Source organism: Manis javanica, chromosome 11, assembly GCF_040802235.1.
Source record: "Manis javanica isolate MJ-LG chromosome 11, MJ_LKY, whole genome shotgun sequence".
NCBI lineage: Eukaryota > Metazoa > Chordata > Mammalia > Pholidota > Manidae > Manis > Manis javanica.
In genome coordinates, this window is record NC_133166.1 from 51,677,135 (window position 1) to 51,821,313 (window position 144,179).

The following is a 144,179-nucleotide window of genomic DNA, read 5'->3' on the forward strand; positions in this document are numbered from 1 at the left end:
CACTAAATTCTCCAAGCACAGAAGCCAAGAAGGAGAAAGGGTGCGGGACAAGAGAATGGGCAAGGGGTTGTATGTATGAAGAGTTTTGATGATGGGTGCTCGGGTTTTACCTTGCGTAGGTTGTCCAGGCACCGAAGTCCCCGGATACCAACCCGGGCGGGTGCCCCAGCTTCCAGTCTGCCCGTTCAACATCCTTAGTTTATCATACATGCCGTCTGCGCCCATCTGTTGCTTTTCGCTAGCCAGGTTGCGAAGAACTCTGTTTATTGATGACACCTGGAAATCAAAGCAAAATCCAACCAAATGGTAGTGTCTCCTGAAGACACAGTTGCCCTGTAAGTCCCCATCTCAGCATACCCACCCACTTAAAGAACACCCTTAACACATTAGAAACTCTCAGCCAACCTTGAACAGTGAGTAGATTTGCAGAGACATATAGATAGAATGACACCCATCAATTTGGGCATGGAAACTTGGGTGGGTGAGTGAGGGGACATTTCCTTCACCACTGCTCTGAGTCTCTGGTGACCTAACTCATATGGTTGCTTCACTTTGTTTAAAAAAGTTCCCCAAAAAAGATTAAGACTTGGTTTAGAGCTTTTTTTCGCTTTGTTTTATATTAGGGCAGAAATGGATGTTTGACACCTTCAAGCAGGTGATTCAGAATTTAGAACCTGATTTTCATTTTCATTTTCCTTCTTGGTTCAAGTGCCTTTCCCAAGGTGCCTCCGCCCTCTACTTTGCAGCATGCAAATGAGGTGAACAACTCCCCACACTTGACTCCCATTTTCCAGATCATAAAAAGGTCAGAGTGCTCCTCTCAACATCCCCAGGTACAGAGGAGACATACGTGGAGCAGGGAGGAGACAAAGACAGAAAGATACTGAGTCAGGGGAGCTGGTGAAGAAAAAATGGTAAAGAAGAAAGAGCATGGAGCTTAGGGCAGGGAGGGGGAATGTTCTCAGTGAACTTACACTTGGTATGTTATCGTTGGTACAGACCCCCTCGGACAATAATCTGTCTCGGATTTCCCAAGCAAAGATGGATGGACACTCCCGCTTATACTGGGCTATTTTGCTTACAACTTCTGGAGTCGCTACTCTTGGTTTACTACCACCGATTGCCCTGGGTCTGATGGAGCCAGTCTCGTAATACCTGCCCAGAATTTTACTCACACATCCGTTGGACACCTGCATAGGGGAAGTGGACAGAAAACCACATTATTAATAATTTCAAGACAAAAATAAAATTGTTTAAGTATGCATTAAACAATGACAAGCTTACGTTTTGATTGTCCAGCACTTGGACTTTTGCATCTGCATGGGTCTATAACACAAAAATATACCTTCAATGGTATGAGAACTTACTATAGAGAGCTTTTTTTTCTTAAAATTACATTTGTAGCCCTAAAAACTACAAATATACTTTCAAACAGTTTGAACTAAAAAAAAAAACTATGAGTTTTTTCAAAAAAAACTTTTCTTGAACACTGCCTCAAGATGCATCAAAACGAAGTCAGATTAATTTTTTTGTGCTGCCCTTGCTTAAAGTGGTGTTATGTTTTACTGAGAAAAAGGGGCAAATAAACCAAGTTTTTACTTATTTTTTCTTTAAAAATATGCCCAATTGAGTAAATGTGAGCTAGGGAGAAAAGTAATAGCATTTGACTTTTTAACTCAATATGTATCCTTCATGACTATGAATATGAAGAATGCAAACAAATATCTAAAAATCTGAGGTAAGCATGGAATGAGGGAGAAGGGAATGGAATGATACCGGTTTATATAACTCAGCTTATTATAGCTCATAAACTGTTCTCACAATTAATGTTTTTACCAAATGGAAAGAGAAAAGTGGTTTTTTTAAATTGACACAAATACATTTTTTGTTCTTAAGCAGATGAGTTATTTTATGTGACTGACCCAGGTTGAAAGAGACAGGGAAGGAAAGGGGGAAGCGGGAAGGCAGGGGAGTGGTGTGGGGCCAGGGGCGGGTGAGTGGGTGGGCGAGGAGGGTCCATCATTAGCAGCGTTTGCAGTAAGAAATGAAGAGAGGGCGTTGAGAGTGGAGGGCCGCGGGGGCGGCGAGTGGGGCGGCGCCGGGAGGATCACCTGCAGAATTCGGGAAATGTCGCACGGCCGAGCCCCGCTGTGAGCTAGCTCTACGATCTTCTGCCGGGTGGAGTCCGGCAGTGGCCGCCCGTTGACAAAGACACCACCGAGCTGATTCACTCCGCTGTGACCTGAGGAGAGGAGAGGAGGAGAGGAGAGGGCAGGGGAAGAGGAAGAGGACGCAGAAAGCAGAGGAGGAGGAGAGGAGACAACCACAATGGACCCTCAGCTCCCTGCCAGCCCGGGACAGCCTCCGCTAGTCGTCCCCGCTATCGGTCACAAACTCCAACAGGACCCACAGCCCTGCCAGAGCACCAGGCAGTCCAGACTCAAGCACAGCCGTGCTCTAGCCCCCGGACTGCGGAAGCACCATAAACATGCCAACGAGCAAGAAAACAGGCACCTCACCACTGCCACCAGCCCAGCAGTGCCCCCAGCCCACTCCCCCACTTCTTAAATGCCTCAGCCAGCCTCTGAAACCACAAGGTACAAACAACCAGCTCAAATAACACCCCCTCAGAGGTCCCCTCTGAGTGTCACAGCAAACTGTGGAACCCACACTGAATCTCCAAGGTCTCTACATTGTTGGAACCATGACAGCAAATCCTACAGCCCTTCAGCGCTCCCTTGGACGCCTGAGTCCAAAACGTCTCCTCCTATCACACTCCAAACTCTGGCAAAGGCACCACACAAGTACCGGAGTTTTTAAAAAAGAAAGAAAGGGAGGGGCGAAGGGAAGGAAAAGGAGTAGAGAAGAACCAGAACAGCCTATCTGTGGCTAGTAAACCCCGACCTGGGTTGTTTCCGTGCCTTCACTGCCCGCTTGACGGTCGGAGCCCCAGAGAAGCCCCAGCCACAAAGTAGTCCAGCGCCGCAGCAGGGCCGAGAGCTGGGAGTCCGGAGGTCTGTTTGCACCAGCCACAGCTCGCCTTATCCTACTTTCGCTGTGAAACTTGGCTCTCCTGACAGCCCACGATACATATCAGGAAAAATCAAAAAGCGAAAAGGGAAAGACCACACTACAGTGTCCCCATTCCTCCTTTATCTCAAAACCTCACCCCATTGTGTAATCTTAGAGAATAGGAAGAGGAAATTAGCACCTCTCTGTAGCCCCCTCCCCAGAAACCACATTCACACAAATAAAGCTAATTGCCAATCTCCATTTCCTTAAAAGTCTCCAACCTGCAGCCCCGACTCTAGAGAGTAGCCCTTCCAGGAGAAGACGTGGCTCCCAGCTCAGCTTTCCAGTTCTCTCCTCTCCTCTCCTCTCTTCTCCTTGGAGCCTCTGATAAATTGACTCCAGGAGCCTGAGCTTCTTAGCAATAAATAAGCTCCAAATATAGAAGAGGGGGGAAAATATGATGAGCCTCTCTGACATTTGTCTTTAAAATAAAACTAGCTGCACGTCAAGTTTGAGCTTAATTTCTGGAAATAGGCGGAAGTCGCTCCAGATCATGCACGGAAGGCTAATTGAAAAGATCAGTCGGGGCGCTTGTGGCAGCCTTGTCACTTTGTGACAGTGCTCCACTCCGGGAAATTGCATCGTCACGACAAACAGGACCGTGATAAAACGACCCTTTCCGTCCCTATTTGTAGATCACTCAGACAAGATTAAACTGCACTCTTTCAGCCCTTCGAGGGGAGCCGTATTTTCAGGGTAGCCAAAGGCTTGGCACGGATTGGGGGGGGAGACTGAATTGGGGGTGGGGTCAGAGCTTCAATTCAATGAGAAATGACAGGCATTTGGGGGATCTGGACTCCCAGCCCGGCCCAGCGCGAGCTGAGACATCTTGGGGACACCGTTTCTCCAACAAAGCAAGACCTAGTCTGTACTTCAGGTTTCCTCTACATTCCCTTCATTGCCTTCCCTTGACCTCAAAAGATCCACCTACAGCTCCAGCTACGGAGCTTCCCCTTTGGGCAAAGGGAGCTTTCCCTCAAAGAGAAAGGCTGCCCCGGAAAGAGAAAGACTTCCAAACTTCATGCACAGCCTGGGAAATTCCCAGTCTGTGAATGCCAAGGCGAGTGAGGCCGGTTAATCCTAAACCTCCCTCCTTCTCCCCTCACTGCAAAAAATAATGTGCCTGCCACCTCCACAGAGACCGCAGGCGGGTGCTTGCCCAGGAGACGCCAGGGCCACGTCGCCTCTGCCAGCAGCGAAATGGCAGCGAGGAAGTGCAGTTCTAAGTTCCCCTTTAGAGGTTAAGCCTCAATCATTATGTCCCTTCCCTAGGGACGGCTGGAGCGCTAGCCCAGTGGCGATGATTATGTACCTAGAATTCGACCAGGAAGCATCTGATAGGAAAACATATGGTGTCAATTTGGATGCTCTGCGCCTTGTGCACACCCGGGAGGAGCGGCACAAAGCCCTGCAGGCCGGCCCGCGACCCCGTGCCCCTCGGGGCCCAGCAGCCAGACCGAAGCGGCAAATGCTCGGCCCTGAGCACCCTGGCCAGGCCGCGGAGAGTCTGGCGCTGGGGAGCCTAAGCTGGGAGAGAACCCTGCTGCCAGGAGAGGTGGGCAGACTTGCCTTCCCAGGAAGGGTGCCTTCTGGGCCAAGCCCCAGGGCCTGGCAGGTTCTGCACAACTAACTCACCTTAAGGCTGCTCACCATATTTGAGCCCTCTCCTGCGCCTTAAGCCCACCAGCTGTGCAAGCATGAGGAGCAGCTAGTGCCACCAGGGCCTATGGATGAGGTGCCTAGGACCCTCTTCCTTGGGCAAGGGAAGCTTGCTAAAAGACTTAAGCCTTTCACACGCCTACCACAGCTGAGGCCTTAAACTGCATCCAGACTCCACACTTCAACCCAGGCCTAGTTTCACTGGCCTCCAGTCTTGCCTTGCCACATACCAGCTCCCACAGACTCAGCAGGAAGATGGGCTGGGGCCTAAGGCACCTGGGCAGAGGGAGGATGAGAGACACTGGAGAGGGGTAATCAAATGCACTATGGCCCTGCAACTACCAGGACGCACACAGCTGCAGCTACCAGGGCTGGGTGGGCCTCAGCTCCCTGTCCTGACCCAGTAAACCTTCTCTCACCAGTGCCCCTTAAGAACCCCAGGGTTTGAGTTTACCTCCTCAACCCCACCCAGGCCTACGTGCCCTGCTCTCCTTGTCTCCTAAGGCCCAAAGCTGGGGTGGGGAGGGGAGGAACTGCCCTGAGAGTAACTGGTGGAGGGGAGCCCCCGACCCCCCACCCACCCATGGTGGAAACATTCAGTCTTGGCTGTGCCTAAAGGGGCCTCCTTCTCTTCCCGCAACTAGAAGCCTCCGCCCCGCCCAACTCAGCCCAGCCCCTCTCTCTGGGGTCAGAGCCCGGGCAGAGGTGGGGAGGGGTGTGAGTTACAGGATTTGGGGGGATGGGGTTTCTCTACCTCAGCTTCACAAACTCAAACGGGCTGTTCTGAAGGGCCCAGCCCTGTTCTTGCAGGAGCTGGAACTGCAGAGCAAATGCCCTCCCGTCTCCGGTTGCCAGGCCTGGAGGGGGGCGCAGCTGCCTCAGGCCCCTAGGCCTCTTCCCTCGTGCCAGGCAGCCTGACCAGCACAGATGTCGGGAACCTCTATGCCCTCCCCTGACCTGCTGGTCTGTGCTTCCCCAGGCTGAAGTCTGAGAAAGACCAGTGGCACTTACTGTTTTGCATGCTGGCGCTGGCTGGGGGCCGCGGGATCCCACTGGACTCGAATATGGGGCTCTGTCAGTAAGAATATAGTCATTAATCCTGGGCTTGTGCCAGGTAAGCCTATATCCCAACCAAGAATGACTTGGAGCCAAGACAGGAGAATGCCCCTTCTTTAGGAAATGATCCACTCTGTCGCTTGGGGCGATCTGAGGGTCATCTCTGCCCTCCAGTGCGTGCAACACCTACCCTTTGGGCTACAAACAAAATACTCCAATATTCCCAATCTGTTTCCCCCAAATCCATTAGTAGTTAACCCTTTAATCAGGGGAAACAATGACTCAGTATTGAATTTTTCCTTTATCTGAATAACAATGAAGAAGCATTCTGACTCTTTTCAGTTTGGGAGCCCAAAGCAGCCACCACAGAACTTGCCTGAAATCTGGGATGTTTGTCCACTCTTACAATAAAAGGTCTCACACATCTGCACGCCCCTAGTTAAAGTCTTCCCCCTAAGACAAAACAGAAGAGAAAAGTATATCAAACTGTGGCTCAAAAGCAGAGGCCCATGGGCTCTCAGAGGGGAAAAAGTGCACCTAGGGCTCAAACTGCCAAAAAACCCTAAATGCCAGAGTTATACCCATATTTCCAATGGCATCTCCTGAAGAAGTCCCCACCTTTTGGAAGTGGCTACTCTGGCCCGGTTTGGGAAAATTAGAGAATTTGACATGTCAGGGTCCCATGTTGCAAAACTATCAGGAAACAGGGAAATAGAAGAACAGGTGAAACAGCGGGGTAAGGAACAGAGGCTGTGGACTGTGCCTGAAGTTTAGAGGTGGAGAGAAAGGGATCACAGAACTTTGGGGTGCCTGATAGTGCTGGCTCGGGCTGGTGGGGAGGGCTGCAGAGCCATTCTCCCTTCTCAAGGAATTTCACCTCCTCCGTTACCCCAAGGCCCCAGCACCTATCTCTCTGGTTACCCCTTCATCCTTCACTCTCCCCTCTCAAAGCTTCCCAGTCAGACCCCCACTCCACCCATCTCCCAGCCCTTCTGGAACTTTGAAAGTGACGAGCCAACTTTTTCCCCCCAAGCCTCACTTATTGTGATTAACTTCTCTTTTGGTGTTTAGATCTTCCCCCCTTTTACTGTACTGTGACACACGCTGTCTACCTCGCCTCACTGCTTTAAAAAGTATGAACAGGAGGGGGTGAGCGTGGTCGACAAAGCCTACAGACAGCGAACAATGGCTTCTATTCTCCAGCTCTCCCCAAACTCAAAGAGCAAAACCGAGTCTCCCAAACCAGCAACACAGCTTCCAACCAAATGTACCAACAATCCACCAACTCACAAAGGGAACAGAGGAACACTTATCACTTTGTAAATCCTGACCCAGTACGGTTCCCCAAGATTCCCCCTCCACCACTGGCTCCCTGCCTTCCCCTAAGAAGGTGGTTCTGGGGAGAGAAAATAGAAAAGTAATTTCTTGTTATAAATATCTGGAGGTAATTGTGTTACTGGTGTGAGTTGTTAGGGGCTGTAAAAAGATACAACGGCACCGTGGGGAGCTCAATTGGGAAGAAAGAGTTACAATAAAGAGCCCATTCAAGAGGTTTGCAAAAAAAAGGGGGGGGGGTGTAAAATAATTAAATAGTCACAGCATCATTTCTCCTATTTAAGAAAAAAACTAAACTAAAATATCCATTCTTTGTCCTGTTTTGCCTGATGTGATTATTAATTTTGCCTGTTTTCAAGCAAAGAATTCCAAGCACATTTTTTTCTCTTCAAGGCCATATATATATGGTCTGATTTATTAACTAGCTGAGAGGCAGCTTAAATCCATAAAAATAAACTTAAGAGAAAGACTTTTTCCCAGCTTCTGAAGTGGCCTGATAACAGCAGAGGGCTACCCAGTTACCCCTAGCTGGGTTGGCTCCCAAAGCCTCCCTCCTCTCTTTCATTCCCCAGGAGCACAGTTGTATCCAGTACAGGCAGAAACCCCAATTTGAGCAGAATGTGCCCCCCTACCCCCAAGTGGGACTCTGAAACTGCAAAGTAGTAGCAAAAAGGGAGAAAGGGAGTAGAACTCTCCTAGAAAGGGCAAAACTTCCTGAACTCCTCTCTGTAACTCACGATGTACTCAACCACAACTAAATGCTCCCATCCTAGCCCGTACATTCTTGAAACTTAAAAAAAAAATCACTAGCTGATTCCAGCAACTGGGAAGGTAGAAGCATTTCAAATTCTGGTTCTGCTCCATTCCCACCCCCATCTCGGCTAAGAAGCTTTCTAATTACTTAAGTAATCATCGTTAACACTTAGTGGAAAAGTAACCTGGGAAGCCGGGCACACCGACACCCGGAAGCAGTCGTGCGCAGAAACACCAGACACCCCTAGCTGCCGCCAGAGCCCCCAGCTCAGCCGGGGGTTTCCTACAGTCCTAGCCGAGTCAGAGACCCGCGTCAGGAACCCAGGCGACTCCAGACACCTTACAGTTGCTTGGGACCTTGGTCCACTAGGCCACTGGACCACTGTATTCCCCCATCTCAGAAACAAGCTTCAGCTTTCAAATGCTGTTGTTTTAATTGCTTAATTCTCAAAATCCATCCCCAAAACTCCTTAGCTAGGATGAAGGGGCTTGCTTACTTTAGGCCCTCTCAGCCCCCAGCCAAAGAGTAATTAGCAATTAAGATGACAAAGTTTTACTCTCTAGGGCCAAATAAGATAAAAACTAGTCAAACTGCCTTCAGACGTTTTCAAAGGTTGCCACCTATTAAAAAATGTAATGTCAAAGGCAACAACTAGATTTCTCCTTGGTAAACTCACCAAGCCTTTCAAACTCTTAAGATTTTCATTTCATTTTCTGCTCCCGACGCCTACTCAAACCTTCCCAAGTTTGAGTTAAATATCCAAAATAGTTTAGGGAGCTTTGGAGAGTATGAGAGAAAAAAAGAAACCACCCTCACTTTGTTTTTAAACTTTCTAGAAATCACTCATGACTGGAGGGCCAGGTTTTTAGCACTCGAAAAAGAAAGCATTTCCACTTGAAATTCAACTCCATTTCCCCCCAATTACACTTGCTAAAATTCAGGGCTATTATGGTGCACGGAGACTGAGAAAATCTGCTCAGGGAAAGAGGCAACAACTTTACGAACTTTGAAAAGACACTTTTCCTCCTGGGGTCTTAGAATCGAAAAGCTCTCAAATTACTCAGACTAATTAGCTGGGAGAGGATGTGATCAGACGGAGGAGAAAGCCAATGCTTTCATATTTTTTTTAAGGCCTCACAAAGAAAAATTCAGGGGATTTGGATTATTTAAAAAAAAAAAGCAATCCACCTTTCCACCTCCAAACTTGTTGAAATGGCAACACCGTGTGCAGCTTTGTCAGAGGAACACAAGGAAAAATACCCACCGAGCGCTGGGGACTGGAGGGCAGGGAGGACCCCAGCTTTCGCAGGGCGAGGGCGAAGGTTGGGAGAAGCCTGGGGAGCAGAGTTTTCAGGATTCGAGCCCTGCGCTCAAGTCGGGGCCAAGAGCCTAGGAGCTGGATGGAAGCGGACAATCCTCCTGCTCGGCTCCGAGCTCCCTCGGAGAGCGCGTACGACCGCCTTGGCCTGATGGCTTCCTCCCCGGCTCCCGCTCGCTCGTTCTTTCTCTCTGCCTCCAGCGTGTGGCTGCCTTGCCGACTGACTCTGCTCTGGCTGGCGGCGGGCGCGGTGCCCCTCGACGCTCGAGTGCCAGCCGACTCTTCCGTGCCCGAGCCGAGCGCCGCACAAAGCCGGCGGGGCGGTGGCGCGGCGAGCCGGCTCCCTCGGCGATCGCTCCGCACGCCCGCTCTCTGCGCGCTCGCTGGGCCCTAGGCTGGACAAAGCGCCCGGCGGCGGCTGGTCTCTGCAGCCGTTCCCGGGCCTGGGGCCCCCAGAGCCTCTTCGTCCTCTCCCGCTGGCCGGGAGCATTTGACGACGCTGGGGCTGGGAGCCGCGGCTGCTGCTGCGCGCGGAGCCTCGGTTCTTCCTGCGAGCTCAGCCCGCGCTGGCGCTGGGGTTGAGCCGGCCGCCCGCCCCGAGCCCTGCATCGCTCCCGCTCGCCGGCCGTCGCCCTCCGACGCGGGCTTTCGCTGGAAGTAGAAAGTTTGGGCTCCTGCGTGGAAACTTCTCCGGCCCAACTCTCCCGGCGTTGCAGTGGGGGAGGGGACCAGCGGAGGATAGGAAGGAAGGAGGGAAGGGGGAGACCTGCCGGAATATTGCAGTAAAAATGAAGCAAGAAGAAAGAAGGGGACTCACCTTTATGAGGCATCCTCTCTCGTCAAAGCTCCTGTCAAGAGTTTTGTTTGTTTGGTGATTTTTTGCGGCTGTTGCTTAAAGACCACAATGATTTGAAATGATGGTGTTCTAAGGGAGTTGCTGGCGAGAGTTTTCTCCACGGACGCTGCTGGTTTGGTGTGTGAGAGCAATTCTCAGATCCCTGCGAAGGAGACAGAGATTGACAATAAAATGGGCTGTCAGCGACTGGCGAGTGAGAGATAAAGAGTGTGGGTGAGGGAAGTGGCTGCAGCCAGCACACCTATGCTGATTGGTGATGGCTCAAGTGTGTTAATGTGTGTGTGCCGGCTCCCGGCCTCGCCTCCACCGCTCCTCACTGGCCCATTAGCGAAGCCTGACCTCTGTCATCATCCTCCAGCAAAACACTTCCTCCTGCGCCTGAACCAGAGCGGGAAATGAGGCCGAGCCACGGTTCGCTTTTCAAACCCACTAATCACTCCACAACATGCAAATGTACCGCTCGCTCCCACACAAAATATTGCTTTATGCAAAGCAGCGCCGGGGCCTCGCGCCAGCCGATTGGATACTCCCTCTCCCCGCCTGGTGCAATTGGTCGGTTTGTTTGAATATGAATACACTTGTTTTCTGCCCCGCCGGTGGGTCCCGGCTGCTCTCCCCGGCGGAGGGCCCCCGCGTCTGGGCTCCGGGGCTGGCGCTCGCCGACATCTCTGGGCTCCGAGCTTTCCTGGAGTCAGCGCGGCCCACAGTGTGGCCGAGAACTTGAGGGGTCGAGTGAAGGCCGCTGAGCTGGGGGTTGCATCCCCCTACCCCCACTAAGCTGGGCGCGGGACTCCCAGTTTATGAAGGGAACAAGTTTCTGCAACTCTGCGCAACCCTTTTTTTGCCTACTCCAGCGCAGCTTGGCCTGCCGCCCCGCCCCCGTCAGCCCTCCCCTCCCACACCATTCCCAACCCCGCCTGGGCGCTGGGACACCGTGCACAGCAGTGGCCGCGCCATAGCCCACCTGCTCGCTAGGAAGAAGAGAAAAGAGGCGTGAGCCTCACTGTTGCCGGCAGCAACACGCGGCCGGAGGCTACGGCGAAGCCTAGGCCGAGGAGGCCGCGGAGCTGGGAACCCGGCGAGGCTGGGCGGCCTCCGCAGTGCAGGGCTCCCGGGCCGGCCCATTCCTTCACCGTCACTTCCCTGGGCTTTTCTTCCGTCCTTTCTCCTTTCAGAAGCGGCGGTGCGCAGCTGAGTGGAGGCACCGACTGGGCTGGAGAGGCCCGAGCAAACACGCCACTTACTTTGTGTACAGAGGGTTCTTGTGAAAAGCCCTGAAGAGTCCTCACCAAACACTCACCAACTTCTCCCACGTGCCATTTGTTGACTAAGTGCGGCTGCTTTTCTAGAAGCCGGAGAGGAGGGGATGAGAGGGTGAAATAGGAGGGAAGGGGGTGATGGTGGTGGCCGGGGATGGGGGCGATGTCCAATGCTGGGAGGGAGGGAGGGAGGGAGGGAGAGGAGGGGGAGAGAGAGAGAGAGAGAGAGAGAGAGAGAGAGAGAGAGAGAGAGAGAGAGAGAGAAGAGAGGAGAGAGAGAGAGAGGAGAGGAGAGAGAGGAGAGAGCGTGTGTGCGCGCGCGCGCGTGTGTGTCCTCGCCAGGCATATCGGTGTGTCAGCGTATTGGTTGTGTGCCGCCGGTTATCTGTGCGTGGTGCCTGTATCCTGTATCTTCCCACCACGATTCCCTCTCCTGGGTCTGCTCAGTTCAAGAAGGTAGCTCCCCTTCAGCCGTTGCCAGAAAACCGAAGAGGAAAGTAAGTAAATGGCTTTTCTCTTCTGACCACACACCAGAGGTCCATTTGTTGAATGCCGGACGATTAGGACACACCTCACTACACTCCAAAGGCGCCCCTCCGCGCCTGCAGTTAAGGTGACAGGGGAGGCAGAGGCTGCCTAGTCCTGAGAAGTCCCATGCATTCGGAGCTTTCAGGCCCGGTGCAGGGAAAAGAGGGAAAGATTAGGATGGTGAACGCACCCCAGAACCCGGCAGTGTAGAATGGGGTTGGAAGAGCTGAGGTGGGGAAGCTGAAACAAAGCCACCCCTGGGTATACGTGACTCCTCTTGACTTACGAAAAGTGCTGAAAGTCAGAGCTCATCAATAAAGTCTGTGCACCCACGTCTCCCTGCTGACCTGCGCTGTGGCACCTGCCCCTGGGAGTGCCCCTCAGACCGTCAGGCCTACTCTGGACCTCACATTCTTGTCCCAAATGAGGACCCTCAAAGGCTGAAACCAAGGAGCCAGGTCAGAGCTCCGGAGGAGTGGAAGCCTCTTCCCCGCAGGCCAACGCTGGAGTCACACAACCTGCTCACCATCTCTGCCTGGGGACGGTCCTTCCCTGGCCCAGACGCACCCTGCACCGGGAGAAAACTCAGGCCAGAGGCGAAGGAGGTGACACCAGGCGCCCAGGTCAGCGGCCTCCGCGGTGCAAGATTTCGTAGGACCGCGACTTTCAGAGGATCCCGGGAAGTGGGGCAGTGGGCCCAGGTCCCAGACCGGCAAGAGTCTGCGTTCTTTTTCTCTCCCCATTTTACTTCTCAAACAAATATTAAAGACCCTTGAACTCAAGTCCACTGGAAATAAGCGAAAGGGGGTGGGGGAGACCCAGAGGCCCAGAGACTCTGTCCGAAGTGGAGGCGAATATCATTTTTACAACCTCTCAATTAGCGACCGAGTGGATTAGCACCTTCTTAATCTTTGGTTCGGAAAGCAGCAGCAGTAATCTTGTTGCTATTTTCCCCCAGGGCACACTGGCTCTTTGAATCAGCTCCTTCTCCCACCCCGTACTACTCCCCACCTCATCTAGGAGAAAAGTTTTAACAACAAAAAAATCATAAAGAGGAGAAGAGCCGTGAGCGGATACCACTGACGTCACTGGGTGGGGGTAGGAGCTGGGGAAGGACTCTTGGAAACCCCTCTGCACAAACAAGAAACAAGGACTTGCTGCTTCCAACGTGTCAGTATTTGGGGGAGAGCGCAGCCCGTAAGGAAGTCAGAGTTTTCAAAGTTTAAGGACAGCGAGATTTCTCGTTCTCTCCGAACTAGGCTCAACGAGGCTAGGGGTGCTGTTCTATCCCGTGGGAGCCTCGGGCGCCCCGCCAAGCAGCTGTTCTGGGGGCGACACGGACGGTCGGGGTGCTGGGACTGAGGTGCAGCGCGCCAGGGCTAAAAGTGCGCAAAACTGAGGCAACTCGCGGGTCGCCATTTTAATTGCGGGTTCCAACACGACCGAGGCCCACTTGCTGCCCTCCAGGGCGTCGCGCCTTCGGTTTCTGTCTCGACTCTTCCTCTTCCTGGGTCCTGCCCTGTCCGCCGCACCTTGGCGCCCAGGGAGGACAGCTCTTCCTCCTGCTCCTCCAGGGCCGCCGGGGTCATCCCACCCGGTAGGGGGAGGCTCTCTGTGTCGAGAGAGTCACGCTGGGGATCGCCGCTCGCTCAGATCGCCCGGAGCCAATGGCCAGTATCGGTGCGTAAGTGTGAGACCGGGCAGCGTCTCACCCTCAGCGGTCCCTGGCATTCGCCTGTTCCGCTGCCGAGGTTTCCGGTCCGGAGGCGGCCTCGGGCAAGGCAGAGACTCGCCCAGCTCTCGGGAATATGCTTTCGGCTCCCGGCTTCGAACCAAGAGCCTCCCACCCGATGTTGTGACACCTCTGAACTGTCGCTTTCTAGAGCCAAGCAGAGTCGCAGGACTGGTGCGCTGGGAAGAGTGGCGACGAGTCTTTCTTTGGAGGAGGGAAGTCTCCCCAGATACCTGCGTCAATCTGCAGAGCCTCAAACGGCACTCTGTCTGCAGGCCCTGGGAAGATGGGTTCCCTGGATAGCGGAATTGGCGAAACGGGTCAAACGAGCGCGAAAGGCAAAGGAGCCCACCCCTACCTCCCAGTTCGGGCCGCCTCCTCCACTCGGGGCCTTTCTCCCTCTCCTCTCTCCAGCAACCTGCAGGTTTCCAGCTCACCCAGCAACCTCCCTGAGCCCAGAGCACCGCGAAAAGGAGAGCCAGGAGCCGGCCGGGTGGTTTCTCCGGGCCGTGGCCACGCTCAGCTGGGGAAAGCCGCGGTGCCTCGCCCTTCCTCGCCTCCTGCCAAATGGCAAGTGTGTCGGGGTGCTCTCTGGGTTCAGTCGCTTCCGTTCACTTTAGGCGACAAGCATTTCTCTTTCTCCCTCCCCTCCCCTCGAAAAATACTTTAAAAACAACATTGCTCACTGGTCTCGCAGAGAAGAGATCCCTGCAGCCCGGCAGGTCGTACTCCCAAGGCTTTGCTTCTCCGACCCCACACGCTGTAGTCCGGATAGGGACCAAGTTTAAACCCCCTGATATGTAGGGCACTTGGAATCAGTGGCACTCTCCGATTTTTCAAGTAGGGTTCCCAGGAAAGTTTGCTTTCCATTTCGTCACCCAAGAAGGTTCCCCATCTCCTCTTTCCTTTGCCTTTAAGAGGCAGGAGTTCAGCTTCAAACGAAAAGGAAGCCAAGGCCACCTCTGTGCCTTCTCCCTGGAGATCCCCTCTCTAAACAGAGGTTTGTTTTTAAGGCCAGGGACCGACTCCTGCAATTTGTCCGGTAGAGGAGTAGGGAACACGCGGGCTGGGGACCAGGGACTCTGCTGAGAGATTTGAGGCTGGGAAAGGGGAGGGAGCAAATGTCAGGGCTGGCTCGCTCGAGCAGCCAGGGAACCGGAGCTAAGCGTATCGGGCTTTTAAAATGACATTGATTGGGACAAGCTGTTCCCCACCCCAGTAAGAGTTAATCTGCCTGTTAATCAAGGCACTAAGGGGCTCAATGCGAGTTTTATTAGCGATTGGAGAACAGAGGCGGCAGCGAGGGATCAAAAGACGGAATCCCAGATATTTGTCAGCGCAGTCACCAAAAAAAAAAAAAAAAAGTATTTTCAATTAGAGAACAATTCGGCGCTTTTCATCACTTTCTAACTCAGCCTCACAGATGGTGACTTTCAAACCTGGGTAGCGGGGAAAACCGATGCCCCGAGGCAGCCGTGGAGCGAGAAGCGGGGGAGGAGCTGCGGGTTTGCTTCAGCGAGTTTGGCTGGGGAGAGTTGGAGAATTCTCAGCCTGGGGCCCTGAAGCCTCAGATTCCTCCCGAGAGAAGAAGGAAAAAAATAAAACAACAAATAACACCACCAGTATCGAAGTCCATCCCTCCTGGTCAGCAAGCCACTGGTCAGCGCCAGCCCCAGCGCGCAGCAGCGAGCGGGCCAGAAAGTTTGCGCAGAGAGGGACTCTCCTTCCCTCTCTCCAGCGCTGCCCCCTTCCACCCCGAGGGGCCTTAGGTTCCCTTCGGTTTTCTTTCAAATTATTAAATAAACAAACAAGTAAACACCCAGGCCCTGAGAAAATTTGAGTAACTCATTTCATAATCCAAATTATATGAGCGGATCTGAAGGGGTAAAAAAGACAAGCCAGCCGCATAACTCCTCTACTCAAGGCGTGACAAAGCGACAGAGGAGGGACCCGCCTCGCCCTGGGCGCTGGGTGAGGACTCTGGTCAGAGGTAATTATGTCACTGAGTCTTCTCGCCATGACAGCCGAATAAACACAATCTCCAATAAACATCTCTAATGAGGGAGGAGGCCCAAGGATGACTGGGTTTGATTTATGGCTGGAGGAGAAGGTCCACTTCTCACTGCGAAGCGGGCAACCTGCTTGCCACCCAGCTCTGGAGAAGGGAGCCCAAGGAGCAGAGAACCCAGGCCCAGGTAAGGAGCGCGGCCCAGCGGCCGCTTCTCATTCCCCTGCTTCTGTGCGGAGGTGAGCACGGGACGGCCCCGCTCAGAGCCGAGCAGTGGTCCCAAGCACCCATCACAGATAGATACCAACGTCCTCCGAAAGTTCCCCTAGGCGGTCTAGAGCGACAGGAGCACGGCTGGGAGTGAAAGGCGAGCCCAGGGCCTGACCTGCAGGCCTCCCCGACCATCTACGCCCTCCCCGGCATCTCTGGCCGCTTGGGGATGGACTCCCAGAACTTTGGTCCTGCGGAACCACGAGTTAGTCTAAGTTGGGGGCTGTCCCTTCCCTGACCCACTTCAGGGAAACTTTTGGCACCTGACTTGGGCCGTCTGGGGTTAGGAGAGTGGCTGGGCACTGCTCTCCCAGGCACTCAGGTGCCCGGCCCCTCTGGAGCCCACCAGCTTCCCACCGAGGTATCAAGCGCAGAGCCGAAGGTAACCCGAGCCCGCCTTCTAGCTCAGTGAGAATCGCTAATTATTAGGTCTTCCGAAGTGAAGCTCAAATCACACGCTGGGGGCTTTATGCGCTGCCCAGCTCTAAGTGCAGCATTCTTTCGTCCTCTTCTCCCCCGCTCCTTTCTGAGAAACGAACTCCCATCTCTAAGACTTTGTTTCGGTCCAACCATCTACACTTGGCAACCGCGGGAAACTTTTGCTGCACTTCGTCCGACCTACAGCGCGGGTAGGGACTTCACGCGGGAATGTCGTGAACTGCGGTTCTAGGGAGTTCTGGGTGCCAACTGCAACCCCGCCCTTGCGTATCTCATGATCGTGAGCGGCTTCTGCAGAAGGTAGCAGATTCCCAACTCCTTCCCACTCCCTCCAGCGGGGCACCAAACTGGAAGTCCAGTCTGGGGACTGGCTCATTTTGCTACTTTTGCAGAAAAGCACACTCGGCAAAGCAAGACACTTTCCCACCCCTATCCTATCCCACCCTCAGTAACTCCCATCTTTGTGTGCCTCCTTTTAAAAGCAAAAAATCAAAGCCCTGGGCTACTTGGGGAGGACTTGGATTGGGGCACCCGTTGCGGGCAGCGGAGAGGCGGCGGCGGCCCCGGGCCGGGCCGGGCCGGAGCCTGAGCGGTTACCTGGGAGCAGAGGGCGGGGAGGCAGGTGAGCCTGGCGGCGCCGGTTCCCACACTTCTCACCGCCGCTCGGCAGGGGAAGTGGCAGATCTGACAGCTGCGCTCTACGCGAGGACCTGCCCCAGAGTTTAAATGTCAATGATAAGAAAAGAGGGTGCTCAGGCAGGCGCTAACTTTCCTTAATATCCATGCCAGCGCGGTCCTCATTGGCTGACAGACCCGCGTGACGTCATGCAGCCAGAGTTGGGTTTAGCTCCGCGCAGACAAGCGCTCAGGCTCGGCGGGAGTCTGCTCCTCCCCACTCCGAGTCCGGCCTGCTCCTTGCCCTACAGTGGCCTTCCAGGGCCTGGGCCGTGGCTGCCCACGCCCAACATGGCCCCGATTCACCTCGCCCTCCTTTAGGGAGTAGTCAACCCCAAGGAAACTAGCCCTCTAAGAGTGCGCTAGTCCTCCCGGTCTGGCAAGCGGGTTCCTGCCCCTAGGCTGGCCAGCTACCTTTCCGGATGCCCATCGGGTTCCCTCCTTTGATTCCCGAGGGAGTCACTTCGTCGAAGGCACTCGGAGGCCGCGCCAGCATTGTGAGGGTTCTCTGGCAGGATTCGTTTTCTGGAGGCACTCGAGAAAAGATGGGTACCCCAATCTGGCCCTCGCGCCTACAAGTCACCAGCTGGACACAGACAGGGAGTCCGAGGACAGGACAAGCGATCCTTGCCCTGAGGCTAGGCCAAAGTCCTCTCTAACCTCACACTCTAACCTCTCTGGGTACGAGTGAAGGGATCCTCACACGGCGCCTGCCTGGGCTTCCCTCGCTCCCTTGAGCTGAAAGTCACATAGAAAATGCAGGTGGTTTTATTCATCTTTGACTTGGGGGTTAACTGTTGATTTTGTGGCTTACAGGAGGAAAATAAGGAAGTCCTAGATTCTGAAGTCAAGACTTCCCTTCCTAGAATGAAGAAACAGCAGAAATTGGGGAGGGTCGGCAGAAAACTGGCCTAGTGGTCTGTGCTTGTTTTCCCCTCACACCCGCTGTGGACTGGGAGATGGCTTAGCGGAGCTAGGCCACGCTATCTTGGGATGGGGTCTTAGATCCACATTATCATTCTCCTTTCTTCCCTCTACTCCCCAAATAGGGGCGGGAGTTTCTCCATGTCCAATCCCTTCCTTTTCTGCCCTCATCCGTGTCTGGAACTTGGAAGTGACAGAGAGAGGTCCAGCCTGGAGGGGCAAGGGGCGCTTGATGATGTGGCAGGAGAAGTTGTGGAGCGTGGAATTGTCTTCAGGCAGTTCGTGAGAGGCTGAGCTCCGCTATCTCCGGGCGCATGTGTGTGGAGGCTCAGAGGGGCACTCGTGGTCGAGAGAGGGGCTACAGAGCCAGCTCCTGAGAACCCTGCTCGCATGCGGGCGGCGAAGGGAGAGAGGAGCACAGATGGCACCGAGGCGCGAGAGGTCGAGCGGTTCCTGTTTGGCCGCCGGGACACCTGGACAGGTGTAGGACTTCGCAACCAGCCGGGATGCGACTCCAGGCAGCCCAACAGTCCGCTCCTTTTGGCCAGGCCAGCTCCCTGCCGTACTTGATTTTTTTTTTCTTTTTTCAGCCCTTCGAGGCCCTGTGGGCTGGGTAGAGGTGGGGAGAATGGGAGCCTGTTGGAGGAGAGATCTAAGAGTGGTGTTCTTACTTATTTGCAAACGTTCCCCACACTTCTCCCCATCCCAATCCCCTGCTCTTCCTGTGTCTGAGGTAAGGAGAACCTACCACCCCACATGGCCGTTCTAATCTGGACCAGGATGTACTGTGGTTCTGGTTTCCCCAGCCAGTCTCCGCTGGGGAGTGGTGCTCAGGGAGGTGTTTTCTCTGCAGCCATCGGCCATCTTCCGTGACCTAGTTTCTTGATAAGGGACCTAGCTCCCCTGCAGGATGTGGTCCAGCCCCCGGCCCCAGATGTCCTAAGATCTCTCTCACTCCACTGTCTGCCTTGGAGTTTGGACTGCGGATAGGCCCCGGGCCTGAGTAGGCCTTCCTAGCTCCCTAGTTTCTGTAGGCGGCTCGCTCCCCACCCGGCCAGACCGGAGGCCGCCAATAAGACTGCTCCGGTCATGTTTGGAGTCCAGGCCATTAAGTGTGCACGGATCCCTGCAACCCAGCAGGGTGCTCGAGAGCGACGCTGGAAACGCCACGGCCCCCGCCTGCTTATCTGGCAGTCAATAAAGGGCGCGCTAGGGCCGCGCAGGAGCTCTGGGCCGTGGAGGCGAGGCAGGGCTAGTAGCCCTTCCGAGCTCCCGGCCAACGCCGGAGCAGCTCTCCATTTGGCCCGGGGCACCGAAGGAAGGGCGGGAGGAAGCCCGCGCTGGGGTCGCCACCCGGGAGAGTACAAGCTGAGCCGCTGCCGATGTTCGGTATCCCGGGTAGCTTATGGCTGTGGAGAACTCTGGAGATCTCCCAGAACCCCAGAGCCAGAGAGCGGGGGGTTGGGGGGATGAGGGGATTGGGGTGAGGGGTTGGGGGGTCGCTGCCAATCATGCCTGCCACCAGCACTGTGGGCAGTTCAGCCTGAACTGGTCCCTCGTGGTACCCAGCCTGCGAGGCCTGGGCTTGTCCCGCCTGGGCATAAGCAGACTCTCTAGGCCGCACGAGCTAGCGGCTTGGGCAGAAGGGCACCGCCTGTGGCCCAGGGGAGTCATCGATGACTCGAAGCCGGGGAGGCAGAGTGCAACCTGAGGTTGGCTGCAGGTGGGGTGCAAAGGGGCCAGAAAGGGGAAAGAAATCCCTTTTCTTCCAGGCTTCCCCTCGGCTCAGGTTAGCCCAGACTGAAATTGTCCGACACTCAGGACAGTTCTAAGCTCCTATTCTCCACAGTAGCAGTGAGCAAGATGGACAGCCGCCCTTCCCGAGGGCTCCCTGGTCTGCTCCGCGTATGACTGAGGGGAGGCCCAGAGCTTTCCTTTTAGCCCGGACTGGAGAAGTGGGGAGTGGAGATGGGAGTGAAGGGCTTGAGGCAGGGGATACTGGTGGATGAAGGGAGGGTGAGGGAAGATTAGAGAGTGAGGCTTGGCTGGAAGAGGAGAAGGAGAAGGGAATGGAAGAGAGATCCGTCCTTGGCTGGAGCTGCAGCCTGAGATTGCTGTTCTTCTCCAAGGCATTTTCCTTTCTCTCTCTCCCACCCCTTACTTTATGCAAATAAAGCAGCTCCCAGATCTAGCAGAGCCCCTCCCGCCAGATTAAGTGCTAATGGGCAGGTGGGAGTTGAGTTAGTATTTGCGTTTTCACTGAAAATGGGCATTGGATCTTCCAACAATTGAGAAGTAGAAATGCAATAATGCAATTTTCCATTTCAGTATTTTTTTCATTTTAGTAAGTCTGACTATAATGCATCTTCTTAACTTCTGTTTTAAAAATAAATATTCCTGGTGGGTACTAATTTATAAAGGGTTTTAATAAAAAGATTAATAGAGAAGGAGGGGAAAGTCCCTGAATAATTGAGAAAAAAATATTGTGTATATTGTGTGTCTTTTCAAAAAACTGCACAAGCCAGAAATCTGTATAGTATCTCATGAATTCAATTTAGTGGGCAGTCCATGTGGCTCTTGCTCTTTCTTCCTCCCCTTCACTTCCTTCTCTTTAAATGACAAGCTTTTTAAACAATGTTTTTATTTTAGGTGAGAAATGGAGGGATATTTTGTGAACCTGAGCATCAAAAAGGAGAATATTTGGCAAAGAAAATATTTAACTGCATTATAGTGTGATTATATGCCATACTGTGATTTCTGTGCTATTCAATTATTTTACTGCTCTTATTCAAGGGAATGCTTAATTTCTTTTCTCTTCTCTCCATTCCACCCCACCATAAAGTTTTCTTGGAAATTTTGGGGAAATAAAATCTCCAAATCCTTCCAGGTTGCTTTCCTACTAAGCAAATCTTTATTATAATCAATTTGAGATAACTGCTTTTCCTTTCTTTCTAAACATTTTCATGTTAAGTCAGTTTGTGGCACCATGTTTGATTTCTTTCTCTCCCTGTCTGGGTGGAGACTGAGACATTAGCTGAATTCCCTGGGGGTGATTGGATGCAATTCGCTGAAAGTAGACAGGCATGTCCTGGATGTTAGAAATTCACTTTTTCTCAACGTGACAAGGCTGCCTTCGATCTGCAATTGTATTTGAATGGGCAATGAGCGGAAAGATCTCTCATCATTAAGCCTGTTTCTACTTTAGCAAAATAACCAGAGCCTTCATTTGCACACAAATGCTCACAAAACTCAGATTCCCTGCAACTCGTTAATAAAAAGGGATGGCTGCATAATTTAAACTGGAGGTGAGAAGGTACAGAGAGATAGAGGTTTTCAAAGGCATCCCTTCCATTCCCCCAAAAAGGTCCAAGTGATCGAGCTGACTTATTTTACTTTAAATCTTAAATAAGATGTGAGTTGTAACAAGAGGATTGGCACTTACTCTGTGACCCTTATAATTGGATTAAATATAGACTGAGAGGTACAAAAACACACCAAGATTGACACCTGCCAACTGGACTTCCTTATGATTGATTGTGATGTTTCGTGCTGGCAACAATAATGAAATAAATTGTACGGATAAAGCAGCACATTTGTCATTTCCGTGCCATGAGTGAGGAAGTCAACGAGTTAGGAAAGCTGTTAGCTGACAGGCAAGAGCGGGAGGCAAGCTAAAGAGATAAATAAGGATTCCAGGCATTGACAGGACAAATTATAACTTGTCACAATCTTTTTAAATTCAGAAGTTTTCAATTAACATATATATTGCTGTTACATATAAGATAAGGGGATACCCACGTAAACATGAGTGACGTGCCGCAAACCCCTAGCACCAATGGCCTGGGTGCCCAGGCCTCTCCAGCTGCAATCGCTGGTGAGCCCAGGAGGGCACCCGAGGGCCATGGTTGCCCGGCCAGCTACCAGGTTTGGTAAGGTAGATGAGGATGTGTTAGGTGGAAAGGCAGCTCTTTTACCTCTCAAGCCATGGCTCCAGTACCCTTTCTTCACTGAAGCAGAGCTCTCAGCTCAACGAAAAGTGGGGGCAAGGCCTGAGCCCAGATGTGACATGAAGAGACCCAGTTCTCTACCTCCCCAAGTCACCGCATGGGAATAAGAAATAGAGGGCAGAGGTGCCTCCCACCCCCACCTTCACCCTCCTAAGTCACCCTCAGGAGAGAGAATACAAAGTGCTGCACTTGGGTATTAATCAGCAATGACCGTGGCCTGGAGCCAGGCCTAGGCCACTGAACCCTGGTGTGTCCTGAGGACTCCCACGCTCTGGATTTCTTTGATTGCCTGGCCTAGCGCAGCCCTGGAGGATGCCACAAACCCAGCTTTCTTTGGTCCTGTCCAGGGAGAGGGGATGCTTTTCCTTATCCATCCCTTGACTTTTGTACACAGTTTTAGGGGCTCCTCCTTGGCCCGTGAGTCAGGATGAACTAGTTGGTTCATCCCTGAATGTCCTGAGGCCATTCAAGTACGGTTAGTGGGGTTTTATAAAGAGCAAAGTGCCAGATTTACCCGGCGGGGCTACAAGTTAGGAGCGACCACGGGATTTCGGATCGAGGAGTCTAGGGTCTATGGATGGAGACCAACGTAGTAAAGTTTGACGCGGGTTTGACAAGTAAGGGAACGTAAACCGCTTAACCGTCTCCACCGCAAAACAGACTGACATCTTAGTTTAAAGGCTGCCGCCACTCCTCTCCCTACCCCAAGCTAAAATCTGAACTTCGCAGTTTTACTCGGTATTGTCAATCCCTATCAGGATTTAGGTCTCCGCCTCCCGTCAAACTCTAGTTGGAACTTCGAAAAGTTAGCGGAGCGAAGTGAACGTCCCCAGGTCGGAGGCTGCTGGGCCGGAAGCACAGCCTGGGCTGGCGACTAGGGTGTAGAACAGGGCCTCATCCCCGTCCAGCACGGGAGCTCGGGGCCGCTGGAAGTAGAGCAGGTCCGGTTCCAAGCTGGCGGGGGAGGTCGGGCCTGGGAGGGCGCGGCGCTTCTTCCCCATTATGTGGTCGCCTCTGCAGCCTGTGCTCTGCTCCTGCCTGCGTCTCCTTGCGTGGTGCCGGGAGCCCGCGCCCTCGTCCTGGTCCTCGTGGGGAAGAGCTCAGTCTTGGGGTCGAGGCCACAACCTGTCACCACGAGCACTCAGAAAAAGAGAGTCAACCCCATACTACACAGCCCAACACCGCGAAGCTCTGAATCTTTACAAAGACGGAGCCGAGAAGAAGGGGAGGGGAGGAAAGGGAGGCAAAACACAAGTTACAAGGAATTAGTTGGAAGCGGCCACATTCCCCAGCGACCGCAGCCATTAACATTATAATCTCAAACGCCATTTTTTATGTAACACTATTGTTAGTAAATCAACTCCTCAGGTCCTCTGAGACGTTGACCCCTGGCAATTCAGTGAAAGTGTAATTATCTCCCCGAATCTTGGACAGATTTAAGAGATTACATTTCAACTAAATCTATATCAATGCTAATTCCCTTTCTCCCCCCGCGAGCCTGCAGGTGCTAGGCACGGGAAATGGCGTCAGGCCCCAGCAGAACGCTTCACAAAGAGGAGAGGGCTTGCTGTGTACAAGGCCAAAAGCAATGAAGCCCCACATAAAATTACACCTATTTTTTTTTTTTTTTTGCTACAAAAACCTGGTTCTTATATAGCAAAGTTAAACAAAGCAGCTATGCTAAATTAGCGTTACATAAAAGCGAGTTTAATGCTCGGTTACAGTCAACTGGTGTATCTCTGATGGCTAATTGTCTATCAAAATTAAAGAGAAAAGAACAAATGATTCGTTATAAGAAGGTGTTAAAAGCTTCAACAAAAGGACATTTCACAAATATAATATCGGCAGCTCAGGGATTGCCCGCAGGGTTGTTCAGGCTCTGGCCCTGCGCAGCTATGAAAAGTGGGGCGCGGGGTACTATTTGCCTGGCAAGAGCTCATTTCCTCCCAAATGAGTATAATAAAAAGCCGAGAGGCGATATTAGTGTAAAGATCGGGATTAGTCCTAATCGGCGCACTGGACGTGGGCTTCAAAGGCGACCCCTACTCTCTGTGCCCAGGCTGGGGGCGGAGGGCTGTTTGCCATCGCCTGAGGACACCACATGCTACTCGCCACAGCCTCACATTCAGGGACAGGAGTGAGTGAGCACGGGGCTGGGGGTAGTTTAAACAAAGGAGAGCAGGCTTCGTCGGTCTCGGCTCTTCCCTGCCTCCTCCAGGCATGAAGAAAACGGTCCGGGGCCTTTTTGGGATCTCGGAGGCACGGGCACAGCCCAGCACGTGCCTTTCGGACGCATGGTGCTGGCCTCCGGTGGCTCAAGCTGCGGCAGCCAGCCCACCCTCCCAGGCTGAGGAGGACGCAGAATATAATACCACGGCCCCCTTTCCCAAGGCGGCACCAGATCTAGAGCTCCAGGCAAATTTGTTATTCAAAGTTAATTAAACCTGAAAGCAACCAAAATGTGCGCGCTAGGCGCGCGGAGGTCAATTCCGGACTCGTACAGCCGGCCAGCCGCTTCAGAGAAGCGGTGAGGGCCGCCCAGGCTCGCTCACGCCGCCGGAGTCTCTGTAAGAGGATCTGAGGCTGGGGAATAAAAGCCGAAACCAAATCAGGCAGGAAGAGCAACAAACCGTCTGGAAAATGGACTCACAGAGCCGCAAGAATGTACTTTTTTTTTTTAATCTTTGACAACTTGTGTCCTAAAGAAAGTGTATTGAAGATAATTGAAATGATTACAATTCATTGCTGCCTGACTTTGAATATGAACAGTCACATAATGACATCCCTGCAATACAACAAGTTTAATTTCCATTATCCGACTTCTGGATCTTCGTGCCAGCCACAGAGGCAATGCTGCGCTAATGCAGAAATCCTAGCTTCTGACTGCATTATTCATTTCGGAGACGTGAGGGTAGGATAGGGGTGGAAAATGGGTTTGTTTCCTCCTCCCCTTAGCCTTGTTCTGATAATTCCAGGGACCAGTGGACACCGACGAGGCGATAGCCGAGACAACCGCTGTCAAGGGAGCACTTTACCCGACGGGGCTGCGGGAGATGGCGCTGCGCCTCTGTCCTGTGGTCCCCAAGTATTCTCGAACCCGCACTGGACGGGTCCCCAGGTCTCACCTAGCTCTAGGGTCTAGGGAGGGCTAGGTTGGGGGCACCCTCGCCAGGTTGTCCTGTCAGGGGCAGCCGGCCGTCCCTTTTCCTTTCTCCTCACTTTCAGCCCTTGTGTCCTTCCCTTCTTTCTTCTTCTGAGCTCCCAGGCTAGTACTCAGGACATGATGGGACCGGCACCGGGGGTCCTCACTCAGATTTGGATGCTGCTTCGGCCTCCTATGCCCGGAGACGCCAGGGGAGGAGCGGAGAAAGCCAGGGACCCTTGGTACCGCAGGGACATTGGCGCTCACCTTGGGGCGCAGCCTCTACGCTAGAGCCCGGGGAGCAGGGATGCGCGCCGGCCGTAAATCTTCCCACTGCCCTCTTTCCAGGCGCTGGGTCGCGGGGACACGCCCTGCTCCCTTAAAAAAAAAAGAAAGAAAGAAAGAAAAAAAGACCATCTGGTAATTGTCTTTCTTTAGATCTTCCCTTAATTATGCTTTTAATTAAAGATGGTTCAAGGCACCGGACCACATGAAGGGCAGTAATTACAAATTACATTACAAACCCGACAGATGTAGCGGGATATGGTGGGGAAAAGGTCCTGGAATAAAAATTTGACTGAACTTTGGGATAAATTAATCGGCGGCTTGGGGAACAGAAGCACAGTTCTGATAATGTAGGCTCCAGCCAGGATTTAAGTTTTGTGTCATTGTTTTCATATTTCTTTGACGTCTATTGATTTGGAGGCAGCTGCAAGCCTGTGTCACAGGAGAGAAGAGCAGTCACAATATATTAGCTTGATGGCATAACTCGAACCGGAGAGGCGAGGGGAGCCGCAGTGACGGGCACGCACGTGACCCCTCCCGGCGGCCTCCCAGCCCAACCCTTACATTAACTTGTTCGAACAGGAGTAATGGAGTATTACTACTAATGCTTGGTCAGAAGGTGCTTCTCTGGCTAGAACACTGGCGGCAGGAGTCGCGCGGCCGCGGGCCGGCACGCCGGTGTCTCCGCGCCCCGCGCCGCCTCCTCGCTGGCAGCGGCCGCGCCGCGGGTGAGCCTAGGCCGGGCTGCGTGGCAGCTTCAGGTCCTGCTTCTGGACTCCCAGCCTCGCGCCCCGTCTAGGGGCGCGGGATGGGAGAAGTTCCGCATTCTGGGCTTGGCCCCAAGGCTCCATCCAAGTCCCCACTTCGACCTGTCTTGCGGGGCCTCCCGCAGGCCGCCTCGGTGCCGAAGGACCCCGCTCCTGGAAGGCGACAGCGACGCGGGCGCCCGGCCTGACCCGGCGTGCGCGGCCGTCCTCTGGCCCGCCGCAGGCTCGGAGCGTGCAGAAGCGTGACGCAGATTGTGAAAACAGAAGAGACGGAGCCGGGTCATTTCCTTCCTAATCACCCTCCCTTCCTGCTCCTTCCTCCACTCCCACCCCATTCCCGCCGCCCAGCCCCGAGCAGCTTCCGTGCCCGAGTCTGACTCACTTTGCGCCAGTGGTTGCACTTTATGGATAAAGTATACGTGCCCATCACTCACCCATCTATTTACAGCGCTGGTGCCGTGCGCCGGGGACATTAAGGACGATTAAATACGCCCACTTACGGCTTTCTATTACCCACACGCTTTCAGAAATTGATACGACCCCACTTTTGACAAAATTCTAGTGCACCTGCCATAGACCAGCGTTCTCCGGAAAGGTGTGCTATCCACGCCTGATCCAGAGGAAGAGAACACGACTGTCATTGGAGATCCAGCGGCCTGACGCCTTTTCTCGCGGCCGGGAAGGAAAGTTTTTTCTTTTGATTCATCTTCTCACTATGTTTCTCTTTTCCCTGGCGTTACAGTTTCTGAGAGGAATGTAAATATTTTGACTGGAGCTCTGCAGGGGCCTTTAAAACAGCAGGCACAGTCATCTATGGAATACTGTAGTTCAGTTTCAAAACTCTGGGTGTTAGAGTTCGCCTTGCAGAGGAAGCCCATAGAACTAGTGGCCACCTCTCTTTATTTGTGCAATGAAATAAACCATTCTCGAATGATTGTCCAAATTTTAAGAACTTATTTTTGGTCACTGCTACTTGTCAATTGTTTGCAGGAAAGAAAAATCATCTTACAGGCCTTTGTTGGGCTTGTGGCAAGATCACATTTCACCGTGCTTCTCTCTTACCTCTTCTACCTCTCCTGCATTGTGTGTCCATGAAGTATGCAAAAGTAGAAATAAATTTTTGAGAAAATCAAACCCCTGTTTAGCTCTTCTGTGTATCTGAAGTGGGAATTTTTAAATTTCCCTGTGTCCATATTTAATACAAAGCAAATATTTTGAAACAATGCAAAGTTCAGAGAAACTAAAATAAGGAGGAATATAGAAATTCTAAGTTTTCCCTAGTCTCTGTATGTAATGCAAATAATGTAATGTTTCATCCAAAATGAAGCAGACATTTTCAAGACACATAACACATCACTGAATTTGTGCTTTTCAAAAAATACATGCCAAACATCCCTCAATATTGATATACCTAATGACTTTAGAGTCTGACAGTATTTCTAAACACAGATATAGTAAAGCACTGATTTCAACTCTGTTTTTGTTGTTAAAGTGTAATATCTTATTCTTGATTTTTAAATACTCATGCTGTTAATGTCAGTTGTGGCCATGTTAGGGTCTGGATGCTCTAGGAAGACCACCTATAATGTATTTATTCTCCTGTAGTGTAATGAATATTTTACATGAAACATTTTGGGCATCCTTAAGTCCTTTTTAAAATAAAATACTCTTTACTTGTGAGAATTAAGGCTGAAAACTTTTGTTTATAGCAAATTCATTTTAATGAAATAAAGCATAATACTGAGAATTTAATACAGTCCCATGCAATGCTGTCAAAAATGTCTGAAAGCAGAAAAAAAAGTTAGACCTGCCCATAATATTGCTTGTGATCCTAATTTTTTTGTGTGTATAAGTAATCTGACTTTTCAGCTAACATTATTCTGTTACTTTATTTTATGTTTCTAATAGAACACTTACCTATGCTGTCTTCCCTTTATGTCTTCCCATAGCTTATGTGTGTACTATGAATTTCAATCAATATAAATTACTGCTTTAAAGAGTAAAGAATGGCTCCCTTACATCTCATTGTTCTGTCTTTACAATATGCCTTTTTTTTTTTAACATATCCCACTGTACCCATTTCCCTCAATTTCTTGATGAAAGTGAATGGCAAAGGCATTCAACTTAAAGGAACTCAAGCACAGAGAATATAAAAATTTTGTTAAATCTTCCCTCAAATCTATTTTTGGACTTGGAAACAACCTGAACTGGAGGCAACATCAGTACATATCTCTGACTCCATATGAGGCTGCTTGAAGCGGGAGGCTTAGGGGTTCGTTTTGAAAACAGAACATGTACATAGAAGTATATGTTCCTTAGAGACTGACAAGCTATAGTTAGGAGACACCAGGACCTCAGGAGGAACAGCCCATATTATCACCCACTTCTGAGCTGCAAGCAAGAAAGAATTTCCTCTCATTTTCTTGTCTACCTTACTTTTCCTGTGTTTGGCAGCTGAACCCAAGAGCAGCAAGCAGCCTGCAACGCCTTGCCTCTGGGGACTTCCCATGGCTTTGCCGCATTCCCTGGAGGAGCTCAGAATCCTGGAATCCATGAAGGGATTACAGAGAGCCAGAAGCATCATTCTCCCTCTAATCCATCTGGGGCTGATGCAGTATTGATAACAACCTTTCTGTTACTTGAAAGTTTCAGACCATTCATATGAGAACAAATAACAGGAATTTGGTAGTAGAGAGGGGGGTAAAGTAGGAAATTAATGCAGTCTTTTGGATTGTAAGGATTGATTTCTATTACAAAATCATGGAACCAAGTTTAAACAAAATAAAACAATTCCTACTTATTTCTTTCAGAGTGATTTCTTCTCTCTTCTTGTTATTGCAGGGCATTTGGATTGGGGCATTGACATATTATTTACCAAGAAATTTTAGTTGTTCCTAGGATGAGACAGTGCTCAGTTGCTTGAATCTTGTAGCTTCACTTTGCTTGGCTCTCCCTGCTTGAAGCTACTATCTTAGGTAATAAGGAAGCCCATTTGCATTAGATAATAAGAATCAGGGACAAGACAGACACAATGCTGATTAAACAAGGACTCCTATCCCACTTCGAAAGCTCCCTGATAACCAGAGCCACAATCACATCAGTAGGTCAAGCAAAAATCTGAAAATAAAATCAATGCCAGTTTTCTGTCTTGGTGACAGACAGAAACCCACCAGAATCATATTCAATAAACCCTGTCATCAAGACCCTCACTATCATAGATGAATTCAGTTATGCTGTGGGTCAAATCAGGCCCCTACCTCCATAATGATGTTTATAGCATCCACCTCTTTCACACAGACTTGCACAGAATGATATGCTTGCAATTACAGCTATCTGATGAGTGGATGGGCTGCTTTGTAAGGTAAGGGTGAGTGAAGACATTGGGAATGTTCAAGTGGAATCTGGCATGTGGTGGAAGTTACATCTTCATGAATGGGTGGTTGGGAAAATCGACCTACATCCCCCAAACTTCCCTGCAGGGTCAGCTATATCAGAATCCTTCCAAGAGCATTTGTTTATCTATTGGTGATGCATTAAATAATTTTAATCTGGTTACATTTTACATATAATTATAAAGTCATGTGGTTCTGAATTTTAAATATTATGAAAATCCTTCTTTCTACTCTATCATCCAACCTCCCAGTTCTTAACCATTGGAAGCCAATATTACCAGTTTCCTGTGTATAAGGGAGCTTAAAAATACAGAATCCTAAGGCCTACTTAATGAGACTCTGGAGAGAGAGACCTTGTCAGCTGGTTTTAAAAAGCTCCAGATAATTCTATTGCATTGAGCTCTACTTGCTTAATTGACTTCTAGACTCCCTTCAAACCCTGAGATTCTACAGTAACCTATAATGTAATAGCATTCATTCCATATATTCCCATAATGTAGTTGAAGTATTTGCAAAACCACTTTTCTCCCATCTTTAAAAACAAATACTGCAAAAGTGTACTTTTTGAATCTCCTTACAAACCTGTGAAATAAGTATTATTTTCTGCCTTCTCCCCATTTTATAGGAGATGGAACCTGAGTCTCAGAGTTTAAGTGACTTGACCGAAATAACTCAGCTAGTAAAAAGCAGAGACAGCATCAGTTAAGGCCATCCCAGGACCAAAGCACTTTTACTTTGAGGCCCAACTTCACATCATATCAAATATAATGTGCCCATACCTCAGCATAATTATTCGCTGTAAACTTTTTTTTGAAAGAATATTGAATTTTGTTAGGAATGAAATATTCGTTTTGTTTTTATACTTTAAACTGTATAATATTTATATATAACATGATTTAAATTACATCTGGTGTGTTCACATAATGTTACCTTTTTTATTCATTTATTAATGCTGACTTTGCAATTTGGTTTTCATATTTTGGAGCTACTTATTTTTGGAGGGAGGATACAGATTTCAAACATCTTTTCAAGCCCTTGAAAAGCTTGTATGTTTTTGATTCTGCACCTGAGGTGCCTGTATTAATTAGAGTGCCTAAGCTTCTGTAATTCAGTGGATTAAAGAAGATAGAAGTTTACTCCTCTCTCACCTATCAGCCTGATATATGTGTTTCAGGGCAGCAGGCGGCTCTGCTTTATATGATCATTCAGATATCTGGAATCTTCTATCCCCTAGGCCACTGCCTTTGTCTGCATGGCTCACAGGTTCCTCCAGGTTCTGGCTCATGGGAAGTGAAAAGAGAATGCAGGAGCCACACCCTTAGGTGTTCCTTGAAACCTCCCTCCTCTTGCATTGCTTTTTCCAGAATTTAGTCACATGTCCACAGCAAACTCTAAGTAGAAATAGGAAGTGTAGCAATTCCATGCAAAGAAGAGAAAGAACAATGAACTGTGGTGAAGAGCCAGCTATATCCACAATAACACATAATGTGGTCAGGACACTGTTACAGCAATCCAGGTAAGAGCTAATGATGGTAGCAGTGCAAGTTGTGAGAAGTGATTGTATTCTGCATGTATTAAAATGTTTTTTTTTTTCTTAATGCATTGGATAGGGTTGTGAGAGAAAGAGGAGTCAAGGTTTTGGTCTGAGAAACTGAAAGAATGGATTTACCACTTATAGAGATGAAGAAGACTGTTGGAGGAGGTTTATGGAGAGAGTAAAGAATCTGGCATTGGGTATATTAGGTTTGAGATGCCGGTGAGACATCCAAGCAGAAATGCCAAATAAGAGTTTAATATATAAGTCTGGTGTTCAGGGATATGTTCAGCCTTTTGAATTCTGGAATTGTTAATGAAGAAATCATTTTTAAAACTATGGGACTGAATGGAATCATCAAGGGAGTCAATGTAGGCAGAGAATTGGTCTAAGGATCAAACTCTGGGGCATGTTGATGTTTAGGGATCTGGGCGTGGAGAAGTCAGGAAAGGAGGTTGAGCAGAGCAGCTGGGAGGGATGGTGGGAGGAGAACCAAGAGAGAGTGGCATACAGGAGGCCAGGTGGATAAAGTCTTTTAGGAAGGAGAGAGTGGTCAGCTGGTGAGCAATTGCAGCATCAAATGCTATAAATAGGTTAGGTTGGGTAAGGACTGAGAGTTGGCTATTCGGTTTATCAGCGTGGAAGTCACTGGGGAACTTGTCATGAACTATTGGGTGAGGTAAATAGTAGGAATAAAATCTTGTTGGTGAAGTTGAAACATAGTGAGAGGAGAGAAATTTGAGGCAGTATAGTGTACATAAACTTTAACAGTGATTTTTGCTGCAAAAGAGAACAGGAAAATAAGGCAGTAGGTAGAAGTCAAGATTTGTTTTTAAAGATGGGAGAAAATGAACGACATGTTGGTTGGATGGGAAATGCTGCATGAAGAAGGAAAATTGATGATGTAGAAAAGAAAGGGGAAAATCTTACTGGGGGTCTGTGAGAAGGCAAGGAGAAATAGGATATAGGGCATAAATAAAGGTGTTGGTTGGTAGCATGCATGTTCTGCCCACAACAGTGGGTGAAAGCAGAGTGTGTGGATTCAGATATAATGGAGTAGATGTGGTGGAGATGGAACTTGTGCTTTCCTGATTTTCTCAGTGAAGTACTCAGGCATCATATTAGAGTGAGGATGGAAGAAGAGGAATTATGGGTTTGAGGTGAGAGGGGAAAACTGCAAAAGTCATCTAGGGAATGGGTGCATGGAATAGTTGGACATTTGTACAGGTTTTTGGGCATCTCTGGGGGCCCAGTCAGCCTCACTGGGAACATTTTTCTCTGGGTACAGTTCAGGTGCAGAGACAGAAGAGACTTGGGTCTGGCTAGGGTTGGGCTTTGGCAAGGACAGTAAAGTGAAGGGAGAGGGAGCAAGGGAATTACTTATGTTCACAAGAGAATGATTCCACAGAATCTAGACTGGGTGGGAAAGGAAATGAAGGTCTGTGGGGTGCAGGCCAGTGAAGAGGTAGTGGTATTAAAGAATTTTAGATCTTAGTGGGTCAGTGGATTGTCGAGGTGATGGAGTACCCTGGAAAGATAGGAAGAGGTGGAGTAGCCTGGAAAGATTGGTAAGTGGGATGAAATAGAAATGATGGAGGGGTGAAATTAATGTCAGTATCTAGAGCAAGAACACAGCAGTGAGTGACTGGAGCAGAGGCAAAGGAACTGAAAGGCCAGGGCACTGGAAGGTTCATGGATTTTGAGATTCCTAAGAATTAGGGCAGGATCAGTGCTGGAGAGAGGGATGGTAAGATAGGAGCTAAAGTCTTCAAAGAATTAACGGGAGAAACCTGGGGTATCTATAGAATTTAGCCACCAGTTCAGGATGGTAGATGCTATGGTCTGACGGCATGAAAGAGTCAAAGCTGGGGGAATTTTAGGGAGGAGGGAGAGGCAATTGCGAAAGTGCCAGAAGGAATAGGTCTGTGAGAGGCATGGAGAGAAGCAGCTGCCTCCTGAGAGGCCTACAGAAGAAAAGCCGAGTATCAGGGAAGGAAAGTGAGTGGTTCCCTTAAAGAAGAAGACAGAGGTGATCATGCTGAGGACAGACCTGAGAAGGACAGGTCTGGGACACGGGAGGGATAGGGGAAGGACATGGGAACAGATGAGTACATGGACCTGGTCTACAGGCTCCTGAACCTCCCATGTCCTAGTTCCTCTAGGAATGTCAAGACTCTATGACTCCCAATTTACTACCTCCCTGTGGGACCATCCTCTCCAGTCATTACAAATGCTTCTTCTGTCCTCCCTGCCATCTATTTCGTTTATCTTTCAGGTTTGCCACTTATCTTCCCATTTCTTTCCCTCTCTTCCTTCCTTCTTCTGTCACCCTCTCCATTTGTTTGTCTTTCTCATTTATAAAATGGGGTGTAAAATAAAAGAAAGAGAAAAAAGGAAACCAATGGCAAGTGCCCCCATCAGCTGTTAGCCCTGGGCTGAGACAGAAAGTGATGTCCTCGAGCGGGGGCCGTGGCTTTGCCGCTTCGCCTTGTCATGGCTTTCCTGGACATTCAGTTCTTCCCATATTGACAGAACTGAAAGAAGGAGAACAACACTCTGTTACGAGAGCTTTGTAAATAAATATCAGTGGCCAAATTGGGTTCTCCTACGTGCAGTACTTTCTAAACCACCTTCTTTACACAAGGCCACAGGAGAAAGCTCCAGGAGGCCACGTCAAAGGCAGGAAGCATACTCTTGTTTCTCAGGAAGACAGAGGAGAACAGCCTAATGAAAAGGTCAGTGGGAGGTCCAATGCTGCTCAACCAGGGCATGATTCCCACCATAATCATCCTAACTTCAAAAACATGTTCAAAGTGCCCTTTTTACAGCCTGTCACTGAGTTATCAGCCAAAGGCTACCCAAAACTTGAAGAGTTTTGGCTTATTGGCTTATCAACCCTCGTTTATATAGCCTATAATTATTGCATGTTAGAGTTTGAGAGCACCTTTATAAAATGTGTTGTTCAACAGATACAAAGTCATTTGGGGGTTATTTTTACAGCTGAGGAACAGAGGAGTGAGACCATTGAGCACTGAGTTGCAATGATTTTTCTCAAGGCAACGCAGAGGGTAGATGGGAGAACTGGCTCCAGGACTCCTAACATCACAATTAGCCCACTTCCCCTAGGGCACGCTGCCTACCCAAAGCTGAAGAGGCTGTAAGAATCAATTGCATTAGTTGAGAAATTTGCTCAAGACTCCAGAGAGGGCTGGAGCTGGGATGCAGATCCAGGTTCCTGAGGCAATGCCTACTCTGCTGCCACAAGTTCTTGGTTCTATCCTGTATGGAAGACCATTTGGCCCTCAACTGTCGGGTAGCCCTACCCCAGCCTCGGGGACAGATTAGGCTCAGAGAAATCGTACTGCTACTGGGATCTAGGTTGCCAGCTCAGCGGTGATGCTACTCTGATCTCATTTCCAGGGTCAGTAACAAGTAGCTACCTTGCTGTGCTGTGATGAACAGCTGCCTCAAAACTCAGTTGAACCACCAGATCTCGAGGTGCGCACCTTGGCCTTCCCCCCAGCATTCACGTCCTCTGGGCTGGGAGGAGCTAAGAGGACACAGAGTTCGTGTCACCTTGAACAGAACTTCAGCCTGGACTGCTGAGTACACAAACATAGGTTTGGCCCCTTAAAAAGTGTATCATTTAAGAAATAACAGCCTGATAAGGAAAAATTTCAAATTTAAATAAAACAGAAATTTATGAGGAAGTGTTCCCACTTTTTCTATTCCAATCCTAACCACATCCTTTTTCAGAAGACTCATTAACTATTTAGTATATAATCTTTCAAATTCATTGAAAAGGCATTGCCTGCTCAATGTTAATTAGACATTAACACACAAAAAAATCGATGCTTATTTAAGGAAATAGAGGTGGTTGCTTTTTTCAAGGGGAATCGTTTAACAAAGATATCTTACAAGTCATTTCCATAGCATTTCATTTTTACTATGCAGGATTCCATTGTATGGGTATGGCATACCTTATTTCAATGGTCCTGCAGTGATGGATTTTCAGGTTGTTTGGAACTTTTTCCATTACAAGCAGTGCTGCAATATGCTTCTCCATACGTATACCCCTGTGCTGGGATTTTGGAACCTAGACTCTTAGAAATGAGGCTGTTTGCCACACTATATGTGCATTTAAAAATTTGATAGACATTGCCCACTGGTCCCACCTCCCCAAATCAGGTGCCAATCTGCACTCCCACCAGCAAGCAGCCTATGAGTGTCCTTCTTTCCCCACACCCTTCCCAGCAGTTTGCCTTCTTCTGGAAGTCTGTAAAGAAGCAATCTGTCAAACAGTGGAAGAGGCAAATGAGAATCTCTGTACAATGAATACACCTGACACCTTGTTAAATTCTAGGGCACCTCCTGCTGAGCTGGCTGCCTAAAGGGGGATTTCCTCTTCCCACCCCGCACCCACTCTCTTGGCTCCTTGGGGAGCCCAGCGGAAGAACAGTTGATGAGAGGCGCTGGGGCAGTCTCATTTTTTTTTTTTGAGAGGGCATCTCTCATATTTATTGATCAAATGGTTGTTAACAACAATAAAATTCAGTATAGGGGGGTCAATGCTCAATGTACAATCATTAATCCATCTCAAGCCTAATTCTCGTCAGTCTCCAATCTTCTGAAGCATAACGAACAAGTTCTTACATGGTGAACGAATTCTTACATAGTGAATAAATTCTTACATGGTGAACAGTACAAGGGCATTCATCACAGAAACTTTCGGTTTTGATCACGCATTATGAACTATAAACAATCAGGTCAAATATGAATATTTGTTTGATTTTTATACTTGATTTATATGTTGATCCCACATTTCTCCCTTTATTATGATTATTATTTTTATTTTTAATAAAATGCTGAAGTGGTAGGTAGATGCAAGATAAAGGTAGAAAACATAGTTTAGTGTTGTAAGAGAGCAAATGTAGATGATCAGGTGTGTGCCTATGGACTAAGTATTAATCCAAGCTAGACAAGGGCAGCAAAACATCCACGGATGTAGAAGATTTCTCTCAAAGCAGGGGGGGTGAGGTTCTGAGCCTCACCTCTGTTGATCCCCAATTTCTCACCTGATGGCCCCCCTGCGACTGTGCCTGTCTTAGGTTGTTCCTCCCTTGAGGAATCTTGCCCATCTCTGGCTAACCAGTCATCTTCCAGGGCCATACAGGGAAATGTAAAGTTGGTAAGTGAGAGAGAAGCCATATTGTTTGAAAAGGTTAGCTTTTTACTTCTTTGCAGATTTATGCCCTGTGGCTTCTATGCCCAGCACTTGTCTTGAGGTATCTTTACCACCTGGAGGAATTATGATAGTCGGTAAATTCGATATGAGGCACGAATTCTATTTAAGGGTTGTAATTAGGAAGGAAGAAGAAAAGCTATAGAGGTAGCATATGGAAGAAAACATGGGAGGATTGATTATTTCTTTGACATATCTTCTTGTAGAGTACTTTGAGTATGTATAGGTTTTAAACTACTAACTAATTTGCACACACATATTAACATATTAGGAATACGGTGACATAAACAAAGCAAATCTATAATTACCATCCATCTCCAGTGAAGCCAAGAAAACCATTTAGGCACCCTAGGCATTTGTGAAAATTTGTCTATGATATGATGCATATTGTCCAACTGTACTTGAACAGTCTGAGAGAAATCAGACAAATTAAAGCAGCCCATTTCTGGGATCTGTTCACATCCCATATGTTCTTTTAACTGTAGATAGTCTATAGTCATAAGATTTTGGAGTCCTACAACTTGCATCCCTCCCAACTCCTGGTTGAGTTCCAACAGTACAGATTCGGTCAAATTCGTTGTCTCACTGTATGCACATGCCAGCCTAGACATCTCCCTCTTCATTCCAATGGCAAGTCCAGGAAACGGTGGGGTGGATGCAGCCACAACCGCAGCATCGCCCAGATCCCTGTGGAGGCTTTTTGATGATCATTCCCCCGGCACAAGTCCTCCAGAGAGTGCTGATGCTGGAATCTCCTCCTCATATTGTATCTTAGTTCATTTTCTGGGTATCCAAGCTAGGCCTTGATCTTCTGCATAGAAACAAACAGACCCTTTGCCCACACTTTGACATGCCCTCTATACCACTGTGCAGAACTCATTGGAGGTCAGCACACAGTAACTGATTTTTTTTTTTTATTAAAAGAAAGGAATATTATCAGAAAAGAGTATCTCCATAGCTGATCATCTGACACCCTTTAAGTGATCAACATTAAGGATATTTAAAGCATGCTTTGATCTTTGATTTACCAATAGTTTTATCCTATCAAGGAGTAATTCCCCTTTTCTTTTTTTTTTTTTTAATTTTTAATCTACACTTACATGAGGAATACTATGTTTACTATTCTCTCCCCTATATCAGGTCCCCCCTAACAACCACATTACGGTTACTGTCCATCAGCTTAGCAAAATGTTGTAGAGTCACTACTTGTCCTCTCTGTGTTGTGCAGCCCACCCTCCCCTTTCTACCTACCCCCCATGCATGCTAATCTTAATACCCCGCTTCTTCTCCTCCCCCCATCCCTCCCTGCCCACCCATCCTCCCCAGTTCCTTTCCCTTTGGTACCTGTTAGTCCATTTTTGGGTTCTGTAATTCCGCTGCTGTTTTGTTCCTTCAGTTTTTCCTTTGTTCCTATACTCCTCAGATGAGTGAAATCATTTGGTATTTCTCTTTCTCCACTTGGCTTATTTCACTGAGCATAATACTCTCCAGCTCCATCCATGTTGCTGCAAATGGTTGGATTTTTCCACTTCCTATGGCTGAGTAGTATTCCATTGTGTATATGTACCACATCTTCTTTATCCATTCATCTACAGATGGACATTTAGGTTGCTTCCAATTCTTGGCTATTGTAAATAGTGCTGCGATAAACATAGGGGTGCATCTGTCTTTCTCAAACTTGATTGCTGCATTCTTAGGGTAAATTCCTAGGAGTGGAATTCCTGGGTCAAATGGTAGGTCTGTTTTGAGCATTTTGATGAACTTCCATACTGCTTTCCACAATGGTTGAACTAATTTACATTCCCACCAGCAGTGTAGGAGGGTTCCCCTTTCTCCACAGCCTCGCCAACATTTGTTGTTGTTTGTCTTTTGGATGGCAGCTATCCTTACTGGTGTGAGGTGATACCTCATTGTAGTTTTAATTTGCATTTCTCTGATAATTAGCAATGTGGAGCATCTTTTCATGTGTCTGTTGGCCATCTGTATTTCTTTTTTAGAGAACTGTCTGTTCAGTTCCTCTGCCCATTTTTTAATTGGGTTATTTGTTTTTAGTTTGTTGAGGCGTGTGAGCTCTTTATATATTCTGTACGTCAAGCCTTTATCGGATGTGTCATTTTCAAATATATTCTCCCATACTGTAGGGTTCCTTTTTGTTCTATTGATGGTGTCTTTCGCTGTACAGAAGCTTTTCAGCTTAATGTAGTCCCACTTGCTCATTTTTGCTGTTGTTTTCCTTGCCCGGGGAGATATGTTCAAGAAGAGGTCACTCATGTTTATGTCTAAGAGGTTTTTGCCTATGTTTTTTCCCAAAAGTTTAATGGTTTCATGACTTACATTCAGGTCTTTGATCCATTTTGAGTTTACCTTTGTATATGGGGTTAGACAATGGTCCAGTTTCATTCTCCTACATGTAGCTGTCCAGTTTTGACAGCACCATCTGTTGAAGAGACTGTCATTTTGCCATTGTATGTCCATGGCTCCTTTATCAAATATTAATTGACCATATATGTTTGGGTTAATTTCTGGAATCTCTAATCTGTTCCACTGGTCTGTGGCTCTGTTCTTGTGCCAGTACCAAATTGTCTTGATTACTATGGCTTTGTAGTAGAGCTTGAAGTTGAGGAGTGAGATCCCCCCTACTTAATTCTTCTTTTTCAGGATTGCTTTGGCTATTCGTGGTCTTTGGTGTTTCCATATGAATTTTTGAATTATTTGTTCCAATTCATTGAAGAATGTTGCTGGTAATTTGAGAGGGATTGCATCAAATCTGTATATTGCTTTGGGCAGGATGGCCATTTTGACGATATTAATTCTTCCTAGCCATGAGCATGGGATGAGTTTCCATTTATTAGTGTCCCCTTTAATTTCTCTTAAGAGTGACTTGTAGTTTTCAGAGTATAAGTCTTTCACTTCTTTGGTTAGGTTTATTCATAGGTATTTTATTCTTTTTGATGCAATGGTGAATGGAATTGTTTTCCTGATTTCTCTTTCTATTGATTCATTGTTAGTGTATAAGAAAGCTACAGATTTCTGAGTATTAATTTTGTATCCTGCAACTTTGCTGTATTCCGATATCAGTTCTAGTAGTTTTGGAGTGGAGTCTTTAGGGTTTTTTATGTACAGTATCATATCATCTGCAAATAGTGACAGTTTAACTTCTTCTTTACTAATCTGGATTCCTTGTATTTCTTTGTTTTGTCTGATTGCCGTAGCTAGGACCTCCAGTACTATGTTAAATAACAGTGGGGAGAGTGGGCATCCCTGTCTGGTTCCCGATCTCAGAGGAAATGCTTTCAGCTTCTCGCTGTTCAGTATAATGCTGGCTGTGGGTTTATCATATATGGCCTTTATTATGTTGAGGTACTTGCCCTCTACACCCATTTTGTTGAGAGTTTTTATGATGAATGGATGTTGAATTTTGTCAAATGCTTTTTCAGCATCTATGGAGATGATCATGTGGTTTTTGTCTTTCTTTTTGTTGATGTGGTGGATGATGTTGATGTATTTTCGAATGTTGTACCATCCTTGCATCCCTGGGATGAATCCCAGTTGGTCATGGTGTATGATCCTTTTGATATATTGTTGAATTCTGTTTGCTATTATTTTATTGAGTATTTTTGCATCTACATTCATCAGGGATATTGGTCTGTAATTTTCTTTTTTGGTGGGTTCTTTGCCTGGTTTTGGTATTAGGGTAATGTTGGCTTCATAGAATGAGTTTGGGAGTATTCCCTCTTCTTCTATTTTTTGGAACACTTTAAGGAGAATGGGTATTATGTCTTCTCTGTGTGTCTGATAAAATTCCGAGGTAAATCCGTCCGGCCCCAGGGTTTTGTTCTTGGGTAGTTTTTTGATTACCGTTTCAATTTCTTTGCTCATAATTGGTTTGTTTAACTTTTGTGTTTCTTCCTTGGTCAGTCTTGGGAGGTTGTATTTTTCTAGGAAGTTGTCCATTTCTTCTAGGTTTTCCAGCTTGTTGGCATATAGGTTTTCATAGTAGTCTTTAATAATTCTTTATATTTCTGTGGAGTCTGTTGTGATTTTTCCATTCTGATTTCTGATTCTGTTGATTTGTGTTGATTTTCTTTTTCTCTTAATAAGTTTGGCTAGAGGCTTATCTATTTTGTTTATTTTCTCAAAGAACCAGCTCTGGGTTTCGTTGATTTTTGCTATTGTTTTATTCTTCTCAATTTTGTTTATTTCTTCTCTGATCTTTATTATGTCCCTCCTTCTGCTCACTTTAGGCCTCATTTGTTCTTCTTTTTCCAGTTTTGATAATTGTGATGTTAGACTATTCATTTAGGATTGTCCTTCCTTCTTCAAGTGTGCCTGGATTGCTATATACTTTCCTCTTAAGACTGCTTTCACTGTGTCCCACAGAAGTTGGGGCTTAGTGTTGTTGTTGTCATTTGTTTCTATATATTCCTTGATCTCTATTTTGATTTGTTCATTGATCCATTGATTATTTAGTAGCATGTTAAGCCTCCATGTGTTTGTGAGCCTTTTTGTTTTCTTTGTAGAATTTATTTCTACTTTTATACCTTTGTGGTCTGAAAAATTGGTTGGTAGTATTTCAATATTTTGGAATTTACTGAGGCTCTTTTTGTGAGCTAGTATGTGGTCTATTCTGGAGAATGTTCCATGTGCACTTGAGAAGAATGTATATCCTGTTGCTTTTGGATGTAGAGTTCTATAGATGTCTATTAGGTCCATCTGTTCTAGTGTGTTGTTCAGTGCCTGTGTGTCCTTACTTATTTTCTGCCCGGTGGATCTATCCTTTGGGGTGAGTGGTGTGTTGAAGTCTCCTAAAATGAATGCATTGCAGTCTATTTCCCTCTTTAGTTCTGTTAGTATTTGCTTCACATATGCTGGTGCTCCTGTATTGGGTGCATATATATTTAGAATGGTTATATCCTCTTGTTGGACTGAGCCCTTTATCATTATGTAGTATCCTTCTTTATCTCTTGTTACTTTCTTTGTTTTGAAGTCTATTTTGTCTGATATTAGTACTTCAACCCCTGCTTTCTTCTCTCTGTTGTTTGCCTGAAATATGTTTTTCCATCCCTTCACTTTTAGTCTATGCTTGTCTTTGGGTTTAAGGTGAGTTTCTTGTAAGCAGCATATAGATGGGTCTTGCTTTTTTATCCATTCTATTACTTTGTGTCTTTTGATTGGTGCATTAAGTCCATTTACATTTAGGGTGACTATTGAGAGATTTGTACTTATTGCCATTGAAGGCTTTAGATTCGTGGTTACCAAAGGTTCAAGGTTAGCTTCTTTAGTATCTTACTGCCTAACTTAGCTCGCTTATTGAGCTGTTATACACACTGTCTGGAGATTCTTTTCTTCTCTCCCTTCTTATTCCTCCTCCTCCATTCTTCATATGTTGTGTGTTTTGTTCTGTGCTCTTTTTAGGGGTGCTCCCATCTAGAGCAGTCCCTGTAGGATGCCCTGTAGAGGTGGTTTGTGGGAAGCAAATTCCCTCAGCTTTTGCTTGTCTGGGAATTGTTTAATCCCGCCATCATATTTAAATGATAGTCGTGCTGGATACAGTATCCTTGGTTCAAGGCCCTTCTGTTTCATTGCATTAAGTATATCATGCCATTCTCTTCTGGCCTGTAGGGTTTCTGTCGAGAAGTCTGATGTTAGCCTGATGGGTTTTCCTTTATAGGTGACCTTTTTCTCTCTAGCTGCCTTTAAAACTCTTTTCTTGTCCTTGATCCTTGCCATTTTAATTACTATGTGTCTTGGTGTTGTCCTCCTTGAATCCTTTCTGTTGGGGGTTCTGTGTAATTCCATGGTCTGTTCGATTATTTCCTCCCCCAGTTTGGGGAAGTTTTCAGCAATTATTTCTTCAAAGAGACTTTCTATCCCTTTTCCTCTTTCTTCTTCTTCTGGTACCCCTATGATACGAATATTATTCCTTTTGGATTGGTCACATATTTCTCTTAGTGTTGTTTCATTCTTGGAGATCCTTTTATTTCTCTCTATGTCAGCTTCTATACGTTCCTGTTCTCTGGCTTCTATTCCTTCAATGGCCTCTTGCATCTTATCCATTCTGCTTATAAATCCTTCCAGGGATTGTTTCACTTCTGTGATCTCCTTCCTGACATCTGTGATCTCCCTCCGGACTTCATCCCATTGCTCTTGCATTTTTCTCTGCATCTCTGTCAGCATGTTCGTGATTTTTATTTTGAATTCTTTTTCAGGAGGACTGGTTAGGTCTGTCTCCTCAGGTGTTGTCTCTGTGATCTTTGTCTGCCTGTGGTTTTGCCTTTTCATGGTGATAGAGATAGTTTGCAGAGCTGGTACGAGTGACCGCTGGAAGAGCTTCCCTTCTTGTTGGTTTGTGGCCTTCCTCTCCTGGGAGAATAACGACCTCTAGTGGCTTATGCTTGTCAGCTGTGCGCAGACAGGGCTTCTGCTACCTGCCCGTTTGCTATGGAGTTTATCTCCACTGTTGCTGTGTGCGTGGCCTGGCTGGGGCTGCTCCTCCAAAGTGGTGGAGCCCCGTTGGAGGGGGAGCGGCCAGGAGGCTATTTATCTCCGTAAGGGGCCTCTGTGCTCCCTGTTGCCCAGGGGATTAGAGTGCCCAGAGATCCCCAGATTCCCTGCCTCTGGTCTAAGTGTCCTGTCCTGCCCCTTTAAGACTTCCAAAAAGCACTCTCCAAACCAAAACAACAGCACCAACAATGAGAGAGGGAACGTTAAAAAAAAAAAAAAAGGAAAAAACATGTGATTTTTTTTTGTCCTCAGGCGCTGGTCCCAGGCACCCGCTCACTGGTCCTGCTGCCCTGCCTCCCTAGCACCGGGGTCCCTGTCCCTTCAAGGCTTCCAAAAAGCACCCGCCCACCAGTCCCACAGGGAAAAATGCACGATATTCTTTGTCCTCAGGCGCCGGTCCCAGGCACCCGCTCACCGGTCCTGCTGCTCTGCCTCCCTAGCACTGGGGTCCCTGTCCCTTTAAGGCTTCCAAAAAGCACTCACCAATAGAGAAAAAAAAGGGGAAAAATGCGTGATTTCCTCCGTCCTCAGGCGCCGGTCCCAGGCACCCGCTCACTGGTCCCACCGCCGTGCCTCCCTAGCACCGGGGTTCCTGTCCCTTTAAGGCTTCCAAAAGCACTCGCCAAAAAAAAACAAAAAACCCGCTCCAGTTTCTTTCCACCCGCCGGGAGCCCGGGGGAGGGGCGCTCGGGTCCCGCTGGGCCGGGGCTTGTATCTTACCCCCTTAGCAAGGCGCTGGGTTCTTGCAGGTGTGGATGTGGTCTAGATGTTGTCCTGTGTCCTCTGGTCTCTATTTTAGGAAGAGTTTTCTTTGTTATATTTTCATAGCTCTATGTGTTTTTGGGAAGAGATTTCCACTGCTCTACTCATGCCACCATCCTGGCTCTGCCCTCTCATTTTTTATTTAAAGTCTGCTCCTCAGTCCATTGCTACTCAGGGAGGACATTGCTGGTGGCTGATAACATGCTCTATTTACACTCAAACTAGATGTAAGTTTTAGAGCCAAGTGTTTATTCATTTCCATCAGGGAAAATCTTCAGGCAATGGGGGCTCACCTTGATCTTAAATTGTAATCACAAAATCAAAGCCCTACTATCATCTCAATGGCTCACTCAAACTCCAAACTTTAGAAGGTCTATTTGCCTTCATTACAAATGTGTGGGATGCACGGATGATCCCTTACAGGACTCCCTCCCATGGCCTTTTCTCTGATTTAAAACAAAGTGCAAAGGAAGAGAAAGCCAGTGCTTGCTGAAGCTCAGGACTTTGAAAACACCAATAATTTCCATTAACAATGATACTTAACTTTGATCTTTTAAGACCACTTAACAGATCTTATTTCTTAAATCAAAACCACAGATCAATCTTTCCAGACTGTCTTTGGAAAAGAACACCTACAGATCACACAGTAAAAGTAATGCTCAGTTCTATTAGTGGGTAGTAAACAGCCCCAAGGAAAATGAATCTTTCCATACATATAGTAGATGCTTTTCAAAGGAGTTTCATTTATTCCTTAGACTTTTTAAAGGAAGAGCTTTTTTGTTTTTGTAAAATTAACATGTTTACAGTAAAAAAATCAAACAATGCAGAAAAATATAAAGAAAAAAGTTAAAAAAAATAACACTGAAATCCCACAAGCCAAAGAAAATCCCATTGACATTTTGGAGGAATATATTTCTAGAAATGCTTTGCATTTATATGGGCCACAGTTTTGTATACTGCTTTTAGTTCCACTCAAAATTATTAATTACCATTTTATCGTGTATATTATTTTTAATATTAATAAGCATTTCATTTGATTGGTACATCATAGAATTTAACCAGCCAGTTTTCTCCTGATAGACAGGATCTTTCCAATATTTTTGCAATTATAAACAATAGTGCAATGATCATCCTCCTTATGGCTAACTCTGCACATATCTTTATATGTTTTCATGTAATACATTCCACGAAGTGAAACCAGCCGGTTGAGGGAATTTGTACTTTGTAAAATTCTTGACACAACTTCCACAAATACCTTTAAGAAAGGTATAGAATTACAATTCCATAGCAAAATACCTGAGTGTTTATTTCCTATATGGTAGCAGACATTGAATAGTAACATTCGTGTTTCTTTGCTAATTTGATAGGTGAAATGACACCTATTTTAATTAGCATTTCTTTAGTAAGAAAGTCTCACAATTTTTTATATATTTATGGTCAGTTCTTGCTCTTCTGTCATTAAAAACTTGGAGTATTTATTTATCAAGAATAGTAACCATTTGTCATATATATGCTGCATACAGTTTTCCCATTAGTTTTCAATTTTTGTTTTTATTTTGATTAAATACAATTAATTGTTCTCTTGCATTTTCCTTTAAACAATGAGGAAACTTGGGGATATTGGAAAAGTGGGGCAGATGGCATCCTTGATTGAAGATGCAGAAGAATCCATTCTGCAGTTACTCTGCCAGAGACTTTGAGGATATTTTAATACTATTTGCTTAAGTGTTTTCCGAAAGGAAAACCCAGTTGGGAAAACCGAAGTATAACATAAACTTACTTTTCATTGCTTCTTCCAAAGTTTTATGAATTGCTTAGGCCACTGGGGTTGTTTTGAGGGAAAATTTGGGTAGTTATAGCACCAGAGCTGCTGAAACAAACACATAATTGGTTGGGTTCTTTTAAACTATCACTTGACTTCTTTTTCTCCCCCTTCAGAAGGCTTCATGTCTAAAATCTGCATAAAGAGTAAATGTGCAGTCCTTTACATAAGGAATCATCTTAGTTTTAGTTTTATTTGACAATTAGCTGTTACAGGCAGAGAACCAAATTAAAAGTAAAACAACCTTGAAAAACATTATCCCAGTTTTTGGTGTGCTTGATTTATAACACTTAATGGAAAGTGGTGGTAAATAGGAAATCTTTATATATTTGGGCTCAAATTTCTTTCAGAATTATAAGGGAGATGTGTTGCCTATTCAAAAGAATGTTCTGCTTTCAAGAATCTTAACAATTTAATTTTCTAGAAGCACATGAATATTGTATAAATTTGTAGGGGGCCATTTGCCAGGGGCCAATATTCTTAGTGCTTTACAAGAATATATAGATCTCTACATCTTTATTTCTATGGTGAATTGACTTGATATGTATTGTGTCCCCCTGAAATTACCCCCTCTCCCCACCCTTTCCCCTAACCCAAGCCTTGAAAGAGTAACTTAGAAAATTTTTGAGTGGTCTGGGAGTTTCATGCCAGGAGAGGAATGATCCTTTGCATAAACACTTCAACCTCTTCTTGAAAAGAACCAGGTGAATATAAGGTATGGGTCACCCTAATTACATGGGAGTAAATGGTAGAGATTCTTCCTTCAGTCAATATAAAAGTAAAATTGTGCTCTCTGTTTTCAATCTTATTCATTTAAGAAAAAAACCTACTTTAAAAAATAATTTTACTTTTCAATAAGTAATCCATGCACATGGTAGAAAAATTTACTATGTACCAAACAGCATACACTGAGAGATGTCTCCTCCCCTTTCCCTGTACCACCCACTGTCCCTCCCAAAGGGCGACTATTATTGTCTGTGTATCCATCTAGGGATAGTCTATGTGTTCATACAATTAGGCATGTACACATACACATATTCTCTTTCCTACTTTAATCAGTTAAAAATTGTCTTTTGCTATTACAAACCAAAGCAGTAGTGAATGTTCTTATATACACACATTTTGCATGAGTATGGGTATACCAAGAAATGGAATTGATAGGTCACAGGGCTCACATATTTCTTGATTTGGAAAGATAATTAAGCTGTTTGATTAAGCACAACTATTTAGTAATTCTTATTTAATAAGATCCTGCTAAATTAAATTAGCAGTTTCTTGGTTGAAAGGGAACTCAAAGCTCCTTTCTGGAGCTGTCTCAACTAGGTACAAACTATAAGTCTCTGGATCATATGAAAAAGGTATCAGACTTGGAGATGGGAGGCCCATCAGTCACAAGCAAAGTTAAGGAAGACCCACAGGGCCTTGCAGATTCTGAAATAGTAAGCAACCTCACAGGGTCTGAAGTGCAACCTCCCTGGGCTGCCAATGTTGCACACCATAGGCACTGCTGCCTGCTGTTAATTAGGTAGAACCCTATAAAATTGTAGATGTTGGACCATTTTGACCTATAAATACTGCAATTTTCATTTTTATTTCATTTAGTAATTCAACTTACTTTAAGTTTATATTTTGGTATCTTAGGGAGAATTCCTTAGGGACTAGGGAAGATTCTACAGGGAAGCTGGGTTTTGGATCATGGGAAACAGAGAGGTAAGAGTGAGGGTCAGGAAAGTGGACAAGAGCAACACGAATCAAGGATATAGGACACTCCTGGGAATGAGCCTGAGCAGAAAGTGAAAGTGTGCCTCAAAGGACTGGTATCTCATTTCTACAAATTTTCGTGAAGTGAAGCTGATGTCTCAGTTCCCTGTGTGGAGCAGAAAACTGCAAAGCAGAAACTGGGAGCTCATTTCCCCAGATATGTGTGCATCTGGATTAAGGTTTTAATCTCACAACAGAAGCTGATAGGGATTGAAATTTGGGGCCATTTTGGGATTTGCTACTGAGAACTTCAGTTCAATGTTTTGGTCAATATCTGCCCTTCCAGCATAGACTTCAAAGTGGACCTAGAGTTCATTATTTTAATGGTTGCTAAGGGGATGATGATAGGGTTTTTTCCCACACTTGAAGAAGTGTCATCCTGGAGCACTCAGATAAATAAATATTGAAGGAAAGTGGGTTTCCTTTTAAAATTATAAATGCAATATAACAATGTTAGAGAGAGTTTGGAAACACAGGGGAAAACCCCACCTATAAATCACCACGCTATCAAAACAGCTCTGCACATTTATGTGATTCTTCCTACTCCTTGGCAGTTTGCTTTCATAGATTTATACCATTGCAATAACAAGTTTCTCTTACATCTCAGTTTTGCTAATTGTCTTTCTAAAGGGCTGTATACTATTCCCTTGAAAGGTTGTACTATAACTTGCCTTTTTATTGCCCCATTCTCAGACGTTTCAGGTTGTTTCCAATATCTTGGTATTAGAGAAAAGTGCCTTTTTGACCTCTAGTTCCGAAAAGACTTCCATACACACTTTATTTTTTTTCTTATTAAAGTAAATGATTCTGTTACATGGCTTCTCTCTGTCAACAGAGAAATCTACTTCCTCATTTTACTAATAGGGGATATACTCTGCATCCCAAAGCACTTAGAGTTGTACCTGGTAAGTAAAAAGTGCTATATTAATGTAAATGACTGTATTTACTAGTCAATGTCTTTCATCACCAAGGTTAGAAAAAGACCTGCAAATAAAGAAGTTGTGGGGAAAGTACTGAATCGCCATAGAGATTTAAGATCAATAAATGGGGAGGAGCCACAGGAGGCTGGCAGCAAAGCAATGGCCCAAATTACGCCACAAGAAACCTGTCTGTTTCTGAATGCCTCTAGTGGCACTGCTGCCACCAGGGCCCTTGGGCCTGGCTGCCAGCTCTCCGTTCCCAGGAAGAATTCGAGGCTGCCCTTGCCTGCTACTTAAGATTCAAAGATCAGGGTGGGGAAGAGAGCTGGGCCTGGGTCAGGGGCCTCTGTTGTGGGAGAGAGCACCCTTCAGCCGAGCAAGGCTCTGACGATGGAGTGAGTACCCCAGGCAGGCAGGTTATTCAAGGGCTGGGAGCCAATTGGCAAGTAACATCGTTTGCGGCGATTCCTCCTCTGAAATATGGCTGTTTATAAAAGAGATTTTAACTCAGCTCATTGTTAGAAAGCATAAGGGGTTCTGGGACAAACAGCAAATTCTCTAAAGTGACAAAAATGTGCATGGAAAATCTTTTGTTGCCATTTCTTCCCCCTCTAAAAGAGCTCTTGAATAAGATCCTCTGCTTTGGGGAAGCCTTCTTTAACCCTATGAACAGCTTGGGTGCCCTGTAACATGCACCCATAGTATCCTGTCTTTCTTATGATGTTATAACTGTCAGGCTATAAGTTCCATGAGTGGGGGAACCCCAATTACGCTCGGCATGGTTTCCCTAGCGCCTGACAGAGACAAGGCTGTAAACATAGAATAAACTGAATGAAAGAATGAATGAATGTTAGCTTTGCCTATGTTTACATTAAACATGCCCGTAAACATGTAGATTATTTAAAAAATTTTTTTGAAATAATTTTAGGTTTACAAAAGAGTTGCAAAGATAGTGGAGAGTTCTTGCATTCTTTCAACCAGCTTCCTCCAACATTAATACCTTACATAGCTATAGCACATTTATTAAAACTAAGAAATTAATATTGATACCAGTAAGTAAACTACAGACTTTAATCAGATTTTACCAGTTTTCCATCCATGTCCTTTGTCTGTTTTAGGATCCATCCCAGCATGTCACGTTACATTTAATTAGTGTATCTTCCCGATCTCCTCTTATCCATGACTTTTTTTCTCTTTTCTCTTTCCTTGTCTTCCATGACCTTGACACTATTGAGAAGTCAGGGTCAGCTATTTCATAGAATAGCCCTCAATTTCATGTTTTTTCATGATTTCTGGAGTTAATGAATTTGAGGAAAGTATATCACAGAGGTGATATGCCCTTCTTATCCCATCATATTAAGGGATATAAAATGTTGATATATCTTATTACAGTGATACTAAACTTGATCCCTTAGTTAAGATGCTGTCTACCAGATTTTGTCATGTGAAATCACAATTTTTCCCTTTCCATACTCTATTCCATCGAGACAAGTCACTAAGATGAATTCATATTCAAGTGGAGGGGAATGAAGTTCCACCTATAGGAGACACAAAATAGTTTGTGGACATGTTTTAAAACAACCAAAGCAGCTTATTGGGGGAGCTTCTTTGAGTTTATGCTACTAATATGTTTCTCTTTAAAGTTTCACTGATTTTAGCTCTCATCAGGGATCTTGCCTGTCCTGTACAATTATGATTATGGTGTTCATGGATTCCTTTTTTGTACCAAGAATGCAAGGTCTTGCTCATAACTGAAAACATTGTTCCTGTGACAAAGAGTATTCATCCTAGAGGATGAAAATGAGGGTTTTTTTTTTTTGGCTTTTTCCTTTTTCTAGCCTGAACTTTGAGCCAAACTGTAGCCCTTAATTTACATGGACAGTTCTCAGTTTTCGGCTGATACATATAAATACATACATTTATTTTTTGAGTTTCCATCAAATTGTATTTTGCAAAAACAAAACAAAATAGCCCATGAGCTGTGGTTTGCTGACCCTGTTCTAGCATATATGCTCAAGTGGAATTGCTGGGCCACAGGTATCCAAATGTTCCCTTTTGGAAATGGATTGTTTTCCCAAGACACTGCATCAAATAAACATGACTCAGAAATGTCTTAACATAGAAGTGATATGTTCAGAACTTAGTGTTTTTCTACAATGGTATGAGATATATTTTTTATGAAAATTAAGAGAGTTAAAGGAAGCAGAAGATGTACTGTCTACAGAGTGGGGTGATTAAATACTTAGGCAGAACTTAACAAAACCCAAAGAAGTTTGTGGTGATTTCAGTTTCATCAGCAAATCTCCTAACTTTTAGAATCTTAGATACTGCTTAAAATACAAAGTCCTATACTTCATCCATGCTTTCTCTGGCATTGTGGAGTTCATAGTCAATTCTCCCAGGAGAGACCATTATGATGAGAGAATGGAGGGGTATGAACTTTACAAATGGTAAAGCCTCTAGAAACATAAGAGGTTGGTATTATTATTATTTATTATTATTATTATTTCTATTGAAGTAGCATTGATATACAATCTTATATTGGTTTCAAGTATACAACACAGTGGTTCAACAGTTACCCATGTTATTAAATCCTCACCCCCACTAGTGCAGTTACTATCTGTCAGCATGGGAAGATATTATAAGAATCATTGGTCATATTCTCCATGCTGTACTACTATCCCTGTGACCAACTTATATTATAATTGAGAATTTTTGTGCCCTTTTACTGCCCTCCCCAGCCACCCACACCAAACCCTCCTGCATGGTAACCATGAGTCACCTCTCAGTATCTATGAGTCTACCGCTATTTTGTTTGTTTTGTTTTCTTTTTGGATTCCACAAATAAATGAAATCATATGGTATTTGTCTTTCCCCCCCCTGGCTTATTTCACTGAGCATAATGACCTCTATGTCCATCAATGTTGTCACAAATGGCAGGATTCATTTCTTTTTCATGGCTGAATAATATTCCATTGTGGATATGTACTACATCTTCTTTATTCATCTATTGATGGACATTTAGGCTGCTTCCCTATCTTGGCTATTGTAAGTAATGCAGCAATAAACACAGAGGTGCATATATCTTTTCGAATCAGGGCTTTTGCTTCCTTTGGGTAAATTCCTAGAAATGGAATTACTGGGTCAAATGGTATTTCTATTTTTCATATTTTGAGGAACCTCCATACTGCTTTCCACAGTGGTTGTACCAATTTACATTCCCACCAGCAGTGTAGAAGGGTTCCCTTTTCCCCACATCCTCACCAACACTTGTTATTTCTTGTCTTTTGGGCAGTGGCCATTCTGACTGGTGTGAGATGATAGCTCATTGTGGTTTGGGTTTGCATCTCAGGTTGGTATTATTATTATTCCAATTGCTCAATACAAAAAAGCAAAAAACTTGGCAGCAAAACATTGCCTTGTTTCATGGAACAAAAGTGGAGAATAACTTTGTCTCCATCTGCTAAGGACACCAGAAACAGGCTGACTCATAACTGAGTATGTAATCTCCATGGGAAGTAGGATGGAATGAGGTAGAAGCCACATCAGAAAGAATCCTGAGTTTTGTATTTTAAAAAATGGCAGGGGCTCTGGAAGAGATTCAAAATCAAGAGAAAAAAAATACAGAGGTATCTGAACACTGAAAAAGACTATTAAATATTCAGAGGATGAAAAACATGCAGTTAGGAAACCATTCAAAGGATCAGGAGAAAGCTGTTTTGTGACCAAAAATTAAAAAAACACCCCCACCTCCACCTATCCCCCACCCTTAACAAATATTTCCTAATAGTACCATGGTACCTTGACTCTTGACTCTTAGGTGCAACTTGCATTCCAGATGACTTATAAAGCCATGATTTCTTGGTCCCTGAGCTAGTGAGCTTGGGAGCAGTTCAATGAGACAGTGTGGTCCATGGGTCCTGAGTCATTACTCTACCTGGAAACATTATGACAGCTGCTGAATCATGGAGGGAGCCAGGAGGAAATGATGCTGATTTATAGAGGGAGATGAATTGTTTCTCAATGAAAACATAATTGTGCTTCTTCCAGGCTCAGACATCTATAGGAAACGAGATCAGTTTTTACTGACAATTTAACAGAGACCAAAGATTTGGAAAAGGGAGCATTGCCTTGCAATTTCCTTAAGACCTGGTAATTTTTGTTAAAGTCTTCACTATAATTCTATTAATATACTGCCTGTGAGATAAGTGGTACAAACTTCTCCTTTACAGTTCATACTCTCCATAATCTCAGTAAAGCGGTGCTCTGGTGGTCAGTGTGATGTACAGTGTACAAGTAATATATCTTTAAAGGAATAGTTTTATACTTTATAAAGAATCATAATGCCTACATATGTATATATGTATATATGATATGATATGCCTACTTTCATTTGCTCTTTGTAATAACCAGGTGTTTTGCACATTTTAAAATATGCATATTTAAAAGAGGAAACAGAGACTCAGAGACTTTAAGTAACTTAGGCAAAGTTAACCGGCTAGTAACAGGGCTGATAACCAAAGATTAGAGCATGGCCCCTAATCCAGTGTTTCTTCTGGCTCGGCTCCTCTGGATAGAGAATCTTGTGCTGCTAGCCTTCTGTGACCCATTGAACAATGAAAGAAGTACATGCATCAAAGAGTTTGGCAGGATCAATCAAAAACAATTCTGTTTTCTCTACATTAAGCATCAAAAAACTAAAAGCCACAAAGACTTGAATCTCATACAAAAGGTGTGACCTCTTTAAGGTAGAGCCCCCCAGGAAGACACTCTCAGCTCTGGGTGGCAGACACATGAATAAATAGTCAAACCCCATCATAAGAATAATTCGCCCAGGACTGGAATAGAAGGCTGCTCAGAGAAAGTGGGCAAAAGGCTCCAAAAGACCTGAGAGTCCACAGATTCCAAGGCAGATCAGGGAGGGCCTTGTGTGGGGCACAAAGCCTTGGGAGGAGATTTAAAGCAGCAGAGAATATAATTACCTGAGTACAAAATGCAATTTATCTGCTCCAAAAGGGCACATTCTTTGGTTATAAAAGGGCATATTGTAATAAACAGCAAATGGAGTTCATTAGAATAAATGGATATTCTCGAGCCAAGGGTTAAAGATGGCGGTGTGAGAGGTGAGACAGAAGCTTCCTCCTAAAACTGCATATTATATGAAAATATAATTTATACAATGAATCCTGAAAGAGCAACAGGAAAGAGGACTGTATCAAACTGCATATACTTGGAGAAAAGAAAAATCTCACAGAACAGGGTAACATACCAAAGCTGTGGCCCGGCCGGACCTAAGCCCTTCTCCCACCTCAGCTCACCAGCAGGAGGAAGAGAAATGAAGGGGGGAGGGAGTGGAGGCCTGGGACTGCTGAATACCTAACTCTGGAGATCTGCTCTGGGAGCACAAACCTACATTTCATGGTGCTTGTATGGTACTCTCGTGATTAAGGGGTTGGAAAGCTAAGACAGGCAGAATTCCTGGAGAGACTGAGATTACAGCCACTTGTGGAAAGCAGGGATCCATACCTGGCTGCTTTGGGACAAAAGAAAGGTGGGTAGTCTGAGAGACTTCCTAACAGCAAGAGGGCTGCTAAAGGGGCAAGGTTACTGCTCAGGAGCGAGGATAAGCAGACAAAATTGTCTGGGTGCACTCTGTGCAGCAGGTTGGGAGCATTCATGATCTTCATGCTCCAGCTCCCTGGCTGGCTACACAGCTCCAAGGATCCCCTCCGTGATACGCAGCCTACTGTGCCTTTCTGCCGTCAGCCCCACCTGGTTCACAAACCAGCAAACCCTACCTGGTGTTAGGCAAGAAAGAGGGAAGACCTGTCTACAGCAACTACAAATGCAAAGCATAGAGGCTTATACCTGTGTGCTCGGCCCACTGGTTCAGGGAGTGGAGGCAGGCATAGCAGCCAGGAAGCAGGAAATAGCTCTTTTCTCCCCCCAGTACCACTCCCCTGCGACCCCCAACATTGCTTCAGGGGCTGAGCAGCTCCAAAGAGTAGAGCTTCTGGGCACTAGAGGGTGCCATATACAAATATGAAACACCAAAGGAACCTAGTTCAAAGTAAAATTATTAATACAACTCCTGAGAAAGATATAAATGACATTGACCTCATGAATCTTCCTGAAAGGGATTTCAAAATAAAAATCATTAACATGCTCATGGAGGTACAGAAAAATATTCAAGAACTCAGGAATGAATTCTGGTTGGAGATCCAATCACTGAAGAGCACAATGGAGGATATTAAAATCAGATTAGATAGGGTGGAAGAGACGATAAATGAAATAGAAACCAGAGAAGAGGAATACAAAGAAGCTGAGGTGCAGAGAGAAAAAAGGATCTCTAAGAATGAAAGAATACTGAGAGAACTGTGTGACCAATCCAAATGGAACAATATTCACATTATAGGGATACCAGAAGAAGAGAGAGAGAAAAAGGGATAGAAAGTGTCTTTGAGGAGGTAATTGCTAAAAACTTCCCCCAATCTGGGGAAGGACATAGTTTCTCAGGCCATGGAGGTGCACAGATCTCCCAACACAAGAGACCCAAGAAAGACAACACCAAGACATATAGTAATTAAAATGGCAAAGATCAAGGATAAGGAAAGACTACTAAAAGCAGCCAGAGAGAGAAATAAGATCACATACAAAGGGAAGTCCATCAGGCTATTATCAGACTTCTCAGCAGAAACCTTACAGGCCAGAGGGAGTGGCATGATGTATTTAATGCAGTGAAGCAGAAGGGCCTTGAACCAAGAATACTTTTTCCGGGCAAGATTATCATTTAAATTTGAAGGAGGGATTAAACAATTTCCAGATGAGCAAAAGCTGAGAGAATTTCTCTCCCACAGACCATCTCTACAGTCTATTTTGGAGGGACTGCTATAGATGGAAGTGTTCCTAAGGTTTAATAGCTGTCAACAGAGGTAATAAAACCACAGTAAAGAAAGTAGAACAGTTCATTACTAAGCAAATGCAAAATTAAATCAACTATCCCCAAAGTCAGTCAAGGGATAGACAAAGAGTACAGAATATGATACATAATATAAAAAGAATGGAGGAGGAAGGAAAAGGAGGAGAAAAAAAAGAACCTTTAGATTGTGTTGTAATAACATATTGAGTTAAGTTGGACTCTTAGATAGTAAGGAAGTTAACCTTGAACCTTTGGCAACCATGAATCTAAAGCCTGCAATGTCAATAAGTACACATCTATCGATAATCACCCTAAATGTAAATGGACTGATTGCACCAATCAAAAGACATAGAGTCACTGAATGGATAAAAAAAATACCAATTTATGTGCTGCCTGTAGGACTCACTTTAAACCCAAAGTCATACACAGACTAAAAGTGAAGGGATGGAAAAAGATATTTCATTCAACTAATAGGGAGAAAAAAGCAGGAGTTTGCTGTACTTGTATCAGACAGAATAAACTTAAAAACAAATAAAGTCACAAGAGACAAAGAAGGACATTACATAATGATAAAAGGGCAATACAACAAGAAGATATAACCATTATAAATAACTATGTGCCCAACACAGGAGCACCTACATATGTGAAACAAATAATAACAGAATAGAAAGGGGAAATAGAATGCAATGCATTCATTCTAGGAGATTTCAACACCCAACTCACTCCAAAGGACAGATCAGCCAGACAGAAAATAAGTAACGAAACAGAGGCACTGAACAACACATTAGAACAGATGGACCCAGCAGACATCTACAGAACTCTACAACCAAAAACAGCAGAATACACATTCTTCTCAAGTGCACATGGAACATTTTTAAGAATAGATCATATACTAGGCCACAAAAAGAGCCTCAGTAAATTCAAAAAGATTGAAATTGTACCAACCAGTTTCCCAGACCACAAAGGTATGAAACTAGAAATAAATTATGCAAAGAAAAATAAAAAGCCCACAAACATATGGAGGCTTAACAACATGCTCTGAAATAACCAATGGATCAATGAGCAAATAAAAACAGAGATCAAGCAATATATGGAGACAAATGACAACAATAATTCAACACTATAAAATCTGTGGGATGCAGTGAAGGCCATGTTAAGAGGAAAATATATTGCAAAACAGGCCTACCTCGGGAAAGAACAATCCCATATGAACACTCTAAAATCACAATTAATGAAACCAGGAAAAGAAGAACAAATGAGGCCCAAAGTCAGTAGAAGGAGGGACATAATAAAGATTAGAGCATAAGTAAATAAAGCCAAGAAGAATAAAACAATAGAATCAATGAAAGCAACAGCTGGTTCTTTGAGAAAGTAAACAAAATAGATCAACCCCTAGCCAGACTTATCAAGAAAAAAAAGAGAGTCTACTCACATAAACAGAATCAGAAATGAGAATGGAAAAATCACTACGGACATCACAGAAATACAAAGAATTATTAGAGAATACTATGAAAATTTATATGCTAACAAACTGGATAACCTAGAAGAAATGGACAACTTTCTAGAAAAATACAACCATCCAAGGCTGACCCAAGAAGAAACAGAAAATCTGAACAGAGTAATTACCAGAAACAAAATTGAACTGGTAATAAAAAACCTACCTAAGAACAAAACTCCTGGACAAGATGGCTTCACCACTGAATTTTACCAAACATTTAGTGAAGACCTAATAGCCACCCTCCTTAAAGTTTTCCAAAGGGTAGAAAAGGAGGAAATACTTCCAAACTCATTCTGTGAGGCCAATGTCACTCTAATACCAAAATCAGGCAAAGACACCACTAGAAAAGAAAATTACAGACCAATATTCCTGATGAACATAGACACAAAAATACTCAACAAAATATTAGCAAACCGAATTCAAAAATATATCAAAAAGATCATCCATCATGATCAAGTAGGATTTATTTCAGGGATCCAAGAATAGTACAACTTTTGAAAATCCATCAACATCATCCACCACATCAACATAAAGAAGGACAAAATCCACATGATCATCTCCATAGATGCTGTAAAAGCATTCAACAAAATTCAACATCCATTCATGATAAAAACTCTCAACAAAATGGGTATAGAGGGCAAGTACCTCAACATAATAAAGGCCATATATGATAAACCCACCGCCAACATTATACTTAACAGCAGAAGCTGAAACCTTTTCCTTTAAGATTGGGAACAAGACAAGGATGCCCACTCTCCCCACTTCTATTCAACATAGTTCTGGAGGTCCTAGCCACGGCAATCAGACAACACAAAGAAATAAAAGGCATCCAGATTGGCAAGGAAGTAGTTAAACAATCCCTGTTTGCAGATGACATGATACTGTGCAAAGAAACCCTAAAGAATCCATTCCAAAACTATTAGATCTAATATGTGAATTCAGCAAAGTTGCAGGATAAAAAATTAATATGCAAAAATATGTGGCATTCCTATACACTCACAATGAACTAACAGAAAGAGAAATCAGGAGAACAATTCCATTCACAATTGCATCAAAAGAATAAAAAACCTAGGAATAAACCTAACCAAGGAACTGAAAACCTGTACTCTGAAAACTACAAGACACTCATGAGAGAAATTAAAGAAGATACCAATAAATGGAAACACATCCTGTGCTCATGGATAGGAAGAATTTATATTGTCAAAATGGCCATCCTGCCTAAAGCAATCTACAGATTCAATGCAATTCCTATCAAAATATCAACAGCATTCTTCATAAACTAGAGAAAATCATTCTAAAATTCATATGGAACCATAAAAGACCCAGAATAGCCAAAGCAATCCTGAGAAAGAAGAATAAAGCTGGGGGATTATGCTCCCCAACTTCAGGTTCTACTACAAAGCCATGGTAATCAAGATAATTTGGTACTGGCACAAGAACAGACCCATAGACCAGTGGAACAGACTAGAGAGCCCTGATATAAACCCAGTCATATATGGTTAATTAATATATGATAAAGGAGCCATGGACATACGGGGAAATAACAGCCTCTTCAACAGCTGGTGTTGGCAAAACTGGACAGCTACATGGAAGAGAATGAAACTGGATTATTGTTTAACCCCATACACAGAAGTAAACTTGAAATGGATCAAAGACCTGAATATAAGTCATGAAACCATAAAACTGTTAGAAAATAAGCATGAGCAACTTCTTCCTCAATACATCTCCTTGAGCAAGGGAAACAAAAGCAAAAATGAACTCATGGGACTACATGAAACTAAAAAGTTTCTGTACAGAAAAAGACACCATCAACAGAACAAAAAGGCATCCTACAGTATGGGAGAATATATTTGTAAATGACATATCTGACAAGGGGTTAACATCCAAAATATATAAAGAACTCACACGTCTCAACACCCAAAAAGCAAATAAGCCAATTAACAAATGGGCAGAGTATATGAAGGGACAGTTCTCCAAAAGAAGAAATTCAGATGGCCAACAGACACATGAAAAGATCCTTCACATCACTAGTCATCAGGGAAATGCAAATTAAAACCACAATGAGGTATCACCTCACACCAGTAAGGATGGCCAGCATCGAAAAGACTAAGAACAACAAATGCTGGCGAGGATGCAAGAAAGGGGAATCCTCCTACACTGCTGGTGGGAATGTAAGCTAGTTCAGCCATCGTGGAAAGCAATATGGAGGTTCCTCAGCAAACTGAAAAGAGAAATGCCATTTGACCCTGGAATCCCACTCCTTGGAATTTACCCAAAGAATACAACTTCTCAGATTCAAAAAGACACATGCAACCCTATGTCTAGCGCAGCAGTATTTGCAATATCCAAGAAATGGAAGCAACCTAAGTGTCCATCAGAAGATGAATGGATAAAGAAGAGGTGGTACATATATACAATGCAATACTATTTAGCCATAAGAAAGAAGCAAATACTACCATTTGCAACAACATGGATGTAGCTGGAGGATATTATGCTTAGTGAAATAAGCCAGGCAGAGAAAGACAAGTGCCAAATGCTTCCCCTCATTTGTGGAATATAACAACGAAGCAAAACTGAAGGAACAAAATAGCAGCAGACTCACAGACTCCAAGAAGGGACTAGTGGTTACCAAAGGGGAGGGGTGTGGGAGGGTGGGTGGAGAGGAAGAGAGAAGGGGATTGAGGGTTTTTATGTTTAGTACACATGGTGTGGGGTGTCACGGGGAAAACAGTGTAGCACAGAGAAGGCAAACAGTGAATCTGTGGCATCTTACTACATGGAGGGACAGTGACTGCATTGGAGTATGGGTGGGGACTTGATAATATGGGTAAATGTAGTAACCACATTGTTTTCTCATGTGAGACCTACATAAGAGTGTATATCAATAATATCTTGTAAAAAACTTAAAAAAAAGAAAGAAAGAAATGCTGGCAGCCATCAGAAGCTAGACGAGGCAAGGAACAGATTCTCCCCTAAGGCCTCCAGAGAGTTTACAGCCTGCCAGGAACTTGATTTAAAAAAAAATTAATAAATAAATGGATTTTCTCATCCTTGTAGTAGATTTTAACATCCAAATGTTGGAACCTGGGCAATAACTTTTTTCAATTTTCTATATATTTTTACAATATATATGTTATGAATTTTGTGTTGATGTTGGATAGAATATTTGTTCAAGGCACCAATTTCATTATAATGAAGCTTGAAGCCTGAAGTTGATTGTAGGAGAAATAATGACAGGATTTACACAGTGCCAATCAGAACAGCCCTTGTTAAGCATAGACTTGGTGGACAGTGAATGATATAATCAAATCCCAGTAACTACTTATATTCATACATTCAGTGTTCGCAGTGCTGGTTTTCCAAGTATTTCTGAACATATAAAATAACTTTTAGTTGTTGAATGACTTTATTGAAGATGAGGCCAAGATACCAATAAGGCTCATGATTGTGAAAGCGTGTGAACATTTAATATTCCATGTGAATGAATAAACTACTCCTCAGTGGTCAGCTGAGTTCCACGTGTCTGGACAATAATCCTGGGGCCTGAAATTCAGTTGGTATCTCACCCTCAGCCATATGTCTGAGTAACTTTTGCCCACTGCACCTGGCTTTAGATTACTTTCCTTTAGGGAGTTACCATTCCCTAGGAGATTGCCAGAGAAATTCATGAGTTCCAGTCCTAGGCTGGCAAACTCTCTGGGCTTCCTGAGGCAGCAGAAGAGGTGAGGCAGGCTAACTCCTCAGTTAGGATTCATGGAGTGCTCAGGTTCCCCTCCCCACCAGACTAGGAGATCTTGGAACCAATGACATTGCTTCTGAGTCCTTGCTTCCTCCTTTGCACAAAACCGTCCTTTAAATACTGAAGAGTGGAAGAACTTATCAGAGGAAAATGTAACACTGAATATTGCTGAGAAATTAGAGTAGTTCTCAGTAGATGAGAAGATGAGAATTTCAATATATAGGCAAAACGCATCCTATAACACTCATGTTTTTTCTTTCTGCGCCTTCTTTGAGTACCCAGCACTGGAATTTATTGAGTGTTTGTGGTGTGCCCTAAGTGAGGGGTAAGGTGGGCCTTGGGACCTCTCCTCAAAACTGAGCTCCATGGAACACTTGCTCCTCAGCAATCCTGGGGACATTCTGTGCAGAATTGCACAGTGTCCTGTGGTGTGAAACCACTCACATTACCAATTTGTTCTAAAGTGACATTGAGGGCAAACACACTCCACACTGCTGGCTTACGTGCATTTCGAAGGAGGGAAATGGGGCTCAAATGTAAAGGTTCTCATTAAATCCAGTATTATAAAGAGAAATCCAGAAAAACTCATTTTCAGCAAGGTTTCACATTAGGTTTCTCTCCCCTGTTTCCTTAGACTTGGTCAAATAAATTTCAGAAAACTTGGAGATATTTTTACCTGTCACCCTAAAATAGTAGAACATCGTTTTTCTCCTTTTCCTTTGCAAATAATGACTGGATGAGTTAGTTGTGTTTCTAATCAGCTCTGATTCTGTATTTTCTGCAGCATAAAGAAAAACATCTCATTCCTCTTATAGAAATGCAGTCCCCTGAGGTTGGCCCTTAAAAGCTGTTCTGATCCCTGGAAATCATGGCTGCCACATTGCCCAACTCCCAAATTACCATTACGCATTTCCTCTCGGACAGGGAATTCTAGAATCATCCCTCCTGACTCATAATAAAGCCATTTATTTCTCCCTGAAATAGAAGATTCATTCATTTTTTCTTTGTTTCTTCTTGGCAATTATCTCTATTACTACCCATAATCTACTCAATCTTTTTTTGATAACATCCTGTGATTAAAGCCAATTGGCTCATGCTGACAGCTAAAGGAAAGTTAATCAGACACAGAGTATCATCCTTGGATTAAATAAGGCCAACTTTCAGAGGCCTGTGCTTCAGAGCATTTTGGTGGGGAAAGGTGGATGTTGACTCAGTAGTAATATTCAGTGAAAAAAAAAAAAGTCAATGTTCAAAATTGAGCTGAGTAACATGGTCACTCCTGATGGTAGATCAAGGACAGATCTGCCTGCAAATGAGGTCAAAGGATGTTTTGTTCATTTTCAAATATTGTCCCCATTATTATACTGGACAACATTTCAGTAGATGAGGAACTGGGGAATCTTAATAATAATGATAATAATAATAGTAATAATAACAGTAGTAGCCACCTCTGATTTAGCTGAGTCACTTGCATTTATTAACTCAATTCTTTCCATAACCCTCTAATAATGGAATTATTACCCTTCCTTCATTGTGAGGCTACATGATTTGTTGAAGGTCACCCAGCTAGTGAGTAGCAGAACAAGGATTTGAACTTGGATATGAACACCTAAGTTATTTTCTGCTCATTACTGTGCCTGACATTGGTAGGGAGGGAATATGAGAAGCACAGACTCTGTTCTTGCCCTTGAATTAACAGTCTGGCTTAGGATAGATAAAATACACTGGGAAATCTTAAAGAGCAATGGACAATCATATACAATTAAATCCCCTCAGTACTTAATCATCTTTAATTAATACATATCTAGTTAATTTTTTTTTAGATAGTTCCTGTTCAGATTACTAGTGTGGCTTCTGTCTCCTGATTGGATCAATAGCAATGGTCCCATAGGAGCTCTGAAATGATGTGAGGCAGAATAGGGGGGCAGTGTTTGAAGCCTGGAGCCCCTGTTCATTAGCTATAAAGCCTGGGGCGACTCACTTACTCTCTCAGCCAGTTTCTGCATCTAAGAGATGTGGATAATACCTACCTGTGGGTAAAATTGCAATATTTCCAGAATCTCTCACCTGGCCTTAGTACATCTCCTTATCAATAGGTGTTTTCAAGGGGTGGAGAGAAGTAGTCCATCTTCATATCAATAGACAATTATAAGGGACAGCAGGGCATATCTGGACCAGAGAGGTTGGGTGGGGCTCCTCCTTCTGCAGCCGAGTTGTGAGAGACACAGGATAGCAGGAGTGGACAACTGCTTGTTAAAAATAAATGGGTTTCTCCCACTTTATTTCTCCCTTTGACTGATTTCAGTTTCAAAGGTATTTTGCTCTGGGATTTCCCCCCCCCCAGAGTTACACTATCTCAAAGAAGTGTTGGGGACAAAAGAAAGGAAAAAAGGAAGAGGGATGGAGGAAGGAAGGAAGGTGTGAGTAAAATTGTAATATTTCCAGAATATCTCGCCTGGCTTTAGTACATCTGCATATCAATAGGCATTTAGAGGTGGAAAGAAGTATGGCTTTAGTGCATTTGCATATCCTCAGGGGTGGAGAGAAGTTCATCTCCCTGTCAGTGGATAATTACCTGGGAAGGAGGGCTTATCTGTACCGGAGAGGTGAGGGAAAGGCCGGTTTTGTTTCTGCTGGAGCAGGAAAGAGAGAAGACCCTGGACTGCAGTTTGTAAGCAATGAACGGATTTTAAACTTTTTTTCTCCCTTTGACTGATTTAGGTTTTTAGAGATATTTTGCCCTGGGATTTCCTTTCCCCGGACTTATAGGAGGGAGGGAGGCAGAAAGTGTTGGCATACAAGGTCTCCTGTAAAAACAACATCAGTAGCGATAGGAAGACTCAGACACAGTGCTCTTAAAATTCAAATCTGTCACAAATAAGATGCATGCCACCACCCCTTGTTTTTAGGGCAAACCTTTTTACTCAGGCTGGCTTTTGGACTGGCAAACTTGGCCTATTATTTCACCTCCTGCATGTCTTCTTTAAAATGCTAACTACCATGTGATGGGGCACTTTGTCAATGCAGTACCATTTTGTGAGGGCTTTAGTATTTCTGACCAGATAATCAGTTTCTGAAGGGAAGGATTGACAGATCTTATTGCTTGGTTCTTAGCTCTCCTTGATGCCAATAATGGTGCCTTGTGCACATCAATTCACAGGCAGTGAGTGACTTTTATTAATTGTGTGCTTTTCTGGTTAAGGGCCCCTTTCTCAAATATCTCCCCCATTAAGGTGCTATAGTGGGTAAACTCCACCACTTTCATGTTTTTGTGTAAGTACTACTCCCTTTTGATATTCTTTTAAAAATGGGCTTATAACTCTAAGGTCTAACACACAAAACTGCTATTAATCATTCACAACTAAGCACAAATTCATCTCATCTAACAGGTAATTTTGAAACATGAAATGACCAAGCAGCATGAAACACCTGAGGAGAAAGAATATGTTGAAAATTAGGACTGAAGCTGAAGAGAAGGAACAGACATTAGAAGAATATAAGTTTTCTAATTCTCATGAGAGCCGGCACTGCACATTGGATATGCACAATAAATATTCTCTTATTTCACAGATCTAGGCAGTATTGTAGATTTAGAGATGATGTAATACAGAGGTTTAAATTGTAATCTCTGAAATTAGCTCAATCTACGTTTGAGTTTCAGCTCTGTTGTTAACTAGCTGTATGACATTAGGCAAATAATTTTACCTATCTGATTCCCTGTGTCCTCATCTATGAAATAGGGAGGATGATAATGGTCCCTTTAAAATTTCAGCAAGGATTTAAAGAGATAATGCATGTATGTGTTTAGCAGAGAACCTACCGTGCAGTAAATGCCATTAGCTATTTTTGCTGTTACTAATATTATCACCCAGATTAAGGCCATTGGAAAAAATAATCTCTTGGTATACTGAATCCCATGACAATTACAGGATACAAACTACAGCCTATAATGACAGTAGTAGATTTGGAAATTTTCCCTAGAAATACTGATTAGGTCTCTAAAATATTTTTTAAATAAACTTTTTTATTTTGGAATAACTAAAAAATGTACCTGAAACTTGCAAAATAGTATAGAGAATTCCATAATGTTTCCATCTTTCACCAGAATCCTATAATGTTAACACACTGAAAATATTTTCTAAATGTGTTTGTATATAACAAAATTCTCCTTACTTTAAATGAGCTAGTTGTTTTCTTTTGTCCATGTTCCTTTCTAATTCTTGTTTATGGATACCTAGTATGGTGGATGGAATGGTCATTCTCATCTCTTCACTATTAATATTTTTAACATCCACAGTCTTGTGGATATATCTTGTGGATATATCTTGTGGATATATCATTATATAATATAAGCATGAATATTTGTACCATCTACAAAGGATGTGGAGTGGGGTTCTGGTATCATTTTCTTTTCATGGAGTCCTTGGTTCAGATCACTGGTTCTCAGTCTTGGCTACACAGAGATCATCTCATGCCAAAATCCCACCCACAGAAATAATAATTTAATCATGTGGGTTTGTTTTTAGGCACCTAAGGTGGTTCTGATGTGCAGCCACTTGAGAACCACTGCTTTCTGGTATATTTTGGAATTCTAAAAGTGTAGTTTCACACCCAGTTTCTCTTCTTGGCAGGTTGTTTCAACAGGCCCATCCATGTCCACATGCAGTGCTGATGGCCCTGTCATTGACAAGGCTTAGCAACTGTAATGTTGCCTGCACTAGATGAAATCTTCAAGTAATGCTGCAAAAGTTGAAAAACAGGAAGTGTAGTCTGTTTGGAAATTGACACCCTCCTGGAAGAGGAGGAAATTATGGTATAAAAAAAGAGCTGAGTAATGCAAACATGTGGTACATTTATTCTATGAACTCTCACTTACACTGTTCTAAATGTGGTCTATGTAGTCCTCACTTCCTGTTTCGCCTATGCATTATGGCTTTCAACTTCCTTGAGGAAGTATTTCTGGGGAAGATAAAAGGCAGTCTATTGTCCCTGTCATAGGGAAACCTCTCACCTGCTCAGATACCTGCCCAGGTGAGAGGATGTGGTTTAGCAAAAGACCTAGTGAATGAGGTCATGCACCCCCTTTTAATGTATCATGTGAAATCACCCCAAGGAAGGAACTAGTAGGAATGTGTGAGCATGCATCAATATACTGGCTCTTTGAAATCTGATCTTTCAATTTTTTAACTAGGAGCAAACAGGAGATTGATTTGGAATTTTAACTTCCTTCATTTCACATCTCCTGCCTTTCATCCTTTAGACTTCCAGGCTTGAATTTCCAGGTGGCCTTTTGCTTTTGTCCAAGGTTACCTTCCTCCATCCTATTCCTTCTCCCTTACTGGTGGTGGCATTAGGAGTCAGGACTTCCAGTCAAGCTCCACACGTGACCAGCAGTGTTTCGCACTCTGAGCCTTAAGTTTCCTGTCTCATTTTCCAAATCTATAAAGTGGCCTCATGATACATGTCCATCTCATAAGATTATTAGGAGGATTAAATGAATAATGTCTGTGAAAAGGCCCTTTAAGTATTAACTTATTGTTAGAATGGACTGTTTTACCCACCAAGCCTACAGGAAGGACAGGAGGCTGTTAAAATATTGAATCTTGATCTTTATCTATGCTTTTGAAGCTAACAGGACCTTGAGTGATAGTAACAAAGAACAATTTTATGCCAGCATTGAGAAGACCAATATGCCCAGTTTATGTTAAATGTTACAGAGTAGATTATAAACCAATGTGAAAAGTATAAAACTTCTAGAATATGGAGGTTTTCTTCATTCAGAACTTGATAATTACTAATTTCAGAATTGATGATAAAAATAGACTTCTCATGAATACAATAATTTTCAAATAGATTAATAACATTCTTTTGTATTAATTTTTGAATTATTTCTCATATCACCACAAACCTATCACACAAAGACTTATGACATATAGAGGTGATTAATGATGTTCACCCTCATTTGGAAAGGGCAATGTACTTTACTGAGTCTACCAACTCAAATGCTAATCTCATTCAGAAACACCCTGGTTGACATACCCAGAAATAATGTTCAATCTGAGGACCCAATGGCCAATCAACACATAAAATTAATCATCATGGCCCTGAATTAAATCATATTCATTCTTACAAGAGGGAAGTAGGGGGACTTTTCATATATAGAAGAGGATTAGGTAATGTGACCACAAGGCAGAAATTGGAATAAGGAGGCCACGTGCCAAGGGATTCTGGCAGAAGAGGCAGGAATGGATTTTCCGTTGGAGCCTCTAGAGAGAGTTGGTTCTGCTGACTGCTTACAGCCCAATGAAACCGATTTTGGACTTCTAGCCTCCATCATTGTGATAGAATAAATTTCTGTTGTTTTAAGCCACCAGGTTTGTAATATTTTCTTGCAGCAGCCATAAGAAAGGAATACGGCAAATATTATCATCCCACCCATTTACAGATGGGGAAGCCAAATTCGAGGAAAGCCAAGAAAACTAGACCAAAGTCAAAAGTAGCCATCAGAACATGAGCCCTTGAAGCCAACCCCCAGAGTCAGCCCAGCCCACATTTAACCAGTAAGTTGACCTGTGACAGTTCACAATAGCTCTGCTGGATGCTGGCCCAATGTATGACACTTGCTGTGACAGCCCAGTGCAACTGATGTCTCCCCAAATCAGCATTTTTTTGAAGACTTGGGGAAGCAGAAGTGTTCAGTACCTCTGTTGTGAAACCACTCAGCTTTTGGGTACTGGAAAATTGAATCAACACCCTCTTTCCCTCTCCTCCTCTTCAATTTCAGGAAAACATTTAGAGCTTCTAGACACATTCAGGATGAGGAGGTTTGTTCAGGGTGACACTGGATCCTGAGTCGGCAGAAATTCACACCTCTGGTTATACCAGTAGATTAGATTACAATTTATTGTTGAGTCCTGTAATTAGTTATACACAAAGGTCTGAATCATCTCCTGGCTTAAACTACCACTTCAGTTTCTCCTTCGGTGAGAGAGGTAGTGCAAATGGCCTACACAGATATATCTGTGTGTTATGTATATTATATATATCTATGTATTAAGTATATATATCATATGTATAGATATACTCACTGTGGCTCACAAGTAAAGATCCCAATAATAAATGGTGACTACCTGTTTAATAATTCCCATTTATTGAACACATTTTATGTGCTAGAATTTTTACACACATTTAGTCCTCACAATAATCCTGTGAAACAGTTACTGTCTCTTTTTATAGATTTGAAATTTTTCAGTATCACCAGAGGAAGGGGTATTTAAACTCAGATTTGTCTTGCAGATGTCATACTTCCAACCACTCAAATTTTCCACCTTTCTATGTTGTTTCCTTACACAAGATGTTTATAAAGGCTCTTTGTGTATGTTTGTGTGTGTGTGTGTGAGAGAGAGAGAGGGTAAGGGGTAGGTGCTGTCATGTGAATCCTATAAAGACATGAAAGGCAAAAATCTTGGTTTATTGTCGTGATTAAGTAGAAGACTTTGGTACATTTCTTGATGTTCTCTGTTTCATAAAGTGAATAGTATAGCCTTAACCTCAAAAATAAAGATTTCTTGAGATCAAACATGATTCCAATCCATGAAAATTTACCTAGTTAGAACTTTGTAGAGAGACTTCTCAGGCTCTTTATCATGGGGAAATGGCTTTGAAAATCAAATAAAGAAAATAAGGCATTTCCTTGTCGTGAAAAGCAATGTGAATTCGTCTTAGGATTCCTTTGTTGCAAAGAATAGGCATCTGCTGTCCAGCTGAAATAGAGAAAGAGAATGTAGAAAAGCATAGGTGTCTAACTGAACCCAGAATGATACGGTGGGTTATCAGGAGAAAATGTATCCACCATACCCCCAGCTTCATAGTTTAAGGTTTGGGTTCAACAAATATTTGTTGAATGAAGGAATGAATGAACTGTAAATTTCTAGAGGATGATAGCCAATTTACTCAGACTGAGTCAGGCGTTAATAAGTTGGCTCAATCATTTCTGACCAGAGAGCAGGATTACAAAAGGTCCTGGTGGGAGAATGGATGTGGTTCTGAGAGAGAGAGGACTGTAGATGAAGACACCCAAAAAAATGTTTGTTAAGGAAGTTTTGAGCACCTTGCCTCAATAGAGCTGTTGAGCCCTCTTTCAGGTGTAACAACTAGACCCTGTGAGGGAAAGCACTATAAAATCAGGGCAAAGGAAAGGTGATTGAACATCATTTTGATCATATTTTATCTTAATACTGTAGAATATTGGAACCAAGGAAATATTCTGAAAATATGGAAGAACTACTTCTTTGTTAATGCAACTAACCAACTCTGTTGAAAGTTGTTTTGTTTACCATTCAATAGGAGAATGTTGTTAGAGAAGCAGGTACTTCACAAGGCAAAGATTAAGGTGAGGATCAGTGTTTGGGGGCAGAAATACCTGATTGACAACTGCAGATTTTTTGGTCAGATGTGAAGAAAGTACCTGACTCTGGGCTTGTTCAGGGAAAGGCCAAGCTTCTGAGAGCATAAGAAACACTTCCCAGTTTGGCTATTGCCTACTTCCTTGGCTCACCTGTCTTTGTTGACCCTGTCTCCCCACCACCCAGTCCACAACATTTTCACCACACTAAATTCTCATCTTTCCCAAAACATGCCTGTTCTTTCTCACATCAGTGCTTCATTTCAAGCTTTTCCCTCTGCCTGGATTTTCTTTCTCTTTTCCTTTGGGTATACACTCAACTTATCCTGAAGGTTTCATAGTCACCCATAATCTCTCCTCTGACTTTCTCTCTACAGCCTCAACTACCCTCCTCCTTTTATCCTCTTTCTTACTATGGAAGAAAGAAAAAGAAAACTGGGTTCCCGAGAACTTGTTCAGTAAGCTTAAGTACTCAACCAAGCAAGTGCCTTTTCTCACTTGCCACATGGCAGTAAAAGTGAGCAACAAAGATGGAGGCCCTACACCAGGAGATCATTCTGGCAAGCATAATGGTAGAAGCATTTAGTTCTTCAGTAGGTAGCATAGCTAGTGTCTAGTGTCTGGTATCAAAGGTACAGTGATAGGGGATGTAGTGGTGGAGATAACTCTAAAACGGTCCTGTGGAGTAGATGGTAGTAAGGTCATTTTTTCTGGATGCATGGTATTCAACTCTGACCCTTTTAGAAATTCTGTAAACTGCCTAATATCCTCTAGCAAATCTATTTGTGCTTTAATTATGGAGGATTCTGTTGTCTGCAACTAAAAACTCATATTAATATTGCAACCTAGCATATTCCAGATCTCAGTAAACTCTGTGTTACCAATGCCTACTCAATAAATGGATGAGTGTTTGGAAGGATGGATGTGAAAGGAAGTGTCTAATTCTCTAGGTTCCAAGGTAGGAATGGGGAAGCACTTGATGATAGTAACATGAACTGAGTTTGAAAAGCCAAGGTCTGAGTGGTAAGGGCACAAGGGAACCAGAAGGAAGCTGAGAGAAAGTAGTCTTCACTCCTGCCAGACAGAGCACAGAGGCAGCTTTCATTTAGAGTAACGTCATGCTGTGACCCACAGACAACCATACTGACTCAATATCTTCAGCAGAAAAAAAATCTGGTTAATTTAAAAGAAAAGAGCTAAACCTGATATTTGGTGTTGTGCTGACTGAACATGCAGTGTGCTGACAGAATTATATTGAATAACTGAGTCAGTGGCACATTGATATAGAATCTTGGGGACCCAGCCAAGTAGAAGGGTGTCAATTGGAGATGAGATTGGTCTGAGGGGTGCACTTCAGAGCTAAGAGTGATGAGCAAGTATTAAGGTAATGGGATGAAATGAAAGGAAACAGGCTTTTGCATTTTGTTGCTTTTTTTCCTTTTTTTTTTTTCAAGGAATGGACAGTTAATATAGTTTTACATTGTAGCTAATATAAGCATAGAGGTAGTCCTATAGATGTAAACACCCTATTCTATGATAATAGTCATTTAATTCTCTGTCCCACCAATCCCCAATCCTTAGACAGCCCGGGAAAGGCAGGCCAAATGGTAAGTAGTGGGGCGTCTCCCAGCACCAGTGGTCAGTAAGATGTTTCAGATCACTTGCAGCTACTAGAGACTATTTCAGTCTATAGTCATTTAGTCAAGACTTCATTCTTTTAAGCACATTTTTGAGAATAAATTAGTGTCACTATGGAAAAATATCTATTCTTAACAAAACTAAGTTACACATAACATGTTGGGCAGGTATAAATTTAGTTTTTCACTGCTTCTCCCCCACCTGTCACAACTCTGGAAGACTCGGGCAAGGCATGTTGGCACTGATACCATAGTGGCAGAGAGGGAGGAGAAAAAGGCTGCTTGGGCCTGGGGGAATTAAACTGGCTACAGAAGCAACTTCTAGTTCAAGGTAGTGTGTTGAGTAGAAGTTCTACATGTAGAGAGCACATCAGACTCATCTATAGAACTTTCAAAATACACACATGCCCCTGGATCTTTCCTCCAAACCCAGTAAATTTGGTGAAGGCTAGTCATCTGGAATTTGGAAAAACCCCATTTGTAGTTCTGGTGTGTTCCTATTGACTGAGAATCTCTGATTGGTGCAGCAACGTGAGGCCTGTTTCTGATGACCATCTGTATCAGGAGGGACAATAGCATGGAGCCAGTTGTGTATGTGGGGCATCCAGCTGGACATTCCATTCAGAGGAAGCAGTTGCCTCATGAGATCATTCTGTAGGTGGCAGGACTCCCAGGAGAAGGTCAGGGCTCATTGAAGGAAGGTGAGTCCTGATCCCTGCTGGGATTCAGGTGGAAACTCTCTGCCTCTGGCAGGAATCCAGAGGATTGATATGTAACCTGACACTGAAGGCCCCTCAGCTTGTTCCTCATATGCAGGATCTGGTTAATTGCACAGGAGACTAACCACACAGCCACTGTTGCTGGGACCCTGCAGTTAGATTTGGGGAGGAGGCCATAGATAGCTGCATCAGAGATGGCTAGGGAACTCAGTCCCACCTGGGGAAGATTAAGGAGGTGGAAATGAGGCGAGGGTTGACATGGATTGGAACGACTGGTCTATGGTGGCTTGGTTACTGTCCCAGCCGGCACATGCTTCCTCTGTGGAGCCCTACAGACCAACTCTAGAACTTGGGGTTTGATTTCAACTATTCATTTAGACATTCATGTACTTCCAGGGGTTTGCAACCCTTTAAATTGCGACAAGATATTGTCCACCAGGGGTTCATTGCCAGAAGGTCACCCAAGTCTCTCTGGTTGCTCTGTTTTGAGGGCTCTTCTGCTGCAGAGCTTCATGGCTTGCTTCCTAGCTGGCTCATATTCCTTCATTTCTTCAACCCATTCATTTTCCCTGGACACTGCACCGTCTCTACAATATGTGATTCCCTGATTCTGGTCATCTTTTCCAGGCACAGGCGCTCTCTTTCTCAGCATCTGCCGGTTTGCCTCTGTGCTCACACTGCCTCTTGCTGACAGCTTCCACTTTGCACACTGTCCATAGTTCTGCTGCTCCACAGTTCTTTCCCTATCCTGACTCTCTTCTCCATAGGAGGGTCTATTTATTTCACTGCAGAAATCTCATTATTTGGTAGGGGAATGAATTGGCTTCTTGGTAGAGAGCTGCTAAAGACCCACTTCTTACTCTTTGGGATGAAAAACATGTGTTTTACTTCCTGGTATCTCAGTTTCTGGATCCTGATTACACAGAGTTGCCAGAATCAGCAAATGAAAATACAGGAAATATGCAAAAATACAAAAACATATCCACTTAAAACTGAATATTTGAGACATATGTATATTTAAAACTTCTTTGTTGTCTATTTAAAATTAAAATATAACTGAGCATCTTGTATTTCACCCAGCTACCCTATGACTGCAGCAGAACAGCTGATTTTCAGGTAGCCTGAAGAATGCTGGACAATTGAATTACACACACACACCCCTTGTGGATATGAAAGTACTAGGGCAGAAGACTGCTGTTTGTCATCCACATGCTTTTTCCTCTTTCTTCTAGTAATCAAAATTCCAAATTTATTTTGAGCACAGGAAAAGAGGAAAAGGGGAATATAACTCAGCCTCCCTTGTAGTTAGAAGTTGCCAGAAGGATATGAGTGGAAGTGACGTGTACAACTTCAGAGTCACATCCTTAAGGGGAAGAAGCATGCTCTTCATTTCCCATTCTTTCTCACTGACTGGAACGCAGATATGGTGGCAGGAGCTGGTGCATCCCTATTAGGATGTAAGACAGAAGCTGTGTATTTAGTATGGGGGAGCAACAAAATAGAAGGAACCCCAACACCACATTGGTCCTGACTTCTTATGCCCAGACTATTGAGTGAGAGAGAAAAAATTATCTTTTTTAAGCCACTGTTGTTTTGGCATTTGGAGGAGCAGTCTAACTGGCATTCTAACTAGCACAGGTATTATTAATTCTCTGGAAACACATTTAATAATTCCAGGGGACCAGATTTAAGAGTGTTCTGCAGGCAGCCATGTTTCATTTGCCTTCGGCTTCCCCTCTGCTTGTTTCAGAGTAGCCATCAGAGCAAGACCCAGAGTAAGGATAAGGCAGAAACATGGCTGGATCTGTCAGTTTTCATTGGGAATGAGACTGACCTGGGGAGCCTGTTAAGATTTCTTGACTCCACCCTGTGTGATGCCCATTTATTAAGTCTGGCAAGAGCCAGGGTATTGGCATTTGTGAAGTATCCCAAGGCATTCTGATGCAGGCAGTTCTTGGGCCACACTTTAAGAACCCCTGGCCTAGGAGTGGAGTCTTCCACAATGCTGAACTCCTGGGGAATCCTCTGGGAATTAACTCAGGCAGCTTCTTAATGGCTACAGAGGAGCTGTTGATGGTAGCGCTTAGCAATCTAGAAACAGCGCCTTTGAAATGAATACTTGGAAATTTTTGATGGGACACTAATGAGATGTAGACATTTAGAAAGTTATGAAGCTTTACTCTGGAAGGCCTGTAAATTCCACATACATGCACTAATTAGGTAACAAGACATAATTAAACTATTTGGAGTGATATTGAAAAATAAATACTTCAAGGAACAAGAGGGCAAAATTGAAATACTCCACTCTTCATGCTCATTTCTTTAGTTCACAATGTTGACTGAGGAGTAGGAATAATTACAAGTAGTAATAATGTTTGATAATTATTTATTTGCCTATGTTTACATTGGACATGAAGTCAGAAAACTCACTTGGTAAGTGAATCCCATGAGCGTCCTTTCACAGAGAGGCCTTTGAAAATGAAGGTTCACAATCAAGCAATACACGCTGTTTATTGTGACCGGAATCACAGAAAGAGAGAGTTATGGATGAACTTTCAGCCTAAACTCCCCCTGAGGGGTACTAGAGAGAGGACAAGAGTGCTGACCAAGTAGATAAATAGTAGATACTTTTTGAGCATCTATGTTTATGTTTGTGCAAGAGCCCTGTGCTAGATACTGTGTGTGTTTCAGGGGGAAGCAGTGGGGATGGAGAGGCATTTAAGATACAGGACCTTACAATGTACCTGGAGGCATGACACATTCAGCAGGGAAGTGCCAGTGTAGGCAGTGTGGGATTAGTGCCAAATCAGTCTTTAGGACCTGCATGGATGGAGAAGTCAGAAAGGGTGGGGACAGCCAGGAGAAATCAGAAAGAGGGGACAGAAACTTCTTCAAGTAGGAAGTGCAAACATGTCAGTCAATGAAAGTGAACATTATTGGTGTTGGAGATACATGGCTGACCAAGAAATTGCCCTCTTCTCAAGGATTCCCATTCTAGTGGGAGGAGGTAGATCATTATTGATTTCAGAATACTAATATTAGGTAAATATATGAAATTTATTAATCAGTATTATGATTTATTAATAATATATAATTGATAATGAATTATATATTCTCTGGTAGCTTTAAGAACTGTGAAGAAGCTGATGAGATAAAGTGGTAATAGTGAGTGGAGCTGGAGAGGGGTAGGGTGGGGAGCTGTGGTCAGGCAAGGCCCCTCTGAAGAGACCTGTGTCCAGGCCTGAAGGTGGAGAAGGTGGTAGTGCATGCAGAGCTGGAAGAGTGGGACGACAAGCCCCAACCAGGATGGAGATGGCTGTTTGAAGTACTGGGAGCAGAAGGCCAGTGCAGCTGGAGTGTGGTAAGTGGGGGAAGCTTGGGTAGAGATGAGGCCAATGAGCAGGGTTTGAAGCCAGGAAAGGGTATATAGGTTTTATTCTAAGGATGAAATCTATGCTTGAGAGTCTTGGGAGAGAGTGACATGATGTAACTTACATGCTTTTAAAATCCACTCTGATGGCTGTGCAGGGGGGAGAACCCTGCACACAGGCCCGGAGCAGAGATGGGTGAGGGCTATTTTGTGGCCCTGCTGCTCCCTGCGCTGGGCCTGGAAGGATGTGACAGGGAGAAGTGCCTGTGGGCACACCAGTGAGATCCAGAGCACAAACCTGGAAGAGAAGGAACAGTCAGGGTGCACCAGGAAGCTGTGAGGCCACCAGTCACACACAAGGGAGCAGCTGGGTCCTCCTGCTGTTTTGGCAGGGTGTGAGTTCAGCGTGAGTGGTGGCTACCCAGAGGTCCTGTGGGAAAGTGGTCAGCACTGCAGATGGTGGCAGAGGGGTGAACATGGGAAGCAAAGCAGGGCCTCAGGAGAATGGGAGGCAGGCCAGGGAGGTGGGAGCCAGCGCTCCTCATTATCTCTGTGTGCTGTGGACCTAGTCCAGAGCAACTAACCCTCATACAGCTCTGCCAGGGTGGCTCTCCAGTCCCCTTGCTTCACAGAGGAGCAAACGGGAGTCTGGGAGACTTTCTAAGGCAGCCTGGACAGCAAGTGGCCTAGCTAGGGTGAAGCTCAGATCTTCCTGGTTCCACAGTCAGGGTTCCTGGCCAGTAACCACGAGGTCTCCACGCTGGTCAGCTGTTTCCTTGTCTGCTGCTATTCTCACAATAATTTCTCCTCTTTCCAATACCTTCTTCTCCTTTGTCCTCACCACACTCAGCCAATCACCCCTAAACAGATAGTTTGTAAAGTGACAGGGATCTCCAAGCTTAAATCCAATCATGAAAAAAGAAAAGGAGATACTTGGCCTTGGAGCACATCTGGTCTCCAGGTAGGGGAGAGGCCTTGTGACACACATCCACTGAATTTTACACACATTAGCTCATTAATCCTCATAAGACTAGGAGGAATCTCCATTTTCGAGGGAGTTTGGAGTTTGAGTAACATGCCCAATGTCACACAGCAAATGGGTAGAAATTATTGAGTCCTATCTTAATAATTCTGGTGTTTTTTGGCCTTTCCTCAGCAATCCATGTTTCCCCAAAATGTCTCCACTCCTTTCTTGTGGCCTATAACACTGGCTATGAAACCTAACCCTTCCTACCTTACTCTCCTTTGAGTCATGTCCTGAAGACATATATCTGTCCCTCCTGTCCCTCCAGCCAAAATATGGGAAACTTTTGTGATTCCCAATGCCTCCTACCTCTTGCATATTTTGGCCTTTGGCTTTGCTGACACAGTCAAGGGTAAACCTATGGGTTTCATACTGAGTTCCTGTGAGAAAAGGCCTATTGCATTAAAAAACAAATAAACATGTGGACAAACAAACAATTTCTATTGTTTGTACCATTGCAATTAAAATGGCCCCAAACTGAGTAGCATAAAATACCTGCTGTGTTATTATGCCTGTGGGTTCTGTGGGTCAAGAACTCGGATAGGGCGTGGGGAAGACTTGTCTTTACTTCCTGAGTGTCTGGGTTCTCAGCGGAGAAGACGTAAATGCCTGGAGGTAACTTGAACAGTGGGGCTGAAATCATCAGGCACCTGGGCTGCATGCAGCTGGGACTGTTGACCAGAGTTGCTTGCCTACAGCTACTCTGCGTGGCTGGGTCTTCCTTACAATATGGTCTCCGGGTAGGCAGCCTTCTCACATGCAGACCCAAGGCTCCAAAAACAAATGTTCCGGGGAACGGGATGTGGGCTGTGTGACCTTTTGCGATGGAGATTCAGACACAGTGTCACTTCTAACATACCCCAGTGTTTGAAACAGTCTCAGGTCTGCCCAGTTTGCATTAGAAGTGACACAGACTCCACATTTCAGTAGGAGTGTCCAAAAATTGTAGACATATTTTAAACCTGACATACAGATAAACAAAACAAAAAAACTTGTAGTTTTTAACTCTTCAGAAAAGTCTCCAAAGCCTGGAACAGCAGTTACTCACCTTTTCCACACAAAGACCATGCCTACTTAAAACAAAACGAATCCCCCTAAAGAAATATAGTTGATCCCTGAGCAATGTGGGGATTAGGGTTGCTGAACTCCAGTGCAGTTGAAAAATCCACAAAAATCCATGAGAAAACTTTGACTCCCCCAAAACTTAACTAGTAACAGCCTGCTGTTCACAACCAATAACGTAACTGGTTGTTTGACACATATTTTGTGTATTATATGAATTATGCATTGTATTCTTACAATAAAGTAAGCTAGAGAGAAAAAAATGTTTTTTCAAATTGTCAGAAATCTTCAAAAGTTTTTCCAGTATATTTACTGAAAATAATCTGTGTGGATCAAACCTGTGTTGTTCAAGGGTCACATTTGGTGTCTTTGTAAGAATAGCATACACTCAGAGCAAATAATTCCACACAGTTAAACATAAAGAATTCTGCATAGTACAAATAGTGTAAAATATTCTTGGAATTTCACCACCTAGAGATAACTACAGTTAACTTTTGCAAAATATCCCTTCAGGTATTTCTCTTTGCATATGCACATAGAAAATGTGAACAGTTTTGTATACATAGGGTCATACTATTGACATCTTTTGAAATGTATTCCCTTTTCTCCACTCAATAATATGGTAATTTCTCAATGTTGCAACAGAAACTCTTAGTTTCTTATCTAGCAGCAGTTGGCCCCGTCCTCCTTCCTTACCAAATCCCTGTTTTAATTCAGTGGCAATTTGTCTCCAGGAAGGCAGACTCTATCTCCAGTCCCCAGGGTAAAAGATGATTTGACTTCACTAAAATAGCAGTGCATTCCCCAGCCAACCAGTGACTGCAGTAATGATGGAATGTGATGTGATTCTGGGCAAAGCCAGTGCAAGACTGATGGTGGGTTTGGGGGACTGGGTTTCCTGAATGATGCAAAGATACACTCTGGAACTGCCTCTCTGCTTCTACCATGTACTGTCTTTCCTGTATGTGATGGTTAACACCGCGGGGTGGGTTTTTGTTTTTGTTTTTAGATAATTACTTATTGTTTAATGTAAATGGGTTAGGTTGCATTTTTCTGTTACTTATAGCCAAAAGTATTCTAACTGATGCATGTTTACAGTAAAATTTTACAAAAATCCTTTGAATGGCTGCCTATTCTATTGAATGAGTATAGCAGAACTAACTCCATTAATTCCCAGTTGCTCAGTATTTAGGTATTTTTCTAATTTTTTCCCCCCATGAGAAATGACATCGGTGAATATCAGCACTTTCATTGATTCAATTTTCAGGTACTCCTTGGTGTATTTACCTTTCATCCTCTGACAATACTCTAATCCACAAGACTGGTCCCCCTGAGGTACTGTTTCTTAAGTCTGACTGTGCTGTCAACAACGGAAGCTTGCAAGCCCCCAGTTATCCCAGTTTTTCTTTCTGCAGGGGAAACAGTATGGACTTTGGAACCATACAGAAAGGTTAGAAACCCTCTTCCATTTCCTGGCTGGACAACTTAGTGAGCTTTAGTTTCCATGCTCAGTAAAATGAGAATAGAAATACCAGCTTTCAGGGTTGTTGTCAGGATTAAATGGGATGGCGTATATAAAACACACAGCCTGGAGTCTAACATATCATTAGTGGTGAAAATATTTATGTTTACAATTTCTTATTTATCATCTGCAGGATTGTGTGTGGAAGAACAGGAACAGGGGCCACTGCTCTCAAGCTGTGGCCGTGAGGTACTTCTTTCCAGAAAGGCCAAGACTTCCTGCTATTGTAAAAAATTATTTTTTAGTTTGAAATAATTCTAGATTTTCAGAAAAGCGGCAAAGACAGCATGGAGAGTCCCTGGGCACCCTCCCCAGCTTCCTTTAGCATCATATATAACCAGGGTCTATTTATCAATGCTAACAAATTCCCATTGGTAATACTATTAACTGAGTTGCACTCTTTATTTGGATTTAACCAGTGTTTCCACTAATGCGCTTTAGGATCTGTTCTAAGACCATGTTGCATGAGGTCCTGTTAGTTTTTAATGGACCTGAAACCATTTCTTTAGAGGACTGAGCTGAACACACTTCTGAGCCAGCATTACAATATCCCATCCTCACAATTCTATGGGGTAGGTATTCTTGTCCTCATTTTACAGATGGGCAAACTGAGACAGAGAAACTGAGCATCTTGATCAAGGTACTCAGAGCAGAGCTAGATTCAAATGAGGCAGCCTGGGCTGTGAATTCCCAGAGGATTCACTCCTGGGGCCCTCACCCAAAAGTCTGTCCTCCCTATGTGGCTGGAGAGGAGAGGGACCCCATGCCTGTGGGCAGGGAGCCAGCTCTGGCCAAGACTGGGCACTCTCTGCCCACACCTCCGCTCTGAGTTACCTCCGGACCACCTGGGCTGGGCCCTCCAGGCCCCTTTCCCATACTCCTTCCCTATCAGCTCTGGCTTTCTGCAAAGTTGTTGCTGGTCAATCGTATCACCATACACTTGGCTACAATGCAAAGGCGCCTCCTGGTGTTTGCACTTGAATAGGGACTGAGCCTGAATAGGTAATGAAGCTGGAAGGGGAAAAGGGGAAACAGGAGCAAACTTGGGAGAGCCCATTCCTGCCACCCCTTCTAGGCTACTGTGAAGGCACGAAGGCAGTTCTCCTCTCCACTTACTCAGAAGGCTTATTCCTCTATTAAAAAGTCCCAGACAGCTGCCTTCTCCCTCTCCTTCTGCTGGGACTATCCCTGCTCCTGGGGATAGGAAAGTGAAGCCCTTTTCACCAGGGCCCCATGGGCATGGCCTGGGGTCTCCCAGATTTCCCACCCTCAAGCACTGTCCAGGAAGGAAGCAGACAGCCACAACTTCAGCTTGCCCTCTGAGCTCCATCTCCACCCCCACCCATGGGCTTCTACTGACAGCTTCCACATCAGGGGCAGCTACTTTGAGCCAGACATCGCCTCACAACAATACAGCCTGGATCTACTCGAATCACTTTATTCAGTAAGTGAAATGCAAACTAGAGCTACCCAGCTAGTAAATGGCGGAATGTGGACTTGAACCTCCCCACCTGACTGCCTCCAAACCTCACAATCCTTCCATTACACCAAATGACTCACGACCATTATTCTGGAAACAGGATCATTGCCAAAACCAGAGGCAGGGTCCTGGTGTTGGGAGAGCTCCACGCTGTCCCAGGCCAGGCAGCACGTGGATCCCAGGCACTGGAGGACCAGGCTGGTGACAAGACCCCTTTCTAAGACACCCACCTGAGGCGGAAGAGGGCTCTTTGCCTGGCAGGCAGGAGGGCTGTGGCAAAGGCCTGCATCCTGCCAGGGAGCAGGTATTTCCTCATTCAGGTGACACAGCTTAAAGAACCCGGATAGTGAACTGCCTGTCTATGTGGCAAACTTGGCCTAGCCAGGGTGTTACCGGGCTGTGCAGCAGCTTAAATCCTGTTGTTTACGTTAAGAGGATTCAGTGAAACTAGCATTGTCTTAATACTGGAGCTGCATTTCAGCTGCAGTCATGGTCTCAGTCATGACACAGAAACCAGCTTTGAGGGAAATAATCCTAATGTTCAGAGGTGCAGTGTAGGGTGACTCAGCCTGTCTCATTTGCACTCCTGTTGGTCACAGTGGCTTTGGGTCCCAGGATGGGCCCTGGGTGTTTTTACTGAAGAGTATGAGTAAGAACAGCCAACCTGTGCTGAGTTTGCACGAGACACCAAGCACTCCACATGTACTAACTTGGCTGATCCCCCTTAGCAGCAGGGAGGTGGGCAGAATGACTATCTCCACTTTATGGAGGAAGACACTGAGGCACTGAGAGCTTAAACAAACTGCTTAAGTTCAGTCATTAAGTGGCAGAGCTGGGAGGCAAACCCAGGCAGACCGACTAGAATTGGTGCATGAGTTCTGGAGGGACAAAGACCAAAGGGCTAATGGTGGCTATGTTGGTGATTCTCTTTAACTTCCTTGTTTGTCTTTATTAATTTTCTATAATATTTGTTTTGCAGGGACAGGCAAAACAATAATAGGATTTCTACTAGGAAAAAACAGGCTTCGTTAGTGAGTGTACATTGCGCAGGACTCCATCCCAGGGGTATTCACAGAAAGCCAGTTTGGAGAGACCACTGCAGGTGGACAGATGGCAGACAAAGTATTGATACAAAATAAGGGGTTTGCTTATTTACACATTCATGTATTGATTCAATTATTCATTCATTCACTCCTTCCAAGCAGTATGGAGCTCCCGCTCTGTCTAGCCCCTGCTGTGGGTACCAGTGATGCAACTGTGCCTAAGCCAAGGCTGCTAAGGGGGTCTTAGTCCCAGGGTGGGGTGGGGGGAAGCCGTGCTTTCACATTAAAGCACCCAGGAATGAGAATTTGCCTTGCCATGCCAAGAATTTGCAAGTCTGTTTCCTACTTGAGGTTGGGGACTGGAACACCTGCCACGTATTCCAAGCACTGACCCGTTCGTGCACTTTTGCATTACAAACAGGATAGAACATATAGGGTGCACAGCACAGAAATGGCCAAGTGGTCATTTTTCCAGGTTGAAGGAGGCATAGAAGAGGGTGTTTGGGAAAATATCCATAGAGACTTGAGCGGGGCCTTAAGATTGAAAAAGTTTGTGCCAGGTGCAGAGGGTACTTCCAGGTAGAAGGAACAGCATATGAAAAATGATAGTGGTTTTGCTGCCTAGTGCATGTCAGGAATTGCTGGTAATTCAGTGTGGCTGAAGCATGGGTGTATGGGAGGGAGTCAGAGTCAGGGAAGGATGGGACGGGAGGGGTGTGCAGGGCTCAGATCCCTAGGGCCTTTGTCATGCTAAGAAGCTGGGACTTGAATGTGGTTATGAGGCGAGAGATTCAAAGGATGGAGTGAGGAGTCTATGTGCACCTCAGGGTAGGGCCTTTGAAAGCTTTCTCCTCCTTTTCCTGTTTCATGAGCCCTCCCTCCCCTTTTGTAAAGAAATGAAAGGGTAGGAAATTGACATCTTCCAGCACCTACTATAGGCAAGGCCCTGTGATGAGTGCTTTGCAGCCTTTAGTCCTTATGCAGGCACATACCACCAGCCCCATTTATCAGATAAGAAACTGTGGCTCTGAGTGTGCAGAGACAGAGCTGAGGCTTGGACTGAAGCGCATCCAGTTCCAAAAATGGTGCCATTTGCACTGGGCCAGACCACACAACTCGAAGTGGAATGACACTTTTATCTTTGCGAAGTATTTCATATACCTAGGCTCATTTGATCCTTACCATGACATTGAGTAGTAAATTGGACAAGTGTCATCAATCTCATTTTCAGGAGGAAAACGGAGTCGCAAAGAGGCTCACTGACTACGTGACAGTGATTTGAGAGTTTTGGGATTAGCGACATCCAAAGTACAAAACAGATACCTATCTGAAAACCACACATGGAAACAAAAATAACCCTAAAATGGTTTCTCAGTGCACAGGGGCAGTTGTGGGCATGCCGCATGCACACATGAGAACCTTCTGTGTGGAGGTTTGCAGCTGGAACAGCCGGAGGGGCCAATCCAAGTGGCTGAGCTAATCCCTTCCTCTGCCTTCTGCCTGCTCCCTCCATCACCTTCGGCACCCCACCCCCCAGGGGACATCTGCAATTCTTTGAGGAATCCCTCATTTAGCTCCTGAGACCCAGCACAAGCCTGGGTGCAGAATGTTGGCGCAATTTTGACAAGATGCTCACAGAGGTTCAGTGACTAGTTTTAATTAGGCCATCTTTGTTTACGTTTGATCTTTATCAGCTAATTGGCATGGCAAGGTGTGAGTCACACAGCTTTCCCTTGGCATGGAATCAGTTTGTCAGAGAAAAAAACCAGGAGAACAAATGATCCCAATTACGAGAGAACCCACCGGGCTAATTATCGTCCCACTAAGGACAGAGCCTCCCCCCTCTTGCCGCTGCTGCTGTGGCTGAACCAAGTGCCCTGGGAGCCTCCCTGCCCCTCCCCCCAGCTCCGGAAACCCAGAAACCCGAATCCAGGCCCCCAGCTGGCTCCCTCAGCATTTATTCTCTTGAATTCAAGACTCACATGTCCTCGAAGCTCAAGACATATCAGGGCAACGTTCCCGCTTTAGTCCAAGATCATTCTCCCTGCTAACCCCTTCCAGGAATAACAGCTCACGTTTGCGGTACTTTTTCTGTGTGCCAGGCGCTGTTGGAAGCACTTTATAGTTCTTATTCCCAATAACGCAGTTGGTCAGGTCCCGTTATTACCTCCATTTTCCAGATGAAGAAACTAAGGCAGAGATTAAATAACTTGTTCGGCGATCAGCAACAGCACTGGGGTTTGAACCCACAAGATCTGTCACAGTATTGCCTGCTTTTAACCATCAGTGATTCTTGAAGGGTCAGAGAACCCCCAAATCAACCCAGGATCCCTCAGGCAGATTTCTGGGGGGACTCTTGCTCTAACTTGGTAGGTACGAGTGCCTTCTAGAACAGTATTGTCTAGAACTTTCTGCAATGATGCAAATGCTCTACTGTGTTGTCCAGCTCAGTAGCTCCTACCTACATGTGGCCGTTGAGCACATGAAATGTGGCTAGTGGCACTGAGGAACTGAATTCTAAATTTTATTTAATTTTAATTTTGATTGAAAGAGCCAAGTGTGGCTACTGACTGCCGTGTTGGATAGCCCAGTCCTAGCTGGTTGGCCCTCTTTTCCTCAAACGTAGCAGGTCCCTGACCAACCCTGTATTTGTCCCTTGCCCCTGCAGCCTTCTGGCCTCCCGGTGGGCTCTCTTGGTGTGGACAGACAGATGCAGGTCTCTTCGTTTTCTGCCTCCTCCCCTTCCCGTTCTCTAAGCGTCCTCCAGGCTGAGGGGCTCGTGTGGTGGAATGCGGTTCAGCTGCCCTTGAGTTGAATGATGATCATGGACCTTTGGAATGTCCACAAAGCCCCGCACCCTCGGCCTCCCCAATCTCTCCTTCGCCAGGGTAACAGATGGCCCCAGCTTTCACCAGCCGGGGCCTGAGCACATTGTCACTCCCAGCTGAAAGTGAAATATTCAGTGGCATTTAAATTAAATAGACTCTAATGCTTCAGTAATATTAATTACGTTTTCATTCATCCCAGGCCTAATAAATCAATGCGTAAAGAGGGGATGCTTGGGAGGCTGGCAGCTGAGTGGGGCCACTGGGCCTTTGTGTGAGCCCGCACACAATGCCCCCATTCTTACTGGGCTGCGCTTGCCCCTGCAAACATCTGTGCTCAGCCCCTCTTGAGGAGGAGCCAAAGTGGTAACATTTACACTCTGCTCGTCCAGTTTGTCCCTGCCTGACCAGGGCCTGAGTCAATGGGAAATGTGAAGGCCACACAGAAAATAGCATGCAGGTGTGGGATGCATATGTGTGTGGAGCTGGGGGTTTTGCAGAATTTCTGGGGCAGAGGGTAAGCAACTGAAGGAGAGAGGAGTATGGTCTGGGATTTCTAGCTGGAGGACTGTTAGCTCACCTTTAATCAAGGGAAGAAGCAAAGAAGGGAGGGAGGAAGGGAGAGGGAAATAGTAACAACTGCCATGGAATGAGGGCTTCTTAGTGCCAGGAACTGTGCCAAATACTTCTTTGGGCAGGCTCTTATTTATTCTTTACAACAACCTGTGACAGGAAATATCAACTGTTATTGGCCCATTTTACAGATGAGGAATTTATTTGTGGTTCAGAGAAAATTTACTAACTTCTTATGTCTCCGGCCTATGTCTTTCTGGCTCCAAAGTCCATGATCTTCCCCCCTCTAAGATCTATTTCTACCAAAAGAAAATACAGAAGAAAGGAAGGGGTCTCTAGGATTTGGTGTAGGTGGGTGGCAAGGGGCCAGCATTTGAGAAGTCTGCCTCTTGGTTTCTGAGGATTTTTGCCTTTGGGGAGGTCTGTCCCCACTGAGCAGTGCCCCCACCCCACTCTGGGGCTATACATATGTAAAAGAAGCCAATAAAACAGTCGAGAGAGCCTCCCCTCCTAAATCTTCAGGGGACAAAACCTCCCACTTGTGATGCTTCAAAGCTGCCCAGAGCTACCAGTTTACCCCCAGAAGTCTGACTCAATGCCTCTGATTGGAAAATAAATAGCCTTGCACATAAAAACCACAGGCCAATTGTGAGCCCAGGAATGAGAAAGGGCTGTGTGTGGACCACTGCTCACCAGCCCCAGAGCCTGACTACCCAGGCAGCCTCCCCCTAAGGAGACTGACAAGGGTGAAGGCCTGAGTGGAAGTGGGGGTTTCACTAACGGCTCATCAGGAAAATTTTTTAAATTGAGGTATAATTGACATAAAACAGTGCATTAGTTTCAGTGTACAACATAGTGATTCAATGTATGTATATATTGTGAACTGATAGAAGGATTTTTTAAAGCCAAATTAAAAAATAATGAAGGTTAAATTCTACAAGAAATTACATGTTTATTGCAGAAAAAGTAGAAAATACCTATAAATTGAAGGGAAAACATAAGCTGAGTCCTTCTGTCCAGTTAACACTTGTCCTTCTAGAGAGCTCAACTACTACTTAGCAAAAAGTGGATCATAAGATGCAAACTGCTTTGTAACCTGCTCCCCCACCCCCATTAATATGACACAAAGACTTTTCCATGGCATTAAATACGTATCTCCACCAGTGTATTTTGAATGACTTGTTATGTAATTTATGGATGAGACATGGTTTATTTCACCAATCCCCAATTACTGAACATTTGACTTGTTTCTATTTTTTTTCCTCTCACAAACTGCTATAATGAATTTCCTGGTGGCTAAATTGGGGTACATGCACACTCCTGATAAGTTTCTTAGAATAAATTCCTCAAAGAGAATTTGCTAAATGAGTATACATGAGTATTTTGACGACAGAAATTCTGAGTGTCTATTAGGATTTTTTAAAAATTATTTGGAAAGCTAAGTCTCAAATTCAGACACAGTTCCTACCCAATGTAAATATCCTTACCTTTCATCATTAAAGGCAGATACTTAAGACAGGTTTGACCGTGCGCAGGTTTGACTGTGCAAACCCAACCTTCTGGCCATCTTGTTGGTGACTACCCCTCAGCACCTGTAGGTTCAGGGTGAGGGCAGCAGGGCCTGTAACTCACTCCCACTAGGGTCCCAAAGGAGGCAGCTTGAGTGCTCCAGCCTGTGTCCCGGGAGTCAGCCTCGATTTAACATCAGCTCCACCTGACCAGCTGTGCAACCTAAGGGAAATAACCCAACCTCTCTGACTCTCAGCACCTCACCTGCAAATTAGTGGTGCTTGTATACCTTATTTCTTACGTATGTAAGGTTAAATGCATGTAAAACACTTAACATAGCACAGTGCCTGATCTAGGGTAAATGTTCATTCATCATTTGTGACTATACTGTTATTATATTAATCCACTGATGTGCTGTTCAGTCAGTATCTGGGCTATTTAAGTCATAATGAGAGAAGCAAATAATGTATGTGGATGAGGCATCTCAAAAGGCATCTTATGGGAGGAGGGATTTGAGGTGGAGCTCAGGGAGGTCCAGTAACTTGTCTAAAGTTATGCATTTACTAGGATGGGACTAGACTTTGGGTCTGTCTGGTTAAAAACTTCATGCTTTGTTTATGAATACTAATAAGCAAATAAAGGTCAGAGTAAGGCTGGCCCACAGAATTCACTGTGATGACAGCAACATTCTATATCTGCACTAATATGGTGACTGTTAGTCACATGTGGCTACTGAGCACTTGAAATGTGGCAAATACAAGTGAGAAACCGAAGTTTAAGTTTCATTTAAATGTGGCTAGTGGCGACTATGTTGGACATGACAGGTCTAGACTGAGGAAACTGTTTCAAAGAGGGGAGGTAATGTTGAAGATCCATGTTTTCAATGATGGAGAAAGAGAGATTTTTTAAAAGCAAAAAGTGAAAAAGCAAAACAGACTCTAATTGGAGAGGCACTGTTAATAATAATTAAGAAAATAGTTTTCATGGACGCCAAATATTTTTCCACCCTTGGAGCCACTCATCCGTTTGGCTAGTGTGCTCTGACCATGCCATCTTTGTGGCTCTTTGTCAAACAGCCTGGGGCCAAGCCAAAGCCCACAGGGAGGGCTCCCTTTGGCACATGCTTTCCCCCTTCTTCTCTGTTTTGTATTTGGCATTAAACCGAGTAACTGTCTCATGCTGAAACCACCACACGTATCTAATTCCCATTTTGTTCTCTGTCAGATTCAGGCAGAGAGCTGATAGAATAGCTGTCACTTTCAGGTCAGAGCAAACTTCCTATGTGTAGTTCTTCATGACTGGAGCTGCGTGCAGACTCACTAGGCAGCCTTAGGGGGAGGTAAATCTCCCATCAGGAGAAGACTTTAAGCATGAGCTGAACAATTACGGGTACGCTGTATCAGGGTTGTGAGTGTCAGATGCCAGTGGAGAGGTAGTTGGAACCCAAGGCCCTTAATGTAATTTCGAACCTCCAGAGTCAGGTTTTTTGTAAAGCAGGCACCTCTTTGTTGTGAAATTCCTCAACTATCTCACACCCTAGTCAGGGATAGACTGGGAAACCCCTGAGGCTGGGGCTTTGCCACATTCCCACCTGTTTCTCTGGGCCAGGCACGGTGCTTTGCACAAGGACAGAGTTCAGTACATCCTCACTGTTGCAGGTGAGGGATCATTCAGGCCTTGACATTTTAATCTAAATATAAAATGGCAGTCTTCATCTTTAGTGAGGAGAATAAATGCACTACATAAATTCAGTGCCAATTTAGGTTAATCTCCTTAGGGATCAAACAATCACTCTATATAAATTTATCAAGTACCCCTTGTGTGCCCTGCCCTGTGAGATAAAAGAGAGAGAGGGAACTCACAATTACAGAGTGTCTACTATGGGTTGGGTGCTGGGGCAGGTGCATTTCCCATATTTTGTGGTAAAATAGGCACAAGCTTAGAAGAAGGATTAATATCTCAATTTTATAGATAAGGAAGCTGAGGCCTGACAAGGAAGTAATCCAGAATCACATAGATGGTAAGTGGCTGAGGAAACACTCAACAGCCTTCAGTCTTCATCCTAAACTAGTTTATGGGACAGGTGGATTGGAATTTGTACTGAAGGAACCAGTGTTGGTATGAGCAGGAGACTGGAGGGACATCACTGGCACTGTTATGGGCATCACCACACTGGGGAGGCACAGAGATGTCCTCTGTCTCTGCCCAAGAAAGCTCCATGCCTACTGGGTCCCAGTGATTTATGACCTTGGTACATAGCATCACCTCCTCATCTCACCCCTTCACTCTAACTCTTAGAAGTTCTTACCTGTCAATGAGAACCTATATGATTGGTGTCTTTAAATTTTTAAGAATTTTGTCAAATGAAAGACCTATTTTACCAGCTCCCCCCCATTGGCCAGTTTTCAATGCCCACTTAAGGTGTATCTGCTGAGCCTCCCTTGCAGGTGGCAGACTCCAATTCAGAATCATTTCATTACAAGAGCAGCTTGTAAGGCTGAAAACAAGGCTGTGGGTGTGGCTGGCACAGGCACTCTGGTGGTGGTGGTAGAGATGTCTCTCAGGGATCTTCCTTCTTCTGTTTTGGCTTCTTCATCAGGAGTGGCCACCGGATTTACTTCTTACCTGCTTAGCATCTCCAGTAGGGACAGTGCAACTTTCCCCCAGTGGTTCTAGCATCAAAATAAGCATAGGGAAATAAATAATGTTGAAACTGTGAGCTGCCTTGAGCCGGAGGCTTGTGCTGGGCCGACAGATGTCAAGTAGTGCTGTGTCTCTCTTGAAATTTGAAAATACCCTGAGGCAGCCCTGCAGGTTTCCTGGCACCCCAGGGAACTTTGCTGTGATTGGGATGGAAGGGTATTGGTTGGCCTTCTCCCCTCGCCTGGCCCTGCTGCTTCTCTCCCTTTCCTAATCCCTGGCCTCATCTCTTACCAAATCCCAGAACAAAATCAGTAGAGATGATGCTCTTGCAGTGTTTTGAATCCCATCCTTGGCATTTATTAACTTACCACTTAAGCAGTTTCCTTATTCTTTCTAACCCTTAGTTTCCTCTTTGGTAAGTGGTGAGTGCAGTATCCCCCTTGTAGGGCTGCTGTGAGGATTAAAGGAGATGCTGTATTTTATGTGCTGAGCATAGTGTCTGGAAGATAATCAGTATTCAGAGTTGTACCTACTGTATTATTATTTTTCTTCTTATTGTTGTTATTACTATTAATACAAGGGACAGATAATTAGTCAGCATTAGGCTCATTTGTGAATGACAGGAAACAGAAAGTAAGTGGCTTAAATAAAATAGAAGTTTACTTCTCTCTCAAGCACAGGTCCCGGAAGATGGTTCAGGGCTGGTGTGATATTACCCAGTGCCAGGGATTCAGGTTTTTCCATCTTATTTATCTACTATATGTAGCTCTGTTTCCAAGGCCATGCTCATGGTCCAAGAGGCTGCTCTAACTCAGCCATCATGTCCCATTCCAGCCAAAAGGAAGAAAGAAAAGGGAGGAGAAGATCATGTTCTCTTTCTTCCTCGAAGTTGCATATCCCAGCTCCGCACAAACCTCAATGCCAGAACTTGAATGCCTAGCTGCAAGGCAAATGGAGGAAAGTAATGTTATCCTGGGATCCAGGGGGACCAGCTAAAAATTCTATGACTATGGGGGAAGGTAGGCTTAGTGCAGTGGGAAAGGACCCTGGACGCTGGGCTCACTCTGGATGATGGAGCTCAGAGAAAACCATGCTTCTGGTAATAGGGAAATTCTATGCACTTTTTGTTACCCGAGGAGTTGAAGATTGACTTCAGAATTTCGAAGAAAGATGGAAGTTAAAACTCAAGAGTGAAGCTGTCTTCCCTGAGCCAAGGAGCTTAGTTCAGTCTTTCCCCTCTGGCTGCCAGCCTGGGCCGAGGAGAGGCACAGCACTGGCCCCAGGCAAACTTGGTTTGAGGCCAAATTCCAGGACTCTTGGGGCTGACTGGCAGCCACTCTGTCTGAGCAACCTGGGGGATCCTGAGAAAAGAATGAACATCCGAGTCCCAGAACAAAATCAGTAGAGATGATGCTCCTGCAGCCCGGTCTGGCTGGGAGGCCGCACAGTGGGGAGGATGAGGTCATGGTGACAAATGAGAGAAGGGGGAGGGCCGGAGAATGCAGCCAGCGAGCCCACGCAAGCAGAGAGCAGCAGCTCCCAGCAAAGCCAGCTTCCCGGGCTCCATCCCCGCTCTGCCACCACCCGGCTGTGTTTTTGGATTTGAGTCTATCAAGCTAGAAGATGGGAAACACATCTGCTGTCCTCTGGCTTTGCATGGCTGCTGTCAGCGGCAGCTGGGGTTAGGAATGTGCAGGAAGTGAACAGGCTTCCTAAAGAAGAAGGGGTGTGGGTGCCAGAGGCTGGGGGGAGACAGGGATGAAAAGGCAGAGCACAAAAGTTTTCAGAGCCGTGCAACTATTCTGTATGATATTATGATGGTAGATACAAGTCATCATACATTTGCCCAGACGCATAGAGTGCACACCACTGGAGCCAAGCTAATGTCCACTACAGACTGTGGGTGATAATAACGTGTACATTTGGTTTATCACTATAACGGATGTACCACACTGGTGCGGGATGTTGATGGTGGGAGAGGCTGCAGGAGATGGGTTGGGAGGAAGGGAAGGGTTGTATGGGAACTCTGTGTTTTCTGCTCAATTTTGCAGTGTACCTAAAACTACTTAAGAAATTAAGTTAATTAGTTTTTTTAAAAGAAACACAGTGAAAGATGTTGACTTTGGGAGTAATATTATCAACATGGGGCTGAGTAAAGAGTTATTGAGCAGCTCTTGAAAAGAAGTTGGCCATGTGTATTCATCATCTGGCCCCAAAGCCAACTGTAGGGCTGTGAAGACAGTTCATCAGATACTAGGCATATGGTGATTATTTATCAAGGTACATGTAGTAGGAGAGAGCAAGGAGACCCCAAACATCCATGCAGCATACAACTGCTCACATTTTGGTGTGGAGTGGTCTTTTTATTCAGAACTTGGAGGCAGGAAGTACATAGAGACACGGCCGCCACACTATCTGAGCCTTATGCTTTTAGGTCTTTCTGGGATCATTGCCTTTATTCCTGTATTTAGGAGATGCATTTACTTTTTGATGATCCACAAGCACTCTTGCTTAGCATTCAGGCTTCTCCGCTCCTGGAAGAGAACCAGGATTATCCAAGGCTCTGAAGGAAACATGAGAAGAAGCCTGTGCCCAGGGCTGCTGTAGATGAGCTGGGCAGCCTGTCCAGTAGAACTGTCTGTGGCAGTGGGACTGTTCTAACCTGTACAGTCCAACATGGTAGCCTCCAGCCACGTGGGGCTATTGATCACTTGAAATGTAACTAACGTAACTGAGGAGATGAATTATTTTATTTTGGTTTAATGAATTTCAACTAGAGTTTTAAATAGCCACATGTACTTAGTGTCCACTGTATTGGACAGCATGGGCCTAGGGTCCCATCCCTCACTAGTTGTTTTGCTACTCACCTCAGGACTCTCAGAAGTGTGCTGTGTATATATGTGCATGTGCATACCTACATGTGTGCATGTGTGTGTGTGTGTGTGTGTGTGTGTGTGTGTGTGTGTGAGGGCAGGAACGCATGTATTAATGGGTGTGCAGGAATGCTGCAGAACTTCCCATGGGTCTAGTTAAGACTTACCCTCAACCTACAACTATCTCAGACCCAAAATGAGGGAGCATCTTGCCACAGACAGAAAACCTTTTACATGAAAAAACAGCAGAAGATAAGTGGAATCCACGAAATGAAGCAAGGGTTATGTAGAATTTCTTTTCTGTGTATCTTGTACTTATTTTTGTTTAAAAAAACGAATCTGTCACTACACTTATCTCTCTATCACGTATATGGGTCAGGGGATCAGACTGTGATGTCAAGCTAGCCCTGGCTTTGCCACCAAGTTGCTGTATGAGTTTGGCATGTGACATCTCTCTTTGGGGCTCAGTTTCCCCGTGGTTACTCTAGGGGTTGAATCAGATGGTGTGTAACAATAGTTCACCTCTTTGATATTATCCTAGATCTAAGAAGAATGGGTAAATTTTTAATTGAAAAACATGAAGATGGAAAACCTTACTTTAGAGTGATCTAAATCTACAGTGGTTTACGCCGAAGTGTGGATGGGCCCTGCCCAGCTTCAGTATGTGCTAAGGGGTGACTGTGGCCTGTCAGCATGGGATACACAAGGCTTCTTGCCTTCAGAACTTCTCAGAACCTATAATATGCTCATGGGTAGTGTGACTCCAGCTAGAGGATCCAGCCTTCCCCTAACCTAGTTGACTCCAGAATTTATTTCTGTTCGAGGAGCATCTAGCAGGAAGGATTAATGTTTTGTGGAACACACGTAGGGAATTGCTCATCTAGAGGCAGTATGAATAGTTTTTTAGGGCCCAGTTGTCTCCCCAACTTTGGCTTCCCCCTGCCTCTCCTGCTGCATGGGCTGGGCTGGGGATCTGCACTCACCAAAGGCTTGAATCCTGCTTTTCTTTGCACAGGTGCTGCCCGCCATGGCCCCAGCTCTCCACCTGCACCATGTAGCTCATTTTGTTCTGGGGCTATCATGATTTGCAAATTCTTCCTCTAGCTCAAGTGCACAGACCCAGAACATGCTCTCGCTGGAGGGATGATGTTGACTGAGACCCCCAGCTGTATTGCGACCTCTGTGGGAGCTGGCAGCACCTCACAGAGGGCAGAGTTTGTCTGTACTTGTACAATCGGTTGTAAATTCTGCTGAGTGCGATGGATCCATCTGGATGAAAAGGTCTGTATAAATGCAAGATCATTATCATTATCAACTGTCCCAGTTGGAGCCCAGCAATTTGAAAGCCCACAATCAATGGGGCTTTTCCAACAATCCCATTCTACCCAGCTTGAAAAAGGTGTAATTACATGGAGCTGCTGTCTCTGGAGAGACAACAGGAATGTCTGTCCCCAGTGTTAATGGAAAGAGGAATCTCCCAGGCCGTGGACGGAGACACCCTTCAGGCCCTGCTCAGGTCAGGGAAGGTAAGCAATGCAGCACTCGTGCTGGTAGACGTGAGGGGTAGCATGCTTCTGCCTTTCTGAAGAGCAGGTGCTGCCAGGAGGCAACATAGGGGCTGCATGAGTCTTTTCCTGATTCATCTAGGATCAGGGAAAACTCGGTTCCAGAGAATGTTCCTTTCTGAAGCTGCCTGCCTACAGCACAGAGAGACCAAGAGAGGCTTCCTACCAAGGCAACTCTGAGATAGAGAATGTAAGCCCTCCCTTTCCTTTCTTTCTCTGCAAATGTCTGGCATTTCTAGCTGTGTAACCTTGGGTAAGTTCTTTAACCTCTCTCGGCTTTCTGAAATAAAGATGGCAACTCTTAACCTGCCTGAGTGCAGGGGGCAGGACCAACTGTTTTTTTGAGGCCCTTTGCCTGTTAGGTTAGAAAAATCTTTTACTCTAATTCAAAGACTTTTGGTGCCAAAGGAGGAGAAAAACCTTCTTTTTATTAAATGAAGTCTTGTTTCTTGCATCCAAATTCCCAGAAGATGGGAAATCATTCAGGGGACTCAAAGGCCAACTTGGAGTCACAGAGCCTCAGTAAGGGTCAGGCTGTTGGGAAATTCACCACAGCCACCTTCTCAGCTTCACAGTTGTCGGACGGCAGCCTCCCATCAGCCTCCTGGGCCTGGGGCCTCATAAATGAGGATGGGGGTAATGAACATGTGGTCCCCCCAGGGGCCTGCCTTACCCCTGAGCTCTGGGGCCCAGATTTTTAATGAGGCAAGAGGCTTTTCCCTTCTCCAAATACCCCTCACACAATGGCTGAGTCAAGTTCCCACCCCCTGTCCCCCTCCCCCCTGCCAATTCTCTTGAGAAAATTACCAGGGAGCTGCTGAGAGGAGAGATGTGGCTAGAAAGGAATCTAAAGAGGGGGAAAAGTGCTTCCCTGTCATCTTGGGAGACACAGAGTTCAGGCTACTTTCACTCCTTCCAAAGAGTCAGTTCTTTCCTCAGACTAGGGAGCGTCCCAGGCACTGATCCTGTTCATTTTTAACTTTTAAGAATGACCTCTGTGGCCTGGTAGGGTGAAACTTCAGCCTTTTATAAGGGAAGTAGCTGTTCTGAAAATATACTTGACACAAATACAAAAAAATCTCCTCCATGACCTTGGGCCAGGCATCCAGCCCACTGACCTCCCAGATGGCCAGAGTCTCTGCAGGGCCATGACTCACTGGACATTCCAGTGCACCCAGGGACACCCTTTGCAGTATCTGGGTGAACAGGATCCAGGCAAGCTTGAAGAGCACCTCAGCCCAAGATCTGCTACCATCTGCAGGGTTTGTGGCAAAAATACCCCCCCAACCCACTCTGGGCAGATGCAGGTGTTCCCCAAAGCATGCCTCAGTTTGAGAGTGAGAACCATTGCAGCTTCTGGTGGATGATTGAAGACTAAGGGCCCAGTCCAGCCAGCTCACCTGTCAGGTCCTGTCTCCAGGATCCAGCTTCCCATAGTAAAATAGCATGTCTTGGTAGGCTTGTTCATTTACCAGTGCACATAGCCACATTTATGAAGTCTTAGTATTTAATACTTTAAGAGTTGAGTAATAAAAAGAAATTTAGACTCTACCTCCTGTTGTTCTTAAAAATGAGCCTGATTTATTTATCCTATTCATGTATCTTTCTGTCACTGTCTGGGACTGGGAATGTCAGATCTTTAACCTAAGTAACATTTAGAGTATCGAGGAGAAAGTAAATAATACCCAAGGCTGCCCTAAAAAGTAAAGAAGTAACTAGGCTGCCCAGGTTTACCAGCACATATTTCACGAACTGTGCTTAGCAAACACAATTCTCATAAGCACTGCCTTTTTTTTTTTAATTAGGGTATCATTGATATACAATCTTATGAAGGTTTCACATGAGCAACATTGTGGTTACAACATTCACCCATATTATCAAGTCCCCCCCACACCCCATTGCAGTCACTGTCCATCAGCATAGTAACATGCTATAGAGTCACTACTTGTCTTCTCTGTGCTATACTGCCTTCTCCATGACCCCCCTACATTATGTGTGCCAATCATAATGTCCCTTAATCCCCTTCTCCCTCCCTCTGCAGCAATCCTCCCCTACCCCTCCAATTTGGTAGCCACTAGTCCCTTCTTGGGTTCTGTGAGTTTGCTGCTGCTGTTTTGTTCCTTCAGTTTTGCTTTGTTGTTATACCCCAAAAATGAGTAAAATCATTTGGTACTTGTCTTTTTTTGCCTGGCTTATCTCACTGAGTATAATACCCTCTAGTTCCAACCATGTTGTTGCATATGGTAGGATTTGTTTTCTTCTTAAGGCTGAATAATATTCCACTGTGTATATGTACCACATCTTCTTTATCCATTCATCTACTGATGGACACTTAGGTTGTTTCCATATCATGGCTACTGTAAATAGGAGCACTGCCTTTTATTTGTCAGTGAACCCTCCCTCATTCCATTTGTAAACTAGGTACTTAGAATATGAAGGATCACATTTGCTAACGTTAACTGTTTCAGGAGAGCCCTCCCAAGGTGCTGATTTTTATTCACATCCAGGAGTAAGGGGAGTGCACATATGCTAGGGGAAAGCAGGGAAAGGGAAGCAATGATGTTTTTTTATGTCTGCTAAGCACTGGATAAGGTGCTCAGGTAGTCTTCTACTTCAGCCTCACAACCAGTCCTGGAAGTAGATTTTACTACCCTGGTTTTTCAGATGAGAAAACAGATTTCAAGGCATTAAGTCAGGTATCCAAGGTTCTGTAACTCAGAACTAGGAATAAGGCCAGGATGTTTGGTTTCTCATTGTCTCTTCCTTTTAAAACACTGCATGCTTTCTTTTTGCCTTATTGTCTACTCCTGGCGCTATTACTCCTAACCATGAGACCTCAGTTAGTAGTCTGTTCATTTCTCCAAACCTAGAGATTCTGCCCTATTATGTGGAAACAACTGTTTTTGACCCACTGCCCTCCCTGGGTCACCATGGGTACATAATAAGAGAACATGAGAAGGAGAAGGAAGTGGCCTTTTCCTTCTTTCTCTTTAAGATTTCATTCCAGTTCTACCCCATTTGGTCAAGGTGAGGAGAATGGCTCCAGGTACATAGAGAATACTGTGAATGAGGTGTGATTCTGGAGGAAGAAACCAGCTTTTTACTAGCTGTACATAAAAGTTTTTAAAAGCCCACACCTTAAGATGAAATTCTATCCACTGAGACCCTGCAGAGAATAATGGGGAGCAACCATCCTTGCTCAAGTTTTCTCAACTTGACACATGAAAGCAGTTGGTTGGAGGGAGACCAGAGATGTGCAGTGAAGGGGGTGGAGGGTGCCGTGGCTTGCCTGAGCTTTTCACTAGGTTAGCTGGTGGTCTCCATGACACTGGGAGTGGAATTGTTAAAACAGAAACACCCTGGAGTTGCAATAGCTGGGGCAATGCTCAGTGTGACATATATGATACTTCATAGAATCTGTATTTCTGTCCAATACGGGAACTTTTCAGATTGAACTTCAATCTGGAAACTGTTCAACTAGCCAAGAAGAGGGAGATAATTTGAGACAGAACCACAGTGCCTCACAATGCAGGGGTGGTGGGCCAGGGCATACCGTGTGCTGGGCCAAGCAATTCACAAGAGAAGGCTGAGGAGAGAGGAGTGAGGGAAGAGCCAGGGGCATTTTATAAAGTCTATCTAAAAGAGAGGATCTCTTTAGCATTACTTTTGGCAAAGCCTGTGCAATTTAAAAACATCCTTTTTCTTTTGAGAAAATTTCAATATGCAGAAAAGTTGCAAATATATACAAAGAACTCTCAAGACATAGTCTTTACTCACATTGACCAATTTTTAACATTTTGCTACATTTACTCTATCATTGTCTCCCTCCCCTGCCTCTCTATAATTTCTTTCCCTGCTACATTTGGAAGTAGCAGATTTGATGTTACTTTACCGCTAAATATGTTGGGTGTGGATTCCCTAAGAACAGGGTCATTCTCTTACATAACCTTAGAACAATTATTAAAATTAGGAAATTTAGCAAAATTGTTAATTTCATCCAAGTTAGGCAATTTTTTCCTGTAAAGGGCTAGATAGTAAATATTTTCCTGTAAAGGGCTAGATAGTAAATATTTCCTGTAAAGGGCTAGATAGTAAATATACAGTGTTTATAGTACAAACACAGCCACAGACAATTCAAAAATGAATGGACTCAGCTGTGTTTCAATAAAACTTTATTTACAAAAGTTGGTAGCAGGCCAGATTTGGCTCAAGGGCCTTGGTTCGTTGACTTCTAATCTATTTAAGGCCCATATTCACACTTAACCAATTGTTCCAATAATGTTATTTATAATTTTTCCTCTTCGTTTAGGATTCAACCCAGGATGGTGCGTTGCATTTAGTTGTCATATCCCTTCAGTAGTTCTTTTATGTGGATGGCTCTTCAGCCTTTCCCTTTCTTTCATGACTGACATTCTTGAAGAGTACAGCCTGGTTCTTTTGGAGACTGTCTTCAGAACGGTTTTCCCTGATGTTTCTTTGTGATTAGATATTGGTTGTATAATTTGGGCAGGAATATCACAGAAGTGATATTGCACCCAACTTAATGGGTCACATCAGGAGGCACCTGGTGCCTGCTGGCCCTGCCATTGGTGTTGAGGCACATGTTATTTAAGATGAGGGCTTTGAGTAGTTTCTGCAAATAGTTTTGCAGACAGTAGCAAGGGCCTTGGCACATAGAGTTAACATCAGAAAGGGAGAACCTGGCTAAGGAGGAGTGGTATATAGGCCTGGCACAAAATGTCTAGCAATAAAAAGAATTACTACTAATACTGAGATGTTATTTATTGAACATGTATGTGCCAAGCACTGGGAAAAGTCTTTTAACACACATTGCCTTCTTAATCCTCCAATAAGGCTATGAGGCATGGTTTATTACTGTTCCATTTTACAAATGGGAGAATAGAGAGGTAGAGGATGTGGGAAATCACAACCAGGACTCCAATTCTTCTCTCTTCCCTGTATTTACTACCTTAGCCGTGTCACTTTGTCATTCTTTCCACAAAAGAGGCAGAGTTTCTTTCCTTACACGGTGGTACTGAATTTGGCTGTGTGACTTCTTCTGGCCAATAGCATGAGGCAAAAGAGACAATGTGCCAGTTTGGAGTTTGGGCCTAAAGGACTTAACACATTTCTGCTTGCTTTCTGGTTCCTCTGCCATTGCCAAAAGAAGAGCAAATGTAGGCTAGCCCTCTGGTCCCAAGAAGACGATGAGAGACATGTGGAGCAGAGCCATCAGCAGCCAAGACCAGCACAGATCAGCCAAGTCTGACTCGCAGAACTCGTGAAAAATAAAAAATGACTGCTATTGTAAGTCACTGAATTGGGGGATGGTTTGCTGTGCAGCTATCTTACTTAAAGAGCTTAACTAACTTACATACAGTCATACAATTACTAAGCTGTACAGTCAGGTTTTGAAGAAAATGCAATGATTCCAGAAACTTCCATTTTAACCTATGCTGTAGATATGTATTATTGCTATATTATTTATGCATAAGCTCACAATATGGTAAATGAAACAGAATTCTCATTTAACAATATGGATCTTTCTCAGCAGTCCTTTTATTTACTTGACAAAGTCCATGTGCTCTTAGAGAATCAGAGATTCTTAAAATATTGGGGGTCACAGATTACTTAGAGAATATGATAATTGTTCTGAGCCCCTCTTCCTGTCCCCTCCTCAAAAGAGCATACAAACACACAAAATTTTGCAGACAATTTTGAGTGGTTCATGGGACCTACAAAGCTTTCTCATAAACTGCCCAGAGAGTTGTAGATCCAAGGTGAAGAATTCCAGTTTTAATCAGAATCTAATTTGAGTAGACTCTCCGATCAAGATTAACAATCAAGTTTTTTTTATTACAAAGAAACAAGGGGACAGACTTGCCAGATTCTTTCCTTTGTGTAGCATTTCCTTTATTTGGTGCCAGACTAGTCTGTCCAGCCTCACACCTGCCCTTTGCCTTCACGCTCCTTTAACACCTTGGTTACACTCTAAAAACCAAAACCATTTTTGTGGCAACTTAGAAACAAGGAGCTTTTGTCAGAATGTTCTCCTGCCCCATTTCCTTTGCCTTTGCTGTATCCACTGCCATCCTCTGCTTTGCTTATGTTTCTAGATTCAGCTGATCAGAATAAGCCAAATTTAGGCCACCCCTCTCAGTCTTCCCCTTTCTGGTAGGACTTGATGTTAGTTTCTTTTCCAGGCCCAGGATCCATTTAGTCACTATTCATTCATGAATGGTTATTAAACATATGCTATGTGCCAGGTGTAATGCTATGAGCTAGAACAACAGCAGTAACTAGCATTGATGGAGTGTTTACTATGTACTAGGTATGGAGAAAAGTACCTTTTACCCATTGTCTCATTGAATCCTTATAATGATCCTGAGAGGTTAATTGTGTTATTTTCTCTGTTTTACAATTAGGGAAGCTCTGGCTATGAACTACATAACCTAGTAAAGGTCAGTGTCAGGGCCTGAACCCAGACTCCTTAGCCCATGTTTTACCTCCTGGCTTTCCTCAGCACTATGACTGCTCTCTGGACTCCTACCATCATCTGGGTCTTTGCTATCAAAGCACACTTTGGATAATCTGTATGGTAACCAAAGTCAAGATATGTATCCTCTGTGATGTCCTGGCTCTAGTTAACTCCTTGAAGAATAGCTATCCCACTCCCCAGGCTTCTATGCCCAGGAATGAATTTTATTCATTATTACCACAATGCTGTTTTGTTCTTGCCACCTCAGTTCTCAGGCATTGGGCCTTAGGCTGGCCCTGGAGAGACTTTCTGTTTGACAATTGGCCACCATTTGACTCCCAATCACTGTGACCCTGACTTCCCCACTGATGACAGCTGGGGCCTGGCAGGTCCCTGTGCAAGCCGCCATGTCGATCATTGTCCAGTCTTCATAAGCTGCCTGTGTCTTTTCTCTATGATCTGGAACAACCAGAAAAGGTTTCCTGGGGGAAGTGGCGCATGGGCCTTGAAGGCTGGTGATCTGAAAGGCATGGGAGAAAAAATCACTTATGAGTAGAGAGAGAAACTCTAAAAAGACTGTTTCAAGGAAAAACCCAGCATGGATTCAGCCACACAGTGATGCTTTGTACCCACCATTTGGTGGAATCTGTCCTTGGAGCAGTCGGCTTGGTATCACAGCCCAAGGAAGAGGCCCATTTTATTAAGCACATGCAGACAATAGAAGACTGTCCTTTAGGTAAACCACACATGCACAAGGAGCTGATAAAGAAACACATCACCTTTTTACTCAAGGCCAAGGAGAAGTTGGTAACCAAGAGGTCACCAAGAAAGGTCAAAGTTTATAAGGGTTTTTTTTTTTTTGTAGTTTTTAACCTCTCTCTAGCAAATAAAGACAACTGTTATCTAAATGTCTAAGAGGCAGCAAATGGGATGGAAAGACCAGGAGATAGATAGCTCTAGGGAAACCAGTGGTTCCTTCCATGAGAACACTGAAGGTGTTCCAACTCAGAGACTTAAGGATTTGCAGTTTTGAAAATAGCCAAAGGTGGCAAAGAAGAACTCATCAGTCAGTCACATTGACAGACCATGAGAGACTGGGGAGCTTGCCAGAGCTCTCAAGGAAAATGACTAGTGGCCTTCACCATCTGGGTCACTGCTCACAAGCCAGGAAGCTTGCTGGTCACCTCAGGCAGTGTGGGCTGATCCTTAAGACCAACGCAAAGAACATATCAGCGACCTAATTTTCAGTGTGGGGAGATGGACTCAGGTTGAATTGTAGGTGAACTGGGAGGTTGTCAGTCAACTTGTGACTTCAAGGTCTCTGACTTTGCCAACTGCCTTGAGGCAGAGGTAGAATCCAAGAGAAGGAGGAGGGTGTGGGGTTTGCTAAGTGCTGAGATTGACTCCAGTCTCCCCCGTTCCCTATCTCTTGGGGACCCTACACTTGATGGGATTTCAGTATTTCTTGGGAGGGAGCAGAGGTCAAGAGGGGGTGGAGTGGGATTTGTTATACTTTTCCTTTCCTTTTCCACCAATGAACATCAGTCTCCTCTTGGAGGGAAGAAACTAGTTTTTATCCTGCCTCTTTTCTCTCAGGCTGAAAGTTCTCAAATTTGCCCAATCTTTAGGAAAAAAAGCTTCAGTTTGTTCTTTTTTCTTTAATTGTTCAATCTGTTCTTAAGGTCCAGAATTTCTACTGTTTTCCCACCAGACTCATTTGAAAGCTAAGAATAGCTAAGCAAGCAGGACTTTTAAAGCAAAGTTAGCAATAGCAGAACTAATTTCTTGACTCACAACAGGCCAATAGGCAGCTAGATGCAAATGAATGTTAAACTAATCATTGATATGCTGATAAACCTTCAGCCCAAGACATGTGTTCCTACTTATCTTTGGCCTCCTGGGTCCTTCATTTTAGCTCACTGAAGAATTGATGGCTACCCCATCTTTGTGTGTGTCTGTGGATAGAAAGTATCACATTGTATTGCAATCAGTTACCACCTCTTCGAGAATAGATTTATACCTATCTTCATTTTTGTGTGCCAAGAATGTGGTGGGTATTCAGAAATAAATTGTTGGTTGACTTGAATTACATTTGTATGTACCTGCCAGAATCAAAATTCACCACAAGGGAATATATGAAAAACAAACCTTCATAGAGATGCTATACTGATTGATTGACTGTCAGGATTTTCTTTAAGGCACCTCATCTCTCTCTCTAACAGACCACCTTGCTTTCCCCTGGAAGTTTGGGCGAACCTCTGATTCCTGTCAAAGATTAATTCCCTCCTATGGCATTCTTAGAAATACAGCACTGTAATTTAAGCATTATTTTAAAAATGAAACATCCTCTAACATGTCTGACATATCTGCTATTATTACCATATTCAAAATACACAAATAACATGATACTGACCAAAGATGCTTTGTTAAAGGCAGGATTCAATTACCTGAAGCAGCCCTTTACAGAGGTGATTTTCCCTCATCAGTGGATTTTCCCTTATACTTTTTTCAGAAGGTCATTATTTGATGTGACAAGAACAACGTTTTGACCTCAGAGTTAATCTGAACTCTCTAGTCCTCCTTCGTGTTTTTATCTTTAACACACGGTGTTACAGCTTTAATCATGCTTATAACTTATTCAAGGCCCTAGGGGTCAATATATAGGGAAGTTGTGTCCACTTTGCAAGAACAGAGACATCGCCTCTAGGGAGTAAGAGTATGGGACAGATTAAGGAAGTTGATCCCTTTAAGCATGAAAGCCTTTCTATTATTTTAATGATCTTAGATGGAAATCTCGTTCAAATGCATTACATGCTTACGCATCTCCCTTCTCATTCTTCCCCTGCTAATTTGTGAAGGTCTGGATGCTATACATAGTTTCCCCTTTGCCCTGTGGCTCAGGGCAACACCGCAGCAGAGGCCGGCTGTTCTACAAGGAAGCCCAAGGCCCTTCAGCTCTAAGTAACTGTGGGGCACTGCTGGTTTCTCCCACACTTCCCTCCTGCTCTCAAAATGGAAATGGTGTTTTTTGTTGATTATAGGAATAATAACTATTTGTTGAGAATTTTGAATAGTATGAAGCTGTACAGAGCGGGAAAATAACAATTTGGAGCACATCCTTTCAGAATTTTTACGTGCATGAAATTACATGCCATTTGTTAGCTGTGTGATCTTAGGCAAGCTTATTAATGTTTCAGAGCCACTATTTCCTAATCTATAAGATGGGGACAATAGATGCCTTGTAAGGTCACTGTAAGGGTTGATTGAACATTTAGCAGGGTGCCTGGCATATAGCAGTTGATCAATAAATGTTTATTCTCTCCCCTAGTCTTCCTTTGATAATGTGGTTTAGGGAATTGTATAGTTAAATATTAGTTCTGTGGGCTTTGCTATCAGTGAATATTTATTGAGATATGACCATGTGTAATAATGGTAACATGACTCAATACCTTCTCCATGTGCTAAGTCTATTTTAATCCTCACGACTTCTATGAGGCAACTACTATTGTCTGCCCCATTTTACAGAGGAAGGAACTGAAGCTGAGAGAGGCTAAGGTAACTTGCCCAGGTTCACAAAGCTAAAGCCAGGACTGTGTAGAACCAGGACTCCTACGAAGGAAATCTGACACCAGACCCTAGGTGCTTAATTGCCACATTGTTTTGCCTCCCAACAGACTGCCCGGATGTAAGAAGTATGTCAAGTGTCTAGCTGGAGAGATAAGACATGCAGATGCCCCCAGATCACTGATTCCTAAGCACCAAGTGCCCAGTCTCCCTTGGGCTTGTCCTGCCTGTAGCTTCAGCATGGCTCCGCATAACTGACTCCTGCTTCTCCTCCTCTGACCTTGACCCTCTTCTGCTCTCTGGTGCTCCGTCCTTCAGTGGACCTGCCCTAACCCAGCTCCTCTCTGACACCTGTTAGTGGTGCCACTTTCCTCCCCTCTCACGCCTGGAATCTTGGCCTCATGCTTCCCTTCCTTGGCCCCTATTCCCAGTTGCCACACTGCCCTTTCTTTCCTTTCCCCTCTGTTCCGCAGCTAGTCTTCATTTCTGATCAATTCTTTTGGTCAAACCTTTATTTTATTTTTTATTACCTGATGCCTGGATAATGCCAAGAACTTCACCCCTACTCTCAGCCCACCCCCCTTTTCAGTCTACAACATGAATCCTGCGACTCCGTATCACCTGTGCCTTCAAACTCAAGCTGGGTTCTGATGCTCCTTTACACTCAGACTCACTTTCTGCTGCTTGCCACTTGAGGTGTCTGCCCCAGACCTCATTTTTCACCATCTCCTCTCCACCCCCAGCTCACTCTTCCCACAAGTCATTGCCCCTGTTTCTTTTTTCTACTTGGGCTGTGCTTCCATAGTGTCCCCCACCCACTCCACTCTTCCTCCTCTAGAGAAAAATTCGGTTTCTCAATATTCATAGAAATACAGATATTTAGAACCAGAGGACTTTTAGGACAGAGACTATTTATTCAAATTTTCCAAAAATGTGTCCCCAGAAGCTACCTCTTTAATGTAAGGCCCAACTCAAGAGGCACTTCCCCCATGTCACTGACTCCTTAAAGAACCTGTGCTGTGTGGGCAGCATTTGGTCTGTGTGTGCAACTGGGCATCAGCTTTTTGAGTGCAAGGACCATGGGGTTCTTGTTTCACATCCCCCACAACACCCAGCACTGGGCCACATACACAGCATTTGCTCAATCGATAGTTATTAATTGATGAATCAGTGAGGTAGACAATTATCTAAATTAAAAAGTCCCACTGGGACTGATGTAATTAGGAGAGACTTCATGAAAAATTTAGATTTGTCATGGGACTTGTATGATTAGCATTCTGGTTTATTTGGGCCAGAAACAAACGTTTGATTTGCAAAAAGGTTTTCGCATTGCTTCAAGGTGCCAGAGATGGTCTGGGAGACCTGAGAAATCACATCCATCTCATGGCTTTACAGAGACTCCACATGTTGCTGACTCTGAAATGTATCTCTCTAGCTGGTACCTGTCCCCTGAACTCCAGACTGGGTATCCAGTGGCCTGCTAGAAAGCTCTGTCTCATAGGTATCTCAGATTTCGCAGGCCCTAAACTGGATTCCTGACCGTCACTGCTCTTTTCCTTTCCACCTGCTCCACCCAAAGTCTCTCCCATTTCAGGAAAGGGCACCCCACGTGCCTGGCTCCTCAGGCCTTGTGTCCCAGAATCAGCTTTGGCTTCTTGCTCATATAACTTGACATCCAATTCAACAAAAATTACCCTTAGCTATGTCTTCAAGATCTGTCCAGAATCTGACTTCTTACCATTTTTTCACTACTACCTCCAATCTGGTCTCCCTGCTTTCCTGTTCTCCATTTCTATTTTCTATTCTCAGTGCAGCAGCCAAAGTGAATCCTGGCAAAATATAAGCCAGATCATGGCTGAAGACTCAGCCGCGGCTCCCCATTTCTCTCCAAGAAACACCAAAGCCCTCACAATGGCCTATAACCTGGGGTCCCCAGAACCTCCCGCCTTTCTCTCCTATAGATCTCCTTGTACACCCCTCAAACACACTGAACGCCTTGTTACTGCTCTGCCTTGCTCAGGCCTCAGGGCATGGAACTGGCTGTTCCCTCTGACTGAAGCTTTTTTTTTGCACATGGCCAGGTGGCCTCTTAGGTCCTTTATGCAGTTCTACATACAAGGTGACACCAAGTTAAGATGAGTTGCCTCCATCTCCCTCCCCTGAATCAGGAGTCTGCTGGTTGATTCTGTCACTTCCTTCAAGTCTTTGCTCAAATGTAAGGTGACCATATGTCCTTGTTTGCCCAGGACAGTCCTTGTTTGCACCTGTTGTCCCAGTGTAAATACGAATAGCTGCCCCTTGCACTCTTGAGTTTCCCAGTTTAGATGATAATTTATATGTTAAGCCTACTCAAATGTCACCTTCTCAGTGAGGCCTACCCTTGTCACCCCATTTAAAGTGCAGCGCCCAGCCATTGATATTCCCCACTCCCCTGGCCCCATTCTATGTTTCCCATTGCACTTATTGCACTCTAACCTATTACACAATTTGATAATTTATTGAATTTATCATTTACTGTCTATCTCCCTATCTCCCTCACTAGAATGTATACTCTATGAAGGTAGGATTTTTTTTCTATTTTTTTGACTGATTATATCCCTGTCACCTTTCTAGTGCATGGTAGGAGTTCTGAAATGACTGCTTAATGAAATAATTCATTTCAGCAGTCAAAACAGTGGAATTTCTTAGAACTTCCCATAGTTTATGAGGAAAATAGGCAAAACACATCATATCAGACTGTCAGAAAATCCAGGATGTGTGCTTGTTGGACTGACCTGCTTACTGAGGATTTTGAGTTAATTTGTTAAAATAAAGATTGGATTCCTACCTTGACGTGGTGTGTGAGGACCATGATCAAGGAGTATGAGTGCTGAAGGTAGAGAATGGGGCTGGGGAAAGGGATGAGAAGGTAATTGTCCTGGAATTGGAGGCCAGGGATAATTGTTGAAATTGACATAAAACATAACTGAATTTTCTAGCAGCTCTGGCCAAAAGGGAAGAGATTAAGCAGCTTCTGCTCCCTCCCCCCATTGCCTGATAAAAAAGAAAGGCATCAATTCAAAGAAGACACACACTTCCAAATTTTATATTTCAAGAGGAAATTATGTTGATCTTTACCAGTGGAGTAGTCACACATTCTGGCATGCTCAACATAGTCACAATTTATATATGTGGTCCCAGAGAACTTGCTCATAGTACCCTCTTTCAAACTCAAAAGTGTCTTGGTTTTTATGATCTATTACAAGGTCACACTCTTAGCAAGGGACATCAAATACCATGACAGGTAATGGTTCTGATGTCTGCCTTTACAGAGGGGATCAGACAGATTCCTAATATGTCCTTTGCAAAGACCAAGGCCTTGGGCATGAGTTGGGCTCCTCAAGTATCCAGACACTCTTTGAGTGGCACATATTGCATATTCATTCAGAAGCAAATTTGGGGTAAGGCCCCACTGTCAAGAAGTTCCTGCAGCCATCTGGTTCTTGATACTGGCATGATGTCAGGGCCCTTATTTACCAAAAGCTTTAAAAACAGTGAAGCCCTTCTTGTCTCATTTGCTCCTCCTGGCTTTTGCAAGTGGCTGGTGAGGTCAGCTGGAGGTTTTCCTTGGATCTGTTTGGGGTGCTGGTGAAACTCCTGTGCCTGCTGCTTCCTAAACGGATTTGTGGGTCTCTCTCATGGGGTTAAGTATGTGTCCTCTCCCATTTACCAACATGATCTCTTTTTCAGGAATGATAAAATCCAGACCATTGTATGCTATATTTACCAACCATAGATACTCTGTGAAAAAGTCAAGTCCTTCATTTGACAACATTTGATAGTACCAAAAAACAACAAAAAACTACCTGGCTCATTTTAAGACATTTTCTGAAATTCCAGGCTAACAATATTGTCTGGATTTACAGCATTTCATACAATTCCAGACTGGGAGTGGAAAGACCTGACTCTCTGTGTAGTCTGCTGCTCTGAGCCATCTGACCTCAGATAAGTCCTTTTACCTCTCTGAGCCTTCGTATCTCATGTGTAAGGAGAAATATGGACTCCTGTATAGTCAGTCCCTTGTGGCTATGTTCCCATTGTTACAATTCTCCTGTAGAGCTGAGGTGTTTGTTCAGGAGTTATAACCTAAGCACAGGCACAGGTATCTATCTTCCTTAAATGCTAGGCATTCTGGGCCATCAGGCCCAGGACCTGTCGCAGCTCAACCAGCCAGGGCCAGCCTGTGGCCCAATTAGAAGGCAGCAGAAACTCGCCTCCATCCCTGCTTTTTCCCTCTTGCCACTCTCCTTTTTCTTGGTTCAGTAGGGTCCTTCAGCCACGACAGGAGTCCTTCTGCAGCTCCAGACCTCAGGAGTTCTCATCCTCACCCACTAGTAAACGTGGATACGGCACATCCATTTTAATGCAGCAGTGACAGTGTGCCATGCGCAGTTCCATTTTCCCACATGCGATTCTCAAAGCGCCCCCATGAGGGAGATGGGATAATTGTTCCCATTTTGTAAGTGAGGTCGGGGTCCCAGGGAGATGCCAAGACGTGCGAAAGGCCACAGACCTGGGATGTAGCAGTGCAGCATTCCAGCCCAGGTCTGCGACCTCTAAAGTGCATGTGCTTAAGCAACGAACTGCTCCATTAGCCCCTTGGTCTGTGTTCCAGACAGCGATTACTGCGAGTCCTTGAGCGTGGGCTGGAGGGAGAGGAGACCATTAATACATCTTTTCTTCTGACCTAATTTGACAAATGGTTTCAAGCCAGGTAGTAGGGCAAGAAGAGCCTCCCTTCAGAGCAGTCATGCTCGAGGGCTCTAAAGGCTGCACCACTTGGGCCATGAGGGAGAAGAAATCTGCCCCTTTGTCCCTCAGCAGGGGTCAGAGCTGCGCAGAGAAGGTGAGACTAACTCCCTGTTTTCTTACTTCAGCTCCCAGGTTGCTCCCTGTCTGAAAGGCACTGAAGTAGATGCAAAAGGCAAGGAGAGCTGGAGGCTTTGTAAAGGTCAGACCGCCCTCTCCAGAGCGCAGCCAAGGAGGCATTCCCCCGACACTCCGGGCTGGCAGAGAACTTGCTCCCTCTTCTCCCTTGGTTTCTCCCCCATCCCCTAGAGCTCCAGCACCCTGTGCCCATGAAGTCTCTGAAGAAAGAGGGGATATGGGCCTGCTGGCCCCAGGAAAAGCGGGTAGCAGGGAGGAAGTGGGGCTAAGTCTGGTCTGGTGACTGTTTGCCCCCAGCCCCCCTGCTCCCCAGCGAGTCTCCTCCTTCACTTGGAAGCCTGCTGACCTGAAGTAGAAATGAGACCCCCTGGGACCCCAGACTATCTTCCCTCCCAGCCACACAACACCCATTTAAAGCAGGCCGCTCTACAGCCTCAGGCTGCTTCGGAGACTGCACGTCCCAGGTCAGCACCGCTCAATGGCATTTGAGACACAAACGCTCATAAAGGAAGTATTATGGTCTTGTCACCATTTTCAGGACTCTGCCCCAACCTTCAGAGACTTTAAAGGGCCAAATTTGTTTTGACCCAGAGCCAGACCTCTTTATGTCCAACAATAACCCAGAAGCGCGTCAGGTCCTTCCCCTGTGCCCAGTAGCAGGTGAGAATGTTCTGTTTGGTGGCATTAGGACAAACAGTATCAAATTTATGCTTGGGCCTCAGGCCGAGTAACTCAGACACCCCAGGGTAGATCCACCATCAGGCTTTATGTAGATAATGTTCATTTATTAGCAATGAAAACTGAGGTCATTAATTGACTCTACTAATGTTACCTATACTAATTCTGAATGTCAAATTATAGAGCAAAGAAACACCCCCAAGCCCCACAGGGTGTGTCCTGGATTTCCTTTTCATACCCTGTCTAAAGCAAATGAACTTTGACCCACTCTCTCACCCCTGGCTTGTTTAGATAGGGACTGAATAACTTTTGATAATCAGTGTATTTTGCTTTTTCCCTCCCACCTCTGAGTAAAGCCTGAGGTCAGCAGTGGCCTGGCAGGCCTCCTGCAGTTTAGTTAGCCTCCTCCTTTCTGCAACAGCCGCTGGCACTTGTCTTCTGAAACAAACATTTTTTGTTAAACCAACCCCAGCCTCCTCTAGAGCTTGTCAAGAGCAGTTTCCTGAAGGTGGGGTGGGGTGCTCCTTTCTGAAGTTGCTGATCTACCCTTCCAGAGTGGAGGCCTGTAGTGAGCTGGGCCACTGACCACACACTTCTGCCATGTTAAGGCAAAGGAGGCCCTAAAGCAGGGTGGTCAACAGCCAAGGGCCTGCAGCTCGGGGTTCCTGATGGATTTCCACCCCATGCCAGGTGTATGGCTCCCAAATAAGCTCCTTTGGCTCCTGAATGTGGGTGCCTCTGCCTGAGGAGGAGTTACAGTAACAGTTTGTTGCTATGAGACATTCACACATTTCACTTGTTATATAAATTACTCAGGTTAACCAATCATCATTATTATTTTGACTCAGAAACAAGCCATATAACAGGATCTCTGTTGTATCATATTTTAAAGCTTGTATTTAAAAAAATGAAACATATGCTACTGGTTCTCATAGCTTAACAAATGATAAACCCTCTTCTCCTCCTCTGAGGCTTTTCCTCCTGCAGAATGCCTTCAGGACCCTTTTTCATTGTAACTGTCACTAAAGGCATATGGCACAGAATGCAGGGTGGATCAGAACATGTTGCCTTAAAAAAAGGAGATAAATGGAACCTTACTGAGTACAGACCTGTGTGAAACAGAACTTTTTTTTCTGAAATGAACTTAGAAGGCTTTTTGTGGACTTGAGTTGAATAGAATCATAATCTCCATCAATTCAGGGCTTTTCTATTCAAACTGGGAATTGGGTTTTTTCTGAGGGGTTGGCAGAGAGTATAGTGACTGGGATGCCCCTACTCCCCAGGCATCATGCTGCAGTCCCTCTAGGGTCTGTTCTGAGGTTTTTTGTTTCCTCTGGCTTTGAATGTTGGTTCTTGGGGTCTCAAGGGCTGTCTGAGACTTACTTGTCTGGACACAACTTACAGCTTTTCTGGCCACCACTACACATGCACGGTTGGCAGGAGGGAACGCTGAAGCATGGCATTTTCCTGGGCTCTACTCAGCACAGGCACATCCCCTCCCTGATCACATGTCATGAAGCTGGATTCAGGCACAGGGCACTTCCTCAGAGACCCACCTTTCCTCCTCTCACCTTTTCTCCTCTCACTTTCTCCTCTAGACTTGTTTTAGAGCAGTTTTAGATTCACAGCAAAACTGAGCAGGAAGTACAGAGAATTCCCATATGCCTCCTACTCCCTCACAAGCACTGCCTTGCATCAACATGCCCCACTGGGGTGCATTTGTTACAACTGATGAACCTCCATTGACATGTCATTATCACCCAGAGTCCACAGTTCACATTAGGGTTAACTTTCGGTGTTGTCTATTCCATGAGTTTGGTTATCATTTCCAGCCCTTTTCAGTGGACAAAAAGGGGTAAAGATAAAACACATCACCATGAGTTCATATTGACACATCACTTCAAATTCAAGCCTACATGGCTGTGATATTGTGATTCATGAGAAGAAATGTATATTTTGGTGTTCATCCTTGTTTCTGGCACAGAACTCCTAAAACCCTTGGAATTTCCTAAGTGATGAAAAGTAAGTGTGTCTTTTGTTATGTTAATATGACTTTTGGATACACCTAAGCATGGAAGCTTGTTGGCAGGGGACCCAACCTTGTGTTCAGAGGGTTAGAACTTTCATTCCCACCCCTGACCTCCTGCGAGTGGGAGAGGAGCTGGAGATTGTGGTCAGTCACCAGTAACAAGCAGATTTAATTCATCATGCTAATGTAAAGAAGCCTCCATAAAAATCCCAAAAGAAGAGCATTTGGAGAGCTTCTCAGCTGGTAAAAATGTGTAGATGCAGGAAGAGTGGCACTCAGAGACCACAGAATCTTCTCACCCTTTCCCATATTCATTGTCTTACGCATCTCTTCCACCTGGCTGCTCCTGAGATATATCTCTTTAGAATAAACAGGTAGTCTAGTGAGCAGACTACTTTCCTGAGTTCTGTGAGCTGCCCTAGCAAATAAATCGAACCCAAGAAGGGGATCCTGGGAACCCCTGATTAATAGCTGGTTGGTCAGAAGCACAGGTAACAACATGGACTTGAGGTTAGCATCAGAAACGGAGGGCCGTCTGATGGGACTGAGTCCTTAACTGAGGAATCTGCTACTGTCTCTTGTAGATAGTGTTGGCACTGAGTTGAACTGGAGACACCTAGTTGTAGGGTGTCAAACAAATTGCTTCTTGGTGTGGAGAAAAAACCCTACACGTTGGAATTGTATGCAGAATCTTAAGGGTTTTTACTTCACTGCATCTGTCTTACATCTTTATCTTCTGTGTACCCCAAGTGCTGGTTCCTAAGTACCCCAACATAATTATTCATTTGTTTTTCTCCACAATCCATGTACAATAGTGTTAGAATACCAACTCTATCACCTGCAATACAATGACAGAAAACAGTTTAGGGAGGTTTTTCTCTTCAGTTCTTTTTGCCTTTGGGTTATATCCCACTGAGGATATGCAGGCAAATTATTATTGTGTTTTAAGATCCTTAATCAGACTTTTGCAAATAAAAGACTTGACTTTTGAAACATCAAAGCCAATAATTAGACTTTTGTTCTTCTGTCATGAGCAACTCTACCTTGAGAAAATAGATGCCACATGACTTGGGCTGCTTACATGGGGTGGGGAGGTTTTAAAGCAGAACAGGAAGTACTTGGAGAAAATTAATCAAATAATTAATCATTTGTTGGCCCCAAACTCTCCTTATTTCCTGATCTAGATATGATATGAATTGGTCCATGTCTTGTGTGTGAGCCTATGGTTTTTTCCTTAAAATGAATTAAGATGGGAATATGTATTCATTTGCATGTATGTCATAGTTGCTCTGAAGAATGACCACAGTACAGCCCACCTGCAGACACCAATATTACCCTAATAGTACCCAAGTCAACCTATGAGAAAAATGGGTTTCTTCCCAAGGCTTACTGCATTACTGTGCTGAGTAATGGCGTAAGTCAAAAGATTTATGTCTTGGCATTTTGTTATTGCTGTTGTTGACTTCCTCCTCTCTTGTTCCCACCCTGTGCCATCAAACTTGAGCTCATTTTAAACCAGACACATAAAGAGTTCGAGCTGAGCTACAAGCAAATGCTGGGAAAAAGGCGAAGTACAAGTGTGTGGAGTCCCTGCCTGAAGTCTAAGGGATGAGGGCTGAGGCAAAAGTACTCCTCTATTTCTCATTTATAAGTCTCCAAACATCGAGTTCACCACTGGGTCTGTTATAGCCACTTGATAAATATGTAATTCAATGAAACTGGATCAGAAATGGCTCCAGCCTGGATATCTACAACAACAGGCAATTGCTACAGAGAAAATGCTAGAGGAGATGTTTCTCTGGATGCTGTGTGTGTTGGGTTTACAGGTGGATTCACTCTCTCTTGGGGGCTGTGGAGCCTGGCACCTGGGATGAGGGGAGCTTCTTGGGTGCTCAAGTCACCACAAAGCAGAGCTCATCTGTCTTGAGTGACTGCTTTTGCCTTTTTATATAATCTAATTCAAAATTTCTGCCTTGGTCAAGGGTAGGATTTAACAGTTTGTCAATCCTTGATTGTTTTATGGTAATTATGTTAGTACAAATATAATAGTTACATCAATGTAAATGTAGTACTTATATTAATATATGTTACTTATAATTTTATATTTAGTCACTAACCATGGCTTGTTACATTTTTTAGATGATAAATTGCATAATCTGGAAAGCATTCTGATTGGTTGTACTAGTCTAAGATCTGATTGGTCAAAAGTTTGGTCAAAAAAATTCTGGCCCAAGTCTTGTTGCGTGTGTGTTTTAAAGTGCGTCATAGCTTTATTTGTTCTAAGCAAATATCTGACAAGGTTCTGATCCACTGATTTTGCAGGTGAAAATTTTCAAAATGCCATCACCTTTCCTTAAAAGCTAGCTTTAAGTCCATATGTTTATTTTGCATGTTGTGTTCAAAGGGCACTTGAGTGAGTGGAGTGAGAACATCTGAATACCCAAGGTTCTGCCTTGTCTTGTGAGACTGGAAGGATGTTTTCTGTGGCCGCTCAAGGCACTGGAACATGCAAGGTCCCAGGCAGCTCACCAGTTTCCCTCCTGTAGCATCAGCCTTGGACAGCTTAGTGCAATGGAAATGGTGTGGGAGGCACAAGGCCCGGGTACCAGTTTCAGTTGTCCTACTGCAAAGCTGCATCACCTTGGCAAAGTGCCCTAACCATTTGACTCTTACTTCCCTCCTCCATAAATGGGAACAGGAACACCTGTCTCCCAATCTTACCAGGCTGTAGGTCAGGTCTAATGAGACCGTGGGCAAATATGAAGGCTGTGGTAAGCTCAAAGGAGGCTGTGGTAAGTTTTAAGGAGCCACATGCACTGTTACGTACCCCTCAGTGAGGGTCTTCATGGAAACCAGCTAGGGAACAGTCCAGGAAAAGAGTGGAGAAAGCAGAACCTACTGCCCTGTTTCAGGCCTTCTAGGAGAGCACTTTTTACACCACTTGAGCTGACACATGTGCTTTTCCTAGGATGTGCTATGGTAACAAGCAGCCCTAATATCTCAGTTTCTCATGGCAAAAAGACCAGTTCCTTTCTCACATCTCGCTTCAGCATGATGACCCACAGCTCTGCTCTGCGCTGCTTCACTCAGGGTTCCAGGCTCCAGAAGCAGCTGCTGCCTATAGCTTTCCTGGCAGAGAAGCAACAGTGACAGTGACAGAACTATGTAATGGATCTTACACCTGCTTGGGTGTGACTTATGTCACTGCCATTCGAATAGCACTAACCAAATCAAGTCACATAGCCATGCCTGATGCTGACTGAGCAGGAAGTATAATCTATGAGGTATATAACCCATGGGAATATTTTGAATCATGGGCCAAGATGGAATATCTTAGAGCAAAGAGGGACCTTAGAGATAATGGAACCCAGGGACTGTAGCTGCTTGTTTGGGAATAATAATACAGCCTCCAGCAGAAGAATTCATCAGCACAGGGGTCCTCAGCCACCCGAGCCGAACATACCAGAGAAATGCTTTCTGGTCTTACCTGGTGGATCATCAAGTGGGTTGCTTTCGCCACAGCTCCCTGGGGTGTTGAGGGAGTTGAAGACCTCCCTTCCCACACTGTGTCCTTACTGAGTCAGGAGAAGGAAACAGGCCAAAAGACTCAGAATCGCAGGGTTAGGCTGTGGAGGAAATGATTTGAAAGTCCTAGGAGGCAAAAGCATGCACTGAACGTACTCAAGCACACAGATGATCTCTAGCGAACAGAAACGGGTCAGCAACCAGACAAGGAAACAAAGGAGGAAAAAGCAAGTTTGAAACTGACCTCCCTAGAAATAAGGTCATTGGGTTAGAGGGACAATGGTTCAAGGATCACCTCATTTGACTAAGGACTGATTGCCTAGGAAAGGAAGTGGGTTGGCCACCAGGTTTCGTAGGTATGGCAAGCCTGCGTCTTTGCTGGTATTGTTAAGAGCAACGTGGACACACTTTTGAGCAAGTTGAGTAACATTCCCATTTGAATGGGTTTATTTATTTGGGACATAAATAAATTATGTTCCTGTAAAGATGTAAATAGAGATAAAGGAAGAGGCCCAAGATGCAAATAGTGTGGATTGAGGGGGTGCCAAGAAAGCATTCTATAATTTCTCAGACTTTGAGCACCCATATCTGATTCCTCACCCAACTGCAAAGCCTTGTCTTCTCCCCAGAGGGCCTCTGTGGTCACAAGACAAACAAAATGATGTCCTGGTAGTCTTTTGGCTGAACAGCTTGCACTGGGACCGAGAGATTGAGGTCTGGGGATGCTGACAGGAACAGATCCTGGCTGCTCTGACAACCCAGCCCTCGGCTGTATGTTTCTTACCAAATTATTTGAAAATTCAGGTCAAAGACCCAGAACCTTCTGGTATGTTCTCTGTGCTGCAAATTGAACCTCTGATTCAAGGTCATTATGGGGGTATTTTGAATCATGAGCCAAGATGGAACATCTTAGAGCAAAAAGGGACTTAGGAGATAATGGAATCCAGTGGCTGGAGCTGCTTGTTCAGGTCTACTCGGGCAATCTGTGTCAGAGCTGTGGTAGGGCCCCCTGTCTCCTTGCTTCCAGGTCACAGCGTCTTGTCCCACCCTATGCTGGCTCCGATTCACCAGTCTGAAAAATTCTTTCACCAGACATAACCCTGGCACTTTTCTTAATAACTGTGGATAGTGGCCCTCCTTGAGGACCCTTCCAGACACCATCTCAAATGATGGCTTCCCTGACATGAAACCCTGTATCTGACTGAAGCTCCTGCTGCTTTGGCAGAAACCCTGTGCAGCTGGCCCATCCTTTATGTGGGGGATTAGAATGGAACTAAGCACCTGCCCATGGGGCCAGAGGTGTCAAAGAAGAAGCCACCTGAAGCCTGGAATTGTGGCCAATGAAGAAGTAGGGCTGAATCTCAGGAGACTGGTAGTTCAGGAGACAAGGAAGGCCTTAGACTTAATTTCTGTTGCTGTCTTTGACCAACCCTTATAACTAAGGCATTCGTAGGCTGGGAGAAACCATAGCTCCTTCTTTCTTGCCCATCTTCCCACAGGTAGTTATGATCAAGAGCTGGGGCTTTCTGGGCCTCTTCCTAAGCCTCAGTCTCCTTTTGTGTAGAATGGGGGTAATGAGAATATCTACTTCATATGGTTGTTGTGAGAATTAAATGAAAGAATGCACACAGAGCACATGGCACTGTCTCTGGCACAGTGCTCAGCAATGGCTGCCCATTACTGTTGGTATTATTATTGTTTTTAAATAACACTCTTTCAGGTGCTGGGTGCATTGCTATGAAAAGGACAAATGTGTGCCTAATCTTGAGGAGATATGATGCAGCCAATGAGCATGTTGCCTTCTTATATGTCCTTCATGCTCTTTGGAAATTCAGGATGCTAATTTGGGAGATCATTTAGAGATCAAACCCTCTCACTTGATGATTAAAGTTGAGGCACAGAGAGAAAATGCACTCAGCCAAGGCCTTGAACTTGAGCCTGCGTATTCTGCATTTCCTTTCATTCATCCTTTAGTAGGCAACTAATTTTGAAACTCTAAAAATTTTTCTTAACGTTTAGAGCACTTGAATTCATGAGCTCAGTAGGTAAGCCTCAGTGCAGAGGAAGAGAGAGACGATGGGAAGCAACTGATGGGGTGGGGACCAGAGGGGAAGACCTGCCTGAGACCTGTTAGGGAAACAAGCTTCTTCTAACCACAGAACTCTGAGCGTAAAGGGAGTATTTTCAAACAATTCCACAAATCAGCTTAAATCAGTGGTAATCATAAGGACAAAGAAGAAAATAACAGGGAATATTTTCTTTTTCTTCATCTGTTTTGTGCTCTGAAGCTATTCATAAGACACCTTCTACCCCAGGACTGTGGCAGGTCTATTTTCAAAGATGCTTGTTCCAGTTATTCATTGCTGTGTGACAAACTATCCTAACATGTGATGGTTAAAACCATTTTATCACATCTTCAAATTTTGTGGGTCAGAGTTCAGGCAGAGCTCAGCCAGGGGATTCAGATACCTCTACATGGCATGAACAATGGCCACTTGGTGTTCAGCTGGTGGATAGGCTGGTCTCAAGGGTCCAAGTGATTTTGGAGGCTTTCCTCTCCTGTCTGCACATTAGCAGGGACTGCTTCAAGGCTGGGTGCTACTGGGATGGAGGACCAGAGCCTACAAATGGGGTCTCCACTTCAACTTCTTACAGCAAGCCAAGCAGAGGTACATGACCTCTTTGACCTAGCTTCAAAATTCACATAGCATCACTCTGGCCATACTCTATAGGTTGAAGCAGTTACAAGTCTGCCTAGATTTAAGAGGCAGGGAATAGATCCCATCCCTCAGTGAGAGGTGTGTCAAACAAATCCAGTCTCCAAGGCTCCAAACAGGGGCTACAATGAGGAACATGCTTACCTCATTTTTTCTAAGTGGGTCCCACCAGTAGCCATAACTATGAAAAAAGACAAAAAGCTGGGTGATGTGGAGTACTCGTTTCCTGAGAGCAAGGTTCCATGGTAGTTCTGGGCAAAAACCAATATTTCTCCTGAACTTAATAAACATTTTAGAACAACTCCTAATTTGAGCCCAGTCTTGTGATAGTATTAATACACATGGCATTTTGATATGGCTATTCTGACATTCACATCTCTTTTGAGACCCTTAAATTGAATTATTAAGCATTTTCCTTAAACATATTATCAATAAATAAGCACCAAAGAACTCCTTGTTCGTTACTTGAACCTCACACCATGCAATGGAATATGACTCAGAAATTGTTACTATCACTTTATCAAAGTAATAGTGTGATTACCTTTGGGATTAGCTGTGTGCCAGGTACTGTGGGAAGTGCTTTATATACACGATTTAATTTATTTCTCTCAATAACCCTGTGAGATGACTGTTAAACCTATTTTCCTAATGAGGAAACTGAGGCTTAGAGAACTTAAATAACTGTCAAAGTTGCACCTAGTCAAGTGATTTATTCATTCAACAAGTTCTTGTTAAATGCTTACTATGTGTCAGGTACACCTAGGAGCTGAGATTACAGCAATGATAAAATAGACAAAAATGCCTGCCCTCATGAAGCTTACACTTGAGTGGGGAGTGGGAAAACAGACAATAACAAACAAACAATACCTAGATGTAGCATGTCGGGTGATAAGTGCTGTGGAGAAAAATAAATGAGGAGAGAGGAATCAGGACAAAGTGGGTGGGGGCGGAGTATTACTTTATATAGACTGATCCAATGGATTCACAGCAAAGGTGACACCTGAGCCAGCACCTGAAGGAGGTGAGGGAGTGAGCCAGGTGGAAATGTGGGAGTGAACAGTGCCAGAGCTTAGGGAAACAATCTGACCCCAGGTCTGTCTGGCCTAAGCCCACGCTTATAATCACTCTGCTATTGGACAGTCCCGTAACCACTGGGATGGCTCTTACCCCAGTGCTGTTTACATTTGAGCACACAGAGAATCAGGGGCAAGTCTTGATACAACTGACATCCCTGAGCCCACCTCCAGAGGGTCTGAGGCACATCCACATTTGCTGCAGGATCTGAAAACTTGCACTTCTAACAAGCACCCAGATAATACTAGATTAGGGACCACTCTTTGAAGAGCACTATTGAAAGAGCTTATTCAGCAAATGGGGCATAAAGAGCAGATGAATCCTGTGGGGGTTCACAGGAGTGCTTATGACAGTGCTGTTTAATATGAATTCCTAACATTCTACCCCCAACCTCACTCAACTCCCCCTAAAATGTCCAACTGTTGTCTACAACACACACACACACACACACACACTCAGTCAAATCCCAGCAAATATAACCTCAGTTATCACCTAATCTAATCTTAATTGGGAAGCCAGGACCCTAAGTGAGAAATCCTGGTCTAGCTTATAGCACCTGCGTATTTCAGGCAAGTCACTTAACCTCTCTGGGCCCCGTTTCCTTATCTATAAAATGACCAGATGAGGTGTAATGATTGCAAAAGTCTCCTTTGGCAATAAAATTCTATGGCTCATGCTCCTGATGAGTCTCTGCTTTTAGGAGTGGTAATGAATAAAAGAAAAGTTTCAGGTACACTGTGAGACTACCATGACCCACAGATTCTAGGTTTAAGTTTGAGGATAAAAATACACAGAGATCATTATTTTAAACAAAGTTTAGTGAGGGAAGGAGGCATTTGTAATATGTGGTTTTTCAGTGAAAAGGAGTGAATCCCTCTCCTAGAAAAGCATTAGTCCATCTTGGGAAATAGGAAAGCGGCCGTAGGCAGGAAGGAGAGGAAGGGGAATTGGAGAAAGTACACAGGTTATAAACAGCTCGCGTCAGATTGTAACAATGATGCCACCTGCCATTTTTAGTCTCTTGCTTTTGAGACCAGCAATTCATGATCTGAGGGTTGGAGGGGATGATTTATTTTCCATTGCCATATTTCCTTGTCTTCCAGATTCAGAGGAAAATGTTTTTTCTGTTCTTACTATGGTGATCCACTATCTGTGGCCCCCCAGCACAGATTTTTAGTTCAAAGTGAAGATGTACAGGCCAGATTTGTCTATAAGTGGCAGGTGTTGATGGAAGACTGCATGGCCTGGGAGAGGGAATGCTGAACCACACCAAACCCAACTTCTTCCCGACTGAGCCTTGGCAAGGCTATCAACAGGTTCTTCATCTGTAAAATGGGCGTGATTTCACATGGTTTCTACACCCTCCAGAAGGCAGGAGTACCATGAACTGAGCATGCAGCCAGAAGACCAAGGTGCTACATGCTGAATGTGCAAAATACACAAGTATCAAATAGTGATAGCATAAAACTGGGTCCTGAGGCAGGTTGAACCTTGCTCACCTTGTCTAATATTAATCATAATCAAGAACATTAGTTGACTACTTTCTCTTTGCCAGGTGCTGGGCAAAGCCCTTTGCTTCCAGAATCTCTTTGGATCCCTGTGATTACCCTTTAAGGTCGGTCCGATTATCATTTCTGTTTTTCAGATGAGGGCACTGAAGCTCAGAGAAGCTAAACAACTTCCTCCCAAGTTTGTAGAGGCACTAGATGGTCAAGCTGGGATTTGAACTGGGAATTGTTGGCCTCCAGAGTTTGGGTGGTCAGCAGTGTGTGCTATCACCTGATCTCCATGAATTCAGCTGTGTATTTCCTGTAATAACAATTTGGCTTCATAAATGTCTAAATTGATGCTCCAGTATCAGAGTTGCTTACGGAAAGGAAACTCGACATTGCTGCACAACTTGGCTTACATTTAAATCCATCTGTTTGGGCTGCGACTTCACTCAACCTCTCCTTCCTCCTTGCTCTTCAGTTTGGTTTCACTCCCCTCTCAGGTATCCTCCCTTCCTACTGACTCAACACAATGCCTTCTGCCATTTTCCTAAGGGACAGTTTGGTCGAACTCTACTTGTACCATAAAATTGCTTCCATCACATCCCTTTCCTCGAAGAAAAGGGTTAAAGTTATTGCCCAGGAGTTTCTTGACAGTGAAAAGAAGAAAGAGGAAAACTACATGCTGAGCTTCAAGCGTCAAGACCCTCAAGCCAATTGTTGAGGTCACTTCTTCCCAGCCTCAGCCTCAAACGCCTGGGGAGCTCTGGCTGCCTACCCCCTCAGAAAGGACAATCCGATTGTAAATATTATCTGTGCTCCTAAGAACATTTGAATGGTAATACCCAAGCAATTACTTTCCTTTCAAGATCATTAAACACAAATCAGACTTGTACTTTAATAGGGCTGCCAGTGGTTAATGGTGGGGAGGGTGGCATAAAGGGTAAGTTTTTTTCCTCTAACAGCTGAATGTTTACATTATCCTTCTGAGAAGCTTTGTTGGGGGAGGTTGCTCAATGCTTCAGCGACCATTCTGGCTCTCTTGCTCCCAGAGGCCCACCCTTCTTTTGCCACATGCACCTTCAGAGCATTTAGAAGGAATGCCAGTTGTGGCATGCCCCGTGGCATTTCCCTCCACCCCCCAACCCCCACATCGCCCACTGTCTCCTTCACCCAGCTCCTCCCCGTAAACACAACAGGTCCCAGGGAAGAAAGTGGTCTCTGGAAGGAATGAACGGCTCCACTCAAGTGACTAATATCCTAGGTCCCCTCTATCTTCCTCCTATTTTAGGGAACAAAAAAATGTTAAAATGGTGCCAGAGGAACCTGCCCAGAAAGGCTGAGTCCTCTGTTCACATTCAAGGTAGAGGGACAGGCCCTGTAGAAGGGTGGTCTTTAGAGATTGTTTTCCTTACCCCCCACCTCACTCATCAACTCCATAGTCCCATAGTGGCTCCTCTGAGGCCATGGAGAGACAAGCTGCTGCCCTGGTAGATGTTGGGCACTGAAGTCTTCAAAGGAGCTCCTCAAGGCACACTTGCTGGGGTGTGTGGATCATTCCAGCAGGCCTGCTGGGTGGGGGGTGGACCCCTTCTTGCCCAGACACCTGTGTCACTGTTGGTCCCTTTGCTGGCAGACCACACATTACACCCCACGGTCCCTCCCCTGGCTCCCTGTGAAAGCGATTATCAGTTGATTGTACAACAATTGTCATATTTGTATCTATTTAGTATTTGTATCTATTATAGCAATAGGGGCCCAGAATATGCCTTATATTCATTAGACAAGAAACAAAATGGCAACCAAAATGGCTTTCCAACAGGCACAGAGTGATTGATAGGAAGTTTGGCATATGGAGGGTCAGCTATGTTTTCTCAGGGCCTCTGATGCTGTCCGTGGTTCCACAGCCATCCTTTGTGCTCAGATCAACTAGTAACAGACACAGCCATGTCCACGGGTTTCCTTGTGCCCTCTATCTTCTGCTGTGGCCTGTTCACTCAACCTTTGTGAGGTTATTTTTTTGGACAAAGACAAGATCAGACTCTGGGTCCTTTACGTGCTTAGCCTACTGATTGACTCAAAAGGAGTAAGAGCTCTGGGAACTAGAATTTCAGTATTCTTCCCTAGAAGACCTACATTCGTGCCTCTGCTGAACAGAAGTACCTGAAAAGCAACATTTTGAGGAATGTGTATTTAAGGCTCTACCTAAACTTTCTTCACCAATAAGGTTAATAATGAAACAGTACTTTCAACAACAGTTAGTGCTACTAAGCTCCTGTACAGATAAAAGTAGATCAGTGGTAAGAGCTTTAATTGCATTATCCATGGAATGGGTGACTGATACATGTCCAGAGTTCAGTTATGTGAGGGGTTTGTGGCTTTATCTCTGATCTTTTGTGTGCATTCACTAGTTTTCACGGTCTGAAGGATGTCGGCTGATGTACCAAAGTAAAGGCTGGCTGACTTCTGTCAGGGAGCTGGTAGAGAGAGCTATTTTAAAAGTCTAATAACATGCTTTCCTCTATAAAATAGTATCTGTTAATTATAACAAATTTAAATTCTTACTTAGAAAGAATTTTGTAATAAGTAGAAAGAAGAGAAGAAAATAATCCATAGTCCCACCACTTGAAGATAATCAGTGTTAGTGTTTGGAGCTGCTTTTTTCCATATATTTTCTAGTCCTCGATTCTTTAAAAAAACACAATGTGATCATACAATACATACAGTATTTTCTTGCTCTTTTCCAGTTAACATTGTGCTGTAAATATGCTATTGAAAACTTTTAATAAAGATAATTTTAATAACTCTAACATTTGTTGTAAAATTCACCTGACCTTTTCAATTTACCGGATGCTTGGGTTGTTTCTGATTTTCCATAATTATAAATAAAGCTATGATAAATATCTGTGAGTATAAAACTTTTTCATTATTCAGGATTATTTCCTTAGGTCAGAGTACCAGAACTGGAATTACAAGATCAGAAGAAATAAACATTTTATAGCTCTTAATCCATAATCCAAGTAGAAATTATTATGTTGATAAGGCGGGGGTGGACTTAATGGCTATTGGGTTTCTAAGGCTCTTCTTTTCTCTCTATTCTTGAACCTATCAAGGCACTGCAAGATGGAGGCCCACTAGATGTTAACTTTTAAGTATCAAGTATTTAAGATAGTATATGAAATATTCTCACCCTTCAAGAGGGTGGTGTTTGTAAATAATATTAGAACCCTGAAGCAGACATGCTAAAGCACATCAGACCATTTGTTCGCTCTCCTAATCAAAGCTCCAGAGGCAACACGCAGCCCAGCACAGCTGGAGCCAGGGGCTTGGTTTTCTTTTCTCAGTCCTCTGACTGTTTATTCTCCACCGTGGGCAGGGTCTCCCCTTTTGCCAGCAGTTTCAATTTCACTCTTCCTTTCCAGCAGCTTTAGCAAGGCAAGCACACCCTCTCCCACTAGTCCCAAGCAAGATTCCCAGATTGAGCCTTTTTGGCTCTAACTGGCCTACATTGACTCATGCAACACTGGCCAGGGGGCCATTACATCATGTTCGGCCCTTTCTGGCTTTCCTGCTTTTCCCTAGAGCTGGACCAGGGTCACCTTCACCTAAACCAAAATTGACTGAGAATGACGGAGACATGGTCCCCCAGGAGAGAATGCGGAGAGGGTTACCCAAAGGTAGGGGTTGAGTGCCAACCAAGCAGAAACAGCGCTGCTCAGTTAGGCTGCTCCTAGAGCTCTTCCTTTAGGGTGTGAGCCGCACACAGGGTAACACTGGCAGAGAAAGGAACTGAGTCCTCATGACCCTTTACAAGAATCACGGGATCATTACCATCAAGTAAACAGGTTACCATGGAAGCTATTTCTAGGAAACGAAGCCCATTTCTTTGCTTATTCATCTGGCAAATATTTATTCTAGCACCTACCATATCAATTCAGCATTTATTTAGCTGTTGACGTTCTAGGTTCTCGGGACACAATTCCCTTCCATGTTGCCTTCTGGTTTAACCTTTTGAAGGCTCTAATGAATTGCCCGAGATGTCTCCAACGTACCCTGGCTGTCCACAGGCCGCGCATGTGTTTATTTACAATTGGAATGGCTCATTGCCGCTCTGGCTGGCTGGGCTGTAATTTGCACAGGCACTTAGGCTTACTATTAAAAAAAAAGAGAGAGAGAAAAAAAGGAAACTCATTGCTTCTTCACTGGCCTTAATTTGGCTGTTATGTTTGTACTGGAGATTGTCTGGATGAAGCATGCAACTCAAATGTGGCAGAAGTGTAAAATTGAGCACATGAGGGAAAATAGGTAAGAATTGCTAATAAATCCCCACAGATGAAGAGAGCCTCTCATGTGGCCTTTGAAGGTATTTGCATAACCTAATTTCCTGGCCAGGATTTTTGCTGTTACCCACTCACGTATGGAAATCTCTCTCAAACAGTGTCATTTGTACTTTTACTGGAATAATAGTCATTTGTAATTTCACTTGACATCCCAATGAATTTTAGTCAGAAATACCACCCTAGAGCACTTTATCATGGAAACTTGAGTCCAAAAGATGTATTGAAATTAGTGAATCAGGGTTTATTCATTCAACAAATACTGATTGAGCCACGTGCTCAGCACTGTTCTGAGAGCTTTTCTGAGCCAAATGAAAATACCGAGGTCAACAAATCATGCAGGATACCTGCAAATTTGAGGAAGACTTGGCAAAATGAAGAAGGTAAGGCATTGTGGGCATGGAATCAAGAGACCCTTGGTGACCCACAGACTGTGTGTCCTCGGGCAGGTCAGTTCATCTTCGCGGGTTTCTTCTGCTGATCTTGTGACTTGAGGTGTGCGTCGGGATAGGTAAAGAGGAGACCACAGTGTGAAGAGGTTTGGAGCTCAGATGACAAACTCTGTGAAACCTGGGTTCGATCTGCAGTTCCCTGCTTGACTATGCGGACTGAGGTGAGTTGCCTGTCTCAGCTGTTAGTGTTCTCAACTGCAACTTGGGGTTTATAAGAGCTCTACGGCATAGGGCGCTGCCTTGAAAGCACTTAGCCTAGTGCCTGGCCTCGTTCAATGTGAGTGGTCCCTTCTACCATTACCAGTACTGTTACAATTATTGTTGTTATTGTTACCTTGGTGGACAGCTTTAATTACTGCAGTAGGTGCTGAACTCATTCACTCACTTAATTCATATTCAGTGAGGACCATCAAACTCCAGGCACACTCAAGCAATGGGCCTAGACCTGTGAACAAACTGAAAGGTTCCTGCTGACAAGGAGCTTAACCTTGGTGGTCAGATACATAATGAATTAGTGAACAAACAAGTACATCAATGATACCAGTTCAGATGGTAAAATGTGCTCTGACAAAATAAAAGGTAATGCAAAGCAGCTGAAGGTAGAGAAATCTTTGGGCAGGGAGACATTTTGCCCAACATGTGAATACTGAGATGACAGTAGTTACGTCAAAGACCTGAAGGAGGGCTCAGCTAAGGCCTAAATTTCATTTATCCTAACTTCATTTTCAACAAATAATAAGCAAATGCTCTTTTTGAGAATGTCAATCGGGGTTTAAGAAAGAAGATTCAGGTCAAATTCCAACTGAATTGATTCAGAGAGTATTTGATGTTAATGCTTCTCTGTCTCCTTTCTCTCTCTCTCACAGACACACACACACACACACACACACACACACACACACACGCACACGCATGCACTCTCTCTCTTTCTCTCTCTCTCTCTCTCTCTTTCTCCTTCTGAGATCTTAGGATTCATTTTTAGAGCTACTTTAGGTATCAGATTAGTAAGGTATACCCAGGATAACCAGAGCAGAGCCTGCAGCTTTACTTTGCTATGGAATCTAGCACAAAAACATACTCTGGACCCTTTCTTACATCACTTTCTTTGGCCTAAAGCACAGAACTCCTATCGGTGACTGTCCATGTGTCCTGCCATGTCCTGGACTCTGGCCATCCTTATCCAAGATACCAGGCATCTCTCAGCCCAGTTCTCTTCACTTTCCCATGGCATCCTGTTTCCAAATGACTTCCCCTTCCCCTGCCATTCTCTGCTCCCCCTCCACTTTGTGCCTTTGAAATTTTGGGTCCCTTTGTCTGGAATGCTCCCTCTTCTCACTGAGGTCCCATCTTTTCCTGATGCCTAATTTCTTACATTTCCTTCAAGCCTCAGAGCAGTTAGCCATTGCTCTGTGAGGCTTTCTTACTTCTGTTTTCTCCATCCTGTATCCCCTTCATCTCCCACCAAATTGGGCTCAAAACCTCTTGCTTCTGCCACAGTAGGAAGGATAGTTATTAATTGACATGCTGTTCTCCCTCAGCAGACCTTGAGCTCCTAGAGAGCTGTTTCTGTGTGCTACTTATATCTGTGTCCAGGCACTTTCACACAGCACTGTCCAGCTTTCCACCATGATGAAAATGCTCTATGTCTGCACTGTCCAACACAGTAGCCACAAGTGGCTTCTCGGTACTTGAAAGGCCACTGTAACTGAGGAAATGGATTTTTTAAATTAGAGTATCATTGATGGTTTCACATACACAACACAGTTGTTCAACATTCATCCATATTATCAAGTCCTCACCCCATCTATTGCGGTCACTGTCTATCAGCATAGTAAGATGCTATAGAGTCATTACCTGTCTTCTCTGTGCCATACTGCCTTCCCTGTGACCTACCTATATTGTGAGTGCTAATTATAATGCCCCTTAATCCTCTTCTCCCTCTCTCCCCACCAACCCTCCCCCACCCCTTCCCTTTGGTAACTGCTAGTCCCTTCTTGGAGTCTGTGAGTCCGCTGCTGTTTTGTTTCTTCAGTTTTGCTTTGTTGTTATACTCCACAAATGAGGGAAATCATTTGGTACTTGTCTTTTTTTGCCTGGCTTATTTCACTGAACATAATACCCTCTAGCTCCATCCATGTTGTTGTAAATGGTAGTACTTGTTTTCTTTTTATGGCTGAATAATATTCCATTGTGTGTATGTACCACATCTTCTTTATCCATTCATCTACTGATGGACACTTAGGTTACTTCCATATCTTGGCTATAGTAAATAGTGCTGTGATAAACATAGGAGTGCATATGTGTTTTTGAATCAGGAATCTTGCAGAAATGGATTTTTAATTTTATTTAATTCTAATGAAATTGAAATAGCCACACATGTCTAATAGCAACCACTTTATTGGGCAGCATAGATGACCACTTTATGTAGCACACATTTGGTGTTAAATAAATGCCTCTGAAGGAGCATATAGTCGCAGAGCTCTATATTTTTTATATGATGAAAGCTCTTAAAAGATCTATTAGTGTCTTTTATTTTTAGTGACTTTGGTCCATCAAATCCATTTTTACTCTCCTCTCAATAAATTCATCAAGCCAAAACAGCAAGTTTATTAATTCATTACCTATTATGGCTAAGCATATAGGCTTTGGGCTTAAACAAAACCCAAGTCTGTTCTAGACTCACCACTTACCAGTACTATTAGCCAAGTTTTTTAACCCCTCTAGGACTCAGTTTCCTCATTTACAAAGTGGGAAAATTAATAATACCCAGATCAAAGCTATTTGTGTTGATTAAACAAGATAATGCATACAGAATAATCAGCACATTGTTTGGCACATAGCACTCAATAAACATTAAGAAATTATTATTTATTCATGCAAATTATGTTTATTGAGTACCTACTATGTTCCAGGTGCTCTGCTTGATGGAGATAAAAAGTTTTCAAGCCAATGAGAGTGAAAAAGGGAATATAAGAAAAATTGTAACTTGGAAAGGAGATATTATCACACTGAGCATCAACACCTCACGTGTTAACCAAAAAAAAAAAAATTTTTTTTCAAGGTATAAATTTACCCCAAATCATTTTTTAAGCCAAATGCCACCTACACCACTAAGCCTTTAATATGTACTTGTTAATTCAGTTCCATCTAGATCAACGTTTTTCCTCATCATCAAGTAACGGATCTGTGTGTGGTATTAAGCTTTTATATTGTGAAACCCAGCTCAGAAAGAAAGATTTTTCTGCTTCTCAGAAGACTGTGTTTTCTGACTTTGATATATCATTTATGCATCTCATCCATTATTGATGTGTTACAGCTTTTACATGAGGCACCGACCTTTTGAAATAAAAATAAAACTACACCATCCTGATCTCTTTCTTGTCATTACTGTTTTTAAAGAACAAGAGAGTCTTGTGTTCTGCAGAATTCACTTTGAAGTTCCCTTTCTTTGAAAACAAGCAGCAGGAAGGCTCCAAACAACCCAGGCTTTCCTATTCCTTGGGAGAGCTGCATGCACGTGTCAGTTTTAAATTCTGAAGTGCAAATGTCATGTAATGAAAGATTCAGCAGTTACTTAAACATAGTTAAATATGGAAACTCGGCATAAAGTCGGTGTTTATTTGTGGCGGGTGACAGTGATAAGGGCAGGAGCCCTCCTGATAAGTGGCTTTCAGCCACTGTTAATCGGCTGATGGATGGACTGGTGCAAAGCTGGTCACAAGGAAGCATGTCATCCTCTGTAATGGAATGTGTGCATCCATCTAGTGGAGGGAGGGAGCCAGAAGAAGGGGGAAAGAGAGAGAGAGACTACGTAAGCTGTTGATTCCATTACCCTGCCCAGAGCAACCTCTGCTGCTGGTGAGAGGAGGCAAATATCAGGAGACTTTGACCCGAATCAAAGTAGAAACTTAGAGACTCACACAATGTCACAACTGGAAGAGATCCTGGTGATCATCGAATCCAACCCCTATATTTTCAGATGAGGATATTTCCATGTGAAAAAACACACCAGTATTTATGAATCCACGAACATGTATTTACTTCCTGACTATAACCAAGAGCTGGCTGCACACTGCCTTGAGACCATTTCTTCATAAGACATCAGGGTCCTTTATGGACTGGATTCTCCGCCTCTCTCAGCCTCTCTCTCCCTTTCTCTCTTCCCTCTTCTTGCCATGCTACCTTTTAATCAGGGAGTTGCAGTACTTTCAGCTTCTTGCTTGAGCAACAGTTGCTCAGCCTTTAGAGGCCTGCCTGGATGTCACCCTCACAAAGATGTCCCTGACTCCCTGACACTGGGCTGGGTATTCTCTGGCCTCTCTATTCTTTTTCTTCAACTAGCAGTTGTCATATTTGTCTGTTTATTGTCTGTCTCTCCTACTTGACTAGGATCTCCTTGGGTGTGAGGACATGGTCTCATCCATATCTGCATCTTCAGGGCCTTGCAAGGTGCCCAGCACATAGAAGGTGCTCATTAAGTATCTGTTGACTAAATGAGATGGCTCATTATATTATATACCAAGCACATCAGTAAATATTAGGAATACAAAACTGGGTAAGACATAGTTTGTGTTCTGGAAGAAATCAGGATAATTCATTCAACTTCTTCCTACATATGACACTTAGCCCCAGCTTAACGAATTTGAATAAGTCATATTCTCAGTTTTGGGAAAAGCTGAGAGAGATAAATGAAACCCCTAAATTGCTAAGCAATGCTTAACAATACCACCATATTAGCAATCAGACAAAAGGAACCTCAAATAATCTGACCCAAATTAAGCAGTCCCCTCACAGGTGACAAGAAGCAATCTCATTAGATTACAAGAAGTAACCCCCAAACTAGTAATTATTGTCCCTCGTGCCTGCTCAAGCGACAGGCAGGAATGAGAAGTAAGAGACCTGTGAACGTTAGGACTTGAAGAGGCTTTGCAATCACCTAGGCCAGCCCCCTTCTCTTACAGAGGAGAAAATGGCAGACCAAAGAGGAGAAATGATGGTCTCAAGGTCAAGTAGGAAGTTAGTGGCCACCTTGGCTTTCGAGCTCCACTAGGCCATGTTCCTCTCTGATGAGCTGCCCTTCAGAGCCATGACCCCAAATTTCCTCACCCTCAGACACACATCTGGCTTCATAGTGGACACTGGCTCTGGCAGCCCTTCTGCTTAGTATCAATACTCTAATTTTGATCCTGAAACCTATCCCTCCCACACATGGGGGAGTCGACCCCACTCCAGCTTTGGGTGTACATTCCAATTGACTTAAGTCAATCAGCACATTCCACCCAGCATGCTTTCATTTTGAGTTTTCCATTCTGAGTCCAAAGTCCAGGGAGTTCCTCACTGATTCAGACTGAACAAGACGGTCCTTTTCAGCTGAGCTCTCAGTCTAGTTAGGCAGGCGGAGCTCAGGCTAAAGAGCCCCCAAGCTCCTGGCTCATCAGGGATTTCTGATGTTGGGGAGAGGGTGGGATTTACCAACAGAGGTTGCTCTTGGAATATACGAATAATTTATAAGTGCCAACAAGCCCCTGAGTGACTGTGGGAAGATCATTTCCATCAAAGACAGAAAAAACAAAGTCAGGTAGAGACTCTCCATTCTAGACATGAGCCCAGAACCCTCACTCCCTTTCACTAGTAGTCCAGGGAAGTCCATTTACTGCCGTATTTTAGCCAAGATGGTGCTTTTTAAATTTCTGTTCACAAATAACCTGCAGTGACAAACCCCCTATCAATTGTTTAATTAAACAATTGCTTAGTCAATGCAATTTGTTAATTCATGGTGCCAGGTACCATGTAAAGAAATGTGAAAAGCTGCTGCTGACTCTCAAAAGGCTGTAGACATTGGCCATCAAACAGTTTTCTCAGGCAATTTATTTGAGGAAACTTTTGTTGAGCATCTACCATATAGCAGACCTGCATAAGGGAGTGCAAAAACAAGTAAAATGTGTACCTGGTCTTGAGGAGCTCATATGGTGTAGCTGGGGAGTCAGAGAGGTAAGAAGAGCAATGACCTCTTATCATGACCTTCCTGAAGTCAGTGTTCTGGGGTCAAACCCAGCAAAGAGCTTTCCCTATCTAAGGTTGATCTGGCTTCAGCTCAGGCTGCATTTATTTAATTTTCAACTGTATAAAGAATTTTTTAAAATTAAGGGACGATTGATATACAATCTTATGAAGGTTTCACATGAACAACATTGTGGTTTCAACATGCACCCATGTTATCAAGTTCCCCCCAAACCCAATTGAGTCACTGTCTATCAGCATCTTAAGATGATATAGAGTCATTGCTTGTCTTTTCTGTGCTGTATGGACTTCCCCATGAACTACCTATATTGTGAGTGCTAAGTATAATGCCCCTTAATCCCCTTCTCCCTCCCTCTCTACCAACCCTTCCCCACCCTTCTCCTTTGGTAAGTACTAGTTCCTTCTTGGAGTCTGTGACTCTGTTGCTGTTTTATTACTTCAGTTTTATGTTGTTGTTACACTCCACAGATGAGTGAAATCATTTGGTACTTGTCTTTCTCCACCTGGTCTATTTCACTAGCTTATTTCACTCTAGCTCCATCCATGTTGTTGCAAACGGAAGGATTTGTTTTCTTCTTATGGCTGAATAATATTCCATTGTGTGTATGTACCATCTCTTCTTTATCCATTCATCTACTGATGGACACTTAGGTTGCTTCCATATCTTGGCTACTGTAAATAGTGCTGCAATAAACATAGGGATGCACATGTCTTTTTGAAACTGAGAACTTGTTTTCTTTGGGTAAATTCCTAGCAGTGGAATTCCAAGGTCAAACAGTATTTCTATTTTTAGTTTTTTGAGGAACCTCCATATTGCTTTCCACAATGGTTGAACTAATTTACATTCCCACCAGCAGTGTAGGAGGGTTCCCCTTTCTCTGCTTCCTTGCCAGCATTTGTGGTTCATTGTCTTTCGGATGTTGGCCATCCTAACTGGTGTGAGGTGGTATCTCTTTGTGGTTTTCATTTGCATTTCCCTGGTGATTAGCAATGTGGAGCATCTTTTCGTGTGCCTGTTGGTCATTTGAATTTCTTCTTTGTGTAAGTGTCTGTTCAGATCCCCTGTCCATTTTTTAATCCGTTTATTTGTTTTTTGGGTGTTGAGTTATGTGAGTTCTTTATATGTTTTGGATGTTAACCCCTTATCAGATAAGACATTTACGAATATATTCTCCCATACTGTAGGATGCCTTTTTGTTCCGCTGATGGTGTCCTCTGCTGTACAGAAGATTTTTAGTTTGATGTGGTCCCATTTGTTCATTTTTGCTTTTGTTTCCCTTGCCCAAGGAGATGAGTTCAGGAAAAAGTTGCTCATATTTATATTTAAGAGATTTTTGCCTATGTTTTCTTCTATGAGTTTTATGGTTTCATGACTTACATTCAGGTCTTTGATATATTTTGAGTTTACTTTTGTGTATGGAGTTAGACAATAATCCAGTTCCATTCTCTTACATGTAGCCATCTAGTTTTGCCAACACCATTTGTTGAAGAGGCTGTCATTTCCCCATTGAATATCCATGGTTCTTTTATTAGATATTAATTGGCCGTATATGTGTAGGTTTATATCTGGGCTCTCTATTCTGTTCTCTATTCCATTGAGGAATGCTGTCAGTATTTTGGTAGGGATTGCATTGAATCTGTATCCATTCATCTACTGAAATATCCATTCATCTACTGATCTATGGGTCTGTTCTTGTGCCAGTGCCAAATTGTTTTGATTACTGTGGCTCTGTAGTAGAGCTTGAAGTTAGGCAGCATAATCCCCCCAATTTGTTCTTCAAACCCAGGGTTGCTTTGACTAATTGGGGTCTTTCATGGTTCCATACGGATCTGTTCTTTTTTTGGTATCATTAATCTATAATTACATGAGCAACATTATGGTTTCTAGACTCCCCCCATCATCGAGTCCCCACCACATACCCCATTACAGTCACAGTCCATCAGCGTAGTAAGATACTATAGAATCAGAACTTGTCTTCTCTGTGTTGTGCAGCCATCCCCATGCACCCCACTATATTATATCTGCTAATTGTAAAGCCCCCTTTTCCCCCTTCCCCCTCCCTTCCCACCCATCCTCCCCAGTCCCTTTCCCTTTGGTAACTTTTAGTCCATTCTTGGAGTCTGTGAGTCTGCTGCTGTTTTGTTCCTTCAGTTTTTTTCTTTGTTCTTATATTCCACATATGAGTGAAATCATTTGATACTTGTCTTTTTCTGCCAGGCTTATTTCACTGAGCATAATACCCTCTAGCTCCATCCATGTTGTTGTAAATGGTAGGATTTGTTTTCTTCTTATGACTGAATAATATTCCATTGTGTATATGTACCACATCTTCTTTATCCATTCATCTACTGATGGACACTAAGGTTGCCTCCATTTCTTGGCTATTACTGTGATATACTGTGATATAAATAGTGCTGTGATAAACATAGGAATGCATCTGTCTTTTTCAAACTGGGCTGCTGCATTCTTAGGGTAAATTCCTAGAAGTGGAATTCCTGGGTCAAATGGTATTTCTATTTTGAGTTTTTTAGGAACCTCCATACTGCTTTACACAATGGTTGAACTAATTTAGATTTCCACCAGCAGTGTAGGAGGGTTCCCCTTCCTCCACATCCTTGCCAACTTTTGTTTTTGTTTGTCTTTTGGATGTTGGCCATCCTTACTGGTGTGAGGTGATATCTCATTGTGGTTTTAATTTGCATTTCTCTGATGATTAGCGATGTGGAGCATTTTTTCATGTGCCTATTGGCCATCTGAATTTCTTCTTTGGAGAAGTGTCTGTTCAGATCCTCTGCCCGTTTTTTAATTGGATTATTTGCTTTTTGTTTGTTGAGGTGCATGAGCTCTTTATATATTTTGGATGTCAACCCTTTATTGGATATGTCATTTATGAATATATTCTCCAATACTGTAGGATGTCTTTTTGTTCTATTGATGGTATCCTTTGCTGTACAGAGCTTTTCAGCTTGATATTGTCCCAAGTGTTCATTTTTGCTTTTGTTTCCCTTGCCTGGGGAGATATGTTCATGAAGAAGTTGCTCATGTTTATGTCTAAGAGATTTTTGCCTATGTTTTTTCCTAAGAGTTTTATGGTTTCATGAATTACATTCCAGTCTTTGATCCATTTAAAATTTATTTTTGTGTATGGGGTTAGACAATGATCCAGTTTCATTCTTTTACATGTAGCTGTCCAGTTTTGCCAACATCAGCTGTTGAAGAGGCTGTCATTTCCCCATTGTATGTCCATGGCTCCTTTATCATATATTAATTGACCATATATGTTTGGGTTAATGTCTGGACTCTCTATTCTGTTCCACTGGTCTATGGGTCTGTTCTTGTGCCAGTACCAAATTATCTTGATTACTGTGGCTTTGTAGTAGAACTTGAAGTTGGGAAGCAAGATCCCCCCTGCTTTATTCTTCCTTCTCAGGATTGCTGTGGCTATTTGGGGTTTTTGTGGTTCCATATGAATTTTAGAAAGATTTTCTCTAGTTCATTGAGGAATGCAGTCGGTATTTTGGTAGGGATTGCATTGAATTGCTTTTTGGCAATTTGACCATTTTGACAATCTTAATTCTTCCTAGCCAAGAGCATGGGATGAGTTTCCATTTGTTAGTGTCCCCTTTAATTTCTCTTAAGAGTGTCTCGTAGTGTTCAGGGTATAGGTCTTTCACTTCCTTGGTCAGGTTTATTCTAAGGTAATTTATTCTTCTTGATGAAATCGTGAATGGAATTGTTTTCCTGATTTCTCTTTCTGCTAGTTCATCATTAGTGTATAGCAAAGCAACAGATTTCTGTGTATTAATTTTGTATCCTACATCTTTGCTGAATTCACATATTAGTTCTAGCAGTTTTGGAGTGGAGTCTTTAGGGTTTTTATGTACAATATCATGTCATCTGCAAATAGTGATAGTTTGACTTCTTCTTTACCAATCTGGGTGCCTTGTATTTCTTTGTTTTGCATGATTGCTGTGGCTAGAACCTCCAGTACTATGTTGAATAACCGTAGCGAGAGTGGGCATCCCTGTCTTGTTCCTGATCTTAGAGGAAAAGCTTTCAGCTTCTCGCTGTTCAGTATGATGTTGGCTGTGGGTTTTTCATATATGGCCTTTATTATGTTGAGGTACTTGCCCTCTATACCCATTTTGTTAAGAGTTTTTATCATGAATGTATGTTGAATTTTGTCAAATGCTTTTTCAGCATCTATGGAGATGATCATGTGGTTTTTGCCCTTTTTGTTTATGTGGTGGATGATGTTGATGGATTTTCTAATGCTGTACCATCCTTGCATTCTGAGATGAATCCCACTTGATTATGGTGTATGATCCTCTTGATGTATTTTTAAATTTGGTTTGCTAATATTTTGTTGAGTATTTTTGCATCTATGTTCATCAGGGATATTGGTCTGTAATTTTCTTTTTTTGTGGTGTCTTTGCCTGGTTTTGTTATTAGAGTGATGCTGGCTTCATAGAATGAGTTTGGAAGTGCTCCCTCCTCTTTTATTTTTTCAAAAACTTTAAGGAGAATGGGTATTATATCTTCTCTAAATGTCTGATAAAATTCAGTGGTGAATCCATCTGGCCCGGAGTTTTGTTCTTGGGTAGTTTTTTGTTTACTACTTCAATTTCATTACTGGTAATTGGTTTGTTTAGAATTTCTGTTTCTTTCTGGGTCAGTCTTGGAAGGTTGTATTTTTCTAAGAAGTTGTCTATTTCCTCTAGGTTTTCCAGCTTGTTAGCATATAGGTTTTCATAGTATTCTCTAATAATTCTTGGTATTTCAGTGGGGTCTGTTGTGATTTTTCCTTTCTCACTTCTGATTCTGTTTATATGTGCAGATTCTCTTTTTCTCTTAATAAGTCTGGCTAGAGGTTTATCTATTTTATTTTCTCAAAGAACCAGCTCTTCGTTTCATTGATTTTTTCTATTATTTTATTCTTCTCAATTTTATTCATTTCTTCTCTGATCTTTATTATGTTGCTCCTTCTGCTGACTTTGGGCCTCATTTGTTATTCTTTTTCCAGTTTCAATAATTGTGACTTTAGACTATTCGTTTGGGATTGTTCTTCCTTCTTTAAATAGTACTGGATTGCTATGCACATTCCTCTTAAAATTGCCTTCACTGTGTCCCACAGAAGTTGGGGCTTTGTACTCTTGTTGTCATTTGTCTCCATATATTGCTTGATATCTGTTTTAATTTGGTCATTGATCTATTGATTATTTAGGAGCATGTTGTTAAGCCTCCATGTGTTTGTGAGCCTTTTTGTTTTCTTTGTACAATTTATTTCTCATTTTATACCTTTGTGCTCTGAGAAGTTGGTTGGTAGAATTTCAATCTTTTTGAATCTACTGAGGCTCTTTATGTGGCCTAGTATGTGTTCTATTCTGGAAAATGTTCCATGTGCACTTGAGAAGAATGTGTATCCTGCTGCTTTTGGGTGGAGAGTTCTGTAGATGTGTTAGGTCCATTTCTTCTAATGTGTTGTTCAGGGCCTCTTTTTCTGTACTTATTTTCTGTCTGGTGGATCTGTCCTTTGGATCTGGTGGATCTCCTAAAATGAATGCATTGCATTCTATTTCCTCCTTTAATTCTGTTAGTATTTGTTTCACATATGTTGGTGCTCCTGTGTTGGGTGCATATATGTTTATAATGGTTATACCCTCTTGCTGGACTGCCCCCTTTATCATTATGTAATGTCCTTCTTTATCTCTTATTACTTTCTTTGTTTTGAAGTATATTTTGTCTGATACAAGTACTGCAATACCTGCTTTTTTCTCCCTATTGTTTGCATGAAATATCTTTTTCCATCCCCTCAGTTTTAGTCTGTGTATATCTTTGTGTTTGAGGTGAGTCTCTTGTAAGCAGCATATAGATGGGTCTTGATTTTTTTTTGATATCAATAATGTACAATTACTTGAATAACATTATGGTTACTAGACTCCCCCCATTATCAAGTCCCCCCCACATACCCCATTACAGTCACTGTCCATCAGCATAGTAAGATGCTATAGAATCATTACTTGTCTTCTCTGTATATACTGCCTTTCTCATGTCCCCCCTGCTACATTATGTGTGCTAATCATAATGCCCCATTTTCCCCCTTATCCCTCCTTCCCATCCACCATCCCCCGTCCCTTTGAATCTGGTAACTGTTAGTCCATTCTTGGGTTCTGTGAGTCTGCTGCTGTTTTGTTCCTTCATTTTTTCTTTGTTCTTGTACTCCACAGATAAGTGAAATCATTTGGTACTTGTCTTTCTTTGTGTGGCTTATTTCACTGAGCATAGTACCCTCTAGCTCCATCCATGTTGTTGCAAATGGTAGGATTTGTTTTCTAGGGTCTTGCTTTTTTATCCATTCTATTACTCTGTGTCTTTTGATTGGTGCCTTCAGTTCATTTACAGTTAGGTTGATTATCGATAGATATGTGCATATTGCCATTGCAGGCTTTGGATTCATGGTTACCAAAAGTTTAAGGTAGCTTCTTTACTATCTAACCATCTAACTTAACTCTCTTATTAAGCTATTATAAACACAGTCTGATGATTCTTTATTTCTCTCCCTTCTTATTCTTCCTTCTCCATTCTTTATACGTTAGGTGTTTTATTCTGTACTCTTTTGTGTTTCTTTTCACTGCTTTATGGATAGTTGACTTTATTTTTTGCCTTTAGTTAGTATTTAGTTGGTCTGCTTTCTTTGCTGTGATTTTATTTTCTCTGGTGACATCTATTTAGCCTTAGGAGTGCTTCCATCTAGAGCAGTTCCTTTAAAATACCCTATACAGGTGGTTTGTGGGGGGCAAATTTCCTCAGCTTTTGCTTGCCTGAAAATTGTTTAATCCCTCCTTCATATTTAAATCATTACCATGCTGGATATAGTATTCTTGATTCAAGGCCCTTCTGTTTCATAACATTAAATATATCATGCCATTCTCTTCTGGCTTGTAAGGTTTCTGTTGAGAAGTCTGATGATAGCCTGATGGGTTTTCCTTTGTAGGTAATCATTTTTCTCTCTCTGGCTGCCTTTAATACTCTGTCCTTTTCTTTGATTTTTCCATTTTAATTACTATATGTCTTGGTGTTGTCCTCCTTGGGTACCTTGTGTTGGGAGATCTTTGGGCTTCCATGGTCTGGGAGACTATTTCCTTCCCCAGATTGGGGAAGTTTTCAGCAATTATTTCTTCAAAGACACGTTATATCCCTTTTTCCTGTCTGTTCTTCTTCTGGTACCCCTATAATGTGAATATTGTTCCATTTCGATTGGTCATACAGTTCTCTTAATATTCTTTCATTCCTAGAGATCTTTTTGTCTCTCTCTGCCTCAGCTTGTCTATATTCCTGTTCTCCTATTTCTGTTCCATTAACAGTCTCTTCCAGTCTGCTCTTAAGACCTATCAATTGTTTCATTTCTGTTATCTCCCTCTGGACTTCATCCCTTAGCTCTTGCATATTTCTCTGCAGGTCCATCAACATGGTTATGACTTTTATTTTGAATTTTTTTTTCAGGAAGATTGGTTATATCTATCTCACCAGGCCCTCTCTCTGGGGTTGTCTGAGTAATTTTTGACTGGACCAGATTCTTCTGCCTTTTCATGGTGATAGAAGTGATCACAGGCAGGTGGCGTGTGTGTCAGTTGGGAGAACAATGTCCCTTCCTGCTTGCTGGTTGCCTTGCCCTTCTCTGCTGCCTGTGCCATCTACCCGCACACAGGGAGCAGTCTCTGGGATAATCTCCTGAGCTGCTGTGGGCAGGGTGGTCTTTGGGATAGCCTAACTTACTGTGGGCAGCTGCAGCCATGCTGGGTGTGTTCTCCTGCAAGAGTGGTGCCCCTTTGTGCCTTCTGGACCTTGCTTCAGCTTCCATTGCCTGTGCTGTCTACCTGCACACTGGGGGCAGTCTCTGGGATAATCTCCTGAGCTGCTATGGATGCGGCGGGCCTTGTGATAGCCTAGCGCACTGCAGGGGGTTGCAGCCATGCCAGGCATGTTCTCCTGTGAGACTGGCACCCCTTCCTGCCTTCCAGACCTTGCTCTAGCTTCCTCTGTCCTGGTTAGCTGCACCCTGGGAGGAGACTCTGTGTGGTTGCTGTGGGTGGGGCTTTTCTCCTGCTGCTCTGCAGTTGTGGCGGGTCAGCCTGTTTGCTTGCAGTGCTAGCCAGAGAGAATGAATGGCAGGTTTCTTATTGCCGTGAGGGGCTTCGGGTCTGTGTTACCACCCAGGGGTTTAAGGAGCCTGAAGTTCCTCAAGATTTCCAGTCTGCTGGGCTGAATGTGCTAGGATGATTCTGTCTAGCTGTTCAGCCCTTGTCCCTTTAAGACTTTTAAAAAACACCTGCTTTTCTTTTGTCCCAGGGAAGCCAGCTGTGAGGCCCTGCTCACAATTTCCTTCTCAGATTTTATTTTTCCGTTTCTCTAATATCCAGTACACCATGCAATGTGTGTCTGTGCTCCCAGTACAGATTACTAGGGCTTGTTATTTAGCAGTCCTGTGCTTCCACTCCCTCCCCACTCTGATTCTTTTCCTCCCACCAGTTAGCTGGGGTGGAGGGATTGCTTGGGTCCCACCAGGTCACGGCTTTGTATCTTAGCCTTTTCATGAGATGCTGAGTTCTTGCAGATGTAGAGGTAACCTGGCTGTTGTACTGTATCTTCTGGTCTCTCTTTTAGGAATACTTGTATTTGTTGTATTTCCAAAAGTATATATGGTTTTGGGAGATCTCTGCCGCCCTACTCATGCTGCCATCTTGAGCCCCTCCCCATATGAACTTTATAACAATTTGTTCTTATTTGTTGAAGAATGCTGTTGGTATTTTGATAGGGAGTGCATTGAATCTGTAGATTGCTTTAGGCAGGATGGCCATTTTGACAATATTAATTATTCCTATCCATGAACATGGGATATATTTCCATTTATAAGTGTCTTCTTTAATTTCTCTCATGAGTCTTGTAATTTTCAGGGTATAGATCTTTCCTCTCCTTGGTTAGGTTTATTCCTAGGTATTTTATTCTTTTTGATGAAATTGTAAATGGAGTTGTTTTCCTGATTTCTCTTTCTGTCAGATCATTATTAATATACAGGAATGCAACAGATTTCTGTGTATTAATTTTGTATGCTGCAGCTTTGCTGAAATCAGTTATTAGTTCTAGTAGTTTTTGGTGGATTATTTAGGGTTTTTTATGTACTATATCATGTCATCTGCAAACAGTGACAGTTTAACTTCTTGCTTAAGTGTATGAGGAATTTAAAAAAATAATTTTGAATAACAAAAGTGCCCCTGGAGGTAAGGCCTGAGGAGTTTTGCTGTTATTTCTTTTTACTGAGAGACAATTTTAAGTGCCCAGTGTGTATTTTTAAAAACAAGACTAAACAATAGGTTGGGGCTTCTTTCAGTAGAGCTGCAGTGATGCTAATGAACGAGAAAGCCTTCTGGTGAGCCTGGGAAGTGGAAGATTCAGGGCCTGATAGGCCCCACAAATAACCTTCACAAAATATCATGAAAAAGGACTCTGTGGGAGAGCTGCCAGTTGGTTGGTATCAATATTATCAGAAAAAGAACATTTGAAAGTGTGTTTAAAATTTCCTGGTGACTCTAGGTCACTAGAAGGTACAAACTTCAAGTTATAAGTCCTGGTAATGTAAGGTACAGCTTGGTCACTATACTTAACAATATTGTTTTGTATATTTGAAAATTGCTAAAAGACTAGAATTTAAAGGTTTCTTCACAAGAAAAAAAAACATAACTGTGGGTGGTGATGGATATTAACTAGACTTCTTGTGGTGATCATTTCACAATATATGCATAATATGGAATCATTATTTTGTATACCTGAAACTAATAGGTTATATGTCAATTATATCTCAATAAAGAAACTTTTTTTTAGTTTCTAGTGACTCTCTTAGGGTCACCAATTTTTAAAAAGCTACCATGTATTGAAAACACACTGTGTAAGAGGTATTTTATATGTCAGTTACTTTGTTTAATGCTTGTGAACTGTCCTTGAAGGAGATATGGTTGTCTACTTCAAAGCTTGGAAAAGTTAAGAAATGTGCTTAAAGGCCTACAGTAAGTATGCTGTGGCTGTAACAGGACTGGCCCACTGATACTGGGTAGTATCACAGGTGGTAATGAGGTCAACTCCCAACCATAAGAGCAAGCATCATAGGTATTTTATGTGTTCAGAGATTTTTTATTATTAAGGTATTATTGATATACACTCTTATGAAGGTTTCACATGAAAAACAATGTGATTACTACATTCACCCATATTATCGAGTCTCCCCCATGCCCCATTGCAGTCACTGCCCATCAGTATAGTAAGATGCCACAGAGTCACTATTTGCCTTCTCTGTGCTACACTGTCTTCCCCATGATCCCCTCCACACCATGTGTGCCAATCATAATACCTCTCAATCCTCTTCTCCCTCCCTCCCCACCTGCCTTCCCCCACCCCTCCCCTTCAGTAACCACTAGTCCCTTCTTGGAGTCTGTAAATCTGCTGCTATTTTATTACTTCAGTTTTGCTTAGTTGTTATACTCCACAAATGAGGGAAATCATTTGGTACTTGTCTTTCTCCACCTGGCTTATTTCACAGAGCATAATATCCTCTAGCTCCATCCAAGTTGTTGCAAATGGTAGGATTTCTTTCTTTCTTATGACTAAATAGTATTCCATTGCGTATGTGTTCCACATCTTTATCCATTCATCTACTGATGGACACTTAGGTTGCTTCCATATCTTGGCTATTGTAAATAGTGCTGCAATAAACATAGGAGTGCATATGTCTCATAGATTTTTTTATTGTGAAATATACATAAAAATGTATATTAAGTATAATGCAGTTTAAAGAGTAATGATAAACTCTCATACATTTACCATTGAGCTTAAGAAGCAGAACATCATTACTATTTTTTCTGAGGTCTCTTGTTCCTTTTCTTTATCTTCTATCTATATGTTTATATTTATATAGTTATGCATGTTTTTATAATGGAATGGTACATTCTACAGTATCCTGTGACTTAATTCTTTAATTACTTTTTAGTGATCATTCAAATTGGTTCATGTAGCTGTGGCTTATCTAATTTTACTGCTATGTAGCTTTCCAATGTATGAATATGTCAATTTATTTATCCATTCTGTTGCTGATGGGAATTTGCACTGTTTCTGGCTCTTCTAATGGTGCTTCTATGAACATTCTTGTGAACATCTCTTGGCACACAAGTGTAAGAGCTTTTCTAGGGCAAATGCCTCCAGTGGAGTTGTGAGGTTCCAGTGTAAATGTGTGTTCAGCTTGATAATGCCAAAGTGTTTACCAAAGGCACTGTACCAATATTAATTCCCATAATCATAATGGATAAGTGTTTCCATTGTTCTCCACCCTCTCCATCTTAGTATTGCCCAATCTGTAAATTTTTGCCATTTTGGTGAGTATATAATAGCATTTTATTATGATGTTAATTTGCATTTACTGATTGCTAATAAGTTTAGGCATCTTTTCATAGATTCGTGGGCCATTTGTACTTCCTTTTATATGAAATGTCTGTTAAGCTCTTTTGCCTAGTTTTCTTTTGGCTTTTCTTTTTCATATTGATTCATAGGACGGCTTTGTATCTTCTGGATACTAACTGCCATTATACTTTCTCTTTCAAGCTTTTTATTCTCTTCAGGGAATCTTCTTTTTGATGGACAGAAATTCTTATTTTGAAATATTTTCAAACTTAGGGAAAAGTTTATAACATTAGTGCAAAGAATTCCTTCCTCAAATTTTCCAAGTGTTAGCATTTTACCACATTTGCTTGATTTGATCATTTTATCTATTTCATATTTTTTCATGCTATTATAAGTGGTATCTTTAAAAATTACATATTCCACCTTACTGTTGGTTTTTAGAGATAAATTGACTTTTTTATTCTGTTTTTGCACCCAGAAACCTGGCTAAATTATCATCGTCTTAGAATTTCTGTAGATTGACATTTTTTTAGGTAAATAAGTAAGTCACCTGCACATAATGACAGTTTTTGCTTTGTTTCCAGTCTTCATAACACTGAACTTCCCTAACTGATACTTTCAGTCCCAGGTTGGACAAGTATGCTGATAATGATCATCCTTGTCTCATTCCCCATTATAAAAAGAATACCTTCATTATTTCACCATAAGAATGATATGTGTGGTAATTTTTTTTGAGGATACCTATTATCAGGTTAGGAAGTTTCCTTTTATTCCTAGTTTGAGAAGACTTTTGTTTAAAAACATCCTAAACAGATTGTTACTTTTTAGTGAATGATTTTTTCTGCATCTACTGAAATGGTTTTTATGGTCTTTCTCCTTTAACCTGTTAGTGGAGTAGAATTCATTAATCAATTTCCTAAGATAGTATTCCTGGGATAAACCCAACTTGGCAATATGCATTATCTTTGTTTGCTGTGTGAACTTGGCTGCATTCAGTTTGCCAATATATTGCTTAGGACTTTTGTCATTTTCCTTTTTCTTCTGTCCTTGTATAATTTGGTTACTTAGTTTATTGTTTTAGTTTTTGCTGCATAAAAACCTGTTCTGATTGTTTATTGCTACATTACAAACTACACCAAACGTGGTGGTAAAGCAACTCAATTATTTGTTATTTTCTCTCCTGGCTCTGGGGATTGACAGAGCTCTCCTAGATGATTCTTGCTGTGGATTACTCATGTTTGAAGTGAGATGATATATCTAATGGCTCGGAGACAGCTCACTTTATTCAACAAGATTGCAAAGGGAAGAGTAAATTTCCAGTTCTAACTTTCAACATAAGATATTTTAGTGTCTAACAAGCCCATCATCTTGAAGCCAAGTTTTGTCAAGAAAGAAATGATTTCTAAAGTCTGTAAGCTCCCACAAATATATCAAGAATCTGGTCTAGAAAATGTGAATGATAAGACAGAATATCTGTACAAGTAGAAGTCGGGTTATGATGCAGAAGAGAATCCTCACACATAAGAAAGGGGGAAAATCCCAGCACCTCTAACTCCAGCATAGTTAGGGAAGGAGATGGATGGGAAGGGATGGCCCCTATGTTCCCTGCTTTTCCCCACCTCCAAACTACCCCAACTTGCCCAAAGAGCCTCTTTCCTGCCCACTACAGTCTCCCACCCTCTCCAGGTAGCAGAGCCCACTCTCTCCTCTATGCCTCCACTGTTCTGTGTGCATATTGTGGTGCCTGCAAACTCTGTTGCAGTTAGTCATTTCCAATATGCTTCCCCAGAATGTAAGCTCCTTGAGGTCAGGAACTTTTGATAATCAACCTCTATATGTATGCGCCTGGCCCCACTGCTGGCTAATTATAAGCCTCTTGCTGATTGCAGATGGCAAAGTAATAGTGCAAAGACATGTGCAGTCAGGTCGGCCAGGGCAGGCAGTCAGGTGGAAGGTTTAATGGGGGAAGCAACGTTTGAGCTATGCTCAGAATGATTTATGTCAGCCAGGCAGGAATGTGAAAGGAAAGATACTGGGGAAAGCGTGGGCGAAGGAAACAGAGACATGAAGGAGCACTGGGTACTTGGAGGGCTGCAGGTCAGTGTTGCCAGAGCTGCTCTGGATTGAATGTTTCTGTCTCCCCCAAACTCATATACTGATTATCAATGTGATGGTATTTGGAGGTGAAGCATTTGGGAAGTAATTAGGGTTACATTAGGTGATGATGGTGAAGCCGGCATGATGGAATTGTTCCCCTCACAGAGGAAGAGCCAGCAGAGCGCTCTCTATCCCCGAGCACACACCCAGACAGCAATGTGAGCACACGGTGCTGTCTACAAGCTGGGAAGCAAACTCTTCCCTGGAACCAAGTGCTGGCCCCTTGATCTTGGACTTCCCACCCTGCAGAGCTGTGAGAATAAATGTCAGTTGTTTAAGCCACTCAGTCTATGGTATTTTATTATAGCAGCCCCAGCCAACTAAGATAAGAGCTTAGCAGAGTGCCTGGCTCACAGTGGATGTTCAACAAGAGTTTGTGCGTGAATCAATGAATAGGCATTTCTGCCTATAGAACCAAGTTTATTGTCTGCATTTTTTTAAATTTTGAATGTAAGTTATGTTATCATTCAGGTATGGTGAGGCCAACAGATCAAGAGACAACTGCCATTGAAAAGACTGTTACACTTATAGACCTCAGAAAGAGAGGGCACATCATTCCTTAGGGGAGCCACATGGGGAAGCATCAGGTAGGTCAAGAGGCAGAGGCAGTGAGGGGAAAACATGGACAAGAGGCTTTATTGTGGCTTTCACAGGGCAAATGCAGGGTAAGCAAGTTTAGGATTGGCTAGTTTGCTTAATTTTGGCAGGCTCTGGGTCAGAGAGGCTGTCCCTAGTTGTCTGGTACATGGACCTGAGTGATTAGGGCAGAGCACAAGAGCTCAGTGGAGCTGGGGCCCAGGCTCTGCACTGCCTGGTTTGCATATGAAAGGTATGCTTTGAAGGTGATTTCTTTACTGT

General features: G+C 43.9%; 1 protein-coding gene and 1 long non-coding RNA gene across 5 annotated transcripts in view; one reads left to right on the plus strand and one right to left on the minus strand.

Moving 5' to 3' along the window:
• Positions 1-6,245, minus strand: part of PAX6 (paired box 6) — a 16,947-nt gene extending 10,702 nt beyond the window's left edge. The window contains exons 1-6 of one of the 4 annotated variants that reach the window (XM_037019445.2): positions 6,164-6,245; positions 5,743-5,803; positions 2,112-2,242; positions 1,285-1,326; positions 975-1,190; positions 111-276 (exon numbers count right to left, since the gene is read on the minus strand). In XM_037019445.2, coding sequence (XP_036875340.1) covers positions 111-276; positions 975-1,190; positions 1,285-1,326; positions 2,112-2,242; positions 5,743-5,752 — 565 coding nt within the window. In that variant the 5' untranslated portion in view covers positions 5,753-5,803; positions 6,164-6,245. Of the gene's footprint in view, positions 1-110; positions 277-974; positions 1,191-1,284; positions 1,327-2,111; positions 2,243-3,293; positions 3,752-5,742; positions 5,804-6,163 lie in introns of those variants that run through there. The other 3 variants (XM_037019467.2, XM_037019429.2, XM_037019434.2) reach the window with 3 other exon arrangements.
• Positions 6,246-15,507: 9,262 nt separating this feature from the next.
• Positions 15,508-92,617, plus strand: LOC140844419 (uncharacterized). Its single transcript, XR_012122669.1, has 3 exons — positions 15,508-15,764; positions 91,878-92,388; positions 92,510-92,617. It is a non-coding gene; the product is annotated as an uncharacterized lncRNA (long non-coding RNA).
• Positions 92,618-144,179: the final 51,562 nt, after the last annotated feature.